This window comes from Hoplias malabaricus, chromosome 10 (genome assembly GCF_029633855.1).
Source record: "Hoplias malabaricus isolate fHopMal1 chromosome 10, fHopMal1.hap1, whole genome shotgun sequence".
Lineage (NCBI taxonomy): Eukaryota > Metazoa > Chordata > Actinopteri > Characiformes > Erythrinidae > Hoplias > Hoplias malabaricus.
Window position 1 is genome coordinate 9,844,996 of NC_089809.1, and position 144,179 is coordinate 9,989,174.

The 144,179-nt window shown below is 38.0% G+C and overlaps 10 protein-coding genes across 14 annotated transcripts in view; 9 read left to right on the plus strand and 1 right to left on the minus strand.

Moving 5' to 3' along the window:
• Window positions 1–7,643: 7,643 nt before the first annotated feature.
• On the plus strand, window positions 7,644–17,398 carry si:ch211-261d7.3 (uncharacterized). Its single transcript, XM_066682245.1, has 4 exons — window positions 7,644–7,771; window positions 8,982–9,363; window positions 11,423–11,848; window positions 13,775–17,398. The coding sequence occupies exons 2-4, from the start codon at window positions 9,108–9,110 to the stop codon at window positions 14,539–14,541; spliced, it is 1,449 nt and encodes a 482-aa protein (XP_066538342.1). The 5' UTR covers window positions 7,644–7,771; window positions 8,982–9,107; the 3' UTR covers window positions 14,542–17,398.
• Window positions 17,399–19,913: 2,515 nt separating this feature from the next.
• zgc:66448 (uncharacterized protein LOC327401 homolog) lies at window positions 19,914–27,490 on the plus strand. Its single transcript, XM_066683776.1, has 2 exons — window positions 19,914–20,240; window positions 22,175–27,490. The coding sequence occupies exons 1-2, from the start codon at window positions 19,931–19,933 to the stop codon at window positions 25,816–25,818; spliced, it is 3,954 nt and encodes a 1,317-aa protein (XP_066539873.1). The 5' UTR covers window positions 19,914–19,930; the 3' UTR covers window positions 25,819–27,490.
• Window positions 27,491–28,286: 796 nt separating this feature from the next.
• On the plus strand, window positions 28,287–37,228 carry si:ch211-261d7.6 (zinc finger protein 850). Its single transcript, XM_066682892.1, has 2 exons — window positions 28,287–28,690; window positions 31,252–37,228. The coding sequence occupies exons 1-2, from the start codon at window positions 28,321–28,323 to the stop codon at window positions 35,364–35,366; spliced, it is 4,485 nt and encodes a 1,494-aa protein (XP_066538989.1). The 5' UTR covers window positions 28,287–28,320; the 3' UTR covers window positions 35,367–37,228.
• Window positions 37,229–43,063: 5,835 nt separating this feature from the next.
• On the plus strand, window positions 43,064–51,330 carry LOC136708227 (anionic trypsin-2-like). The gene is made up of 5 exons (XM_066682612.1): window positions 43,064–43,156; window positions 44,395–44,557; window positions 45,330–45,589; window positions 49,728–49,864; window positions 50,264–51,330. The coding sequence occupies exons 1-5, from the start codon at window positions 43,117–43,119 to the stop codon at window positions 50,411–50,413; spliced, it is 750 nt and encodes a 249-aa protein (XP_066538709.1). The 5' UTR covers window positions 43,064–43,116; the 3' UTR covers window positions 50,414–51,330.
• A 2,640-nt stretch (window positions 51,331–53,970) lies between these two features.
• Window positions 53,971–69,735, plus strand: LOC136708598 (uncharacterized). The gene is made up of 10 exons (XM_066683243.1): window positions 53,971–54,040; window positions 55,787–56,445; window positions 57,897–58,409; window positions 59,095–62,588; window positions 64,599–64,794; window positions 66,299–66,451; window positions 66,542–66,634; window positions 66,737–66,911; window positions 67,017–67,221; window positions 67,823–69,735. The coding sequence occupies exons 2-10, from the start codon at window positions 55,842–55,844 to the stop codon at window positions 69,044–69,046; spliced, it is 6,657 nt and encodes a 2,218-aa protein (XP_066539340.1). The 5' UTR covers window positions 53,971–54,040; window positions 55,787–55,841; the 3' UTR covers window positions 69,047–69,735.
• A 1,731-nt stretch (window positions 69,736–71,466) lies between these two features.
• Window positions 71,467–78,320, plus strand: LOC136708639 (zinc finger protein 567-like). Of its 3 annotated transcripts, none has more exons than XM_066683315.1 (5): window positions 71,467–71,596; window positions 72,894–73,068; window positions 73,759–73,874; window positions 74,474–74,617; window positions 76,259–78,320. In XM_066683315.1, the coding sequence occupies exons 2-5, from the start codon at window positions 72,921–72,923 to the stop codon at window positions 77,069–77,071; spliced, it is 1,221 nt and encodes a 406-aa protein (XP_066539412.1). In that variant the 5' UTR covers window positions 71,467–71,596; window positions 72,894–72,920; the 3' UTR covers window positions 77,072–78,320. The 3 variants fall into 3 exon arrangements, with proteins under 3 accessions (XP_066539412.1, XP_066539414.1, XP_066539413.1); XM_066683317.1 differs by lacking the exon at window positions 71,467–71,596 and adding an exon at window positions 71,692–71,713; XM_066683316.1 differs by lacking the exon at window positions 71,467–71,596 and adding an exon at window positions 71,936–71,957.
• Window positions 78,321–78,956: 636 nt separating this feature from the next.
• wu:fe05a04 (zinc finger and BTB domain-containing protein 17) lies at window positions 78,957–85,908 on the plus strand. Of its 3 annotated transcripts, XM_066684101.1 has the most exons (5): window positions 79,371–79,754; window positions 79,879–80,424; window positions 81,051–82,006; window positions 83,416–84,210; window positions 84,653–85,908. In XM_066684101.1, exons 2-5 carry the CDS (start codon window positions 79,953–79,955, stop codon window positions 84,734–84,736), a joined length of 2,307 nt encoding a protein of 768 aa, XP_066540198.1. In that variant the 5' UTR covers window positions 79,371–79,754; window positions 79,879–79,952; the 3' UTR covers window positions 84,737–85,908. The 3 variants fall into 3 exon arrangements, with proteins under 3 accessions (XP_066540197.1, XP_066540198.1, XP_066540196.1); XM_066684100.1 differs by lacking the exon at window positions 79,371–79,754 and adding an exon at window positions 78,957–79,168 and having other exon boundaries at window positions 83,416–84,818; XM_066684099.1 differs by having other exon boundaries at window positions 83,416–84,818.
• Window positions 85,909–87,590: 1,682 nt separating this feature from the next.
• On the plus strand, window positions 87,591–97,319 carry hcst (hematopoietic cell signal transducer). Its single transcript, XM_066683976.1, has 6 exons — window positions 87,591–87,720; window positions 87,843–87,895; window positions 93,318–93,392; window positions 95,099–95,122; window positions 96,444–96,572; window positions 96,658–97,319. Exons 3-6 carry the CDS (start codon window positions 93,347–93,349, stop codon window positions 96,699–96,701), a joined length of 243 nt encoding a protein of 80 aa, XP_066540073.1. The 5' UTR covers window positions 87,591–87,720; window positions 87,843–87,895; window positions 93,318–93,346; the 3' UTR covers window positions 96,702–97,319.
• Window positions 97,320–102,958: 5,639 nt separating this feature from the next.
• On the plus strand, window positions 102,959–112,427 carry tyrobp (transmembrane immune signaling adaptor TYROBP). Its single transcript, XM_066683964.1, has 5 exons — window positions 102,959–103,069; window positions 106,796–106,816; window positions 107,300–107,458; window positions 109,756–109,823; window positions 110,547–112,427. The coding sequence occupies exons 1-5, from the start codon at window positions 103,030–103,032 to the stop codon at window positions 110,601–110,603; spliced, it is 345 nt and encodes a 114-aa protein (XP_066540061.1). The 5' UTR covers window positions 102,959–103,029; the 3' UTR covers window positions 110,604–112,427.
• Window positions 112,428–140,358: 27,931 nt separating this feature from the next.
• Window positions 140,359–144,179, minus strand: part of lratd2b (LRAT domain containing 2b) — a 4,251-nt gene continuing 430 nt past the window's right edge. The window contains exon 1 of the mRNA XM_066683999.1: window positions 140,359–144,179. This exon is cut by the window's right edge and continues 430 nt beyond it. Within this exon, the coding sequence (XP_066540096.1) occupies window positions 143,314–144,126 (813 nt within the window). The 5' untranslated portion in view covers window positions 144,127–144,179 and the 3' untranslated portion in view covers window positions 140,359–143,313.

The window sequence follows — 144,179 nt, forward strand, 5'->3', positions numbered from 1 at the left end:
CAAGCAAAATTTTTCCTTATGCCCGAGAACATAGGAAGAACCAGGGACACGCTTGTTTCTGTGGTAAAAATCACAGGTGGTACTTGGAAATTTTGGTTTGATAATGAGTGGTACTTGGTCTAAAAGTTTGAGAACCACTGCTCTAGACCATCTGAGTGATGAACAGTTATTTAGGGGATACAGATTGGACCATCATTCAAGTTATGAAATCACTAGAGCTAAGATGACCTCAGTCATTCTACACAGCGTAACCGCCCCTTACCTGCATATTTACAGCTCCAGATAGCCTCGCACCCTCATAGCCACCAGCACCAACAGCCCGGTCAGGAAACTCATACATCAGGGCCACAGCTCAGTTTTATTTCTAAATATACATCCCTTGATGTGTTCAAATTTTACTTCCCTGTAAAAACTGAACAAACACTGTGTTAAAATATAAACAAGCAGGCTGCTAAAATTATGTCAAAGCGCAAGAAATACAAATGAACAGACTTGGAGGTAGGGGGCTTTTATAATGACATTTTACCAGTGTTTCTGCTACACGTATTCAGCGGCAGCCCGCTACTGAATTCAAACAACTACATAAAACTGCAATTACAAAAGCAGTGGGCATTTAATTTGGAGTGAGGTATACCGAAAGTGAAAAAATGAAGCCTACCATGCTACTTCTACACACCTGACAAGTGAGTCAAGAGAGAGAGGGAGATACAGGAAATGAGAGAGGAAAGAAAGAAAAGTATATTAAACTAGCTAAAATTAAGTTAGATAAAGGTTATACAGTTGAAAACATGTAGAATGTTACTTTCGGTTTGGGAGGCATGGTGGTGCAGCAGGTAGTATTGCAGTCACACAGCTCCAGGGGCCTGGAGGTTGTGGGTTCGATTCCCGCTCTGGGTGACTGACTGTGAGGAGCAGAGGTGTGTTCTCCCTGTGTCCACGTGGGTTTCCTCCAGGTGCTCCGGTTTCCTCCCACAGTCCAAAAACACGACTTTGGCGATTCAAAAGTGTCCGTAGGTGTGAGTGAATGTGTGTGTCTGCGTTGCCCTGTGAAGGACTGGCACCCCCTCCAGGGTGTATTCCCGCCTTGCGCCCAATGATTCCAGGTAGACTCTGGACCCACTGCGACCCTGAACTGGCTAAGCGGTTACAGATAATGAATGAATGAATGACTTTTCGGTTTGGCACATACTGCCTAATGAATGGAGCCTTTTTAGAGTCTACATATAAGCTTTAAAATAGTGCTACCAAGGCTAATCTGTTCATTTTTTAACACAGATTAATCATATGGCTAAGTTTGATCCCAACATTTATTTATTAAATTAAGAGATTTGAATTCAGAAATCATCAAACTACACTGAGATAATTATAATGAAGAAAAAAGATTCCTCTATCCAGTTTGTCATGTACAGTACCAGTCGAAATTCTGGGCATGCCTTCTCATTCAATGTTTTTTTTATTATTATTATTTTTGTACATTGTAAATTAATACTGAAGTCATGCAGACTATGAAGGAACACATAAGGAATCATGTAAACATAAGTGCTAAACAAGCCAAAATCTGTTTTAGATTTTGGATTCTTCAAAGTAGGCAACTTTTGCACGCTTTTGGCATTCTCTCAGTTAGCTTCATGAGGTAATCACCTGAAATGGTTTTCCAACAGTCTTGAAGGAGTTCCCAGAGGTGCTCCTTTTGTTGTCATTTGTTGAAAAACAAATGATGGTCACACTAACTGCAAACCAGATGGGATGGCATGTTGCTGCAGAATGCTATGGTAGCCATGCCGGTTAAGTGTGCCTTGGATTTTGAATAAATCACCAGTAGTTTCACCAGCAAAACACCCCCATATGATCACACTTCTCCATACTACATGGTGGAACTGCACATATAGGAACCATCCGCTCACCTTTTCTGCATCTTAAAAAGACATGGCATTTGGAACCAAAAATCTCAAATTTGGACTCATCAGACCAAAAGACAGGTTTCCACTGGTTTAATGTTCACTCCTTTCGTTCCTCTGCCCAAGGCATTCTCTTCCTCTTGTTGTTCTTCCTTAGAAGTGACTTCTTTGCAGCAATTCAACCATAAAGGCTTGATTCATGCAGTCTTCTCAGAACAGTTGATGTTGAGATGTGTGTGCTACTTGAACTCTGAGAAGCATTTAGGTGGGCTCTTATCTGGGTTGCTGTTTCTGATAAACTTATCCTGTGCAACAGAGGTAACTCTTGGTCTTCCTTTCCTGGGGTGGTCCTGATGAGAGCCAGTTTCATCATAACATGTGATGGTCTTTGTGACTGCATTTGAGGATACTTTCAAAGTTCCTGAAAATTTTCAGATTGACTGACCTTCATTTCTTAAAGTAATAATGGACTGTCATTTTTCTTTACCTAGTTGAGTGGTTTTTGCCATAATATGGATTAGAACATTACTCAAATAGAGCTATTCACTGTATACCCACACTAACTCTTCACAACAAAGCTGCTCTCAAACACATTAAGAGGGCAAGATACTCAAGTAATTAAGTCTTGATAAGGCACAGCTGTTAACTGAGAGCCATTCCAGGTGACTATCTCAGAAAGCTGATTGAGGAAAATGCCAAGATGTGCAAAGCTGTCATCTAAGCAAGACGTGCCTACTTTGAAGAATCTAAAATATAAAATATATTCTGGTTTGTTTAACACTTTTTTGTGTACAATATAATTCTACATGCATTTCTTCATAGTTTGGATGACTTTAGTTTTAATCTACAATGCAGAAAATTTTAAATAATGAAATAACACTGAATTTGAATGTGTCCAAACTTTTGACTGGTACTGTATACTACACTATGTATTTGATTTATTCTATTTGATTTATTACTAGTATTTTAACTTGAAATTTATATATGAATATAAATTTGTGTTGTGTTGATTGTGTTGTTCTTACATTGTTCTTTTATTTTAAATGTATAAATTCATTTAAAAGCTTCAGTCTTTTGCAGTCAGAATGTATGCGTCGCGCATGTTACTGAGCATTCCATACCAGTTCTAGCAGAGTTTCCTTATGATAGAGCCATTTCATTTGCCTGCCACCGTTGCAAAGAAAAAAATTCTAGAAGAAACCCTGCTTTTACACAGTAAAATAAACATTTAGCTTATATTGGACAGACCATGTACTTTTACACAGTAATATTTACTAGTTGACAGACCATGAATATTTACACAATATACATTTACTAATGGACAGACAATGCACATTTATATAGTAAACTTTACTAATAAACAGATAATTAACTTTTACACAGTTCAGTAAGTGTTATTAATGGTTAGGTTTGTGAAAGTTGAACGAACATTTTAATTAGAATGATACATGTAAATAAACATGCGATTTTACCAAATTTCATTTTACAGTCTTATTACACATTTATACAGTATTTAATTAATAATATCCCCTATTTTTGTGACCCTACGAGTCCGGTAAACCCATTTTAATCACTAGAACAATTCATCCACATGTGTAAGGGGTTGTTTTCACAAGACTTATGAAGATTTTCTAAAATCGAATTTGGTTAGAGACTGATTTCCTCTTCATACAGTGCTCTAGGTCACATGCGCACCTCTTAATGAGAGAGCTGAGATTGTTCTGAAAATTTTAATATAAAACATGTGGGCATTATATTATAATATTGAAAATTGAAATATTATAATTTAATATTTCAAAGGCTTTAAAGAAATTTATCAAAAATTAAGAAAATTAGAGCTCTAAGGGTTCAATGTACTTTGTTTACAATTTTGGTTTATTGAATAAAAATTCATAAATGTATTACAAAGAGTAAAATTGAACTCACTTTACTTAAGGGCCAGTGAAAACATACATAAAGTTGTCATAACAGTGTCATGGTACTGCTTAAGGATTTACAAATTTCAACATAAAAAATAACTGTACAGAAAATATTGTGACACACCTTAATATAACCAGATATCTATGTCAGTTAACATTGCTGTTGTGTCAACTTTACATCAAAGTAACCAAAAGCAACCTTTATGATAATTGCCACCTTTTGAAATAAGTGTTTATAAATGTTTATGTATGCTTTTGTCAGTTGTCCTAAAGGCTTTATGTAGGAGTAATGTAGCCTCAAGGACAGCACCCTAAAGTAAAGTTTCCAATCAGGGATATTGAAATGATGCCCTAATATATATAATAGATTTCTTGGAAATATATTTAATAGTGCATTGACTTTAGCGTAGATGCCAGGCTTGTTCCGTTTGCAGCCATAACAGGACACGGTGCCCTGCAGCTGACTATTACATATGACTGGACCATCTCCCTGAAGGAGTCAGAGAAAGGGTTGGTTTATTGATTAGTGAACACAAAAAACACATAATTTTGCATATGTTTTCTTTCCGTGGAAATAAACCATTAATTACAAGTATAAAAAATGTTACTGTCTTGTGGTTGTAACATTAACTATTATAATACATTTAAATAAGAAAATAGAAAAGTGTGTTTCCTGAAAAATTTGCAGAGTAATTGCCCAGCATAATTTCTGTGGTTTTCTTATAATGAATAATAGTTGTTTTATTGATACTAGAGTGTTACTAAGCATTTAATGTGGCATCCAGGGAAAGAGTTTTTCAGATGTGGGCAAAATTGTAATGCTAACTGTTGCTGTGGGCGGCACGGTGGCGCAGCAGGTAGTGTGGGTTCGATTCCAGCTCCGGGTGACTGTCTGTGAGGAGTTGGTGTGTTCTCCCCGTGTCCGCGTGGGTTTCCTCCGGGTGCTCCGGTTTCCTCCCACAGTCCAAAAACACACGTTGCAGGTGGATTGGTGACTCGAAAGTGTCCGTAGGTGTGAGTGAATGTGTGTGTCTGTGTTGCCCTGTGAAGGACTGGCGTCCCCTCCAGGGTGATTTCCTGCCTTGCGCCCGATGATTCCAGGTAGGCTCTGGACCCCCCGCGACCCTAAATTGGATAAGCGGTTACAGATAATGGATGGATGGAACTGTTGCTGTGGCATCATAAATGGCAGGGACTTTCTAATCATTTAGTTTGCAAATAGTGTGTTGCGCTAGTGATTGTTATGGGGTTGTAAGATATAAATCACTTTTTTACAGTATATTTATTGTGAACTGTAATTCCATGTCCATGTATATCTCTTTGGTAAGTCTAATTAACTTTTTAACATAAACCACAACTTTGTTTAGATCATAGTTCATTGAATGAACTATGTCTATTTACAGATGCCCTTTAAAACTAAAATGTATAAGAAATTCTGCAAAATCTCAAGATTGTCTAATCTTAATGTTTACTAATCAGTTGTCACATCAAGGACAAGTTTAATGTTTCAAATGGAAAAATACAACTTATCACCTCTTAATCCAAATGCCCTCTCAGTGACATTGCTAGTATGTGAATGAACACCTGCCAAAAGAAAAGTGAAGCTGCTAAATTGGGCATGTACACCTAACTAAATAAGCAGCTTTGGGTCCAGAGCCTACCTGGAATCATTTGGTGCAAGGCAGGAATACAACCTGGAGGGGGCGCCAGTCCTTCACATGTCAACACACACACACACACACACACACACACAAACAAACAAAGTGACTCACACAGTCACATCTATGAATCGCCTATCCACTTACCAATGTGTGTTTTTTAACAGTGGGAGAAAACCGGAGCACCAGGAGGAAACCCATGCGGACACAGGGAGAACACACCAAACTCCTCACAAACACCCGAAGCAGGACTCAAACCTACAACCTCCAGCTCCCTGGAGCTGTATGACTGCGACACTACCTTGATTGATTTCTTGTACTATTTCAGTAAATCTCGCCATTAAATAAAGTTTCCTGTTTATTCCACTTAACTGTTTAAATAGTATGCGACATATGAATGAAAATTTAAGCAAAAGTTTGGATGACAAGTGACAAGTTTTCTGTTGGAAATAAATTAGCAAGTCTTTTAAAGTGAAAAGAAATCTTAGATGTCTTATGTTTCTGCATATTGCAGATATTGGGAAACCAACAACCTATAAAATAGACAATGGCTACATTTTACAGGTTAAGTTCAGCAATAAAACTATAATCATGCATTAAAATGTGCAGTATGTGCAATTTTTTCTAGGGAAGATTGTTTAAACAAAGACAACCCCCCACACACACACCAAAAAATAAATTCACAAATAAATAAAATAAAAATAAATAAATAAATAATAATACTCTGACCATGAGTGTCAAGTTTTTTGCATGTGTACATTATTTAAAGCTATTATTGAACAAATGAGGAGGAAAGAAGATATGTCAAACAAGCAACAGAAGTAAAATAAAAAAATATATCAAAATATAATACATGCCTACATCCACATAAAGGGTTTGTCCAATATTGATATTGTATAAACCAAGTAGTGTTGAATCAACAGTTTTGTCCCAGTGTGTTTGATTATTGGCCCCGGAGGAAACCCATGCAGACACCAGCAAACACACCAAACTCTTCACAGAGTCTCGGCTGGAGTGGGACTCGAACCCACAACCCCAGGAATCTGGAAGTGTGTGACAGTAACAGTACCTGCTGTGCCAACCCTTAATATATAAATTGCATCAATTTTATTTAAAAAAAAAAAAAAATGTAATTCCTTAATTTAAGCAAAAAGCCTAATGTCCCATATGTGCTACTGGTGTTAAATTTACAAATGAGCAGAGGAAAGTTGTAGTATGTCAATGTTTCATTAAAGCATCATTTAATACCTAAAAAGTTAATATAATAATATTATTATTATACCAATTAATATTCTTGAAACATTTAATAAAAAAAAGCATTTAATAAGGCATTGGATATAATTTATTACTTTTTTCTTTTTTTAATATTTCAAATTGTTACTAAATATTATAGAAAACTGGTGCAGATGATAATCCAAAACTATTTAAACATACATCAGCAATGACATAAAAATTACCTTGTTTTGTTTTTCCATACTCGCTACTTCTAAAGTAACCTATAGCCCCATCTGTTGCTCTGCAAAGATTGTTATCCCCCCTTTTGCATTCTTCATTGGTCAAGTCACCCAAAAGGTCACAACAAAGCAGTTCTGGGGTGGATCATTAAGCAATCTATTGACACTGATTTGGTGTTAGCGTGTTAGTGTTGCGCTGGTATGAATGGATCAGACACAGCATTGTTGCTGGGGCTTTAAAATCATGATGACCACTGACTGTACACTAGGCATTCCTAGTTATTGCTGCATGTGTGTTAGAAATAGTCCTTCATCAGTGGCTGCTGAATGCTGAAAACAAGACACTGGGTATTTTTGGTGGGTGGACTATTCTTAATCCAGCAGTGATTCCCAGGGGGCACTGCTGTATTTGACCTACTCATACAAGTGCAATTCACATTAACCAGCACTTTGTCACTGCAGTGCAGGGAAAGATAAATAAAAAAATAAAACATGGTGTGTGCCTGGACCATGAAGAACTTGTGGTTTTAAAAAAAGTATGCAGAACATCATGGGTACTTCAGTGTGTATTGTAGAACAACAGAGTGCACCTGTATAGTAAGATAAAACGATAAGATTGATAAAGTGTGTAGCAATAAAGTGGTAATTTTAATGTTATGGCTGATCGGTGTATCATTAACTTTCTGGCTAATGTTTACAACTTCGGTCAGGACTCGCGTGACGTCACATTTCAGCGACCGTTCCCTCGTCTGTATATAGCAGAGAAATGGAAGAGACTGGAGCTTTCAGGCTTTAAATGTTTATTTAGATGCCGTTTTGGAGGTATGAATCAACATTATAAGGTGAGTAGAAATGTATTTTCTAAAGAAAACTTGTTGGTGAGCCGCTGGCTTTATGAAATCCGTTATTAAGACGGTGTTTCTGTTTGGTACTGGCTTATTTTATACCGAGAGCTCATCCATTGCGGATGTGGTGCAGAAAAAATGCGCATTAATGCGGCAGCTTTATGACAAGGCACGGTTTTATTTACTTTCTCTTTATTATTTTCTGTTTTAAACTATATTTTGGTATTATCTCGTTTAGCTGTTTGACTTTAGCAGCTGAGAACGTTAAACGTGCAATAACTAATTCTGTACCACCAAAAAGTAGCAAACAGTACTCATGTTCAAAAGTGATTATTTATTGCTTAAGTTCGTTATTTTATGTTATTATATAAAGTGCCACTCCCCTGAGATGAAAAGTCAGTTGACTTTCTAGTCACTAAATGAACCTGTTCCATAGGCATAGGATACATTATATATTAATATATTATAATGTAAAGATTTGTTAGGAAAAAATAACAATATTCCTTCTTTAATATTTTGTTCTGGCCATTTTTACATGAGTGGTCATTTATATTATAATATTTTTAGTGAACTTTGGACTTATATTTGACCTTTTACTTTTTGAAATTAAAATTGAAAAATTAAATTTATGCTTTATTTTCATTGTACAAGAGTGGAATGAAATATGACATATGCATTTAACCCATGGCTGTGAACTCGTCTGTCTGTCTCTCTCTCTCTCTCTCTCACTCACTCTCTCACACACACACTTGTGATCATTTTATAAGTATTCTTGAAGAATTTTTATTGGTTTATTCACTATTAAATTTCCACACAGTCTTAAGGAAAGCTGCTGAAAATGTATGTTTTAATTGGTCAGCGTAGATATGTACATGTGTGCATCTGTTTTTGGATAGGTTTGCACTTAAATAGTTGCATACAATAAACTAATTCCGTTTAAAATAATCACTGTTATTGATAAGACAAGGCTGCTGAAATTTCATAAATATGACAAAAGTATATCTTAACATAAGATCCTTTTCACTCTTTATACCAATTTGTACAGATATCCATGGATATTGTGAACTGACTGCTTTTATGTGTTGCTTTTATAAAAGTTTGTCCTTTCATCTTGAAATATTGACATGATCTTAAGGGAAGCTTTTTGCTATACTATAATTTTGTTCACTACAAATGTGTAGCTTTTACTGTTCTGTTGTTGTTATAGCCAGGTAATTATTTAAAAGGAGTAAGCCTTGGACTGGGCAAGGTGTGCATCGAGTCCTTGAACACCTAGCCATCAGTGTGATGGCATGTCAGCCGTGTTGTGAATGGCACTGCGTCTGCCTGATCCATGACGGAGTACTATGAGGAGGGGGGGTTGCTGTATGAGCACTCACCTCCCATGCACATTAAAGTGGAGTCCCCCGAGGGTCCCTTCGGAGGCGGTGTCTCAGAAGATGGTTTCCCTAGGGAGGATGACGACTCGGATGGCAGCTGTGAACAGGGTGGAGGGCTGCCTGCTAGCCTGCCTTTCAATGTTGTGGTAGTCCATCCCAACATTGTTGGCCCAGGAGTGTCCTCTGATGAGCTTATTCCCATTGAACAAAGTAAGCTATTGATGTTTTTTATTATATGAAATGTCTAAAATTAGGCAACAGGTCCTATCAGTGCTGAATATTTTATGATGATATATGCTAGCCAATTGTCAATGAGTAAAATGTCCCAGGCATTTTGTAAAATGGTATTTGCCAATCTGTATTTTGACGAAACCAGGGTGTGCAGTCCCAGCTTATGTCAGCTGTTTTGCTTTTTTACAAACAAAATAGAGCAGTTCAGCGTAATATGGGAAGTGAGTGTGGAAGCCAGGAGGGTACATCATTGCCCTTTGTTTACTGTTAACAATAACAACTTTTATTTTATTATGTATGTCCATAAGACTATTTACTGGATGCCACTCAAAGCTGAGAGAGCACAACAGGCCTCGCTTTCTCAGAGTGGGTAGAAAGGTTATCCCACTATCCTTGTCTCAATTTAGGGGATACACACACACGGTAAAAAATAAATAATTGATACAGTGCTGATTTTGCAAGTTTTCCCACCTACAAAGAATGGAGAGGTCTGTCATTTTTATTGCAGGTACACTTCAACTGTAAGAGACTAAAAAACTAATAATAAAGTATATCAGATAAGTATTTGATACAATAGAAAAACATAACTTAATATTTGGTACAGAAAATTTTGTTTGTATTTACAGAGGTCAGATGTTTCCTGTAGTTGCACCACACTGCAGCAGGGATTTTGGCCCACTCATTAGTTGTCCTGACTTTGTGTTTCGGGTCATTGTCATGCTGGAAGACCCAGCCATGACCCATCTTCAATGCTCTTACTGAGGGAAGGAGGTTGTTGGCCCAAATCTCACGATACATGACCCCATCCATCCTCCCTTCAATATATTGCCGTTGTACTGACCCCTTTGCAGAAATGCACCCCCAAAGTATGAGGTTTCCACTCCCATGCTTCACAGTTGGGACAGTGTTCTAGGGGTTGTACTCATCCTTTTTCTTCCTCTAAATACGGTGAGTGGAGCTGATAGCAAAAAGCTCTATTTTGGTCTCATCCGACTTCTCCCATGCCTCCTTTGGATCATCCAGATGGTCATTGGTGAACTTCAAACGGACCTGGACATTTTCTGGCGTGAGCAGGGGGACCTTGTGTGCCCTGCAGGATTTTAATCCATGACAGCGTAGTGTGTTACTAACAGTCATCTTTGAGACTGTGGTCCCAGCTCTCTTCAGGTCATTGACCAGGTCCTCCTGTGTAGTTTTGGGCTGATTCATGACCTTTCTCACAACCATCCTTACCTTACGAGCTGAGATCTTGCATGGAGCCCCAGACCGAGGAAGATTGACAGTCATCTTGTGTTTCTTCCACTTTGTAATAATTGCACCAACAGTTGTTGTCTTCTCACCAAGCTGCTTTCCTGTTGTCCTGTAGACCAGCCTTGTGCAGGTCTACAATTTTGTCCCTAGTGTCCTGAGACAGCTCTTTGGTCTTGGGCATTGTGGAGAGGCTGGAGTGTGTGTACAGATGTCTTTTATACAGGTAACAAGTTCAAACAGGTGCAATTAATACAGGTAATTAATGCAGAACAGGGCTTCTTAAAGAAAAATTAACAGGTGTGTGAGAGCCAGAATTCTTGCTAGTTGGTAGGATATCAACTACTTATTTCATGCCATAAAATGCAAATTAATTATTTAAAAATCATACAATGTGAATTTCTGGATTTTTTTTTTTAGATTCTGCCTCTCACAGTTGAAGTGTACCTACAATAAAAATGATAGACCTCTGCAAAATCAAACACTTATTTTCTCATTTTCTCCACTGTGTGTATATATATATATATATATATTTGCATCACCATTATATTGTAATGATCTTACTATTGTTATAAATTATAACACAATGAAATTTTCTGAATAAATCATGGATATGCTAACTTAATTTCGAATGCCCACATAAGCTCAACAAAATTATAGGCTATAATCATCAACAACCAGTGTTAACTGATTTAATATTCAGCATGGAAATATGTACTACTCTGACTAAGTAGGGATTAATATGTGTTTACTATGATGATGTGTTTAATCCATTTATTTTCACATTTAGACAGAGGTGTTTCAGCATCGCTGACCTCAGGGGGAGCAGGTAAAAGGAAGAGCCGTTTCAGCGGTGCTGAGCTGGAAGTGTTGGTGTCAGAAGTGACTAGGTGTGAGGGAGAGCTCTTTGGGCCAGCTGGCAGGCTTAGACGCAGAGAGAGAGAACGAATCTGGGCTGGGATCCTGGAACGCGTGAATGCTGTGTCAAGAGTCCCACGCACTCTTAGAGAGGTAAAGAAACGCTGGGATGATCTGAAGAGACGCAATGGTGGGAGGTTGGCAGATGCTAGGCACCGCTCCTGCTACCTGCCGTCCAGCAGAGGAACAACAGTTCTGGGAGGGCCACCTCAGCTGAGTCCAAGATTCCAGCAGACACGTCAAAAGCTTACTACAAGAGGAAAGGCCAGCTTTTCCTGCCTGTCTGACACTGATTTAGGTGAGGAGCGTGTGAACATAATATTTTAAATAACTTCTTGTGAAGATACATATCCTAATAAAGTATTAGGACTCTTACCTAATGACACTTACTATTGCAATAGGTGTGCATACCTAAACACAGAATTGAATTCTAATTTTATGCATGGTGTCAACACATTAACGTATGTGATTAATCTGGAAACTTTAATGCGTTCATTTCTTTTAACACAAATTAATAATTTTATCAAATTTGGACACAACGTTCTCCCATAATTCACTTATTTTGCACAGCATAGTAATGTGTTAGTGGTTTCTTTAGATGTAATAACAGCATTGCTACTGCTGAGTTCAGTAGGTAGATTAAATTATATTATGCTTAAAAAATTATTAAATCTAACAACTACCTCTCAGCCTTACCTTCTTATTCTCTTTTTTCCCCCCTCTCTCTCTCTCTCTCTCTCTCTCTCTCTCTCTCTCTCTCTCTCACTCACACTCTCTCACTCAGACACACACACACACACACACACAAACAGCTGCTGTGAGAACTTCGACACATACTTTTTCTAGTGCCTGGCTTAATTCACTCATTTATCTCTTAAAAAGTTGTTGAAGCTGGAATATGGGGGTGTTTTCTTGTCTGAGCTGTGAGTTGTATGCTGCAGTTTTCTCAATTATATCTCTTTTCTGAGCTTTGTTGTGTTTGATGTTAACTCTCTCCCTGAAACTTTTACTCAACAGATTACGAGATTTTAATTAATAAAAACTACTTTGTAATAAAATAGAGAGAATGGAATACTCTAACCAATTTATTGTGCACTGTACGTGTTTGTTTTATCTCCCTTCCAAAATAACAAGGAAATACTAGCATTATAACTTGCAATTTGCAATTAATCTGGCAATAAATGATGCTTAATCACAGAATGTTATTGTGATTAACTTGATTAAATTAAAAGTGTAAAATTACCTGGACCTTACCGGGACTTTGTCCCCCTCACACCTTTTGCTATTCCTATTCTTGTGATATCACTTCTGTAACAAGAAGTTTTTTCGAAGGCATATATTGTGTGATTTGGGAAGTGTTTAGTTATTCTCTGTGATTCTGCCAGAGCCTCATGTGATTTTTACTGCTTTTGCTGTTATAGGGACGTTTGATTTATAACGTCATTTATAACGAGACAATCCTTTTTTTTATTTATTTATTTATTTATTTATTTATTTTTACACTTGTTTGGCCAAATTAGTAGCTATCAAGCTTCTATGTTAGATTTTTATTAAATAAATCACACCCTCACTCCCCAGGTTTAAGTCAGTATGCTAAGGTACTCAGAATTCACTAATCGGAATTCACATAGTAACACAAATATATGTTGCATGTGTACCATTTTTAATCTGTATTTAACCACTTTATGTAGTGTTTTAGTGTATTAAACATTTGTGAACAGCTTGTGCAATCTGTATTGAACTGTGGGGACTTGTAAACTAAAGTATTTGAATTTACAATGAAGGGGCCTAATTAGAAACATTGTTTTTTTTAGTATATTAGCTTTAGTTTCATCTAAATATCTGTTGTTTTTGATGACTTAAACATGAAAGTGGTAAATTTTTCTAAATGAAATATCAAATTCAGCTGCAGCAGGTAGTGTTGCAGTCACACAGCTCCCAGCATCCAATTCCCACTCCGTGTGACTGTCTGTGAGGAGTTTGGTGTGTTCTCTCTGTGTCCGTGTGAGTTTCCTCGCACAGTCCAAAAACACTTTGGTAGGTGGATTGGCAAGCCAAAAGTATCCGTAGTTGTGAATGTGTGATTGGGTATCACTCTGAAAGACTGGTGCCCCCTCCAGGGTGTGTTCCTGCCTTGCGCCCAGTGATTCTGGGTAGGAGACCCTGAACTGGATAAGCGGTTACAGACAATGAATGAATATTTCCCATTTTCCTTTTGTTTCAGTTGCAGGAGATGGTTCTGAAAGAGATGGCTTTGAAAAAGAGGAGGAGTGCGTGGAGCAGGAATGTGAAGAAGGAAACAAGGATTGTGAAGGTGTAGATAACAGCATGGAGGACAAACTGGGCTTAGGCCTTGGACTAGGAATAGTACCCCCTCCAACATCAGAGCGCTGGTTACCTCCTTCACCGCTCTACAGTGCTCCTTTTCTGAATGGAACGCCTCAGCCCAGTCCAGAACCTTCGCTTGGACCTCATCATGGCCCCCTAGAGCCCCCTCCATCACGCACTTCCTGGCTGGAGGATGAACTTCGTGGACTCGGGGAGGCAGCCGTGCAGCTCGGAGATCGTCTGGAACAGAATTTGCGCGAGTTTGGTGAAGGATTCAGACATGATATGAGGACACTTGTAGCCTCACAAGAGGCTCTCACAATAAGCTTGCAGCAAAACAATGTGCTTTTGCAGCGACTTTTGGGACTTCTTGAGATGCAAAATCAGCCTCCCCAGCAACAGATTCCACAGCAACAGCTGGTCCAGCAATCATCACAAGAACTTTCACGGCAGTTGCAGCAACAAGGGACTCAGCAGCAACTACCCCAGCAGCTTGAACAAGTTCCACAAAATGCAAGTGAGCAGTTAGCATCTATTACTTCAGTACCCCCACCCCCAGATATTTTAGATGGCACTTCTCAGCCTGAGCCTTCAAATGAGATAAATACTCATAGGCCACGCCGTGGTAGACCAGTAGACCACAGGAGAAGGCGTAGACATTAGATATGTAAACTGTCTTCAGTTACTTTAGACAACTGAAGTACACATTATCCTGAAGTTTGTGTCATGCCCAAATAAGGAACTCTGGGTCTAAGCATTTTTTCTATAAGGAAAATGAATACCATTTTTTTTAATTATTCTTTTTACAAAGTGTTCCAGATATGTCATGATTCATCTTGAAAAGTTTCTGCCCCTAAATGTTTCTTTTAATTAATAATGATGAATATCAATCACATAACTCAAATAACCCTCTGAACAAAAGCTACATAGAATAATATGAATTGACTTTGGATCACTTCTGTTTACAACAGCAGATATTTTTGTCACGCTTCATTTTCCCTGTAGAGAGAGAACCACCTTAGACCTAGATACATTTCCTTGAGCATTAAGCTAATCACAGCTTGATGAATGAATTCATTGGTCTGTGGCTATTTATTTCAATCATTGTTTTATATTCTAATGTACAGCTGATTAACAGCAGGTTGTGCCATGTCTTTAAAAGCTTAATTTTATTGTAATGCCTTTTAGCAGACATTATGAACTACTTGTAAAAAGTTATTTAAGCATTGTATTTAATGGGTTATTCTCTGTCAAATTTCTGCAGACTTCAATAGAGCATGAAAATTGGCAGCACTGTTTGCTTCGGTATGGTTATTTGATTAGCTAGAAGAGGTATAGTTGCCTGGAAATCGTCTGAAATCATCAAGGTACGACAGGTAGCCAGCATACAAAAACTTGATTGCTTCAATTTTTATTTAGCACTTCACCAATTCAAGTCTTGGAATATTGCAGGTTTCTTGAACTTATTTAGGCCACCTCTTTGTTTCTGTAGGCATTGTTCAGTTTATCAGCACCACTTAACATTGAGGTGCGCTTTTGTACTTCTTCAATTACAGACTATTGCTCTGCATGCATTGTTAGCCCACTTTCAGTTTGTTCTTAAATGGATAGGAAACCCCACAGGACCACGACACAGCAAGTATTGTTTAAGAGGTGGATCATTCTCAGCACTGCAGTAACAATGATTTGCACACACTGTGCAGCAACAGATTACTGTCACACGCAATGATCTGACACGCAAATAATATTCGCTATTTGGTGGTCTTAATCACTTGAAAACAAGTTAGAAGGAGGCTAAGATAACATCCAGAGCAACAGATGGACTGCAGTCTGAAATTTCTTTTATGTAATTTTTAATCAGTGTAGTTAATGATTCTTATTAAAGCCTGTTTCAATGGATATTTCATTTTAAGATACAAGTATCAGTAATGAGGTCTTTGACAATCCCATAATGACTGCATAAAAATGCCCTGAAAATCTTAGTAAAACCCAAAACATTAAATGCTCAGCACTTTTTGGAAAATACATTTCTTTTCATTACCTAAATAGTATTTGAGTTAGGTTTTATTTATGCCACAGAGCAACAAAGCCAAATATTCTTGGTAATAAGTAATACTTTTAATAGCACTCTTTCCTTTTATTTAATTTCCAGTCATTTATTTCTCAGCATCAGAAAGCATTTTCCAGAAACTTGCACAGTAGACTCAACAATAAAATGTCAGTATCAGTTTTTTTTTATTTTTTTAGTGTGTACACCCTTTCCCATTGTTACAGCTTCTATTTTCTTCTGGGGTTGTTTTCACTTTTTTAAAGAAGTCTTCAGGGATATTTTTCCCCACCCTTCAGCGTTTCGTTTTAATTCTCCGTGTCGTGTCCAGTTACAGTGGTTTTTTTTATTTTTATTTTTATTTTTTTTTTCCTTTCTTTGTTCAGTTAGGGATTTAGAGAGGTTCACATCAGTCATGCCCTTATTTTTGAGTTGTGTTCTCATAGTGGCAGGACAAGCACAAACACTTTTTTTTCGGATCCAAAGCAGTAATGGATCTTGAATTTATTTATTATTAATTTGTTAATGTAATGGGGAACACTTTGGTGGTCCATCACATCCTGGATTGTTTGTATGAGTTCCTGTTTTCTCTCTATATTTAATGTTTGCTTTTTTTTTTTTTTTTTTTTTTTAAATCAAGTTTTGAAAAATGATGCTTATGCAGGCAGATTATATCTTACCTATTTACATCTCCATTATATTTATATTACATATCCATTTTGATGCATATGAGAAAAACTGGAAATCTTAACAAGAGATAAATAAATAAAGGCTGGTCTCTACGTGTGCACAGTACTCTAGTGAACTATAATAATAATCATAATAATAAACATTTTGTAATGTTCAGGAAAACAAAAGAATCAGTCAATTCAAGGACACGTCTTAAGATTTCTTTTTAAGGAATATATGAATTATGTGTATTTAACATAAACAAAATATTTAATAATGGCAGCCTTATGCAGTTTCTTAAAATTATATGTTTGTTTTCAAAACTTCCATTCTTCAGGTTATTTGACACGGAATGACCCTAATGCCATTATATTTAAAATTACCTTTATGTACTCTGAAAAGGAACACATTAAATTATTGATGATTTCATTGATCATTTATTGTATTTAGTTATTCATGCATATGTTCATTTAATAATGGTCTTATTAAACGAGAGGTCCTGTTTTAATGGTCTTGTTGGGGTAAGGCTATTGGAGTCTTTCTTCCAGAAGCGAGAATCAATTTCTTGGTGTTGAAGAGGAATTGATACTGTGCTCTTTAATGAGTACATAATGCACTTAAATTCATGGGTTGAAAGGAAACATTTTAACCAAGCACTTCATTTCGATAATCTATGCTTTGCATGCCATGCAAGGTTGCATCTATAGATTGGTGGATATCTTTTGCAAAATTTATACCATGTAAATTCAAAGGACCTTTATTGGTCAGATGTGTCTGGATATGACCATGCATTAATAAAAACGATATGTCAGTTTATTATGCTTCCTGTCTTAACAACAGAGTACCTGAACTCTTTGTGGGAATGTATTGTAAACAGTTAACTGTGCACGCAAATCATGACATGAAATAGTATGCCCTTGAGCAGCCGCACATCACGCAAGGTCACCAAGCTTGTTGGTATATGGTCTAGAAGTGGATGTAGTCCCCTGCAATGCACTATGGAGCAGTGGAACTGCATCATCTAGAGTAATAGTTCATTCATTTTCTGTAACCGCTTATCCAGTTCAGGGTCGTGGTGGGTCCAGAGCCTACCTGAAATCATTGGGCATAAGGCGGGAATACACCCTGGAGGGGGCGCCAGTCCTTCACAGGACAACACACACACTCACGAACACTTTTGAAGCTCCAATCCACCTACCAACGTGTGTTTTTGGACTGTGGGAGGAAACCCACTCGAAAAGGGGGAGAACACACCACACTCCTCACAGACAGTCAACCGGAGCGGGAATCGAACCCACAACCTCCAGGTCCCTGGAGCTGAGTGACTGCGACACTACCTGCTGCCACCGTGCCACCCCTAGAGTAATAGTTATTATAAGAATAATATATTACATTTATATAACGCTTGCATGCTAGAAACTAGTCTGATGTGTTTACAAAGCCCTAGTGTCTGTAAATGAGTGAAAAAACAAGCTGAAAAACATTGAAAAGCATGAACCAATATAAGGATATTCCTTGTGACTGCTCCGTAGATCGTATATACATATTTTTGCTGTTTTGGATCACTTAAAGTAGAAATGTCTACAAATTCGGCAGATGGCTAACTGCATTACCAAAAGTGCTACAAAAATAAACAACTCGATTTACAAATGAGTTTATGTGGTAATGCAAACAATGAATAAAAACTTACAGACAAAAGTAAACTTCATTCACGTACAAACAACACTTGGTTTTTCCCCCTCAAACAAACTGTTCCACACAGTTTTGAATTAAGTGTGCGGAGTATATTAGAAGGTTAATTGTCAAATAATTAATTACAGTAGTCTAACTGTGATGTAATGAATGAATGCACCAGTATCTCAGTATATTTACGGGAAAGGCTGGAGTCTGGCCATACCATGAAGATAGAAGAATTCAGACTTGCTCAGAGACTTGATATGTGGGACAAAGCTTAGATTAGAGTCAAACAGGACACCTAGATTTCGTACAGAGGATAATGGGCAGAGAGGGGTATCATCTATAATGAGGGAACAATTTGAATAATCAGAAATAGCTGACTTGTTACCAACAATCAGAGATTCAGTTTTTTTTTAAGCATTAAACTCAATAAAATTAGCCTTTAACCAGAATGTTTACTCCTGATTACAGGATAACAGTGAGAGTTATGATTCTGTGGGTTTAAGGTCAAGGTAAATCTGAATTAAAATTGAGACCGCAATAACGCACGATTTATCAAAAGTCTCTCTAATTCTCTTCTGGCTGAATGCCATCAAATCCTCACATAAATGCTCCAAAGTCTAGTCAAAGTCTTTCAAAACAGAGTAGGAGCTCTTACAAAATAAAAGAGGACACAATACCTGTAAATATCCTCCACTGGTGAGTATGTGTACACAAACTTGTGGCCATATACCCAGACAGTGAGCATATATCGGTCCATTGGCACACCACTGACTGTAGACCACTGCTGGTCCACCATCGGACCAGTCAGATTACTGTCCTGTACAGGATATAACTTCCTATAACATTTTTTCACTGAGACTTTTATTCTGGAAAACAAACTAATACAAATATCACGAACAACTGTGAGAGATATAATAATGAGTATAAGCCTGATATAAAATGATTATGCTAAAAATATTGACACTGTGCTGGATTAAAATTATTTACTAATCTTATTTATAAAAGATAACAAAAGAACCTAATGAAGGAAATAAATGTAAATTGGACTTTGATAGTGTAGAGGGTAGTGTTTTTTATATTTATATTTTTCCAATCTAAAATAAAATCTTTCCATCTATTTAGTCAAATAGAATGGTAAATTGAGGGAACACTATTAAACTGAGAGAACATGTTATTAAACTGCAGTTTAATTATTGGTATCTAGATGACATCTTATTGTTAAAATCAGTGTTTGAAAAAAAACAACATTTGAGTTGCCAATTCACCTACCAGCATGTGCCGGGGGTGGTTTGGACCGTGGGAGGAAACCGGAGCACCCAGAAGAAACCCACACGGACACGGGGAGAACACAGTCACCCGGAGCGGGACTATTACTCAAAGATAATAGACTTTAAAGTTGTTGTTCTCAAAGCACACATGTACACATTCTTTTATCTGTTACTTAATACTACGTTCGTCCATTTTTACTAGTCAAATAGGGTGAAAGATATGATATGATATGATATGATATGATTTTTAAAACCCTGCTAACGTCCAAGTTACAAGCAGTCGCCGCTGCTCTCCGGATCAATAGGCGGCGACATGTTTGACACTGTTGTTCCCGGGAAACGAAGAAGAAGTAGCGAAGCGAGAAGGGGGGGACTCTCTCGGTAAAACATGGCCGCTTTACGAGCTCGAGAAGAAAATGCAGCAGAAAGCCACCTAGATAACAGAGAACCTGACAGGGGAGATGAGCTCAGGGCTTCATCCAACGGAGCTGTTGAGCCGGAGTCCGAGTCGTGTGAAAGAGTGAAAGAAACCAGCGGTTACTGCAGCCCTTTATCTGACATCAATTCCCCTCTCAACTCTGACTCTCCAAACTCTCGACTTCACACTGAATCTAAACACTCCGGACGGGTGCTACATAACAGATCTCCGCCGCGTGAGGCAGAGAATGACTGCAGTAAACTGTCCAAAGAAAACGAGGGTGAGCACAAAGCATTTCCAGACCGTTTGGAGCTCGGGTCTTGTTGTTTCATTGTGCTGTATGTTTGCTTTTAGCTATAACAGTGATCAGCCTATATTGTGCTGCATTTGGACAGCACTAAAAACTTTAGTGGTCAGTGTTTTACCTAATTTCATTCATTATAAAACACAATAGATACACAATCAATAGTTAATGGCATTAGGTTTCATTTTGAAGTATATCTCTAGGGGTACTTGAAGGTTTTCAGAATAGACATATAATAGACATCATTTTTAGTATTACAAGTAAAGATTTTTTATACATATGTTTTTCTGAAGCACTGTGATACATATTGTGCATGTCCATATATATGACAATATTTGACTTTAACAATAAACAATATTTGGGTTGCAGTGAAGGTAGTGTCGCTGTCACCCGACTGAAGGTTCCTTGTGGGTTCAAACTCAATAATCCAAATTCGTGTCCATATTCCATTTTTTCAGAAAAGTATGGCATTACATCAATGTCAAAACTATAGGATGCAAATACAACAGTGCAAATTATGAGCTTGCAAGTTTTAACATTTCATATGTGTACATAGCTCTCTCACAAGCGCAAATGTTTCCCTCATGCACCAAGCTCTTTTCCCTCTGGCTCTTTCTGTGCTGGAGAGGATGTTTAGAAATGAGTGGTCTTTGACAGTTCGAGGGTGTTTCTCTCAATGAATGCTATAGACTAATATCTCATGTTTCTGTGACTGCCTGCCTCATACGCTGTACATGGCCCGCCTACTGGGAGAAACCTTCTGAAGTTTCATTTTGAAATGGGGACAATAGAAAATAAGAGACAACACAAGGTTCAAAATTATTTTCAGAGTATTGTTCCAAGGCTGTTCCACAGCGTATAAGTACAGTGAGTGTGGGTAGAAAACGAGTATACATAGCAAATGAACAGGATTCAACTCCCAAATTAATCGATTCTTTGAGCATCTGGAAGTAGGGATCAACTCTTGGCAAATTTTTCAGGGAATCAAACATCAGAGTTGACTCAGTCTTGGTTTTCTAATGCCTTCTTGCATCATTTCCACATGTATTTCACATATTACTATGATCTAAACCCTGGCAACAGTGAAGGGTTCTCCTAGTATTTGGGTCATATACAGTCTATAAGGCAGGCAGTCACAGAAACAGGAGACATTTACCAGTAGCGTTCACTGGAATGGCCTTGACTTTACCCCCAAACTGTCACAATGCCTTCCATTTCATAATCAGAGCATGGAAAATCCGTTCATGTGAAGAAGTAACACAAAAGAGCATTGCATGTGAGGGAATCTTTAAAATCGAAGAAAAATGAAAACCATTCAAGAATGGAAATAAAGCTTGTTTGAGAGCGAGATTATGATCAGTGCACATGTAATTCCTCTCTCTGTGGTTGCAAGTTTCATATTTGTGCTTGTGAGGGGGATATGTACACCCTCAAAATATTAAAACTTGCATGTTTATATTTTCCATCTGCTGTTATTGATGTGATGTCATAGAGTAGTATTGAAATACATCAGACAATACATGTTTGAAATTTCTAATATCACTCCAATTACATGCATTACACACATTACTGACTTAACTGTGCATATCACAATTTCATTCTTGTTGCACATTTTGTTCATTTTGTTGTTTCATGTAGGCATAGTGTGGGGGAAGCATAATTAATGCAACTACATTAAGTTACAGAACTGATGGCTAAATGTTACCATGGTGATGATATTACATCACCATGGCAACATTTCACCTTTCTGTCCAAAGGACAAACTATTTTTCTCTGTACATTTAATAGTGTGTTGGCTTTGAAGTATAATTGGCATGCCTCAGTATGCTTGGACATCTATAGATGATTTATACCCGTTTTTACTATATCATATCAAAACCACAATAAACTAAGTCATTTATCTTTGACAGGGCATGAAACAAGCCAAGTGAAAAAGCAGTGCCATACTGCAGATGATCTGAGTTTTGATGCTGAGCAAAATATAGAAGAGAGAGGCCCACTGGGAGAAGATGACGAAGAAGAATACACAGATATGAGTATGGATATGGAGTGTGATGAAGATGATAGGGAAGAAGAAATGGGAATGGGAGAAGAGGAAGGAGCAGATGAGAGGAAAGAAGAGGCTGAAGGAGGCAGGGCAGGAGAAGAAGAAGAGGGTCGTGAGGAAGAGGAGGAGGAGACAGATGTTGCGGTAAAGCAGAAAAAAAGTCGTATGGAATGCCGTGATTGCGGCAAGAAATTCACTCGACGAGAGACATACAACCTGCATCGCCACTTTCACATGCATCAAGATGAGCAGGCCTCTCTCACCTGCAAAGAATGCGGCCTCACCTTTCAGCATCGCAGCAGCCTCATCAAGCACCGCACTGAACACAAACGGATTGGTCTTCAACATCCAGAGTTGGCCTCACGAAAACAAAGGCGTAGAGTGTTTAAAGAAGAAGAAGAAATGTTGTTTGATTGCTACCATTGCAATAAACGATTTTCGTCTCTGGTCCGATACAGACTTCATGCTTGTCAGCAAAACTTGGAGAAGCCTTATCGCTGCCCACTGTGTCGTAGAGATTTCCAATACAGAGTGTCCATCAATGCTCACATGCAGAGCCATTCGTTAGATAGTCCTTACCGGTGCCTTGAGTGTAACAAGGGCTTTCAGTGTGCAGTGACTCTAAACATTCATCAGCGCTCCCATGCTGCCCTCAAACCCTATGAATGCCCTGACTGTGGTATGGTCTTTAGGCACCGCTCTTTTATGGATGACCACCGGCGTAAGCATACAGAAGAAAGACCTCATCAGTGCAAGATATGTGGCAAAAATTTCAAATACAGTAGCCTTTTGCAACAGCATCAGTTCTTGCACACTGGCCAGAAGCCATACCGGTGCTCAGAATGTGGGAAGAGATTCGCATTTGCACAAAACATGCGTGCACACTGTCGCCAGCATAAGAGTAACTCAGTCTGTGTTCGTACAGTTTCAAGAATTACAAATCATGATGTGGCCTATGCTACTGATTTAGGATCGGTAGAGAAAGAGAACACAAACCATGATGCTGAGAAACAGCGCAACTGTCCTCTTTGTCCTCGGATGTTTTACAAAGCAGCTGACCTTAGGGAACACATGTTAATACATGAGGTAGAATATGAAAATCTGAGCAAAAAAGCTGATCAGGTTCATGCTTGCCCATATTGTCCACTTAAATTTATGGATGAATCCACCTTACAGTCCCATAAGTTAACTCATGAAGTTACTTCAGCACCTTTGAAGAGGGAAGTTCTCAGTGTAGCAAGGGAAGGTAGTACTGAAAACATGGTAGGAGGAGGAGGGGAATGGGGTGATTTAATGGACAAGAAACCTCTGAAATGCAGAGATTGTGGGAAGTGCTTTCGTTACCGTTCTGTTTTAGAACTTCACATGCGCATACACAACAAGGGATACCAGTGCCACATTTGTAAAAAGTCATTTAGATTTAGCAGCTACTTGCAACAGCACTTAATTATTCATTCTGGGAAGAAGCCATATAAGTGCCCAGACTGTGGTAAGGACTTTGCATTTCTTCAAAATATGAAAACTCATCAGAGACTGCACCAACAGAAGCCTTTCCGCTGTACACAGTGCCGTAAGGGGTACAGTGATGAGAGTCAACTGCAGCGTCACATGCTTTCTCACTCAGGTGAGAAGCCCCACAAGTGCCACCTCTGTGATAAGAGTTTTGGTTTAGCTTACTTGCTTCGTGACCACCTGAACACTCACACTGGGGAGAGGCCCCACCGTTGCCAAGAATGTCATAAATCATTCCCCTGGCTCAGCAGTCTCCTCGTCCATCAGAAGATTCATGCTCGCAAGCGTCAAGCTTTGAACCAGTCTTACTCTTTCTTTGCTGCCTCCCAAAGAGGGAGGACAAGGGGCAGGGGAAGGAGAAATTTTCGGTGGATTTCAAGCTGGCCAAGGATGGGGGGAGATATTGATAGGACAATGCCGGTGCAACAGGCTCCTTTTCCTGGTCAAATTTTGCAGGGAACAGTGCTGCCAAACATAGGGCAGCAGGCTTCCATCAGTGATACAGATGTACTTGAGATGAGATCCCAGCAGTCATTACAGTCATGGCAAAATGAGAACCAGGCTCGGCCTGTAAATTTGCAACAACAATGGCAAATACACATTAAGCCTCAACTACAGCAGCATGACATGAAGCAACAGTGGCAAACAGGAGTGCATCTGAAACCTATATTGCCAAAACTGGAGGGTATACCAAAACTTGCACATCCACAGCAACAACAGCATAATCCTCCCTGGGCTGATGCTGTGCTGTCGGCTCAAGCTGGTCCAGGTTCCAAGCTGCATCTAGAGAACAGAACAACACAAGATAATGTTGCAGATTTGGCATGTAATATGTCCTTTAGTCCTGCTCCATTACAGGTGCTGAATGAACAAGAACAAAAGAAGCCTCCTTTCTGGGCAAGCTCACCAATATCAACTTCAAAATCACCATCCAATGCAGATGAATCATCAGGGGACATGAAAACATGTTCACCAGTGACAAAATCTACAAATTCCCCAGACAAATGGTCAGTTTCTTCGGATGCAATTCAGCAAAAGTCTGAACTTTCATCAGCAAAGGATAAAATTTCTCTTGCCTTAAAAACATCAGCTTGCTCACTGGAGGCAAACAGTGAATCCAATAAAATTAAAATTGCAAATGACCAGTCACATGGACAAAGGTTGTCTGGTCTTGCCAGTTCATCAATTAGTGCACAAGAGGAGCAAACTACAGATGAGACCAATAGTAAGCCTTGGAGTTTTAAATCTGCACTAGAAATGCCTAAATCTTTGAACGTACAACATAAACTTGCACAGGAACGTGAGTCCCAACTGCATTTAATGCAGCATGATTCACAACAGCAATTGCAGCTGGTCCTGCCACCCCCACCACAAATCCAGCTTCTTCAGCAAACGTTGCAGCAACTACAGCAGGAACAGCCACAGCAACAGTTACATCTTCTTCAACAACAGCAATTTCATCAGTCACGGCAACAACAGAATCCTGTGCCTTCTGTCTGGGAAGGTGCGCCTCAACCAAACCAGGTGGGAACAATCAGTATTCAGTTTGGGGGAACTCGGTTTGCTCCAGGGCCTGGAAATACAGTATGGGGCTTCCAGACGACTCCAGTTGTTTCCCCGGCTCTATTAAATGGACCAATCCCGCAAGGGCCTGTGCGGGCTCAGCAGCAAGCGCCTGTGGTTTCGGGCCCTCAGATCCTCCTAAACCAAACCTCTCCATTTATCTCACCACCGCTCCCTCTGCCATCTCCCCTTTCATTGCCTGGTTCTCACCCGATCCATACTGTAGCCAGCCAGGCACCTCAAGGCATCTTCTTCACTCCACAAGGCATGGTGACCGAGAGACCTGTCATACCACAGGCACTTGCCTCACCTCATTTAACGCAACAAACAGGCCCAGATCGCCGTTTCCACTGCTTGGTCTGTGGATGCACATTACCTGGGGAACTAGAATTGCAAGTGCACTACATGCAACATGCACAAGGAGAAATATGACTTCAGAAAAAAATAAAGGAACTCACTTCAGTAGTATTTCTCTGTGCCCCTTGTGTACAATTTTAAGATGCTAACGAGATGGCAGAATGCTCTGTGATCTGTTTCACTTGATTTTCCTCTTGCAGATATATCCAGTAACTGTTCAATTCATGATAATACATTGTCCACCATGTTCAGTATGTTTTTTATGTCCATAGAATTTTTTTGCATCTTTGAAAAAGTAAAACACACATATTTAACATAAATGTATATTAAGGTAATGAGAGATTGTGGATTGTTCATTGTCTGGTTCACTCATCATGGAAAGGTTCACCCTGAAAAGCAGCTGATATTTTCAGGTGGCTTGAGGAAAAGAATTCACAAGACTTTGTCAGTGACAATATGCTAGTCTAAATATTTAAAAGGGCATTTTGGCCTAAAACAAGCTTTTAATGTTCATGTTGCATAATTTTAATAATCTATTCAGCTTGGAATTCCTGTGTCTAAATCAGTTTGTGGAAATTCCGTTGTGTATTATTTTGTGTTTTCATTCTTTTTGTGTTGTTTCTCACTACAATTAGTCACTACTACATTGGCCAGCTACCAGAGGGCAAAGATATTATATTAAATGCAACCCAATCTCTTGTTTTTTGGCCCCAAATCATTTGTAATTTTTAAAAATTGTTTCCAGATTTACTCCTACCTACATAGAGGCTTTCTTAGTCATTAAACTAGGAAATTTCATTCAATCCCATTGTGACATCATTATAGCACATGAGTAAATAAGAATCTGACACACATTATGTGCAAATGCAAGCAACATCTACCCTATTGTGTTACACTGTGTAAACGTTTTACCCCACCCAAGGCTATGTTTATTATACTGTAGTTTTAACATTTTTAATATTCCAAATCTTGATGTTTGTCAGTATATTTTCCTCTTATGCTTATGCAGAGCCAATACAAATATTGTCATGTACACATTCTTAGACAATAGGCTGTGTAGTTCTTTTTGTTACTTTTTCATTTACTGTATTGTGTTGTCACATCTTTGAAACATTTAAGCTTATGTGCATTTCACTGCTGTCTTGGTTTTATTCCAGTGTTAACATGACATTTGTACACTGATCAACTATATTATGACCACCTACTTGTTTCTGCACTTCCTGTCCAAGTTCTTCTGACCATACAGGAGCACTATGTAGTTTTATAATTACACACTGTTGTCTATTTGTTGCTCTTTATACTTTGTTTTCCCCATTTGCCCCTGATCTTCAATGGTCATGACCACCATGGAGCAGGTATGATTTTAGTGGTGGTGGCAGTTATAGTGATGTGTTAATGTGTGTTGTGCTGGTACAAGTGAATTAGACACAGCGTTGCTGCTGGAGTTTTTAAACACTGCCCACATGCTCTGTGGTGGTCCTGACCATTGAAGAACAGGGTGAAAGGGGGCAAGCAATGTATGCAGAGCAACAGATGGACTCCAGTCTTTAACTGTAGTACTAAAGATTGCTTCTGTGTAAACCATTGGAGGTTTTCATAATTTCATGGTTGATCGGCATACGGTACAATCCAAAAAAACTTTTCTGGAAGAAAGAGGTTTTGTCTCTTCTTGAACTGTTAAAACCATTGAAATGCTCATTTATTTGTCTACCTCTGTCTGATTGTTGTAGATTTAGATTAAATAAAACAGAGCTTGACTGAGCTGACTGTTTAATCTCATTTTAAATCAAGGATTTGCCATGTTTATCTTTTGAATTGTCTGGCTTTGATATGAATTCTAGGTTTGTTTAGGACTGTGTAGGACTCTAGCAGTTTTGGAAGTGGCTTGGGACCATATTTTAGGACTTTTTTAAAAGTGGGGAGCTAGAAGTAAAATAATATAAATTGAAATATTAGAAAGTAATGTCTTTTCAATCAGACATCAGATATTTCCAAAGGCATTTACATCTAACTACTGGTAAAAATGGATATACAGAATACATAACTAATTATCCAACACCAGTACCTAAACAAAAGACTATTCTTGGGGTTGAATTCAATCAAATCATGTAGAGAAATATCCAGTATATTCATGTAAATCAGATACTGGAACAGCAGCAAAAGTGGGAAAAGTGGGTGTCCAAAACCATTTTGGACGCTTAGTAGATCTAAGTTTTGTGTTTCCTTGCTGTATACAAGGTTCAAACCAATCAGAATATTTCTGGATTACAAATGAGAACACTGCTACTGCTTCACAGCCCATTCAGAGGGGATCTTCAGAGAATCAATTTTTATTTCATGCTTTACTCTGGGGCTTATACATGTTTTACACATTTGGAAGTTCTAGGTCAAATTGGTGCTGTATGCGCCAAAGAAAGTGATGTCTACAAACTTTAGGACGCAGGAAACAGACGTTACAAGCCTATCCTAGGGCAGTAGGCGGGTTCTGGCGCGGTTACTCCACATTTCTCCTCCTCCTCCTCACTTTAGCTGTTTGCCGCGAAATGTGGCAGTGTTTCCGTGAGGCACAGGAGCAACATGGCAGCTGTTTATTCTGCAGAGCAGGATTGTCTGCAGCAAGCAAACACTGAGAGTGTATGTTCGGAATTAAGAGAACCCGTGGCGCAAGAGCCGAGCCAGGACAATGAAGTTCTAAGCCCAACAAACACCGGTTTTTCGCCGGGTTTAGTTGTCGGCAGCCCCGCGCTGGAGGCCCAGGACCAAGAACATCAAGAAGAAGAAGAGGTTAACGTTACTCTAAACGCATTGGTGCCGCAAATACAGATAAAAGAAGAGGAAATGGATGACAGTGAATACATAACAGTTCACTTGAATGTGGCTGGGGACGATTCAGACGAGCAAACGGATAGAAATGAGGATTGTGCAGCCAGAGGCGAGAGCACCGATGGTGAGTAACGTAAGCTAAGCTAACACAAGCTGTGTCTCAAATGCCCACCCTGCTCCCTACATAGTGCGCTTTCAAGGGAATGAAACTTTGCCTCCTACAGCTATGTAGCGCACTAAATGTCGGAGTAATTCAGCTTATATCCGAATATATTTTTTATTTTAAACACACAGTGCACGATTTGTATTAGTCATTATTTTTTGCTTACATATTGCACTCACTAGAGAGTAAGGAGCCATTTGAGACAGCAGTGTTTACCTCTGCTTTGTAACAGAACAACTAGCGCCACAGTGTTGAATTGTTTATATATTTTTATGCGTTATACGGCTGAATTTAGCTATCACTGTTTACCTTATTTTATGAAACATTAAATTCCACGTCCAACGCCGCAGCAGTTAACGTTAGAGTTGTGGTTTAGCTCTGCTTTGACTTAAACTATATTATTAAATACGACGGCAGCAGCGACAATTTTTTTTTGTATTCTTTAGATGTTCAATATAAAACAGATAAGCAGTAATTTAAAAAATATCTGAATACATCTCAGGATTAATATTATAATAATAAACAAATTTAAAGTACTGAGAGTAGGTTACAGGTTTGTATTTTAATGAATGTTAAATTAATAACAATACACAATGTTGTTAACTAGCATCCATGCTAATGGAACGAAGACTTGAGGACAATCTGTTTTATTTTCGTATTTTTTAAATTAACAAGTAAAATTCTATATTAATTTAATGTAGTTTATTCAGGTACCGGTGTTTACTGAATTTTGAGGGACACTAAAATATTACATTTTCATCTTTTAATAAGTATGACTCACGAAAAACTGTGAAGAAGCAAGACATTTTTAATTAGCTGTTGCATTGCTTTCTAGGTAGCACTACATTTCCAGTGAAGGAGGCATTGTATTAGTTGGCAGGGGCAAAATCAATATGTTCTAATTGCCCTAGAGATTTTATATTTGTATAAATTAAGGTTATCATTAAAGTCAGTGGCACTAAAATCAATCACCGGAGCCTGAGGAGGCAGAATGTAGCACCATTTAAGGTGGAATGGAAGACTTAAGCTTCTTCTTGATATCTTGCTTTCCATTTCTGTATATTCCACATATCTTATAGTATTGTTCAGAATGTGTTATTATTATTATTATTATTATTATTATTATGGATTTCTTTTTGTGGAGTGCACTGAAAATGTCATAGTGTGTCAGCTATGACTTTTTATTTATTATTACAATATAATACAATATAAATTTTTTTTTCATTTTAAGGTTTTAAGAAAAATATTTTTTAAATACTGCTGTAGTGTCAGACATGGTGAGCTACAGGACCATATTTTTTATGCATTTAAAGCTTTCTTTGTTTTAAGCTGGTTTGTCTGAAGTTTAATCTAAAAGCTTTTGATGTAGGTCTAGTCCTAGTGCATGGATATATTTAAAAATGGGTATTTTTGTCGTTCTTTTTAAAAGAAGTTAAACTCATCCATACAAGTACCGTTTTTGAAATATCTGTCCACACACACAAAAAAAACATGCTGTTAAATGCTGTAAAAGACATGCCAAACCAGTAGGAGGAGTAATAATTTAGTCCTTAAAGTCATTTTTGAGGTCTGAAGCCGTATAAAGCCAGCACTAGTTTGGCTGGATCTGCCACGCACATAATAGCATCATATAAACTCAGGAGTAAATGTTGCTTACTCAATATATTCACCCTGGAGGTTTTTTTGTTTGTTTGTTTGTTTGTTTTTTCTTTCTTTCAGTGACCTAAACACAGTTTGTGGGTGACAGGCCAAAACTCGTAGAATACTCTGTTTAATAAGTAAGGCCTTAAATAAAAACATTGCATCAAAAGTTGTGGTTTGTCTACATTTATAAAAAACATTTATTATTTAGGGTGTCTCAAAAATATATAAACAAAGGTAAGGACACGCCCATAGAAAAGATGGTAATACAAACTGTAGGGAAAGGGAGAAACCTGTTAGGCCAAGGTTAACACCTTACTGCAGCATCTGTCTTAAATTGGATCACAGTCTTTTATATGTGTGTTTCCTTAGGAGGTTTTTTTTCCATTTGAGACACATTTGAACTAATTAATTTTAACTATTAAAATTGTGTGCCGAAAAGTAAAACTACAAACAATTTTCAGAATTATTCCCTATGTTAGGATGTTGCACTACCTTATAAAGAAATGCAGACATTGCAGGATTTTGAGGGAGTTTTTTTTTTCTTCTTCTCCCAGAATTTGTAATGTAGTCTGAAATTTTGAATTCATGTTTTGTTTTTGTTTTTTCTTTCTCCAATTCAGCGGTTACTTTGGTTTGTAATTACCAAAATGACACGTGTTTCATCTATTGTGGTTGATTTATTTATTTTTAATGCACTTGAATAAACAAGCTGTTTCCACTCTTTGTCTGTATTGTTTTTTCCTTGTTTCAGTAGCATAGGCTAACTTTAAGTCTTTTCTCTAGCGCTGATTATGTTATAGGCATTGGGTTTGGTTCTTTTTTCTTCTTCTGGCAACAGGAGTCGTCCTGACCTCCCATTTTCCCCTTTCTATTTTTAGGGGATTGGCCATTTCGCTGTGAGGATTGCAGTGAGGCATTTCAGAACAAGGAAGCTTACCTTGAGCATCGTCGGGAGCACACCCATGATGGTCCTATAGTCTGCTTGGATACAGATTCACAGTGGGATGATCTTCTGGTGTCAACAGATGGAGGTCAACAGACTTTGTGCTGTGCTCTGTGTGGCCTCACGTTTTCAAGCTCAAGAGAGTTCTTTACCCATCAACTAACACATCGTAGCAAAGAAATTAATCAGCAGTCCATTGCAGATACTGGTCAGAGCTTTGTGACTCAGAAACGTTTTGAATGTAGGGACTGTGGTGAGACATTTACTTCAGGTGCCCAATGTGTTAACCATGAACTTTCCCATGAACAGACCTCTAAGTCTGTTTTTCATAAGTTAGACCATTTAAAGCAAAGTGGTGAAACACAGAAAGAGGTCACAGGTAATGAAGTTACAGTTAAAACTGAAAATATACCTGATACAGTTTTTGAACAGACAGATGATTCTGACAAAAAGCTTTATGAGTGCGTCTGTGGAAGATCTTTTCGCACTCTGTGTGGGCTTGGGACACACCAGAGATTTTCTACCACCTGTTCGGATACTAGGCTAAAGGAGGAAACTAAGCGTTCCTTTGATTGCTGTGAATGTGGTAAGGCCTTTGTTAGTGCTTTGGCTTTGTCGTGTCATCAGCATTGGCATAAAAGACGGGAACAACTTCTTTCTAATGGGCAGAAATTTAAATGTAAGGAATGTGGCAGAGTTTTCACCTCACTTACTTTCTACAATAAACATCAGAGGTTGGCTCACACCAAAGAAATGCCAGCAAAGTCTTTCCAACAACAAGTCGTTCATCTCCAGAAAAAGGCTTTTGAATGTCCGGACTGTGGGCTTAGATTTTCTCGTTCCTCTGCTCTTCAGTCACATCAGATTTGTCATACTGAGGATTTTAATGACATTATGGAGAAGACCTCTAAATCCAGTTTGGTTGCCCAAGCACCCAAATCATACTTGCATGAGCAAAATGAAGCTGATGCTTTTGATGTGGATAACTCTCAAATTGACGTTTTGGAGAAAGATTTCACCATTGATTCACAAGATGAAGATCCTGAGTTGACACACAATGGTTTTGAAGTAATCAGCATAACAGCATCTGATGACTCTGGAAGTGAAAGTGACTCATATCAAGGTCAAGATCCTGATCTTGAATTGGTTTGTGAATCAGACCAAGAGGAAGATTTTAGTTTTAATATTAGCAAAGTAGCTGAGACAGTCTCTCCTCCACCTATAAATCCAGAGATGAATGTCAAAATTGTACAGATTGACTACGAAGATTTGGGAAAGCGAGAGTTAGTAAACACTACAGAGGACATGGAAACTCCTCCTCCTCGGGAGAGCAAGAAGTATGATTGTCCAGATTGTGATAGAACATTTGGTAAGGCTGTGGCCTTGCGCTGTCACATGTTGTGGCATAAGGGAGGAATGGGTAGAAAATCTGTTTTCCGAAGAAACGCTGGTGTGTCTCCCATCAGAAGAATTAAGTGTGAGATTTGCGGCCATGAAAGTTTCTCCAAGGCTGCTCATTACTTTCATTTGGGAAAACACGAAGACAGGAAACCTTACAAGTCTATCATGTATCAGCTTGCAAATTTGCAGAAGAATAGCTTTAAATGTGAAACATGTGGAATGCAATTTTCTCGGCTCTCTGCTCTGCACTCCCATCAGCAGCATCACAAATCTACAAAGAAACCTTATGCTTGCTTGCAGTGTAAGAAAAGCTATGCAACTCCCAGTGGTCTTTATGCCCATCAAAGGGTTTGCCGTGGTAAGGATGGACAAGAAGAAAAGGCAGGTCATTTTAATCCAACTAAGACGCTTCTGGGTCCTAAAGTTCATCATTGTAAAAAATGTGGGAAAGGGTTTTGGTCTGTAGGAGCCTTGATTCATCACAAACAGTATCAGTGTGCAGATGCTGGCATTGGCAGTTTGGAATCTTCTGCTCAAACCGACAAAAGACGTGTAAAACGCAAGAGACGAGGGCGCAAGAGAGGCATTGTAAATCGCAAGACCAGTGACGAGTCAAAAGAAGAATATAAATGCGAAGTTTGTGGAAAGTCTTACCGCATGCTTGCCTGCTTTCTAAAACATCAGCTTATTCATGATGCTAACAGTACCCCACCCCCTGTAAAATCATTTGACTATCAGCTTGAACAATTAAAAAAGAATTCATATGGTTGTCCAGAATGTGGGAAAACATTCTCTCGTGCTATGGCACTTCAGTTCCATATGAAATATCATGGCTACGAAACTGGTTTTCCAGCAGAAAGGGCACAATTGTCCTCAAATTTTGGTGGTCCTCAGTGCCAAACTTGCCATGTGTTTTTTGATTCTGAGTCTGCATTACAAATGCATCAAAAACACTGCAAGGAGCATCAGGTGGAGGGGCAACAAGAGAAGGTAAGAAAGCAGAATGTACTTCGGGAAGATGGCACTTTTCAAAAACAGTTAAGTGCACATGAGAAGCACATGGAGCCAAAGAAGTTACTCAGAATACGTCCAGTTGATTTGAAACATACCTGTGATGACTGTGGCAGAGGTTTCTCTTTTGTAGGTGCACTTAAAATTCATAAGAGAATTTACTGCAAAAGCAACCTTTTCAAGTCAAATTCCAAACTGCCAATTACTTCCCAAGCAAAATTTAAAAAGTATTCAGCAAAATTTCCCTTCATGTGTCCAGAATGTGGGAGGAGATTTTCGACAAATGCAGCCCTTGGTATGCACAAGAAATGGCATAAAGACAGAAGACGACAAAGGGCCAGACGTTCCTCAAGCAACAATAAAATATCAAGGATTAGTAAAGGTGATAAAAATTTTGCATGTAATGTATGTGGAAAATGTTTTTTCTATTTGTGTGTTCTTCGTCAGCATCAGAAATACCACACACCAGCAGAGGCCCAGCCTGAGACTGGGCATCAATTTATAACCACTGATTCTGCAAAGAGCAGTTTATCTTTCAGAGATGTTAAGGAGTCTTTTTCCAGTGAAGCCCATCACCATGCTAGTTCCTCAGACGTTGATGATGATGATGCCAAGAAACTGGAGCTGCCCACCCTTCTTGGTGTACAATTGTCAGAGGAACCCATCAAACCTATCAGTCCATCAGAACATAGTTCTACCGTCTCATTCAAAATGATCAAAACCAAAGAAGACAAGCCGAAGATGAAATATCAGTGCTCTCACTGCCAAAAGACATTTGTTAATATAAGAGGTGTTCGTGCACACAAATGGCAGAAGCACAGAAGGGTTCGAGGACGTCCGCCTGGAAGTGCTTATAGTGGCACAAAACCATTGTCTTGCTCAGGATGTGCAAAACGCTACAGCTCTCACGGAGCACTCTATAATCATGAAAGGACTTGTAGTGCATTTACTGATGAGAAAAAACAAGTTAGACCCATAAAAACACAGCTAGTTGAAGGGCTGTCATTACTACCTCGTCCTATAGAGTCCGCTGCAAAATGTCTCTATAAATGTCATAAATGTGGCAAGGCTTTCCCCAGTGAGGCTCAACTTCACACACATAAGGAGGCCGCAAGGACCCGACCTCACTCTTGTGCACTCTGCTGCCGTGGATACTGGACTGAAAGTCAGCTTCAGCAGCATCTTGCTTGGCATGACGAAGTACGTAGACGTCTCCCAACTGAACTCCGCTACAGGCTTAATGCATCTTCAGTGTCTGGGCCTGTAACTAAACTGCAAGCTTCTGCATGTTCCATTGGTGCAAACTACGAGCCCCAGACTAAGATATCCCCAGCTGCTAATATGCAATCATACAATCATCACACATCATCTACAAATGCACTTGAGCAGCACCAGGTTGTCTATGCAGATGAAGGGCCTTATAATTGCACCCTTTGCCCACAGACTTTTGGTGAGATTAGAGATCTGATTGATCATCATCAAGAGTGTTTAGGTGATAAAGAGCGAAGAGTTAGTAGTCTACCTGCTGCTTCACAAAATGATGATGATGGCCTCACTTGTATTGAGTGTGGAATTTCTTTTGACCAGGAAAATGACTTGCATCAGCATTATATTGAACATGCACGTGGAGTGTTTTGAATGCTTCTCATCAGTTTTCCTGACGTAGTTGGCTTATGTTGGATTTACAGGTTTCTTATGTCAGCACTCAGTTCAAGAAAACATTATCATCTCTAAGCTATGTGCTATGGGTGCTGTGCTTGCAGCAATGCTGGCCTACCTTTTGAATGTTCTACAAAAGGTCACTTTGCCAAGTGAAAAGGAATGAAGAGTAGTTGTAATGTAAATGAGTGTAAAATAAACTATGAATTTTTGAGATCCATTGATGTCTTGCAAATGTTCAAATGTGATGGCTGCTTATTTAAGTTAATTACCAGTAACTGATTCTCTGACCAGTTGAATGATTAAGTCTGCTATGCCGAAATATTTTTAAAGCGATATTTCTTACAATTTAACTTTGTTTCCGTTACAATTAATGTGTAGTTTGAACACTAAATGTGGACCACTTTCTCAGACATGGATTCCAATATTGTACTAAATTATTGAGCTGATGATGGATTAACCTTTATTCTGGTTGTAGTCATAATCTGGATCAGGGAACCCCATTAAATGATATACTTGTGTGTCTTGGTTCATTTTGTTCATGCATACCTTTAAATCAGAAATCATGATGGCCTCAAGTAAGCTACATACTGTTATTACCATTATGGATGTTTAGGTTGTTCCTGAATCTTTCTTTCCCTGTTTGTCATCGCTGTCATAATATAATCGTTGGAATGTACATTTTCTAGACAAAAAGGCAACTTTAACATGGTGATGATCTGTGTCAAGATTTATTCCAAACATTCTTGTAAAATTTAATGTTTGATTTTTTTTTTTTTTTCTCTTTTGCAGTGCTAATCATGTTTAAAAATAAAATTTCAGTAATTTTAAGTATAGGCCTACTTGCTGTGGTGATTAGGACTAGTTTAGATCTTTTTCTTTTATTACAAATACATGGTTAGTTTACAGTCTTTTTTTGTCATGAGGTGACCTGATGATTAGCTAATCAAATGAATGGGAAACGTGCCATTACATTTTGAGGATATGAATTTCAATGTCCTTTTGAGTTTATTTTTTTAATACCAGTGTTTTGCATTAAAACAACCGATGCGGGTCTTAACAGTGCGAGTGCAAATGCTCAGTTCATTTAGAAAAATAATTTTTGTGCTTAAAAAGAACAGTAATACAGTGCTTGATATGAAGAGTAATATTGTCTGGAAAGATTTCTCAACTGGATTCATCTTAATTCTACATTATCTACAGCTAATGCCTTACATTGGTTTGGGTTTACCAAGCAAAATGTAAGATGTAAACTAACTGCAGAGCGTTTACATTTGTGCTGCTAGCTGTTATCAACCGAATCAGTTTGTAATTCTATATTCAGATATAATAAGTACAGAATTCCTAATACTTCTTTCCACTTAGCTTGCTCAGTATGCATATTAAATTATCTAATTTTGCAGATTTAATTGTTCTCCATCCCAGGACCTGCCCTATCAGTTTTGTGATGGCCCAGTACATACCATTACTCAATGGAAAATATTTTACTACTGTTAAAGTTGTTATTATTATTATTAATAAAAAGTGTTGTGTTTGTGTAATTCTCATTTGACTTGTGTATGCACCTAGAGAATTGTGGATATTTGATGTGACCTGTCTTTTCAGTTCCTAAATTCATATTCTTTTATGTTTACTTGAAAGTGATTAGATGTGAATAATTAAAACGTCTTGTGAGGGTTTTTATGACTTTGACGTCATCAATCAGATTTTTTTTTCTTTTGAAACAACTGATTATGGAAAAAAAAACATGGTGTTTATTTACTCCTACTTAAAAAAGGGTTGTTGTAATATGTACTATGACTAAGATGCATTAAATAATTATATGATAACATGAGAAAATAAATGAGTATGTTAATCGCTGTCTGTTCAGTGCAGTAAGTGTAACCATATAAAATGTATATGAAAATCTACTGAATGATTTGAAACACAATCACAAGAGGAGTAGTCATTAAGGTCAAGACTAGAGTTTTTTTCTAATCCCAGTCTCAGACCCTATGATCTACACTTTTGTGTTTTAATTTTACTGAATATCTGATCTGGACAAGGAATTTCTTGTTAGTGAGTTGATTTAGAAGTGCTAGATCAGGCCCAACAGGTATGATGTAACAAGACTGAGATTGGGAACCCCTGGTCTCAGAGCTCATTTAGAGATATATGTTACATATTTGATGAGGGTTTTTTTTTTTTTTTTATAAATTTGAGCATTGTGAACCTCAAAGAATCTTCCTCTTTTCCCCAGTGAAACTGTGCAGCATGAGATGCCAAGACTGTGGACAACAGTTCACTCACTGGGACACTTTCAAGATGCATCTACACAAGCATGTGGAGGACAAGGTGGAACTTGAAATACAACGTGAGAAAAGACAGATGATGTCTGTTGACAGTGAGCACAGTGGTTCAGAATTGGCAAAGAAAATGAGGACAGATAAAGAAAAGGAAGCAAAAGTAAACCACTTAAACTGTCAGATTAAATCCTGCAAAATGTTCATGGAGCATCCAAGGATTGCCAAGCTGTCAGAAGGAAGGAAGCTCATGTACCCCTGTCCCAAGGGGGCATATTCTTGCTCTGAGGTTTTCAGAAATTACCAGAAGCCTGATGATACTCAAAGAGAACCTGCAAAGTTCTGTTGCAAGGAATGTGGAAAATGTTTTGCTCGCTCCGTCGGCCTGGCTGTTCATATGAGATGTCACAAACGCACCAATCTACATTGTGAACAATGCAACAAATCCTTCCATGTTCCCCACACATTCATGGCTCACCAGCAAATACACAAGCAAATGTCAATTTGGTGTCACAAGTGGGCCCAAGGGTGCAAGAGCAGGGAAATATTAGATAAGTACTTGCATGGCCACAACCGGAAAGAATACAGATGCCCCATATGTTTCAAGTCCTTCCAGGTCCTATCTGAATTGTATTGCCACTTTCACTTTCACACAGGTGGGAAGATTTATACATGTAGCCTCTGCTACAAGAATTTTATTGAGCTGGGCGAACTACTAACACATCGAAAGGAGCACATAGATGTTTTGAAAAATACTAGAGCAGTCCCCTTACGGAGGAAGAATGATGAATTTGTGAGGGGCTCGGATGTATTGAGTGAAAGTGTAGATAGAACTGAGTATCCAAAAGAAAATGTAAAACGTGATCATTGTTGTTCCAGTAGTCATTCTTCTGATTCATCTACCAGCACAGACAGATCAGACTCACCTGAGATTTCATCTTCACCCATATCATCAGCTGCATCAATTTTATCATCATCATCATCTGGGTCATCGGCTTCATCTGTTTCTTCATCATCAATGGCATCAGCTTCAACCACTTCTTTGTCTGATTCATCTCCTTCACCCAGTTCTTCATGTTCTGAATCATCTGCTGGAGAGTATGAAGAGGAGCCACTAGACATAGAAGTTTTTGGACCAGAGCTGGAAGACCTCCAAGAATCAGCTTCTATGGCAGAATGGGAGTGTTTCGATTGTAGTGCTTGTTTTACAAAAGAACTTGAGCTTCACATGCATTACATGAAACATGCAAGTGGAGAGATATGATCTTTCCTTTAGTTAGACCGTCTTTGATTTGTCCAATCCCAGCATTGCCAGAAATGGAGGGAAACCTAATTAAACATTTATCTAGTTCTAATTATTTAGTCTCTGCTTTCTATGTGTGTAATTAGTTTAAATATTGTCTGCTGCAATCAGACAATTATTGTAAAGCAGCCTTGAACAGACAGCAAATAAAGGCTGGGAGGTGGTTAAATACAAGTGACCTTTTGTTGCTATGCATCATTTTAAGCTTCCAGTGAATGCATCAATCCATCTGGCTTTAAGGTTAAATTATAATGAACACGTTTACCTGCATTTAGATATGCAATAATATTGATGTGATTGAATAATTTTGACCTTAACGAATGTTACCTTAGCTGGTGTTGAAATAACAAAGAAATAAGATTTTGTATCATTCAGGTGTATTGGTGTTAAAAAGTGAAAAACCTCAAAACAGGAACAGGTGAGTTTATATATATATATATATATATATATATATACACACACACACACACACACTGATCAACATGACCACCTTGTTTCAGCATGTGGTCCTGTCCTTTGAAGAAAAGGGTGAAAGGGGATGTACAACGTATACAGAGCAATAGATGTGTTTCAGTCTGTAATTGTAGACCTACTAAGTTCTCCCGTGGTTAGTGGACACTGGGTGTAGAAACGAGGTAGTAATAATGTTATGGTTAATCTGAGTATATAGACGCAAACCCACAAAACCTCATTTTGGAAAACAGGAAAAAGGAAATATAAACAATACAGTCATGTGCCATTCATTTAAACCCTATAATTATTTGAAAATAGCACAATGACATTATTTCCTATGTTGAAACTGGGAAATGGTATTGTTTAACAAAAAAAAATATTTGAAATTAATTCCAGCAACACATTCTAGAATCTTGGGGAACAATGCTGTGTAACACTACAAACATACATACATAAATAAATTAGGTTAATTGGCAATAGGTGAGTGATATTGTTGGGTTTAAAAAGAGCATTCTAGAAAGACCAAGCCTTTCAGGAGTAAATATGATGAGGGGGTCACCACTCTGGAAAACTGTGTGGGCTTGCTGAATTTCCTAATTCAAGGAGATTAGTTCACAAAAATATTTAAGAACTTGGGGAGTTTATTATGTAAGGCATATAGTAAAACTGCAGTGCCAGCATCAATTACAATTGACTTGCAAAAATAATCATATGTTGACATTAAATTTTTGAAAATGAGAAAAGGGCATGTCCCCATTCTTTACTAAAATGGCTGTTTTTGTCTGCACTAATATTTCAAACTGTATTAGAATAAAATAATTTATATAACAGCTTGATGAAGATAGCTGAACAGTCTGGTCAATTGTATGTGAAAAAATTTGCAAGGATTCACTTGGCACGCGTTTCAGTGTAATTGCCATGTGATTACTGTGGTGAAGCTGTAAACTGGGGATGTGTGCTACAATTAATTCCTTTTCTGCAAGGTACATATTGTACTGAAATGTTCTAATCATGAATTTTGTTCCATTATGGAGCTTTTCTGTGCTGTTTTAGTGGATTCCTTCCATCAAAAATGTACCTAGGCCTGAAATAAATATTAATCATATAGCATTTATTAATATTAATATTATTTCATTCAAGTGAATGGTTCCTGTGAAGCAGACCTTTACTGTATCTGGTAGGAGAAATATATGTAATAATATTATTGGAACTTAGAATGTATTACACAAAGAAAGTGTATGATTTGTATCTTTATTGCTTTTAATATTGCCTCATGGTAAAGGCTTAACACTCCATAAATATTATCCATCAGCTATATAACAGTTACTCTGTGATCTGTAAATGCTGATTAGCCTAGATTTAAACCATAGAGTTTTGGACAGTAATTTACGCAATAGCACAGTTTGTGGAATACGTCTCGCTCAGGAAAGGAAAAAACCAGGGTCAGTACACACAGACTCACCTTTGGACTGGCCTTCACGCCATGGATCATAGATCTATCATGGAAAATTTCAAAGCTGTCATACAACGTGTTAAATTTCCACCTTAAATACTTTGAACACAGTTTCACTACAACACTATAAAAATATATTTATAAAATATTATCATAAAAATGAAGTAATTTTATGTTTATATATTTTAACACCAGTTTTACAAACAATTTCATCTCCCACATTTCCATTAAATAATTTTTTTATTCTTATAAATGATTAATTTCTCAAGAGGATATATACAATATGAGTACTTTTTTTAACACAAGCTATTTGAATAAGAGGGGGAAAAAACTATGAGCTGTGTTTCTAGAAAAGTTTATTTTTGTAAGATTCAATCTGATTTCTGATTTGTCCTGAACATTTATTTAATGATAAAAACAGTACGAACGCTTGTTATAAGTGCACAGTTTACAAGCCAGCATCCATGATGGTATGGGTGTGCAGTGGTGCACATGACACCGGTGACTTGCACATATGTGAAGTCTTCGATGTGAAGACCATTCCAGTTTGTATATATGGATTACAACACAGCTGCTTAGTCAAGAATCCACATGCTGAACCAGTCCAAAACTGTCACCCACTGACAACATATGCTGCATTTTGAATAGACCAAGATAGCAGACACATTTTGGCCTAAGCTGGGCCATTTTTGGCACTTACAGTATAGTTACGACAATAGCAAATGCTATGGGTAGGACACTGTCATGAGCCGGGCTTGACTTACAGCATATGTTGTTTGGGCCAAATGTTGATTTTGTTCCAGATATGGTCCACAACACACCTCACATCTGGCCCATATAGGGTGGACCTCTGACTGAGCTGAAGTAGCCAGATTCACCCTGAGTTAAAACTGCCATTTAAGGCTAAATATGGGTCATAATACAACAGCAGCTGTGGGCCATATTTGGTAAAAAAATAAATAACAGAGACCCCAACCTTCTGAGCAGCTGAAATCCCATAAAGAGCAAGAATGAGCAAACATTTTACCTTCAAAACCACAGCAGCTTATCTCCACAGTTTTCAAACATTGTCTCAGTCCTGTATGCCAGGTATTCTCTCCCTCTTTATCTGCTCATGGCAAAGAAAAGGCATCTAGACTTTTTTAGACAATGGAGGGAACTCCAAACATTGAAAAGCATGAACCAAGATAAGGATATTGCAATATTCCTGCTCCATAAGTGGGTAATTCATTCATTCATTATCTGTAACCACTTATCCAGTTCATGGTCACGGTGGGTCCAGAGCCTACCTGGAATCATTGGGTGCAAGGCAGGAATACACCCTGGAGGGGGCGGCAGTACTTCACAGGGCAACACACACACTCACACATTCACACCTATGAGTCTCCAATCCATCTAGCAATGTGTGTTTTTGGACTGTGGGAGGAAACCGGAGGAAACCCACACAGACACGGGGACAATACATCAACTCCTCACAGACAGTCACCCAGAGCGGACTCGAACCCACAACCTCCAGGCCCCTGGAGCTGTGTGACTGCGACACTACCTGCTGCGCCACTGTGCCACCATTATTATTATTTATCTTTTTTGCTGATTCAAACAGTGCATTAAAAAACTTACAGACAAGTTCATCTTTGGCCACATACAAACAACAATAGAATGTTACACTGTTTTTGGACTGTGTGAAGAAACCAGAGTACCCATGCGGATACCGGTAGAACACACTCCTCACAGACAGTCACCTGGAGCAGGACTTGAACCCACAACCACAGGACACTGGAGCTGTGTTACAGCGATAATACCTGCAGCACCACCATGCCACCTTAAAAAAAACAGTCACACCTGGGCTCTGTTCAGCACCGCTCCCTGTGGGGGAGATGGAGCACAGAGTGTATTCTTTTACATGTTTACAAATAGCTTTGTTTAGGCTCAATCACATGAATGATCTAAATAACAGGATAGTATACAACCAGATATACTGTCTTATGAAAATCCTATGTAATTATTCATTTACACATTTTTTGTACACTATGTCTGTTCACAAGCATAAAAAAAGCTTAATATTTGTAATGAGTAAGCTATGTTTAGTTTGTGTGTGTGTGTTACCTTGAATAAGCTATTTTTGCCAGGTTAGCCTGATAAAAAGCGTTTGAAGGGGGCAAATTTTCCCAAATGAACTCCCAGAACCTGTGGTTATATATATGCTTCCTCATAGTTCATTCTCCTCCCTCAGTAACAATGAGGTCCACAGTAACTGTTTTGCTGCTTCTGGCTGTATGTGAGTATAATTTCTGTTTTTGTGTAACATATATTTCAATATCCACACATTCTCCTGATATTTTGTCATTTTATAGTAACTGTTGTTTAGTATTAAAAATGACGATTGAGTTTCGCCGTTAATAACATTTGTGTTTAGCAGAAAAAAATAATTAGTAGTTTTCCTGCCCAGCAGCTGATTTCCGTTTTACACACATTTACTGATAGAAATTCTTTACGTAATGACATATCTTTCAGTTTTCCAGACCACTGTCACGTAAGTTTTGGTCTGTCCATGATGTCCCCATAATCATTTTATTCGGATTCTGCTTTCATTGGATGTGTTAGATGAATATGTATTTTTCTCACCTAAAATGAACTAAAACGTTTAAACATTTAAAACACATGTATATGAATTAAATTGCATGTTATAGGAATTTAAGTCTTCCAGTAAAGTGAGAGCATTTTCCCTCCTACTTTGACAGTAGGGGAACTCCACTGTATTATTATTATTATTATTATTATTATTAGATGTTGGTATTTCCACATTGTGGTTTAATATGAACTGTTTCATTGCAGAGAAACTAACTGTTGCAAATACTGTTGCTTTTAGGACCCACTGGCAATTTTTTAATGCAAAAGACCGTTTTATTTACTAAAACCACCAGTGAACCTAAATGTATATTTATATGTAATTTTATGTGTAATGTAGTTGACAGTGATTAAATATTATTATATCATTTAGATTTTGATAATACCTTATATTAAAAATATCATATGAAATGTCAGATGTGTAACAATTGCTTATAACATTAAAGACGTAAGAGATTTTTTTCCCATCTCTACCACTGTAAACAATCACTCCTGTTTCTTTCACATGGAGCCTTTTACACCAAATAACTATGAATGACTTTCTTTACTTTCTAATTATTTAAACATACAGAGATTTTGAAAAATTCCTGGTAAGGCTCCAAAATATCCTGAAATGGTTTTACTGTATCCTTAGGTAATTGTTGCTTTCTCTTTTAATTAATTAGATTCACCAAAAAACCTATGTTTACGGAATGAGTGGATTTTACATAATACGTAGATTTTTAAACCTAAATATTGGATTTGTCCTTTATTTTGAACTGTTTTTTACACGTCACTAATAAAATATTGCTCTGTCTGACTACCTATTAGCTTTATACATAGGTAACATTGGGCATCATTGACATTTACAGTGTGTTGTGCTAACTATTTTTGAAACGTGTTAAACAGCATACAGCAGATCTGATGATGATAAGATAATCGGGGGTTATGAGTGTCCACCTCACTCCCAGCCCTGGCAGATTTATCTGACCTATGATGATGGACAACGCTGGTGCGGTGCATCCTTAATCAACGAGAAATGGGCAGTGTCTGCTGCTCATTGTTACATCCCGTGAGTATATAACTTTGTTTAAATTGAGGTGAATGATATGATGAAGGAACTGGGATTATGGGGTTCTACACGTGGGTTTAGATGTCCAAAGATGTTTATAGGAGCATTATGAAAACACACTTCATATTTCTTGGAGGTAGTTTTCTTGCTATTCTTGCATATTCCTTGCTAGTCATCACCATCTCAAATTGGTAGCAGTGTGATATTGCTAGCTAGATCTAGCTAGAGTGTAGAATTGGCAGTGACTAAAAATTGAGGGCAAAACTGTATAAAGAAAAAAAATTAAATCTAAAATATTCATAAAGCAGAAGATTGGACTGGTAACGTCCAATTAACGTCTGATACACATACAGCATGTAGAGACACTGTAAGAACAGAAGATTACGTAATAACTTTGATTTTTATAATAGATTTTTATCTACCATTACATGATTAATATCAATCATACAATCAATGTAATACCAAACCTACATAATGCAGCTTTAAAAGTTTATTTGCTTTTCTGTGAATGTCATGTCAATTCAAGCTCTTGTATAAATCTCAGGGAAAAAGGCAGCTGGTGGTAAATATTAATCGTTAATCTAGTTCACTTCTCGAAGGCCTAACTAAGGGGGGGGCTGGCTTGGCAGTATCTACCTAGATTTACACCGCTATTAGTTGTTTTTACTTTTCATTTCAATCAATGTGCAATCAATCATCACAGCTGTATCTAATCTTCTGTTCAAAAATAATCCAATATCTTGTGTTTTAAAAACATCCATTTGATTTTAAGCCCCTCTAGGCTTGCCCTCCACCTGGGAGAGCACCACGTGTTCATAGAGGAGGGCACAGAGCAGAGGATCTGGGCAGAGAAAGTCATCCCTCACCCTGACTACAATAAAGAAACATTTGACAATGACATCATGCTAATCAAACTCAGCCAGCCTGCTGTTTTAAATGCGTTTGTGCAACCAATCCCCCTGGCCACCACATGTGCAAAGGAAGGGGATCAGTGCTTGGTGTCTGGATGGGGGGATCAAAGCATTAATGATGGTGAGGAACTAGTGTAATCCTAGTTTTAAATATACTTTTAAAATGATAGTCCAAGTAATTACCAACAGACTTATTTATAAAGAGACTAAATATTTAACTGAGCAAAAATGATCAGCCATTATAATTTTTAAATTCTATTCCTAGTGAATATTATGTACAGGTTAATACTTTTTTTATTCATTTATTCAATGTCTGTAACTGCTTATCCAATCATTGGGTGAAAGGCAGGAACACACCCTGGAGGAGGCACCAGTCCTTCGCACTGCGACACACACACACACAAACACACATTCACTCTTATCCACTTACCAACATGTGTTTTTTGACTGTGTGAAAAAAACGGAGCACCCGGAGAAAACCCATGCAGACAAGGGGAGAACGCACCAAACTCCTCACAATCACACAGAGCAGCACTTGAACCTACAACCACCAGGTACCTGGAGCTGTGTGGCTGTGACACTATTACCAGTATCAACCATATGTTTGGACGTGCCCACTCAGGCAGGGTTTCCTTTGTTTTGGGCTATTTTCCAAATATTGTGAATGTACAGTACCAATCAAAAGTTTGGGCATATTCTCATTTAATGTTTTTCTTTTCATTCATTCAATGTCTGTAACCGCTTATCCAGTTCAGAGTCGTGGTGGGGCCACAGCCTACCCGGAATCACAGGGCACAAGGCAGGAACACACCATGAAGGGGGTGCCAGTCCTTTACATGGTGATATACACTCACACATTCACAAACTCCTATGGACACTTTTGAGTCACCAATCCACCTTCCAACGTGTGTTTTTTGGACCGTGGGAGAAAACGGGAACACCCGGAAGAAACCCACGCTGACACAGGGAGAACAAACCAAACTCCTCACAGACAGTCACCCGGAGCGGGACTCGAACCCACCATCTCCAGGTCCCTGGAGCTGTGTGTCTGCAACACTAGCTAATGCACATTGTAAATGAATATGAAAGACATTAAAATATGAAGAAACACATATGGAGTAAACAAAAATGTTAAACAAACCAGAATATGTTTTAAACTTTAGATTCTTCAAAGTAACAACCTTTTGCATTAATGAAAGTTTTGAACACTCTTGGCCTTCTCTCAATCAGCTTCATGAGGTTGACACCTAGAATGGTTTTCAGTGAACAGCTGTGGCCTTGTCAAGAGTCAATTTGTAGAACTGCTCGCCTTCTTAATTTGTTTGACAACATAACTTGGGTTGTGCAGAGATAGGGCTGGTACACAGTTCTATACAGTGAATTGCCCTATTCTACAAAAGACTAATGAGAAGATGTGTCCAAACTTTTGACTGGTACTGTATGTTTTTACATTAAATACATCCATCCATCCATTATCTGTAACTGCTTATCCAATTTAGGGTCGCGGGGGGTCCAGAGCCTACCTGGAATCATTGGGCGCAAGGTGGGAATACACCCTGGAGGGGACGCCAGTCCTTCACAGGGCAACACAGACACACACACATTCACTCACACATTCATACCTACGGACACTTTTGAGTCGCCAATCCACCTGCAGCGTGTGTTTTTGGACTGTGGGAGGAAACCGGAGCACCCGGAGGAAACCCACGCGGACACGGGGAGAACACACATTAAATACATGCTTATTTCAAATCTGCATTTTCCAGTTCCATCCATTCATTCCATCCATCCATTATCCACCGCTTATCCGGGTCCGGGTCGTGGGGGAAGCAGTTGGAGCAAAGAAACCCAGACCTCCCTCTCCCCAGCCACCGTCTCCAGCTCCTCCGGGGGTATACCGAGGTGTTCCCAGGCCAGTCGAGACATGTAGTCTCTCCAGCATGTTCTTGGTCCCAGGGCCTCCTCCCTGTTAGACATGCCCGGAACACCTCACCAGGAAGGCGTCCAGGAGGCATCCGAACCAGATGCCCGAACCACCTCAACTGGCTCCTCTCAGCGGCTCCACTCTGAGTCACTCCCAGATGTCCGAGCTCCTAACCCTGTCTCTAAGGGAGAGTCCAGACACCCTGCGGAGAAAACTCATTTCAGCCGCTTGTACCGGCGATCTCGTTCTTTCGGTCACTACCAAAAGCCCATGACCATAGGTGAAGGTTGGGACGTAAATTGAACGGTAAATCGAGAGCTTTGCTTTTCTGCTCAGCTCTCTCTTCACCACAATGGACTGGTACAGAGCCCGCATTACTGCTGACGCTGCACCGATCCGCCTGTCAATCTCCTGCTCTATCTTCCCCTCACTCGTGAACAAGACCCCGAGGTATTTTTTTAAAATTTAAACTCCTCCACTTGAGGCAGGATCTCACTTCCAACCTGGAGAGAGCACTCCACCCTTTTCCGACCGAGTACTATGATCCTCATCCCTACTGCTTCACACTCGGCTGCAAACTGTACCAGCAAGAGCTGGAGGTAATGATGAAGCCAACAAGACCACATCATCCGCAAAAAGCAGACATGGAATCCTGAGACCACCAAATCGGACACCTTCCGCCACATGGCTACGCCGAGAAATTCTGTCCATAAAAATTCTGAACAGAATCGGTGACAACGGGGAGCTCTGACAGAGTCAGAAACCAGTCGGACTTACTGCCAGCCATACGAACCAGACTCCTGCTCTGTTTATACAGGGACTGGATGGCTCGTAGCAAAGATCCCCGTACACCATACTCCCCAAGCACCCCCCACAGAATACCCCGAGGGACACGGTCGAATGCCTTCTCCAGATCCACAAAACACATGTAGACTGCTTGAGCAAACTCCCATGCACCCTCCAGGATCCTAGCGAGGGTAAATAGCTGGTCCTGTGTTCTGCCAGATGTGGGAGTTGAAGATCTTTCTGACAGGTTCCTCTGCCAAAAGTTCCCAGCAAACCCTCAGCACATGTTTAGGCCTGCCAGGTCTGTCTGGCATCCTCCCCCACCATCTGATCCAACTCACCACAAGGTGGTGATCAGTTGACAGTTCAGCACCTCTTTTCGCCCGAGTGTCCAGAACATATGGGCGCAGGTCCGATGATACGACTATAAAGATGATCATCAGAATGCGGCCTAGGGTATCCTGATGGCAGCTGTACTTGTGGACACCCTTATGCTCGAACATGGTGTTCGTAATGGACAAACTGTGATGGGCACAGAAATCCAATAACTGAACACCACTCGGGTTCAGCGGGGCTGTTCCTCCCAATCACGCCCCTCCAGGTCTCACTGTCATTACCCACGTGAGCGTTCCCATGAGTGAAAGTCTGGCCACCAGGCGCTTGCCAAGGAGCCCCTCCTCCAGGCCTGGCTCCAGGGTGAGGCCCAGGTAACCCTACTCCGGGCAAGGGAAGCTGTGTCCCTGTTCTTAATCTCTTCATCCTTGTCTTTATGGATCACTCTTTGTCTGGCTCATCGCCTAGGACCAATTTGCCTTGGGAGACCCTACCAGGGGCTATTGCCCAAGACAACATAGCTCCTAGGTTCACGCAGGCACACAAAGGTGATCCGGGGAGGGGATTTTCCAGTTCCAAAACGTGCAATATATGTATGCTCATACCAAGATGCTGTCTAGAAAGCAAAGTTTAAATATCTCACAACTTTAATGATGCCACTTACAAAATACACCACTATACTGTGACAAACCTTGGCATTTAACATTTTAGTAATAATATTCTGGTTTGTCATTTTCATATTTGCCTTGCAGAACCCCACATACATTCTTACTATAAACACTCAGAAATTTGATGTGTCAGACCTTAGCACACATTTACATTGTTCCTGAGTCCATTTGATATTATCTTGAGCCCAGAAAGTGTAATGTATTTTCTGGCTGTTGTGTTGTGTATTTGTAGATGCATATTTGTGATATTATTAAATGAAATATATTATAGCACCCTGTTATTATTTATTAACTATGACATTTTTCATAAAGCTGGACACCTAGGATGTGTTCTAAGGACAGATAAATTCAACTAACTAATATTGAACTTTAGAGGTGTGGACTAACTTGAACAAAATGTTCATTATTGCCAGAAATTAAATAAACTTTGGTCTCTGACTTTTCATCCTACTGGATAGGTTTTAAGGTAAGTTGTGATGATCTAGGCATACAGTTTTGCATGATGCAAGTTGATGACAGCTGATCTTATCTTATCTAATATTTACCAGTGAACTACGCCTCTGTGCTGCAGTGCCTAGATGTTCCAGTGCTCCCACGCTCCACATGTGAGGCTTCTATTCCGCAGAATATCACAGAAAACATGTTCTGTGCTGGATTTTTCGAGGGAGGCAAAGATTCATGCCAGGTAAAATAACAGTTAAGAATTGCCCTTTGGCATAAAGCAAGTAATACTGCTGCCCTCCATTAAGGGGACTTGCATTTAGATTCCAGCTTTAAGGCTGGAATGCCATGGTATAACAGTAAAAGTCTTTTTGCAAGACTCCTTCAACTGTACATGTCTACCCTTATAATATGAATAGATTTGCATTTCATTCTGGAAGTTATTTAACAAAAAACGAGTACAGGGCATCCTCCTACATTTGTTTGACATTAAGTAGGCAAACAACATTGCAAAACTTTTCTCTGGTAATTTTTGTATATGCCCCGATATCAGTTTCACAAGGGTTATAATGTTAGTATCCTTAGAACTGTGTTCAAACAGCATTCTACATCCTGTTTTATTCTCATATTTTCATTTTCCCAGGGTGATTCGGGTGGCCCTATTGTGTGCAATGGGAAGCTGCAAGGGGTTGTGTCCTGGGGCATTATGTGTGCAATGCCAGACCTTCCTGGTGTTTATGTTGAAGTCTGCCGCTATGGTGACTGGATCAAGGACATCATGGCTAATAATTAAAATAAAGAAATTCACTTCGCACATGTTGTATTTGCTTTAATATGTGTTAATGTGTAACGTAGGTATCTTTGGAGAGACAATTTTTCCCAGTACTGAATTAAGCACTATAATCTGACTATTACTGCATGCAAAATTTAGCAGTATAAAGATGAATTTACCGAAGTACACCTGTACATTTAATTTAGTTTATATAGAGGGGTTGTACATTAACTTATGTACCTGTATTTGAGTAAATATCACAAGTTAGTGTACAGTTATATGTACTTAGCCACAATATTTAAGGACAATTCTAATACATTTGACTAACTGTAAAAACAATCAAAACAATTTCAGTATTTCTTTATGCTAGACAGAAGTAGGAATATAAAAAAGTCTACTTTGGGTTGTTTTTCAATACTTAAGTCTGGACTGTAAATTAACTGTAAATTCTCCATGTTGTCTGATCCTTGACATGTTTTTTTTACTTGCTCCTGTCTTTCTCTTTGAGTAAGATGGACTGTGAAAATATTGTCAAGTACAGCTGAGTGCAGCATCTCTTTCTGAAGTCTTTGGAGATCTTTTTCCTGTCATCATTGAATATGAACAACACGTTCAATCTGAATAAAAGAGCTTTTTTCCATGCACCCAGACTGGCTCCCAAGGATAAATTAGGGATATTCAGTACACTAAACACATGTAAGTTAAATAGTCAAACATATAACATTATATCTATTTTAAATAGACCATCCATTATATGTGTATTATTTTACAATGTACACTATATCTGGAATGATATTACATTATTATTCAGCTATGTTAACCACTGTAAACCACACCAAACTCATCTGGAACCACATCCAAATATTTTTTATACATGTATTTTTTATGAAGTTTCCAATTTTTCTTTTCATATACAGCTATAACCTGTGCAACATAAGCAGTCCAGAATTATTTGAGGTTATCTAATTAAATATTGAATTATGTTATGAAGTGTGCTGTTTATTTAATAATTGTGTCTTCAATTACTTGATCTCAGTTCTGTGTTTGATACCACTGATCATAAAATTCTTATAGATAGACTTGTAAACTGGGTTGGACTTTCAGGAACAGTCCTAAAGTGGTTCATTTCATACCTGGAAAGCAGGAAATACTTTGTACAAAAGAAAATAATATTTCTGAGAACGTGCTAGTGACCTGTGATGTTACCCAGGGTTCTATTCTTGGTTCAATTCTATTTACTTCTATTTAATTTATACATGCTTCCTCTTGGCCAGATTCTACAAAACTATGGGCTGTCCTATCACAGCTATGCAGATGATACTAAGATTCAAGAGCGTAGGTTTGTATTTGACTTTGTTGGGTACCTAACATTAAATTAATGTTAAACTAATGACAAAGAAGTTGGCAGTTTGTTGTACAATTAATTTCCAAACCATGTTATTCATAGCTACAGATGATTTTAGCCTGCTGTATGCTGTGCCCCAAAGCCTAGCATTGCCATTAATGTTATGATGGACTCATTTACTTAGTGAACTTGACTTTAAATGACTTACACGTGTCTTTGAAAAATAGCTCCTTATGTGCACCTTCTTTTTTTTTTTGCTGCCCTCCTCACTCGCTTGTGTCACCCACATTGCACCTGAGTCTTGCACAGTAAGTCATATGACTTGGAAGTTTTCCTTCCAGTTTTGGTGCTGCTAATAATAGACCTAATAATCAAACTAGCTACAGAGTCTCACGTGACAGCAGGGAAAGACACAGCCAATCTCACTGGCCATATGTGTTACAGGGAGGAAGGACTAGGGTAGAGAACGTGATTTAACCTGTTCTGCACCTCTATAGTTTAATGAGACGTTGGCAGAACAAGTTTTTATTTTTATTTTTGGAGGGGATCAAATTATTGGTGGGGACAATTCAATAACCGCTGGATAATGGTGGGGACATGTCACCTCAGTCCATACTAATTCTTGCCTTTTCTTGCCCCTCGCCCTTGCTCAGATTTACTTGGCTCTGTCCCCAAATGACTCTGGTCCAGTTGGTTCATTGTGTAAGTGCATTGAACACATCACTAACTAACTGGATGGGACACTTTCTCCAAACTTTCTCCAGTTGAATAAAGAAAAAGCAGAGATGTTTCTATTTGGGGACAGCAATGAGAGACACAGATTGGCTGCATATCTGGACTCAAAAGCCCTCATATCTAAAGAACTGACTTGCAACCTTGGTGTACTAATGGACTCAGATCTCAGTTTTAGTGTCCTGTTAAAGCGGTTACTAGGTCAGCATTTTACCGTCGCAGGTAGTGCGTCATGCATCTCCAGGGACCTGGAGGTTGTGGGTTCGATTCCCACTCCGGGTGCCTGCCTGTGAGGAGTTTGGTGTGTTCTCCCTGTGTCTGTGTGGGTTTCCTCCGGGTGGTCCAGTTTCCTCCCACAGTCCAAAAACACATGCTGGTAGGTGGACTGGCAACTCGTGAGTGTTTGTGTTGCCCTGTGAAGGATTGACGCCCCCTCCAGGGTGTATTCCTGCCTTGTGCCCAATAATTCCAGGTAGGCTAATAATGAATTATGAGGAATATCAGTAAGATTAGAGATTTTCTGACTACTAATGTAGGACCAGCGTATTTATTAGATGTGCTACCAAGATATCTCAGATCTTTAGGCACTAGTCAGTTAGTCCTTCCTCAGGTGAAAACTAAACATGGAGAAGCAGCTTTTAGCTACTGTCGATCTTAAATGGAACCAGTTGACCGAGAACATTAGAAGAGCCCCGACTTGAGACACTTTTAAATCAAGATTTAAAACATTTCCGTTTGAGCAGCTTACAGCTCAGTTTAAAATACTCTTCACATTTTATTCTGCAATGGCACGTTAGTTTTTTTCTTTTATTGTATTTTAATAATGTTTTCTTTTACTCTTTTTATGTATTTTTATTGTGCTATTTTTTTAAAACATGTATATTATTGAGAAGATAAATCATTTTAAATTATTATATTCTTAGGTACCTAAGACTATTGCACAGTAGTGTATATTATGAAAATTTTTTTTAATGTTCCCATCACTACTGACATACAACCCGTTCATGTTCACTGCCCAAAACCCACCACAGAACTGCTGACAGGAATTGATTTTTGGAGGTAATACCATCTGACTTACTTTTGAGCTTTAGCATATTATATAACAACAAAATAATCCAAAAATGAGAAAATGTTGTATACACTTTAATTCGTCAAAGAAATTATTAATTTATTATCTTTGATGTACACTATGTAGGGAGTATGGCGAAAGTTTGGGACGCGACCCGAGCGCCTCTACTGACTAATACAGAGGAATAGAGCTCTGTATACAAACTTTACGCGGACAAATGGGTCAGGGAACCCTACTTATATCTCATTAATTTTAACGTCTAAACGAGGACTGCAAGTTTTGACAAAAAAAGAAAACAATTTAATCATCGCAGTTTATATTTGAGTTGCGTCCAATGTGGCGACTACTCTGTACTGTGACGACCCCTGCAAACCATGAATAGAAAAACTACAAATCCCAGCAAATTGTAGTGCGTTTCTTGCTAGCAGTGACGTCAAATCGTCTGGTCTGAGGATTGTTACGTACCGCTAGCAAAGATGCTTGAATGGATGTATCTAAACAGGTAGGCTATAAACACGAATATAGTGCTGTTTCGGCGAGTCTGCATCCTTAGAGTCATAAGTGCAGTGAATGCCCTTAACCTTGTGGATAGAGTGTGTTTCCGTAGTAAGGGAAGCGCAGCTAGCTCAGTCAACAATGGGCTAACAGTGCAGCAGGGCAGATCAGAAATAATCCAAGTCCAGGTTAGCAGTCTATGAGCTCTGTTTTCCTATGCTTTCAGGAATATATTTTCCAGCCGGATAATCAAATCTAATTCTGTAGATATTTCTCCATTCTGCCTTCCACAGCAAACCATTAATATGTATTAATATGTAAATTGGTAAGCAAAGAATAAATCAAACAGTTGAGTCGTGGATACATATATTTATATTCCAGGCATGTCCTTCGCATTTTCTTCTACATAGTTCCTATTTTATTCTTTGTAAAATTTTAGATATCACTTAAACCTTTTCCTATCTCGTTCGTAAGTTATCTGGCTTTTGCATAGTCATTTGTACATGTATTAAAACCACACCATGCTGAAAAGCATCTTACAGCCATGTGTAATTAGCCTCTAGAGTAAGATTTTAAAACCTGATATGAGTAATAATGATTTTGAAAGTGGTAGAGACTCATGAAACTCAAAACTAACAGTGTAGCTGCATTGGTGGGATTCTCCAGAGATTCTCACATAAAATTTACCTCAAACATAGCCATGTGTTTTTCATTCTCTCATTTTTCCTTAAGTAAATCCTGGAACCTCAGACTCAATAAATATACAAATACATATTTACCACTAAATTGACTAGCGATGAACTACATAATATGCCATTTTAACCACAGAGTATAGGTACCAACAAACAGCAACATAGGTCACTCACGCTGCAAGTACTTCGAAATTGAGCAATTCACAGGCATCTTAATTACTGAGAGAGGAAGAAATGCATAAAGGTTTTTATTAACTACAAAAACGGAGGGGGGATGATCCCTACATTAATTTTTACAGTCCATTTCAAACAAAACGGGACTTTTGCTTGACTTTGCTTGAAATAATTTTAATTTTAATTTTAAAGGTAAAACTGAATCTGCTGAATAGGACAAATCAGTATCAAACTGTATGTTTTATGAAGTACATTTTCAGATGCATTTTTACTAATGTTTGTAGGTGTTTAATGTAAGCATTAAATGTTAGAATTTATTTAGAAAAAATACAGTTGCTATCAGAGTAAGCTCATTAGTGTTGCTGTATTTACACAGCTTTTTTTCTTCTTTCATCCTTTATTATTTTACACATTAAAAGTGAACAGTGGAGTCCATTGCTATGAGGTTTAACTGATTGGAGATTCGTCCATTTTACACTCAGCCCATGTGTGTCAGAGTGTCACACATCTCACACAGGAAATTCTGATGTACACAGTAGAATTGCATTCTGGCTCTTGTGATAGAATGTTTACAAATGTAGTTTTTTTCTCCACATATTCTGTTCACAGGACAGGGGAATTATTTCTGTAAAAAGTAACTTTAGCTGTATTGCAAGGTGTCTGGAAAGATTTAGATAAAAAATCCATGACTGGGGTGGAGTGATTGGTATGGCTCTGTTACACCACTAATATATATAGTATTAGTATCAAGTTGTGAACTATGTCAAACCCATGAGGTTAGAATTTTAAATGTGATAAAATGGTTTAGTCTAGCCTAATTTTAGACCGAAAAAGCTTTAAACTTCTTTTTTAAACTTCCATTTAATTATTGGTTGTGTGTTTTTCAGGAGCTTTGGATTGTAAGATCTCATTTATCCATTCTTTTTTTTTTTATCTGGGAACATGGAACTCGCTGAAAAATCAGTCAGTGACCTACTTCTTGCTAAAGGAGATATGCCTTTAGGTTTAAACAATGGAATCACATCAGAAACAGCACATACACCTGGCCTTGGAGGACAGAAATTGGAATTACCCATCCCTTCAGAAGCCATAATAGAACCAATATCACCAGCAGAGGTGACACTAGAAGAAAGTGAACTTACTTTGACAGTACATGAGTCAGCTGAGGAAGAGACAGCTGGCATTGAGGATCCTAATGTCTCTCAAGTTCCGGTAGCTCTTTCTGATGTTCCATCATATCCATGTATATCCAATTCAGTATTGGACTCGAACCCCACAGAGCCCCCTAGTGTGGACATAGCCCACACAGACACAGGTAAAACACTTGTGGGTTCCGATGTCACCGGACCATTAGATCCAAATGCCCTGGATAAAGAGGCAACATTAAAAAATAGCTTGCCTAAAGTCTCAACACCTGACTCCTCGACTCTCCAAGATGTGCAATCTGAAGTCAATAAGGATACGAGAAAAAGGATTCCTCCAAAGAAGGACAGAATGAACCCACTTAAAATGGACATGTCCAAGCCCACTGTGGTTCCCATCACTTGTAAGTTTCCTTTCCATCAAAAGTTTTCATGTTTGCAGAGGTATGGACCTGTAATTCAAAACTGATTTTTCTAGTGTCTAAATTCCTGATTCACTTGTGAATCCCGTTACTACATTATATTTAAACATGAAATATATTTGCAAATTTGGAGCAGCTTCTGAGCCCAAGATCACCACATTCAGCATCAGATGTAGACTAGTGAGGCTGTGGAGTGGTGACCACCTTTCTCCATTCTCTGGAGTGACTGACTTGCATCCAGTACATAGGACGTGTTGGAGTGGCTTTTATGCTCCAGTATTTATTATCAAGCTTCAGTACCTCATTTCAATAATTCTCTCATGGTCTTACTGTGCATGCACACCACATGTGATAAACTTGTTCAGTGTCACCTGTGCAGCAGACTATGTGTTGCTGGTGGGCGTGTCAAAGCAAACCACGTTTATAAGAAACAAAATTCAATATAAAAGCTTAGAGTTATTTATTCACAAAATGGTCACCCTTCCCAAAATGATCAAACCTGACATGATTTTTATATCATTTGTGTACACGTAATTATCAACATACAGATTAAAACTTAAACTTCTTCTCAACAAATATATATATATATATATATATATATATATATATATAATTCCCCCCCCCCCCACATCTCCCATTAAATCAACCTACAGTACTACTTTGGTACAAACTGCTCGAGCCTCTCGGTTGGCCTCAGTGTTTAGGTTCTCCTCCATGTTGATTGCTTGTGGCAGAATCACAAAAGGGACAGTACATGAACACACATTGGGGATGTAACAGAATAAAAAAAAAACGTACAAAATTGATATATTAAGATATATTACATTGTCGATTAGAAGTTCTGAATGTTGATTTCGACCTACAGTAACTAACAATTATTTTTGGCTAACTCAAATGTCCAAATTTTACTTAAACAGTAAAATTGTTGTAGATATAGACACTGTAGTTATAAAACTGTAAACTTTAAACACTTCCGGAATAAGTAATTATGAGTCTCTCCTTTGTATTGAGTAAGGGACAAATTTTCAGTAGAAACAAAAGTCAGTGAAGCAGTTATGAGGGAAAATAAGGGCCTATTTTTTGGTTTGATTGACCAAATCACTGCTAATTTGCATAGAGTGCATGCATGAGTGGAGCTGAACTTTATCACATTGCTTATGTTTGCTGAGTCTCACTGAAAAAGACTGACTATTGGTCTCCGTGTTGCTTTGTTGATTTTGGTGTGCACACAGTTAAAGGCACCAATGTCTAATTCTAAATGATAAGGAATGTTATGTAAAATGAATTATGATGTTATGGTGCATTACAGTGAAATGATAGAGAAAAAAATAGTAAATGTACAATTTGCACTTTTTAGATTGATGTGTAACATCCAGGAATGTTGAAAGAAAATGCATTATGAAGGTATGTTCTGGCTTTTAATCCTTTTACAGCATCTCAGATGTCCCAGCAATGTCACAAGTGCCACATCATATTCAGTGACAACAAGAGCATGGAGCGCCACCTCAAAATGAACCACCCCAGTGAGTATGAGCAGTGCATGCTTGGGGACTCTTTCTTTGCCTGCTACGTGTGCGACCAACACTTCACCTGCTCCACTGAGCTCATGGCGCATCAACGCACCCACACAGAGAAGCAGCCTTTCAAGTGCCTCATCTGTGGAGAAGCCTTCAGTCGATCAACCGAGCTCTCAATCCATAAGAAAGTCCATTTCAACAAGCATGGATACACTTGTTCAGACTGTGGCAAACCCTGCAAAACGCTCACCTTGCTGAAATACCACCAGCGAATTCACACCGGTGAAAGGCCATTTGTTTGCATACACAAAGAATGCGGCAAGAGGTTCAGCATGCCCACAGCTCTTCACAAACATCTAGAAGTACATGAGAAACAAACAAGTAAACAAACAAGTAAAGAGGTCACACCCAAGAAGAAGAGGAAAAAGGGTAAGTATGGATAGAACAAATGATCAGTTTTACTTTGAAAGATTCTTAAACTTTTTCTTTAATTGAACAGTTTATACCTGCACTTTACAGTAAATAAATAAATAAAAACAGCAAAAAAAAAACCCGGACACTTGATAAAGTATGATACTTGGGCACTCCCTTTCTTGAAGTCTTTGCTGAAAATACGAGAATTGTATTATTAAAACCTGGAAGTATTGAAAAAGTGGCTTGAAAGAATAATTATGAATGATAATAAGCAGAAATGCTTGAGCCATTGAAATTGTAATAAATTGACAGTACCTTCCAACAGACTAGATACAGTCATGACCATCCCTATTTATTAATCTAATTATTGTCTTTTGAAATGCATAACTAACTGAATAAAGCGATTTAGATTTGAGTTATATGTAAAGCCTGCTGGAAAAAAGATCCCCAGCAAGAAGATTTGATATTTCTTAAATGACAAAAGAACAGGTCATGAAGTGCACTGATTGTTTTTTGAGTTTCTACATTATTTTGTGGTATTTGAAAATCAATTTATATTATAATTATTAAAAATTTTGCCTCTATACATTTTTTTCTTTAAATGATTCCTTAATCCTTAAACTAGCTTCAGTCATAGTGATTATTATGAGGTTATTGTAATTTCCAAATAATTAATGCTTGCCAACTTTTACTCTTGCAGGTCGAACCACAAAATTTGTCTGCTCACATTGTAAAGAAGCCTTCCTGACAGATCTATCACTGTTCAATCATATTAAGAATAAGCACTCTCAATGTAAAACTATTACTCCCTCAAATAGCACTATGGCAATTCAAGAAATGAAAGGAAATCTGCTTATTCCAAATCATCATGCAATTTTACAGTCACCAGTCCTACGCATGGAAACAATTGGACCAGCTGCAGGACAAATAGGCCCACTTGGAGCTGAACAAATTAAAAAACAAATAGAGAAATTGGGGAATGTCCAGAAAGTAAATCAGCTGGTAATATTAAGAGTTGACCAGATACCAGTTGACCAGGCACAGGCCACAGGAATGCAACCACCCCATCGTGTCATGCAGCACTTGCACTTTAATTTTACAGAACCAACAGATCAACCAGTTGTAGTTCAGCAGACAAAGGACCAATCAGTGCATAAAGTACCCGTGCCAACTAGAACTGATCAAGCTACATGCAAAGATTCATTAGATGTTGGGGTGGCTGTTGAACAAGAAGCCCCTCTGGTTCAGGAAGAGACAATGATAATTTCACCAGTGAATCCACAGGAACAGATGGCAGTTATTGAATCTGATATGGCAGAACATTTAAATGAGGTTCAGCTTGAATTAGTGACAGAAAATAATGAAAAGACCATTTCAAACCTTCAGTTGAATGCAAGTCATGAAGAGAGCCATTCAATAGAAGAACAGAGTGCCCATGCTGCTCCCGATGTCAACATTGTAGAAACAGGGGATGCTACTGCTATGATTTCCACAAATGATTTTGAAAGCAGGCAATCTCAAATATTTGCTGAGGAACATGTTACAGGAACAACAAGCATCCTGGTAGCAGAGGAGAAAATAACCAATGACGAATTCCTTGGGAAAAATCTTAATGAGGCAGAATCATTATTAGAATCAGAGCTACAAACTAAGCTGATAGATACTGTTAAATCGGATAACAGTCAAGACCTCGAAGGACAGTTAGAAGAGGGTGTGAAGAAAAATCCCTTGTCAGAGGAAGCAATATCTCAGGTTTTTCAGACTTCTTTCAATAATACACATCATGATCAAGAAAGCTCCTGTTTGGAAGAGGTCCCCAGCAGTCAATCAGTCACCGAAACAAGTACAATCGTAACTGAAGAACAGAATCTAGCAGTTGTCAAGGATGTCCTCCACATTATAAAGAAGATGCCATTAAAAAAGAAAAGATCTAAGAAGCAAGTAAGTCTTAAATCACAGGATCTTGAATCTCTTGACAATGTGGCAAAATCCTCTTCACAGATAACACCAACAACTAAAACTAATTCTCCATCAAAGACTGTACCAAAAAATAGAGAAAAAACAAAGAATAAAAAACTTGTACAATTTCAACCTAAAGAAAAGAAGAATAAATGTTCAAAGCAGAAAATATTACAAATCTCTAAAAATAGCCTACTAAAAGATCAACAAAACACTGAAATTAAACTTAATTCAACACAAACTGAAAATGTACCACAGTTAAAACAGAAAAAACAAAAAACAAAAAAAGGAAAGACCATTGACGATTCATCAGGGGTCATCAATGACCTTCATGGACCTAGTGATCCAAAAGTAACAAACATGGCTGAACACTCACCTCGAGGGAAACCTCAGAAGAGGAAATTTGAAAAAGATATAGTCAAAAAAAGGAAGTCTGAGGACTTGCAGCAAGAGGAAGCACCTTTGCCGAAGAAAAAAAAGCAAAGCAAGACACTAGAGAAAGTGGTTGAAAGGAAAGCAAAGTTTAAAAATGACACAAAGAATAAACTGAGTAAAGAGATCCACAAGATAGCCAGACAAGGAGAGAAGGAGCAAAAAGCTGTTTCTCAGGACTCAAGGCAAGATCCAATAAAGCAACAAGCCTTGCTTTTACTGAAAGGTCACAAGCAGCCACAGCTAAAAGTGCACAAGTTAGATGCCAAGGCCACAGGATTAGAACAAACTCTAAAAACTAAGTGTCAAAGCAAGGAAATTCATGACCAAGAGACTGCAGTAGTGAAGGTAAAGGGAGGGTCAAAAAATAAAGCACTGAAAACATCAAACCAAAAGAAAAAGAAAACAAGTACAGCAAAAAAGGAAAAAAAAGGGAATCAGAAGGATTTCTCGGATTTCCAAAAGGACAAACTTCTCAGTTCTCCAGTCTCAAACATAAAGCCAAAACTTCCTCGAAAGCGTAAAACTCAGACCAAAATTGATCAGGAGATTGCACTCAGCCCTCCGTTTTCTCGACTCTCAATTGGATGTCATGATTGTGGAAAGATGTTCTCAGAGGTATCTGCTTTGCAGGAGCACATGGCTTCTGTGCACTCTGAAAATGGACTATATCAACCTAATGTGGTGACCTGTGATGTTTCTAATGGTCTACAGGGGAACCCCAGGTCCAATGAGGCAATACTTGGTAACGCAGCTAACTCAAACAACTTTGAAATACAAGTGTCTTCAGATTGGGATGTGGAGACTGAGATGAGAGAGGTGCATACTCTTTCATTCCCAGCCCTCAATGCTTCTCCTTCTTTCCCAGTAACATCAACATTTGTTGAAGCAGAGGGCAAAATTGTGAACAGAGCTGATCAAGGTGCTTACCCTGGACATGGAGAAACACTTGGTGAAAATTCCACAGAAACAGGTCAGCCTTTTACCGACGCGTCTTCCAAAGAACCTGACATAAGCCACATTCAAACAAATGACAAGACGTCTACAGAAGGAGGGGCAATATCAGGGGAGTCAGTTCTTCCGAGTTCAGTTACTGATCCTCAGGAAAGCATTGACATTAAAGTGGAATTGCCTTTGGATGTGAATTTAGTCATGGTTGAGGATCATGAAGGAGATGACCATATGCCTTCGCAGATGAATACTTTTCAAGAGTCATCTGGTCAGCAGGATGTTGATTCAAGCCACATTGAACTGAATAATAATGCTACTCCATCTCAGAGCAAGCTGCCTGTAGAAAACAGTGATCCAACATCACCTCTGAATTCCCACTCAACCGAACAATCAGAGATTAAGCAGGAAGCAGAGGAGACACTCATTAACAAAGAAAACCATATAAAAACCTCTGTGCCAAAAACTAGGAAAGGGCGAGGTGGAAAAGGTCGTGGAAAGAAACAGCTTGGAAAGAGAAATGCTACTGTAAATAGAGGTTTGAACGTGACAGAGACCGATAAAGATGACTGTCAAGTTGTCTTCCAGCTTTATTCGCTCACAGATGACTGTGAGGAAAAGAATGGAGAAAGGGAAGTAAGCAGTGGCCCTACAATTCATGGCCAGTCAGCTATTGAGGAATCCTCTGACGATCGGGTAGTTTTTGAGTTACAACCTGTTGCCACCAGGGTTGTAGGGGTCATGAAAGCAGAAGATACTACACAGATTCGGAAGTCTGGACAAGTCAAAAATGGCATTTCCTCTGGAGTCATCCTACAAAATTGCCTGACTTCTCAGGACAGGATCAGGGGAATGGTAAGAATGAAAAAGAGCTTCATGATATAAATTTCCAACCGTGTTAGGAGAAACATCCTCTGTCTTTGCTAGTGGTGTCAATTAATTTAAAAATTTGAATGAGTTTATCTTATTTTGTGATTAATCATGATTATTCACAAGTTAAAATGCTAGGATTTCCCTTTTACACATTTATAGAGTGGTATGCATGACAACCTGTTTAGAGGAAAATGTTTTAGATTATTATAAAATTTCAGAGTAGTTTTTGGTAGTTGATTAGATAAAAGTTTCAGCAAGAGTTAACTTCAAACATAAAGCAAGGACACGATCTTTAATTGAGAAAATTGGGTGTGCAGCTCAGAGCTCAGACATTTCCATATTCCAGCTTCAAGAACTTTATAAGAGAAATATTTGGATTAAGTCAGGCAGGAGAAAAAAAAAGTTCTCACAGCAGCTGTGTGTTTGTGTGTGTGGGTGGGTGTGTGTGTGTGTGAGAGAGAGAAAGAGAGATTTTTATGAGATTTAATACATATTTCTGCATAAAAATTATTCACTCTACATTCTGAACTCAACAGGAGCAAAGCTGTGTTTACATTGGCGAATAAAACCAAGAATACTTCATTATGAGTGGTAAAATGAGTGAATTATGGAAGAAAGTCATGGTCATATTTGGTAACATGTTAAACATGTTCAAATTTCCAAATTAATCACAGGCATTAACACGCTAACATTCACTTCAATAGTCTTTGCTAAAGAGAATACCATTGGTTTTCATCAGTACTGGCTGATAATATCACCCATCCAACCTATCAGTCTAAAACCTGTTTGAGTTCCTTTTTGACATACTAGCTTCACACCTAAAAACAGATGACAAACTACACAGTCAAAGGTAACTGGTCAGATCAGTTTATGTCAACTACTACAGTTTACAAAGTACCGTATTTTCCTCACTATAAGGCGCACCTAAAAAACTCAAATTATCTCAAAAGCCGACAGTGCGCCTTATAATCCGGTGCGCCTTATATATGGACCAATATATAATATATATAATATAATATAATATAATATATTGAGCCACAACAGGTCTCGCAACTACGGTAAGCAGCCGCCTACTTCATTTTCTTCTGCGCGCGGTGCATGCTGGATATTTACCGGTATATATATTTCATTTCCATTTGTTTTTTATGTAAAGACCCCAAAATGGCTCCTATTAAGAGACACGCATATGACGCAGAGTTTAAACTCAAGGCGATCAGTCACGCAGAAGAACACGGGAATAGAGCAGCAGCAAGAGAATTTAACATTAACGAATCAATGGTGCGAAAGTGGAGGAAGCAACAAGATGACCTACGCCAAGTAAAGAAGACTAAACAGAGTTTCCGAGGGAATAAAGCGAGATGGCTAAATTTGGAGGACAAACTCGAACAGTGGGTTGTTGAACAGAGAGCAGCAGGTATAAGTGTCAGTACAATCACTATTCGAATTAATGCAACCGCGCTAGCAAGCGAACTTGGCATTAATGACTTTAAAGGCGGTCCTTCTTGGTGCTTTCGGTTTATGAAAAGACGTAATCTCTCCATCCGCACACGAACAACTGTTTCACAGCAACTTCCAAAAGACTACCAAGAAAAGCTGGCCACTTTTCGCGCATATTGCAACAACAAGATTACTGAAAAAAAAATCCGGCCAGAGCACATCATCAACATGGACGAAGTTCCACTCACCTTTGATATTCCCGTGAACCGCACTGTAGATAAAAAGGGAGCCCGTACGGTAAATGTTCGAACCACAGGGAATGAGAAGTCATCCTTCACTGTAGTAATAAAAATATTTTAAAAATTGTTGCACAATTTTCATAAATATTTTGCTGTGCAAGATCATAAATAAATTCATCAATGTTGGAATAAATCATATTATTAATCATAGAATTTACACATAATTTGTCCTTGCTATGGATTAAAAGGTTAATATATGAAATAATTCACATTTTTTGGAATTTTAATTGCATTTAATTTTCTACATTATATACAGGTTGAAGGACTAACTAGTACTGGCACATCTACCGATGTAAAAATGGAAGCTAGTACTTCAATTCCAGCATCCCATGATGTCCACCCCAGGGATTTGTTGCAAGGAGTTCATGTGTTTCTGGTAAAGGCAGAGGATCATGAACCCCATGTTTTACAGGAAAATCGAAACTTGCAAACTCATCAAGCTGCAATCCTTGGTAAGGATTTATACTTTTGTCTGTTTGGATTAAGGCATGTAGAAATCAGGAGCTGGCATGTACAGCATCAGGAGATTCAAATTTCTTTTAATATAACCCCATGGATTGTCTTTTCACTGATATTTATTTATACCAATGTGTGCTCTGTTTCAGTCCCCTTGTAATTTTTTTATGGAATCACCTTAATGTATTTCATTCCTACTTTATAATACTAGGAATTAGAGACAGACTGATATGAAAATACACACATCTATTTTTAGGAAGTTAAAATGCAGATCTTCTGAACATAAACAAATAAGAGCAAAGTTTAAGAGCTTCTGAGTGTAAACAAATGAGAGAACTGCCACTCCTCACCAACTGTATACATTATTTAAAACATCTTTTAAAAACAATGAATAAGAGGACAAGCCTGCAATTGAGGACTAAATATATGTATCGTTTTCTAGTTTGGTCCTGACCAAGTATAAAATTGCACTTAAAAGTTAAGAATTAAACATATTTGAAACATACTGTGCAAATGTATTGCTGAATACCACAGTTATAGCCGTACTGCATCCTGAATATGGTGTTATTTCAGTATTAAGCATGTGGAGTATTTGTGCTTGATTATATTTTGTTAACGTTTAAAATACAAGATATGCCAAAGATACAAAAGTGAACTCTCCCTTTAACAAGTTTAAAACCTTCCTAGCCTAGTATTTTTCCACCTCATTTAAAAAAATGTACAATAGAAAGAAAAATTAAATTATCTTCATATTTATGCTTCAGTCCAACATTTACTGAGCGCTGCAAAGTTCATAAAACAACATCTGTTTTACTATATAGCGAAACATAAGCTACCTTATATTGCATATTCATGAATTCAAACTGAGCAGCACCTTAAAACAACATTCAGCAACAGCATAAAGGAAGAACAGACAAAAAATGGGCATAAGTACTCAATAAATCAACTTTTCATATGTACCTATTACTTTTACCAGGGTACATGATTACATGAAATTGTATTTTAATCTGTCCGAGAACAAAATTAGAACAATATTTTCTACATTCCTGAAGGCCAGACTACTGTTTCTGGTCAGTCAGAAACAGAAATACAGAAAATGTTCAACTACCAAAATTGTGGAAGCTTGTGAAGGAAAGAAAACTTAATTGTTGCAAGAAGAGCTGCAATTGTGAATATGGCATTCAGCTGGGGACTGAGAAAAGTGTAGTTTAATTTGAGCAGTATTGTACAAGGGGAATAAAGATGAACAATAGAAGTGAAATGGGCATCTTGTAAGAGTGTTTAGACTAGGATTCCAGAATACATAACACTGTCTGCCCAGTTAGCCAACAGGCTTCTGGGCATGTATGGATGTGGCAGCATAGAAATTTGAGATTAATGGGGCAAACATTTGGAAGCACTGATTACTATCATAGAAAACACAACAAACAGTTACTGGACTGTCCATCAACAATAAATGCCTTTTTTCATGATATGCCTTGCATCTTGTCTATTCCATAGATGGGATTCCCTCTGAACCCTCTGCAGTGCCTCAGTCTGCTGGCAAGCAGTGTATTTTCTACCCTGTTAAGCAGGAAGAAGGAGAGATTCCGCTAGAACCTCCTCTTAACGGGCAAGGGGAACCAGAAAATAGGACAGAAACATTAGTACCAGGTATGACTTCTGCATTTTCCACAATTTTGAGATGAACCTGGTGCACTGGGCAAAGTGATTTGACATTTAAACATTTTGGCAATTCAATAGGAGCTGAATCCAGATTAGAGGAATGCGAGGAAATCAGGATGGATTGCACACAAATGGAAATGGATCATTCTTTGTACTCCAGTGCAGAAGAGGGTAAATAACAGTAGTAGAGCCCATTTTAAGGTAAAAGCCCTAATCTTTGAAACCAAAGCTTATATTTACTTTGCCGTGTGGGAATACTCCCCTGTCTTATAGATGATGCTGATATGGAGCAGCAAAGCACCCAAGGCTTTCTGGAATTCCTCTCTCAGAGTTCAGACACAGAGGACACTGATAACTTCCAGTCTGAGCCAGAGGCTGAAACCCACATTATGTCCTGTTACCATGGTATCTGTACCAACAAAACAATACAACAACATGAAGTGTCCAGGTATGATGAGCGCAATGCAGTTTTGATGCTATAAACAAACATGGAACTTCTTCCATAATTGTTGCTTTATCTAATTGTTATTTTTCATCTTTTTTTTTTCCATAGAAAATCAGGTTGCTGTCAAAGAGAGCACCAAAAGCAAGTCAGAAAGTGTTGTAAGCCCATTGACTACTTCATTCAGTATTTTAGCTGGGATACATGGAAAGACATTGCAACCTGTACACAGCAAGTGAGGAAAATGTCAAACCCTGTTACTGAAAAAGAGGTTGCCCAGTTTGTAGGAATCCACATTGCAATGGGTTCCCTCAAGGTGAGTTAAACTTTTGCGGTATAATAAAGTATTGTAAATATGTTTATTTTAATGTTGCTTTCTACAAAGTCTCACTGCTCAACAGGCATTGAAGTCCCATGCATTTAGAGTTCTTTTTTAAATTAAAGAAAGGAGTTAAGTCTGCACTACACTAACTCTAGCCCGACCGATAGGTAGATAGACAGATAGATTCACTTTATTGATCTGTGAAGGGCCATACATTCAATGTGAGTTTTAATTATAAAATCTTTATTCAGTAATATAATTCCATAATTATCAGTACAGTGATTTAGAAGAATGCTAAATTACTTTGTGTGCTGTGAGAAACCTGACCAATAACAAACATAGGATTAATTGAATCAAGGCATGTGATCTAACAAAACATAAATATCTTGGTAAAAATAAATGCAGGCTGGTTTTTAACCTTGAGCATGGTACCAAGTATAGGTACCATAATCGGTGTACAAACATCACAATCATTATGTATTTGTATAATCGCAATATAGTATTGGGTTAATATTATTTAGTTTACTCCTTTTTAAAACATTTGTTGTCTTTATATATGGAAAGCATTTACTGCATCTTTCTTTCTTTCTCCTAGTTTCCAAGTATGAAGCTGTACTGGGAGGACTGCACACGAGTGCCACTGATTGCTGATGCAATGTCAGCTTCTAGATTCTCTGAACTCTCTCATAACCTGAGATTGGTGAGTCCACCTGGAGATCTGAGACATGATAAGGGCACAGATCCGTTGGACACTGTTTTGCCCTCTCACTTGTCCCAGGAAGCACAGAATGGGAAAGAATTTTCAAGATCAAAGCCTGATCCTTTGTGGAAGGTCCAGTCAATGGTGAACCGAGTTCAGGAAGGGTGTCGAGCACTCAAAAGACATGGAAACAATGGAGTTGATCAGTACCCACTTCCATTTCAGAGGCACCCAACACACTCACTACATCACACAGTCATGATAAATGTTAATGGATTAATTATGGACTTCAACGTGCGTATAAATGACTTTAACAGAGAGAAGGTGGTTGAAAAAATGGTTTCTCGGGAAAAAGGCGATAATCAAGGTATGATCTTCCTTTGCAAGCCAGAGCTGTCCACTCCTTCAATGGTGGAGCATCTCCTCGAAGCAGGAGTACGCAGTGCAGGCAAGGTTGGGGGTGCAAGAGGTCAAGTAGGTGATGAGTTTATGACTCCTGATGGGAAGCTGAAGTTGTTCCGATGCCACCATGGCTTCATCCTCTCTGCGGTAACGAAGGAAAAGTCCCGTTCCACATCCCTCGTCAGTGGCTTTGAGCGAGCGATCAAGGCTGCAAACCTGAACAGGGACTTGAGGAGCCTTTATCGCACACCATGCACAAATCCATCACCCAGTGCCTGGCCACTGTCTGTACTTTGGGATCTGACTGATCTGGCTTTAGTTAACTCCTGGTTACAGTACAAACAGGACCATAGCCAGATTCCAGAGGTGCTGTCACTAATGGCTTTTCGTTTGGAAATTTCTAAAGCTTTAATCTTACCCAGGAATACCGATGCTCAAGAATCCTCAGGCCCATATCCCCCAGCTTCAAACCAGCCTGGACAAAATACAAGCACAGGCCCTTCTGATGACTTTGAGACCCCTTTGCCTGATGCAACCACACGGTATGATGGCTTGGGTCACTGGCCAGAGCAGCTGGGCAAAGGTGAAGAAGCCCGGTGTAGATTTGGAGGGTGTGAGCGCACTTCTCGAGTACGCTGTCTTAAATGTTGTGTGTTTCTTTGCATTTCTCGCAATCACAACTGCTTCCTAAAGTTTCACAGTCAGGGGGCTGCATGAACTGTATTAACATACTGTGATGATATGTTCTTTTAAACTTCATTGTATATGTGTAAATGAATTAATTTATTGCTTAGCATAGAAGGGCTCCTTTCTCCTTCTTTGGTCATTACTTTTTTTGTTCCTCTTATCTGCTTATGTCCACAATATGTGCAGAATTGTGGAAGATTCATAGTTGTCGTTTTACATTATTGTTTCTCGTAAACAGATGTTATGCCAGTATTTATAGTTGCAATTAGTTTTAATTATAAATTGTTAGAATGTCTTTTGTAATTGCTTAGTAATTGGAATGGAACTTTTTTTTTTTTAATTATTCATTTTTATTTATTTGAAGGTTGTTGTAGTACTTCTGTGAACTCAGAAGTGAAATTATTAAACATGTGGTGTTATGTAGGGTACCAAGCAAACATACTTACTGTTCACAACTAAATATATCATAAAATCTTATTTTATAAACAGTATGTAGTGTCCAAAAAATGTTCCAAAAACATTCCTTAGTATTGGAAATGTTTATCTGATGATGGGGGCAGTTTTGGTGGTTTTTTGTTGCTTTTTAAATAGTTTTTTCCCCCTTCACATTTCCCTTGTGCATTTAATATACTTTGAACATTTTTATATTATTTTATATGCTTGGAAATCTCATGTAACTTGTCTAATTTTAACTCAAAGTACATAAATAAAGGAATTTCTCTGGCTTTTGCACTGTAATGAGCATGAAAATGTTATTTAAAAAAAAATGACACCACAGAACACTTGGTCTATTCGTGTTAATATACCACAGTACAAAACCTTTTTGCTTAGCTGTTTGTTTTTAGTTCTTGGGCAGAACTCCTAATACAATAGACTTGTTTCTATAACCATTTTCAATTTTTCTGTACATAATTAAACAAGAATTTAAATGTCTTTTGGAGTAATTGCAAACCTATGCAGTACTAGTGAGCAATATTATTCAATATATATTCAATGTTATGCTTGAAATCCTTTTATAGTTAATAAGCAATAATACACTCAAGGTTAATGCTATAACATAAGATATTGTTACTGGTGTGGTGCATTTGTAGGCACAAGGCATGCTCCAGTACACCAGTGCCAACACCTCTCATTATAGCAATAGTAAAACATTTCCTTTATTGCCATTTATTATTAGGGTTTAAAATAAAGTGAACAGGAAAAAACACAACATTTGTTTCTTTTATCAAAATTCCACAAGGTAAGTTCAGTTCTATTAGTTCTATTAACCTCCTGCTGCCTTGTAAGAGCTGGTGTTGTTGCAACATTGGCACTCTTAGAACATCTTTGATAACATTCCAGGGTTTGAACTTATTCTGCTATGTTTTAAAATTTTGTGACATACTTAGTGACAAAGGTTTTTAATTTGAAGCCCAAGTAAGCTTAAATAAAACAACAAAACAAAAAATAATAATAATAATAATAAAACTTTAATAGATAGTGCTGGAAAGTATCCACTAGTTTGAATAATTCTATATTTGAAGAAATTCTAAATTTAGAAACACTTCGATATTATTCACATTGTGCCAGTTTCCTAAACCCAGATTAAACACAAATAAGACTTAAAAAAAACTATTAGTTGTTTTTGTACCTATCAGCCTGTTCTTTCTGCACAAATATGCAGATTTCAGGTGAATATGGCTATAAAGGTTTGGTGTAATAAAAATTTAATTAGCGCCTACTAAAAGTGATTCTTAGTAAGTGGTTCATATGCAAACAACATTTTTAATGATTTGAAATGAGATATACTCATTACTCCATTGTCTATATCCAATTCAGGGTCAAGGTGGATCCGGAACCTACAGGAACAGACCCTGGAGGGGGCACCAGTTTTTCACAGGGTGACATACAGAGGGACACATTTGAGTAGCCAATCCACCTATCAACATGTGTTTTTGGACCATAGGAGGAAACCCATGCAGACACAGGACACCACAGCAGGCTACTCACAGACAGTCACCTGAAGCAGGACTCGAACCCATAACCTCTGGAGTTTTGAGACATTGACACTACCTGTGACGCTACAGCCACTGTACCACCAGAAAAGAGACAATTACTTTGCAAGTTTCTCTAAAATAGAAAACCTAATATCAAACCAAATGTTTATAACTTGTTTCATTCATTATGGAGAATTCTAAACAAAATGTGTTGACATAATCAAAACTCAGCTGTAGTTTAAAGAAGGTTTTGTGATAATATATAGTAAGAAATCTGTACTCTTTTTATCATGGCTGCCCCCTTTTGGGGAACCCACCCTATGGAGCATTGGTTCATTCAGGGAACTTTGGCTCATCTCTTAAGGACTGACCTTTACAAAATATAATTAACAAAAATAAATCACTTTACTAAATAATGTGTAATCCTTCGTGGTTGTAAAATGGGCATTGCTTCTTTAACCTCATCCAGTGAGAGAGGCACTTCATCCAGCCACAGGCTCACAATCAGGTTTACGACCCTCTAGCGCCCTCTTTACATTCATTTTTGTGAGACTACAGCTGCTGCTGTTTTCCCTCCACAAAAGTGTATCGTTAGCTATATCAGGTAAGGAATTTGCATGCTCATATATATATATTTATATATGTTCTTCGTTTTAAATGGGTGAATCTGCACATCATTTTAACACGAACGGTTTACTCTCTGATCCGATGATAGTCAACGGTAATGTTAAGTTTAAGCTCGAGGTTATTACCAGGCTAACGTTATTTAGCAGCTCAGCTAAAGCTAATGGGGACTGGTTGGTTTTGGCAAGAATAAACAAGCTGGCTTTAGCTGTTTTAATACCAGCGTCACTTTAACAAGTCATTTGCTTTTACATTTGTTTTAAGAGGGCAAGGGACAAATGAGAAGTTAGTAATTTTTGCTCGTCTGCTTCTCTTTCGAATGTTCCATTCCACCTTAAATGGTACAGCAGTTAAATTTACCAACTCGAAGTTACTTTCTTTTCCGAATGTTCAAGTCCTCCTTAAATGCTGCTGCAGATACATTTATGACGCTTAAGGTGGTCTCGTACTGGAACTTAAATAATCGACCTTAAATAATGAAGCCGATACATTGCATATCTTGGTTCAGCTTTCTAGTCAATTTTTCTCTCCCCATTAGAGTGCAGCACTCAAACGTTATAGTCATGAAGCTAATTTTTTTTTCTCTCATTCGCTGCATTTTTATTCGAATGTTCCACATTTAATTGAAGCTGCATACACAAAGCTGAAGCTAACTTTTTCCAAATTCTATTCCACCTTAATTTGAACCAAACGCGCCACAAGGTAACGGCTGCGTAAATGTAAGGTGGAATGGAAGTTCGAATAAAGAAGCTAACACGAATGGTGAATTCGTTACATTTACGAAGCATAGGTTCTAATTCAATTTTCCGTTCCACCTTAAACAGTACAGTAGTCAGTTGGGCCCCCAGTTTACTTAGCTTACTGCTATCGTCAACTGGCCTAAAATTAGGCATTTATTTAATTTCAAGCATGATTTCCATAGCTGCATTAATTTATCTATACAATTTTTAATACAAGTGTTTGTCTTTTTGTTACTGGCTTCGTTAGCCGTCTGGTGTGTTTTTTTTTTTTTATTATTTATTATTTTTTGGTGTGTGTTTTGTTTTGTTTTTTGAACATGAACTGCGGCTTTTCTCCGCTGCAATATTTAAACGAATCGGACTCATTACATTATTAATACTAGTGAGACAGCTTCAAACTAGTATTAACACGAATTTAAGGCACATTTAGTGGATGTTTATTTTGGTTTCTCTTCACACACAAATTGAACTGGATTATGGAATAGTCCAAATTGGCCAACTGTTGCCTGTGTCTTTTTTTTTTCTCCGAATCTGTAGTTTTAGTAGAATTTCCCGCGCTTCACAATGGACTCTGATTTACTGAAGATAGAGGAAATAGTGATGGGAGGTGGAGAGAGTGCTGCTTCTGCTGAAGAGAACACTGTTAAAGAGGAGCAGCCCTTTACCACCATCATTATCCAGGACCCTCCACCACAACCTGTCATTCAGTCATGTAAGAAATATTCACTCATGTAAGAAATATTCACTATTGGAGGGGCATCCAATATTTCATACAAACTTTATTTACCAAGAGTGTATCTTCTCTTTACTGAAGCAACAGCCTCTAATCTTTTGGTAGAATCTTAGAATGAATGTTGGAAAATGTTCGGATTGTCTTTGATGGCCACAATAACGTAAGTGAGAATACATAGTAATGTTGGATTATTAGTTTTGGATCACAAATAATATTCGATCTGATCCCAAATTGGGGTGGTGTATCATTACTGGGACTGCAGGTGTGTGAGAGGGCTTTATACAACTCTAATTGAGAATAGTGAAAATTTATTTTAATCTTTGAAAAATATAAAGATTTATACCAAAATATAAGTTTATGTCCCAGTTATTTTCTATATATCTCCCACATTGTGTGTTTGTACTGTCAGAATTTATTGTAAAATGGACTGAGGCCATGTTTGATTCATGAAGACAGCTTATTTTCTCAATGATTCTAAACTAAACTACATATAGAACTGTATTTGAGTGAATGAGCCAAGAAACATTTCCAAAGTTTTTTAAGAATTTGCACCTAATTAAGCATAACAGCTGTGCACTACTCAGCATTAGTTTTGTGTGCCTATCCTGCTATATTTCTATCTGTTTATATTTTCATTACGTTAAGTTTATTCTCTTTCTGATTACACAGACCAGCATGAGAGCCTTCAGTGTTTCCAGTGTTTTATCACCTTCTGTAATTCCAAAGCCAAGGAAAGGCATATGAAGAAGAGTCATCGTGAGGAGTACAAACAGCAGCTGCAGCAGGTTCATGTTCGAGTTTGATATTTTATTGTAGTGAGGATTCCATTGCAGAACAGTATTGATCAGTAGCTGGACAAACAGTATTTAAGTTGAATCTAAAGTACACAAACATAAACTCCTCTTCTACATACTACAGAGACTGCAGAAAGCAGCAAATTCATGGCGAGAGATTTCCTTAGACTTTATATGAATGTTGAATTTTGGAAAAATATAGATGTCTTCAAAAAAGTAGTATAGAGAAATAGTGTTTGAATCACAAATGTGTGTTATTGTGTAATTACAGAGCGACACACACCAATGCAGAAGTATAAATGCTCACAATAACATATGGCTCTTGCGTAGCCTATTGTGTAGGCTCTGCATTGAGTTAACCAAGAAGTATCAGCTTTTAAATGCATTTTTGTAATACAAATGTTGAGCAACAGTGTCTTGACTTTGTGCAGATGTGTGTCAAAGTTTTGTGTAAGGTGGATCTCAAATTGTTGAGGTTGATTTGTTTTAATGTTGGAATTTAAACTAAGGTTGTTTTTTGCTTAGTGGTTTAATTTTCTTTAACTGCAATGGAAAATATGTTTACACTTTCTTTATTTTATTTCCCAAAGTGTGACACACTCTTCACCTGCTATGTGTGTGACCGCACCTTCCCATCCTCTGAGGAATTAACAAGGCATCAGTCCACGCATAACAAGGAGGACAAGCCCTTTAAATGTGCACATTGCAAAGAAAGCTTTCGAACATTCTCTGAGGTAAGTAAAATGAATTATGTTTTTACAATTATGATTGTTTATAATATATTGGATCAAAGTTGCTGTTTATATCAGTGTGCAGTATTTTTCAAAACATTTACCAACCAGTCAGAACATTAGAACGACAGCCATGTTTCTAAATTCACTGTTCCTTTTTTTGGCCATATATGTGAACTTTGTTGTCCTAAAATTACACCATGGTTCATCTGTTATTCTCCATATTTTGTTAGTCCCCTTTAACTCTCTAGTTCAGTGGTCAGGAACCCCACAGGACTACCACAGAACAACATCACTACAGTGATGCTAACATGATGTTGGGTAGTCAGTGTTTGTTGTGGTGATATGTGTGGATCAGATACAGAAGTGCTGCTGGAGTTTTTAAACACGACTTTGTTGCTACTGCACTGAGAATAGTCCAACAAAGCGTATCCAGCCAACAGCGTTCTGTGGGCAGCAGCCTGTGACCATTGATGAATGATTAGTGTATTTTATGTAGTGTATTTTAAAGTTCCTAAAAATGAGTTGCTCTCTCTGACTCCCTGACACCACAAAGCTGACAACATTTTAAGAAAGGGTGCTAACAAAGTATGGAAGTAAACAGATTTAGAACTACAAAATGCAATTGGATGGTTAGTGGAGCTGAATAAATTTATTAGAAAATGGTCATTCAAAGTTATGGCTGAGCTTTGTGTGTGGATATGTACAGCAACATTAATTGCTGAAATTTTAATTCTGGTTATGATATTAATTCTTTACACCACAGTGCATTGCATTTGGGGCTTCAGTAGGGTTAGACTTTGCTTTCTTTGCACATCTGTGAGATTGGGGCACCCATAAATCTGTTGCTGGTGTACTTGCTGTCTTTCCCTGACCCAGTTTGGACAGTGGATATTGGAAACACACCACAAGAGTCGTATGTTTGTTATTTTGGCAATGTTAAAATGAATGAATATGAGCACAACAACGTGAATATTGAATATTCATTACCCATTTAGTCTCTGCGAACATCTATGGTCTACAAACGTGTTTGCAATTGTGGAATTTGTAATGATTGGTATACAGATACTAGAAAAGTAAATCAATATTTTGTCATTTAAAACTGGTACAATACCCTATATAATTAGTACAGGTATTTTAGGAGGAGTATTTTAAAATAAGAGCGGTATTTTTGAGTGCCACAGGGGGCAGTGTGTGCCCATAGCGCTTTGTCGGTGAATCACCGACAGCACAACTCAGAATATAGGGACTGACCATGAGCTACAGTGGCTTCTTTTCTGAACTCCTGAACTGAGATCAATAATTGTTCGAGGCATTCAGCTTTATTCAACCATTAAACTCGTCTTATGAGTGTATGACACTGGGCCGAAGGCACGATTGTTTTAGGTTTTTGCCATGGTGTCGTTTCAATAGCATTATTGAGCTATTTAAGCATGTATCATATCGAAAGTCATAATTTTGACATTGTGACAACATTACTTGGTAGTTAATTGGACAGTTAACATAACTATTTTATAGGCATGGCATTTGGTGGCCAAAGATTACAAAATCTATTACTGAAATCTACATCTTAAGATCTCTGGTCTATCTCTGGTCCAAATTAATTGTGAACTTTTTTTTTTGGTTTTGTTTTACTGCCCCTAGTTGACAACACACCGACGGCAGGTATGTCCTGAGCGTCAGTTTGCATGCAAAGATTGCAACGAGACGTTCCGTAGCCCAGCACTTCTGCGCACCCACCGTTTGGCCCAACATCCTGTACGTCAGGAGACAGAAGATGCAGATGATCCTTCCAAGACGCACAGATGCGGCAAATGTGGCAGGGGCTTTGAGGAGGAAGCCGAGCTCCTGCAGCACCAGGAAAACCATGCAGGCAATCAGCACTGCAATGGCAGTGCTAAGAAGCGTGGGAGACCTCCCAAAGTTGAAACTGCAGTGGCCCCAGAGAAGAAGCAGAAGAGGAATAAGAAGGAAGAGCTTGAGACATTGGAGGAGCCTGGGGTGAGCAACCATTCTGAGGAGATCTCAACATCACCAGCTGAGGTTGGAGCAGACCCAAAGGCCAAGACTGGGGCCAAGCGAGGGAGACCACCAAAATCCACGCAAGAGCCCAAGTCTGAGGAGGACAAACCAGAAAACAAGAAAACAAAGGCCACTCTTGCACCCGCTCGCGAGATCCCCTGCAACGAATGTGACCTCACTTTTCCAGCGCTAGTGCAGCTGAGGGCCCACAAGAAAGAGATGCACACTGTGCGGAAACCTCATCCCTGCAATGAGTGTGAGGAGAGCTTCAACCGTCCTGAGCAGCTGGAGGCTCATGTGGCCCGAGCTCACACAGCTGGCCGATACGCCTGTCCCACGTGCGGCAAGAGCTTCGGTCGAGAGAGCAACCTCAAGGCTCACCAACAGACCCATGGCCAAGAGGAAGAGAAGCCAGCTGGTCGTGGAAAAAGATAATTCAGCATGGAAAAAGAATTTAGGGTTTGAATTTTTTCCAATGGGGCTTAATGGAACACAAAAAATGGGGGAAAATTTGGGTTTGGCAGATAGAAACATGCCTCAGAATAATTGGGTGAGAATTTTTTTTTTTTTTTTTTGTTTTTTTTTTTCAGCACTATTAGGGTTTTATGCAGAAACGGGAAGCCCCAAAATCTCATTCCCTCTAATGAGGATTCTTAATTTCATCTTGTCTATAGCTGTGGCATAGTATATATTACAGGCCACAGTTGAAATGTATAGGATAATCAAACCAATGGATCGCACACATTCTCTAAGGAGAATTTGAAAAAAGAAAGCTCACCTACAGTAAAACAAAACTTTATATTGGCTTTTATTTGAATATTTTAATGTCTTTTTTTATGAATATAATTGAACTCTTGTTTTTACATTATTTTTAGAAGTGTGTTTGAGTGTGTGTGTGATGCCAGGTGGTAAAGTACCTGAATAGAAGTAGTGTTTTTCTGATGACAAGCATCAACCAGATTGATTAGAAAATGTTTTAATTTTCTGTAGTACCACAAGGTGTTACTTCAAAGTGTCTTTTTTACCCACTACTAATTCTGACCTGTATAATAAGAATTTGAATGATTGACACCCAGGCTTGATTTGTTTGTATATGGTTCCTAATTATGATTTGATCATGGAAAAACGAAAATTAAAAGATGTTGCCATGTAGATGCTTACTTAACAATACTTTTCTATCAATATGTTTGGTTAACATTTCTGAAGGCTCAGTATGAAATGATAAAAATGCTGTGTAAATTGATTGAATTGTACTTGATTGTATTGCTATGATAATTTGAATGATTTAAAAAATAACAACTAGGATCTAGGTGTTGTATTAAAAACATTTATTTGGTATAAAACCTAGACCCCCTCAGGCCACTGCTTTTTGCAGCAACCTTGATGCCTTTCAATTTATCATAGCAGTAAAAAAAAAATAAAAACAATAATAATTTAAGTTAGCTTTTGTAATTAATATTTTTTCTTCCGTGCCACCAAGCCAAGAGAATGTTCTAGATTAATTGTTGCTCAATCAGCAATTCTGATCATTCGGATAACTGTCGTTTAGTTTAATACCTGTGCCCTTTTCAATTTTGTCTTTACATCAGTCCACAGATCCTAAGACAAGGAAAAACTTTACTGTGTCTTTGTTTCTCCAATGTAATTTGTTTCATGTTGGCTAAACTGTTTGAAAATTAAAGGAACCCCTTAAAAGAACATTAAGGGGCTGATACAGAATGAGTGCATGATCAAATATTTTATTTGTAAAGTATTTCTGCATGATACAGTTTCTGCAAAGACAACTTAGCTGCCATCCCTACTTTCATCCTCCCAGACAGGTAGACACGTTTATTTTGTGGTTAAACATCTTAAAATGGAGTCCAAGCTTCTGTTAAGGCTAACCCGATAAGCAGCTACAGGCAATGAATAAATGAACTACATTCAGCTACAAAACACTATATGGTTCTGAACCACATACGCAGCTCCCATTCTTCTCAGTTCTGCTGCTGCACAATCCATAGTTGGAGGCTTTATACTAACCTTGTGACAGGCAAAGCCAGCCAAATGAGATGTAAAATGATGGAAGTTTCCTTAAAACATTAATTTAAATTAGCAGTTTACTTAATAGGAAATCAAGGCTGCAGTACAGATTACAGAAATGTGTATATATAAAAATCCCAGAAACATCTTGAGTGGACTCACGTGCATAACGTAAACGAAATAATTTTTTTTTTTTCTGATGGGGGCCAATGTGCATCGATGTTTTAAACCGACCGCTTCTCTGCCACGTGGGACATAGCCCTCCAAGTCTACAGATGGCGATATTTCACCTTTACTTACCGCAGTAAAGTAAGGCTAAGACGCTATCTCCCAACAGACATTGATTCAAAACAGTGCGAATTATACTTACTTTTCGTTATTACAAATATATAACTTTTTCGTTCTTTGTTTTCGTCAGACTCGTTAAACTCGTAGTTTTCAGTATAACAGGCGCGCTTCTCAATGACTCAATACCCAATGTCTATGCTCCCTACATAGTGCACACTGCAGGTAAGCTAACGGCTTAAGTCTTGGTATAAAAGGCTACGACATGCATTGATTCGAAATGAGCTGATATAATGCACCAGCTGAGCGCTATTGAACGTATGTTCACTGTTACAGAAAAGTTAAAAGTTTAATGCAATTTCGTTGTACTTCTGTGGACAATAAAAGCACGCTGTACTTTACCTAGTGCACTAGGCAGGGAGTCTAGAGCCATTCGAGACACCGCCACAGGTGAACATGCTTTGCATGCGCCGGAAAAGATAAAGAAGCGCGAATTGTAGCTATGAAGGTGTAGCAGTGGGGCACATATAACATTTCTTGTTATTTTCGGTTAATTCCAAAATAGCCATATACCTTTACACTTTATCCTCATGTTATACAAAGTAAGCTTAAAATGTACAATATGTTTAGCCATGGAACTACATTGGAAATATTAACCGGCCGTTGCTAGCTAGCTAAATTGTTAACGTTAGCTTCTGTAACCAAAAGGGCTGTTTACATATTGTATCGAAGTTTTCTTCAGAAATAATCCTGCCGTACATAGGACAGTACGAAAAGGGCCAGCCGAAAGGATTCTGTAGTAAACCAAAGGGTAAAACATTTCACCCATTTATTACAACGTCACATGCTCTTTGTTTACAATTGCTATTGGGCTATTGGGCTAGCTCATCTCAACTCATCGCATCAACAGTTAATATTCCTTGTGTCAATTGTAGGGAGAAGAGAATGTAGAAAAGGGCGGATATAACAAGCATCTCTGGACAAACACGTGTTCTCATATCCAGTTGTCATGTCCTCGGAGTTGACCATTGATATTCAGCTCACTGAGCTGGGCTTTTCAAGCTGGGATTTTCAGCTGTTAAAGCAGAAAGAGAGCCCTCAGACTAATGGTTCATCTTCTGAACATGAAGCCACCTCTTCAGTATCACCAACCCACTCTGTGGAAAGCCATGTGGGTGAAGAGACAAATATTGCAGTTGGACAGAATACCCATGTTCTTCCTCCAAGCAATCAAGACTCTCAGAGAAATGCTGATCACATTCCAAAAGGTCCTACAGCAAAACCTGGGCCATGCATGGGACAGAAAAGAACGAGGAATGAATCCAGTGAAGACGATGGAGACAGAGAAAATAATAAAGATATAAGGAACAAAGATGGGAATTGGGAGATGGATATTGATGTAAATGATGAAGAGGAAGATGAAGAAGCTGACTATAACTTGTCCGATGATGATGATGATGATAATAATGGCTTATCTTCAGGTAAGTGTGTGTGTTCGTGCATTGGTGCTTAGGGCTGAGAGATAAATCATTTTTATATCAAAATTGCAAATAGTATGCAATTTTTAAGCTGCAAGAGCTGCCATTTTAATTTTAGTCTATATTGTCAAGAACAAGGTCTAAACAGTTTGTGGGCACAACAAGCAGAGGCAACCAACACTACTGTGTACATGATAACATGTAAAAACCATATAGCAGTCTAGCACTCTACATTTGTTTTGTCTTTTATTTTGTTTTTTAAGTATTTTTTTTGTTAAACTAATGCTCACACCTTGAGTCTACATTGATTCAGACACGCTAGCACAAGTCTAAATGATCATGGCGATGATCATTAATATTTTAGCTAGATCATCTTCAGAACCTCAGTGGTTAGAAAATACCATAGTGGTTATAGAAAAGGCAAGTGGTTAACCAACAACAGGGTTATGGATGCACAACTTTCACTAATTCTTCTAGGGTGTGAAGGCTAGCTTGTCTGGTCAGATCAAACAGAAGAGTTACTGTAGCACAAACTGTGGTGTACTCTGTGCTCTGCTAATTTTCTAACATTTTGAATTTTATTGTCTTAAAATAATGCAATGCATTTTTATATTCTGTCTTTATTATAGATACAAATGTTGAAGAGCATCGCTGCCATGTATGTGATCTCAACTTTTCCACTCCATTCCTCCTCAAAGAACATTTACATGTACACACAGGTGTGCGCCCCTATTGCTGTGCTGAATGCGGCAAGCAGTTCTGCCACCTAGCAAACTACCAAGCGCACTTGCGCTCCCATACAACATTCTCCTGCCTCATATGTACTGCCAGATTCGCAACACAGGAGCTACTGCAGGGTCATTTGGATACAAACCACTTTGAGGAAGAGTTTTACCAATGTGATTTTTGCAAGCGCATATTTGTCAATCTAAAGGAGTGTGAGGAGCATGTTCAGACGCACAAGCAAGAAGTAGGAAAATTTCCTTGTCCTCAGTGTGACCGCAGTTTCCAGCAACAGTCCTCTCTGCTTTGCCACCTCAAGTGGCACAAGAAAAGTTCTTTAATTTGCACTGACTGTGGCCAGGCATTCTCTAAAAAAATCGCCCTGCTGCGCCACAGCTTTGTACACCTGGGCCTTCTACCGTACACCTGCATGCACTGCAAGCGCCATTTCCGTCTGGCGTCGCTGTACAACAAACACAATTGTAAGCCGGAGCACATCCAGTGTGTGGCTTGTCTGGTAATATTCAATAGTCAAGATGACTTTGACAAGCACAAGATAGACACAGGTTGCTGGGGTGATCAAATGACCTCGTCTGCAAAGATAAGTAATATTCGATGCATGGAGTGTGGCGAAGTGTTTGACAGCTCAGAGGAACTGAAGAAGCATGCTGGAACACATCAGAGGGTTATGAAGTGCTCTGAATGTGGAATGGGTTTTCGCTCGTCGCTGATGCTCATGTCACATATGGGAGGCCATGCAGGCCAGCGCCCGTGCCTCTGCAAAGTGTGTGGCCTGGGCTTCCCGCATCAGCATTCATATGACAGCCACCTTAAAACATGTGGAACGTTGACTCTGCCACAGGTAATAAAAAAAATTATATTCATATTCTGATGTAGATAAATATGTGTATGTAATTGCCTTAAAGCCATAATTTAGCTCATTCTTGAGTTGCAGCTGACATCACTGTGGTCACTTGCCACCATAATGGGGGCCTAATTCTTATTCATACATAAAAATAAAAAAACTGTTTTATTGTTCCTTTCCACACTTCTTGTCCTTATTAAAAAATTTTAAATTAAAGACATATAAGTATGGATCCCTGACACATTTATCCGCTTTATGCTTGTAAAATCGTGCCATACTCCCTACATAGTGCACATCACAGATTATAAAACTAATAATGCTGCACCAAAACAATAATAAGGCACTAATTCGACAGAGAAATGAGAACATTACAGTTGACAAAAAATGATGTTCGACATGAAGCACAGAAACTGTTACTTAATGACCAACACTGCCCTATAGAGGGTTTTATGTCGATTATCCACCGCATGGGTCCGGCCCTACACAACTCGACACGGCTCGGCATGCTTAAAGCTTGTCGCTTTTCCACTGACAGTGCTCCCTGTGAGATGGAGCTGGCGAGGTCGCAAATACCCGTCTCTCACAGGAATCGTTGGCTTTGAAAAACATAACAATGTTTTGGAATAAATACGGCTCCGTGCCCCAGATTTCACTGGTCAGTTTTCATTGTTGCAAGTTCGGCTTTCACTGGAAATTATCATCAGCCATTGGCCCAAGGAGCATATAAACCTCTTCAAAACCCCTCGAGGTAATGTTTTGAGCTACCATTGTGGGTCCAATTAAAAATAAATGTGAAAGCACTTGTAACTTAAGAGATTTTACAAGCGGCAAGTTTGTGCTGGATTTGAATGTGCTCTGCATTTCGTGGTGATAGTGTCTCTCTGGTCAGTCAGCACTCTGCAGGGTTTACACATCACCATTTAGTTCCTACTCGGCACGGTTGGAACCTGGAGTGAGCTGGAACTGAAAACTTACCCGGTTCCAGGGACCAGGTACCAGATTTGGCCAGTGGAAAAGCAAAGAGCCGTGCAGAGTTGCGTAAAACTGTAGGTTACATGCAGTGGGAAAGTATTAGAGAGATATTTGGCTTTCAGCCTTGGCCTCATTGGAATGTGTAAATATCTCACATTTTCAGAGAAGGAATAATATTTCATTAAATGTTAAGCCCAATTTGTGGAAAAGTTGAGGCAGGAAGTCACAGTTAAACATTATCATCCAACAATCTTTTATATCTCAGTGCAGGGACAGCAGAATAAATTTATTTACTTGTAAACGGGGAAAATTATGGCACCCACAAAAAAACCCATGGTGATACAACCCATGGATAATTATGCTTAAACACTAAAAAATTTCCACTTTGCAATAAATATTAACATATTTTTTTTTCTTTTTTAATCTGTTTCCAGGCATCATTAAAGAAGCCAAAACTAAAGCCTCACACCTCTTCAAAGACGAAAGTTCTAAGCAATGCTCCAAACAGCAAGATCCTTCAGGCTGTTACTTCAGTATGTCAAAAAGAGGTTTCACAAGGTGTGGCATTGCACTCGTTTGCCCCAGTAGGTAACCAGACAAAGACTTCTGGAGGTCCATGGACACTTGTATTGAATAAAGAGTCTCATCCTGGTGGTAATGTGCCCGTTGTCATGTTAATGCAGACACCCATTTCACCTGCCTCAGAGGTCATCAAGAATGCCCAAAGTCCTATATCATCTTCAAGACAGTCCGAAAAACACCTGTCAGCTCCACAGATCCTTGACATTCCCTTAACCACTCCCGGCCAAGTTCCATTCGCTTCTACAGGCCAAGTTGCAAATTTAGAGAAACATTTTCTTTTACATGGCATGGCTAATCCTGCTGCAAATATTCTGGTACCTTTGACAGGTACTGCAAATGGTCCTAAAATGAGATGGACAGTATTAGAAGACGAGTGCGCATCAGTAACAGATGTGCAGGTCAATGCAGAACACGAACAGAAAGGGGAACTTTTGTCATGTCAGGAGAAAAATGACATGAGTAAGACAAAGCCACTTAACTTGTCTACAGCTGACTCACCTGTTTCCGAGACACCCCTGTGCTTGGTGAAAGTTAAGACTAAGCCAAATGATCAATACAGATATCGAACAGGGTCACAGCTAGAGGAAAATTCTGATTTCTTGGCGACTAAAATTGATAGCGAAGCCCTTGATGCTACAATGGAAAAGGTCAGTTGTACTTCTAAAGTTAAACCAGACATTTCAGAGATCAAAAAAGAACTTGTGCCAAACAAAGAGCATGAAAACTGTCGCACTTTGAAGCATTCAGTGGTCTCTTCACTTCATCATCCTTCTCCACCTCTTAGTCCACCGTGCAAGAGACTAAGCCTAGGATAATTTTGCACTAAATAAGTAGAGCCAATAATCTTTAGTAAGTAGATTCGATAGAAAATTGCTTTACATAGATGACTGCTCTTTGACATTCCTATGAATGAATAACTTTGCACAACTTTTTATTTCCAAAAAGCAAATGTGCCACATCAGTCAGAGATTATTGCTTATTATTGTGTCACATTTACTGGTTTGCAGGTTTTGTAACCTCTTGTATTTTTAAGCTGGACGTTTAAATGTATTATGAAATGCTAAACTTGTCCTGTCTGTGTGTTTACAGTATACAGTAATGTCTGTTAAGACACCAGATCTACAAGATGGCATAGAACAGAACTGTCATGTATTTAGAGGTGAACTGCTGTAAAATTCTGCAGTAACACTACAACCCCCACCCCCCCCACCCCACACCCAAATTAGGTCCAATCAGGGTGATTAGATTTTTTCTCTTAGTTAAGAAAACCATGCTGTAAAGAATGTAATCACATCAGCATAAAGGCTAATAAAATATCACTAAAGACACACCTCTGCATTTTTGTTTTTAATTTGAAAAGGCTTCTGACAATATGCAAGAAGCTTGTACTATGCACCAATGATGCTCATCAGTTTGAACTGTTGAACTCAGTTGTGGCTATGAGGTAATATTGGCACACCCCCAATGCTTACTAGGTCATATAAAGTTTCCATTTGAATTATTAGATTTTTACATGATGATTTATGACATGTCTTAATGAAATATGAAATTGGAAGGGTTTAATGGTGTGAAGACATCTCCTTTAAAATAAGAGTTAAAACATAAAAGATAAAGTGCTATTAAAATAAGGACATGATTAACGTGAGAAAATAATCTAAGCTTTTTGAACGACCAGCACAAACTGCAGCAATAGATCCAACTACCGGTCTCTGACTCTACATCTACAAGGTAAACCAACGAGGAATGTGTGTAACAGAGTGTACAATGTTTAAAAACTCAAGCAGCACTACGGTGTCTGATCCACTTGTACCAGCATAACACACATTAACACATCACCACCACATCAGATGAGAATGATCAGCCACCCAAATCATACCTGCACTGTGGGGTCTACCCGAGTGGAGGCAGAAGGCCAAGGTCTGAGTGCAAGTATGTGGGTGGGACGGAAGTTTCATTACCTTATACATAATAGTACATTGTGGTGTTACCATCAAGGGAACACAGTCAGTAAATTTAGTTAAGAAGCATAACTACCTTATATTAATTGTTGATTTTTAAGTTGCTTTTTGGTTGAGTTCATGATTAAGTTGACTTTTAAGTGTTTCTTTCATGTACCCAATTTAATCTCCAGGACTTTTGTTTTATTTTACAGAGATCTATAAATAATCTTCATCTCTTTAATGCATATTTTCAAGAAGAGAATGTACTGTAACTTTAGGGAACACCACTGAACTTTAAAACCACTGCTGTGCTGTGATTTTATGCTCTTTGTACATTTAGGAACAATAATGTACCTCTACTCTCCATTTTTTGCGAGTGTAATTTTTCTCTTTCAGACAATAAAAACAACTGTTCACAAGCTAAAATATCCCCTTTTTCACTTCACTTTTATCTATGTCAACATGAGCCATATTTTGGATTTTTTTATATGTTATTAATGCAGATTTCTATTATTTTAATTACTTAGAGTTACAAATTTATTTAAAGGCTCTGCTGATTTTCACAGGGCAGAAAGTTTTTATATACGTTACACTTACATTCTCAAAACGTTTTATTATAAAAATATTTTACTGGGCAGAAATCAATTAACATATTTTATTATATTCCACTTCTAATCAAAACACATTATTATAGGTTTTCATTTTTCAGAACCAAGAAAAAGGATACACAGAAAACTATGCAAAATGTTCAAAAACTATATTTCCTTTTTTAAGCATCTGCTTTTAAACAGATGAGAGAGGACATTTTTTTTAGGTTTTGCAAATAAATTTATTCACATTTAAAAAAAATCATAAGTAATTAATATATAGTTAATTTATCTCATTTATTAAGCCAGGTTTAATTTTTTACTAGTCTTCAAAGATAAAATATTTAATTACCAGGATAGGAGTCAGATCAGGGCTCATAGAAGGACACTTCAGAGTAGTCCTGTGTGTGTGTTTTTTTAAATTATTATATTTTTTATTATTTATATATATTTTTTTCTTAGATGACACATAACCTGTGAGTAAGAAAACTGCCCCAGAAGCACTGTGGTTTGTAAATATGCATTTAAGCAAAGTCTTTCATCAATGTCCTCCTGCACTGTCACTGTGATAGTACCCTCAAGTCATATTCAACATATTCAGTATTTTAGATAGGGAATATAATTGTACTGTATTCTATTATAACTGTATATTATAATAGGAATACTATATTATGTTGTTATATTTTACACAGTTCAGATGAAAGATTACAAATATTCACCTCTCCTTCTGGAGAAGAGTATGTAATGTATCTTTAGGGAAAAAAATGGACTTTTAAAATCACTGTTGTTCCTTTAATTGCACATTTACCCTGTTTGTACCTTTAATGACTAATAATGTACCTCTACCTTACCTTTTCTTCTAAGTGTTTTCATCTTCCATAATGTGATCAGACATTCTGCAGTGGTTTTTGTGCATAAGATTGGTGACCTCTGTCTTAAAGATTTATTTTAGTCATCTTTGCTACAATCTTAAAAGTAAGGGTGGTTCATTGAGCTATTCCATAAAAGAAACACTTTTGGTTCCATAAAGAATTATTTTTGCTAATACATTTAAATGGGTAAATTACTTTAAAATCGAGGATGTTTCAACCTTTAGAAGGTTCTTCAAACTCACATATTTCATAAACACATAAGTTCTATGGCATCGCTTAATGGACTCCGTAGCACCTTTATTTTTAAGAGTGGAGACTGAGTGTATTTGAGCTGATCTGGCATTTTCCTACCAAGGTGAATTCAGTAAACATAGAGTAAATATGCAATGCCTGCAAAAGTGTTTTCGATACAGCATGTGTACTACTTTTGACCAAGTGTGCATATGTACCTTATACTGTACCTTATAGCTTACAGCTGTACCTTATAGACAGAATTTTTGGTGGATTCATGCATTCTGTAGGGTTTTGAAATCCCGAAACCATCTGATAACAGCCCTGTGCTGCCTCTCCTTCACGTTAAAGTTTAATAAGTGTTTCCTTTATCTGACGCGCAGTGTTCCACACATTAAACCGCCGCCCACACGATTTCAGAAAATGAGCCGTTTGTTCTTAGGAAAGCAGAAAGGCAACTTTCCAGTCTTTCGTCTGGTTTTCATCAGACACCGAATTGGACCGTACTAGCAGAATCTCTGTTTGTGGTAAGTAGCCTATTGCCTTTTGATATTTTACTTTAACACTATGAGTTGAATCGATATATGAGCGCTCTTTGTTTTTTGCCTGTGAAAAAAAAATGAGGAAGGATGTGTCATTTCCCCCATAGGTGCCCCAGGACCACCTGGGGATCAGTTGAAGTGTTCGTAAAAGACGGTTAAGGTAGGAAATACGCTATCGTGACTACCCCATCTTTACCTACAATTGACGCTTTATCTCATTGTTTACTATATTTACCTGTTAATATCACTTGTGTAACACCTTTATGTAGTGTCTGTCGCAGTAAGTTTGCTCCCAATTAGAAAATAATTTGTATTTAGACTACATGTATGAAAGTTTGTGGGCACCTGCTCATACAGCTTGTCTTCTGTAGTGAAGGGTGTTAATGGGGTGTAATCCACCTAGTGTAATCCACAGCCCAGTAAAGCCCAGTAAAGCCCAGTAAAGGGTGGGGGGGTGGGGGCATTACGGCTGAACAATTGGGAAAATGTCTAATTGAGAATTTTCAAACGAATATTGCGATAGCAATTTAATTGCACTTGTTTTCTATGAATTAAAGTCTAGGCCTGTTTCTACAACCACGAAAACCATTATAATCTACTTTAATACTGTGTTGCCAGACTAACCAAAGTTGAGGTAGTTATCATTTACACAGTGTTTTGCTGCATCTGACTGGGCTAACCTAATTTCCTCCTTTTAAAGTAGTTAAAATATTGTTCATGATCATGTTGGCTAGAATCAAAATTGCAGCTCAAGCGATTAGAAAATTGTCACATTATTATGTATACATTGTATAAATGGTTAGACTTTCAGCTCTAGCTTACACTGAGCATTGTGCATGGTGTCCATAATTATAAGGGTGCTTAAAAATGTAGAAAATCTAGGTACTAGTATATGTACAGGTCTGAATTTTAACATTTATCATTGGATTGATGTTTCTTCTATTTTTCTTGATTAAACAATTAAGTCCTTTAAAGGGGAATTTAATTAATTTTTTCAAAATGTCTATATAATTCAGATGTTGAGATATAAATGAAGTTATTTGGAGTGGGATGATTTGAAATTAAAAATTTACTTTGGACAGAGATAATATACATGACAGATATGAATATGTATAGATTTGAGATACGCTTGTTACTGATAACATTTCATAAAAAATCCTAAATGACATATGCAGGTTTTTGAAGATAATAAAATGGCTAAATTTGTGCAACAAACCTCTATGAATGATTTTACCTTTCAAGCAATGAATTATGTAGCAGTTTGCCATGATGTATGTAGTATCTTCCATGACAAGCACTCCATAAATCAAGATGAGTTTGCGTATTTGATAACAATCCTGCCTTCCATACAGCAAAATTGGGTAATAAAACTGTTAAACTAATCTGAGTCTTCAGGCAGGACCTCTAAATCTGCATTAGAAGTTCACAATGTAGTGGTGTAGTAGAATTACTTCTATGAATCTTTAAAGTGCACTGTTTATTCAGAAGGTCATTGTTTGGGACAGAGCATAGTTTCCATGAGATGCCAGGAAAGTAACTAATACAAAGACCCTGGAGACCTCTGTATTTTTCCTTGAAGCCCACACTGTGTCTGAGGAAATCTCTCGCTATAAATGTTTCTGTACTTCTTCGGTTTGGCATCAACAATGTCCGTCCAACTTCTGACCAATCACAGTCGTTGTGGTCTGCGTTCACACGACGCATAGATACACTTCTGGAGAGGTGTGCGTCAGTAGGGTTCACGTTGATGCAGAAGTATAAATTGGCCTTAAGCTACAGTATATGACCTAAATGTTTTGGAGACCTGTTCATCAATTTAATTAATACCATTTCTTCTGGTATAAATTGTATTAATAAATAGGTAATTCCATTTTGCTGATTTATTGGAATTTAACCAAAAAAAAACATGGTTGTAAGTTGGTACACAAACTGGATGATTAGTTCTGGACCACAAACCACACCAACTCATCCTAAACATATTGTGTGGAGCTTAAATTTATCATGCCCCATGCTAAGTGTCAGCTGAAGTGTTATAAAGCCCCCCCAGCATTGTCCTCTGGAGCAGTGGAACTCTTCTTAGGAGTGATGAAGCAACATCTTAGGAATGATCTGGAGAGACAGAGTTAATCATCAATCATCAGTAACTGAACCTCATTTTTGTCATCAAATTTGTGACTGAATGCAATCCAAACCTTAAAGAAATGTACCAGTAAGCCTTCACGGTAGTTTATAGACCACAGCTGTAACTGCAGAAAAGGAGCGACAATGTTCATGGCCTATATTTCAGTAACTGTACACTTTCAGAAAAAAGGAGCGGTAAAGGTACAATATTAGTCAGAAAAGGTACAAAGTGTGTAAATGTACCTTTAAAAGTACAAATGTGTTTATAACTCCAGTTTTGTTGCTTAAAGGTACATTACATTCTCTTCTCCGGAAGTAGAGAGATAAATGTTTGTAATCTTTCATTATAGAACTGTGTCATATAAAAAAGTCCTGGAGATTAAATGGAGTGTATGAAATCAGCACCATTTTAACATCTACAATTATAATAAATAAGGTACAATTATGTTCCCTAATTAAAGGTACACATATGTACCACCACAGTGACAAACTTTCTGACAGTGTACTGCCTAGTCTGTTATTATTATTATTATTATTATTATTATTATTATTATTGAAATCTGCCTAGTAAAGTGATATTATATAATTAATTTTAGTTAATGTTTTCGACTGTGAAAACAGGTGTATGTACCTGTAAACAGGTGTATGTATATGTAAATATTTTGTTGATTTTACAGGAAATAAATGTAAATAGGATATTCTTCTGCAAATTTGGGCACTTCTTTACCAAACTTAACATAATTATATTTTGTATTACGACATTACATAAAAAATGCAAGAGACTCATTTGGAAACATTTTCACCTGATCATAGGTCAACCATTTTCTGTATTTTGTGCACTTTTTTTGGGTGCTTTACTTGTCATCCACTCAAAAAGATGTTTTTGATTTGTGGCGTGTTTAGTAGACAAAGGGGGTTAGGAGATTTTCAATGTAATCTGTAGTTTAATAAGGTCAAGTATGCTCCATGTCTAAAATATCAGGACTCGGCTTGGACTGCATGAAGGTATGTACATATTGAAAACACACAACTCTAATCTCCATAGAAAAGACTCCAAAAGCATGAACCAAGGTGAAGAAATTGCATTATTCGTTGCTCTTATTTGTGGGAAATAAACATTTTATAAGGTCTGGAATATTCCCTACACAGGTTTATCCTTCACTTTATATCATTATGTCCCTAAGTGACATTTACTGAACGTCCATGATGCAATCATATGACAGTTTGTGAGTTTGTAAACATGTGAACTCATTTATAGAATGGCAGTGTGATGGTTGAGGACATACAAACCAGAGAAAACTTACTGTCAAAGCATATTTTTGTTTCTTAAATGTGTGCTTCAACCTTTTAAACAATTGAAATGCCTTAGTAGCCTGTCGTATTTCACATATTACCCACTCTGATCCCATTTCAAGAATAAATTTTGAGTTACAAGTTACAAAATGGGTGTTGTGATATTTATGTTACAGTGAGATTTTAACCCAAAAATAATTACAGAATACAGCAAGAAATGTGAAAAATGTCTGATTTGGTCTGTATATTTCTCATGATGTGACTTCATGGTAAACTATGTCAGGGCCTATAGGTTAAGCCAAGTATAAACAACATTTGTTTATGCTTCCTCAAACAAATTGTTCCACCGTAAAAGATGTGGGGCCTCTGAACGCAAACAAACCAGAGAAAACCATGTGTTCAACAATCATAGACATTCCCTTTAATGCCCTCTGTTTCAGAGTAAATAGTGGAGAAGCAAGAGTTTGTGTATAAACTGAAATGAGTGAAAACAAACAAACAAACAACAAAATCGTCAAGATAACTTTAAGGTCAAGGTTTAGGCTGGTGCAGTTGGCTCTCAGAGTAATTTCTTTTGATGCACCTTGTGCTTGTTCCAGTGGATCTCAACAATGTAGATGTGAATTGATCTTGGAATGTAATTTCTCCACTCACATACTAACTCACTCATTCACTCAATCACATACATACTCACTTATATTTACGGACCACAAGTTTAATGCTTTCTGTTTAATGCTTTCAATCAAGGAACTGTTTCTGGATTATTATTATTATTACTTTTACATTTTTTATATAATTTTTACAATTATCCCATTTTCTCACCATTTATTTATTGCCCATTTCTATCGCATTCATTCTAGAACATCTCCACCCCTCACAAGCTGCCAGCAAGCTGGGAGAATGAAATCAGTATAACAGACATGCGAAACCATCCAGCAAATCTTTTAACTGCTGCTAGCATAATGTCACTGGACAGCTCAACACACTGCCCAGTTTAATTATGTTGGCTAACACTCGCGTTGGCTAGCATCATGCTGAATTATGGGGAAAGAGGGAGAACCATCCCACTTACTCAGAGAATCAAGGCCATTTGTTCCTTTATTTGTGCCTTTCATAACATTCCTTCATTATCTGTAACCGCTTATCCAGTTCAGGGTTGCTGTGGGTCCAGAGCCTACCTGGAATCAATGGGCGCAAGGCAGGAATACACCCTGGAGAGGGTGCCAGTCCTTCACAGGGCAACACACACACACACAGTCACACTTTTGAGTCGCCAATCCAACTACCAACGTGTGTTTTTGGATCGTGGGAAGAAAGCGGAGCATGTGGAGGAACCCCACATGGGGAGAACACACCAAACGCCTCACAGACACCCAGAGCGGGACTCAAACCCACAACCTCCAGGTCCACTGTGTCGCCATAACATTTTCTTGGAATTTGGTTAAAAACTTATTAGTACCCAATAAACAAATAATGTTAGGTATTCTTCTGTATTACTGTCTTATAGTTCTGGTTCTCTATGAAGAGCACACAATCACTCACAAAAGCCACAAAATTCGTTTTACCTGTGGACATGGGGTAAAGTAATAATTACCGGAGATTGTCATTGTGTTTTAATCCTGCCCAAATAGACAACTTCAGTCATTTTTCTGGAGTGTGTGCGTCCCTTCCGAATTGATATGTAGGAGAATATTCCATGATATCCCAGGCACTTTTCTCTGTTTTGTTGAGAATATAGGAGTTTAGTGATGAAATTTTGCCCACTGCTTCTCAGTCCACCTAATACATGCACCTCAGACTCATGTAAAGCTTCTCCAGAGCATCCCATTCCATTTCATGTTTTCTAGAGCCCCTATGTGCACAGTGGAATGCACTTCAGAAATATGTGCACCTTCAAGTAGATGAATTTACTAATTAAAATGGGTGTCTACAAACCTTTGGACATAACATGCATGACAAGTTTTATCATCCATGACCCAAACCAAAGGCCTAGCTTTTATAATTGTGTTTTAATGGGTTTTTTAATGAATATTTCACAATGCATAGATAAAAAGATAAATGTTAAAAACGTTCAAACATGAGCAAAGAATTGAAATAGTGCTTTCAGTTATGAACATTTTGAAGCCAAATAAATGACACTTTTTTTCCATTTCTCTTTGTCTTTGTAGGTAAACAATAACAGTAGTGTGCACAGGAAATGGAAGATAGCAGTGTGCTGATTATAATTTTCCTTTCTCTTGTAGGCAAGTGTGACTTTTTTCTCTCTTTCACACCTCCTTTTTCTTATATCCATCTACCATGCAAGACCATGAGAGTCATGTTTGGTGGGTTTGCTGATTTCCTGTAATGCTTAGTGCGTGGTGTCACATCTGAGAGTAAACATAACCTGTATAGTTAGTAGAAAGGCAGTTAAAATGTTTTTAAAATGTTTAAGTAGTTTAAGCAAATCTGATCAGAATGAATTATTATTGAGTGTGAGAAAATGCCTCCCAGAATTCTCCTCCAAAAGAACAAAACCATTGCTCTTATTTTGTGGTCTTTAAACATACCACTGACCTAGTTAAGAGTATGAGTAATCAGTGTGGTTAAAAAAAAGTTGTCAGATTTCCTGAAGCAGACAGACTGGGCTATAGAATGTCAAAGTGAACGTTAAAAACACCTTGGTAGGTAGAGAATTTCATTCTAACTGTACAAAGCCTGGGACATTTAGGGAAAAAAAATGTGGTATTCTCTAGAAATTTCATTTAACAGACAAAATTTCCTAAGACTAAATTTCAAAAGTTTTTACTGAGTAAGGTGTTTTGAAAATATAACTGCGTTTTTTTAATTTGATGCCTGTAGAACACAAAAAAATATTGGGATAGGAAGAATTTAAAAGTGAAAAGCTCCTAAAAAATATAGGTCACACTGTTTTAAAGTGTTACACGCAGGTGAATATAAAATATATTTAAAAAGAATGTGCAAGGTAATCGCTCATCACTTGACAATATGACACCCCTGATTATTATCAGGATTTTCCTTTATAAATCATTGGTTGTTCGGATCAGTTATATATAATTATTATTTAATATTTTTATTTATTAGTTATATAATAATTATTTAAACAAAATTAGGCAGGTGCATAAATGTGGGCACCCTTGTCCTTTTATTGATTTGAATACCTTTAGCACTAATTATTGGAACACAAAACTTGTTTTGTAAGCTCATTGACCCTTGACCTACATACACAGGTGAATCCAGTTACGAGAAAGGGTTAAGGGGCCAATTGTAAGTTTTTCTCCACTTTGCATCCTCTCTGAAGAGTGGCAACATGGGAGCCTCAAAACAACCCTCAAATGACCTGAAAACAAAGATTGTTCAACTTCATGGTTTAGGGGAAAGATACAAAAAGAGATTTCATCTGTCAGTTTCCAGCTCCAGCAACCTTGGCTGGTCTGTTTCTCGGTGACATTGCACTTACGATATTCATCGTTGCAGTCACATACTTCTGCGTGAGCAAGCGTAGACAACAGAAAGAAAATGATAGATACAAGATACAAAAAGAGATTTCAGCTGTCAGTTTCCACTGTGAGGAACATAGTGAAGAAATGGAAGACTATTTTAACAATTAGTATCCTCAGTTCCCAAATAATTAAACAGTGTGATTATAAAGTAAGATGATGTTACAGGCATCAAATATTAAATATGTTCATATTTACAAAATGTAATAAATTTGTGCAGTGAAAACATAGGAATGTTGTTTTCATTTTTCAGTTGTTTTTTAAACAATGTCCCAACTTTTCTGAAAAAGGGGTTTGTAACGTTGCAGTGATCGTGATCCTTACAGCATTAATCCTCAGAAAGCTCAGGAAAAAGTGTCATATTGGGTTTGGCATGTGTGACTATCTGAGGCGAGTATACAGTGTTCTGATGTCCTGTTTTTTTCTCTTTCGCTTTTTTCCTTCACTAGCCATGATCAGTGCAGAAGAAACAGGTAAGTACATCCAATATATAGCTAGAAACTGACAGCAGTATTAAATCATTTATGGTTAACGTTTTTAGGGGCCCTTATAAATTAAATATCTAATACCCTTATAATGCTCTTATTAAACTGTATAAAGCCAGTAGCTGATAACTCTCCGCTTGCTAATGGCAACATTGCAGACAGTGACTCATTCTTTTTCAATTTATGAAAAGCCAATATACTGACACCTAGTGTTATGTATGTATCATAGATTCAGAACTAAAGCTGATTTAAACATGGCTGCTCCCTCATGGAGGACCCATTCTATGGAGCTCAATTTGTTCATTAAGTGACTACAAAGCAATTTGATTCATCTCAGGTTAGAGATTACAGAAATAAAATTGACTGTGAGAAAATATGTGTGTTCTCCCTGTGTCAAAAACACATGCTGGTAGGTGGATTTGTTATTCAAAGTGTCCCAAAGGTGTGAGAATGTGTGCTGCCCTGTGATAGACTGGCACCCTGTCCCAGATGTGTCCTCCCCTTGTACCCAATGATTCTAGGTAGACATTGGACCCATCTTGATTCAGAACTGGATAAGCGGGTACAGCGGGTATGAACTAATCAAAATCTTCTATACAGTCCTATAACATATATAGGATTTGTTTGAAATATTTTCATTCTCTTCAAATTTCTCTGTAAATATCCAGTTCACTCCATATAAAGCCAAATTCATGCCTATTCTAAAGTAAACATTAGTGGTTTCCTTTGCACAGTAATCACATACTAATAAGGTCACATTAAGGAGGTGGAAATTTTCAAACTAGTTTGTGGTGAAAGTGGCAAGATATAGCAAGTGGTGTTGCTGCCATACAGCTCCAGGTTAAAAGCGAAATTGTCCACAGGTGTTCTGTGATGGACTGGTGCAATGTCTGTTGTGTGTTCCTGCTTTGCACCTAATGGTAGTCTCCAGACCCAACACACTTAGTGTTCTCTGAGTATATTAAGCATCAGTGATGTATTATATATGAATGTTTGAAAAGAAATGGTGGCTGGCATTAGCCAGAAGAAGCATATGTTAGTACACTTATAGCATTAGGGGTTATTTACCAAGTGAACTGAATTACCAATAACTAAAAAATAGACTAAAAATAAACAATAAACTAAAAATCAAGAGGAAAATATAACTAAATCAAGTTGAATCTAATAGTTGTGAAATAAAAAAAATGACAAGTGAATAAATTCCAAAAGAATTTTGAGATCAAACGGAATGAGTAAGTGATTATTTACTTATCAACACTGTCAGTTGAATTCATAGGATAATAATAGGTGTTTTTTCTTCTTTTCCAAGACAGCTACTGCTACCAGATAGCTCCAGCAACCTTGGCTGGTCTGGTTCTCGGTGACATTGCACTTACGATATTCATCGTTGCAGTCACATACTTCTGCGCGAGCAAGCGTAGACAACAGAAAGAAAATGGTAAAAAACTTTGAGAACCACTTGAATGCAGGTTGCTTTGTAACCTGATTGTATTTCTACTATTTATTAGTTTGTGTCTTCACAGCTGATAAAGTCTACATGAATGTCAGAGCCAACAGCAAACCCTGAGTATCTGGAGAAGATGCCACTTCTACAAAAGCAAACTGACACTTTGTTAATGCAATAACAGTATATTATATAATAAATTAATAATATATAATAAATTAATTAAGCATAGAATCCCCACATAAAACTGGTGTTCATCAGTGCAATTGATGTTTAAGGACAATACTATGATTATATTTAAGTCTGCTTATTAATATACACAATTAATACCAATGTAAATAAAAATGATTTGTAAACATTTATTGACCTGCATTAATTTGAAAACAGTATAAAGAAAAGATAAGGTATTTGATGCCTATAACATGTTATAATGCAACTCCCAAATATTTGGAACACTTTGCAAGCATCTACTTCTAAAACGCACAAGAAATTGATGAGATAAATTATTAAATACCTTGAGCATATATTTTTCAGGTTTTTTGGTAAAAGAGGTGAAAGGTTTTTTTTTTTGTAGATCTACACTGTATGCAAATAAATGGGTAAACAACAACAAAATAAATTCACCATTGTTACACCCTGCCCTTATTCACCAAAACTGCAGAAATTAGCATTGTATATAATATACAGACTCTGCTGTCTTTGTATATTTTTATGTTTTGTACAACAATAAAATATATTCTTTGTGGGAACCAGTGGTTGTGCACATGAAACTTCACTTGTGGTTAGTGGTAAACATTTCCATTTGCCAAACTAGTGTTCAGTTCCCTGTTTAGGCAGGAATAACATGTTACTTTAAAGATTCCTGTGGTAAGTCTTAACAATTAACAGTTAAAAAATTCTAAGCTTTGTGATATTAGGCAATTTCTAAGGGAAATTGCCTAATATCACAAATGAGAGGTGAACTCATGTTTTTTGGGAGGAGTTCACTGTGGCTTCAAAATGTATATGAAGCTAAACCCCCCAAAATAACAGGCATGCTAGGCATTAAGTTTAATAGAATGATCAGTTTGAGACATACTTTTGTCAAGGTTTAGTTGGTGTCCTGGATTGTGAGTACGTAAGGAAAAAGGGGGTTAGTGAGTGAGTCCATGAATGAGCTGCCTTTAATAAAATGGTGCATGACTGAGCACTGTGTGAGACGGTAGAGGAATAGCATAAGGTTGAGTAAATTGAATATGATGACAAAAATGTTAGAGTGGAGGAGGATGGCATGACTTGAAATTCAAGTCCTCAAAGTGCCACAGCAACAAAGGGGTAGTGATTATGCATCATGATAGAATCAGAGTCATTCTCAAAACAGCTAACAGCAAAACAGAAAGCTACCCCTAAAAGAGACAGAATCCAAATCCTGCACAAGCTGGAAAGATAGAGGCTGGGAGCAGCACGGCTGCCAAGAAGAGAGGATGGGCCAAAGGTCTACAGCAGTACATGAGGACAAAGCGCAAGCCCCAAAGTTGGTGCCAGGGGGCGGTGTGGATGAAGGTCCGCAGCATGAGAGAGGATGGGTGGTTAAGGAATATGTGTAGGGGTGGGAGTGTAACATCCACAAAGTGGAGGGGATTGGGATAGAGGTCTACATCATGAGAGAGGATAGGCTGTATAGGAAGAGACACGGTGCATGGCAGCAACAAAGTGGAGGGGATTGGGACTTAGGTCCATGGCATCACCTGAAAAGGGTATGAGCTGCAAAGTCAGAGATTGGGAGTAATGCGGCAGCAAAGGGAAGGGGGTGGGATGAAAGTCCAGCAGAGGGGAGGGATCAGGACGAGAGTTAACAAAAGCACCTGAAAAGAGAAAGTGAGCTGTAAAGTTAAAGATTGGGTATGGTATGTCTGTAAAGTGGAGGGGTTGGGATGAAGGTCGACAATAGCACACAAGCTGTCGAGTTAGAGGCTGGGAACTGCGCGGCCACAAAGGGAGGGGTTGGGATGACAAAGTGTGGGATAATGAGAAGGCAGAGGTAGAGGTGGAGTTTCATTCTGGATGCGGTTGTGGTGGGAGGAGGAAAAGCAAGAGATGCCTGGTCTGCGTGGGAGCTAGTATGCTGCAGAGTTTGCTACAGTCAAAGCAGTGGGGAAGCAGGCATGATGATGTTCCCCAAACACAAGACAGTCCTGTAGCCGTTTAGCCGGAGATCGAGGTAAGGGGAAGCACAGAGCTGCGTGCTGGTGACTGAGGTTGATGCAAGGGTTCAGTCAGGGGTTAAGCCACAGAGCTTAGAGCAGTGGGACTGGGAAACAGGAACAACAATAGCTGAATGCTGCCCCAAACATGAGGCAGTCCCATAGCTATTTAGCCATAAAAAGAGAAATGGGAGGCTCGGGCCACATGCTGAAGATGCTGCAAAGGTGGGAGCTCACTGTGGAGGAGAAGTGTGAGGAGGAAAAGAAGGAGAAGCTGAGGCTACGTGAGAGCTCGTGGGTTGCAGTGCTTGGAGCAAAGGAAGAGACAGGCTTGACGACAGCTGAGCACTGCTCTAAATATGGCAGAGGATCAACAGAAAGAAACACAGAGCAAAGGAGCAAGCTGAGTCAAGTTGAGTCAACTGCAGCGAGTTTGTCTGACACAGAAATGATGTGAACACCCAGGGTATATAGCGCTGAGGGGACGAGATTGGGTGTGACGCTCCTCCCAAAACTATGTTATTACATAACTTCAAATATGGCCTGTCCAGAAGATTTAGTTCATATTATATTTTATATAATAGAGGAGTCTGGGCATGGCCCTTCTCTCAAACTTAAGTTATTTCATAACTCCATTTGCAGAAAAAAATTTTCTTTCAAAAATAAACAAGGTCTTTTCAGAAAATGGTCTTGTTCTAATGACAGCATGTTGCTCCAAAGATTGACTGTATCATTCAGCATAAACGGTGCATTCACAGATGTGAATGTCACCCAAGCCGCTGATGCAACCCATGCAAACACAGAGGCTGGCTATTGAACTTTGTGCTTATATCAAACCGGATGATCCCTCTCCTCTTTAGCCAGGAGGACATCCATGATTTCAAAAAGAATTTACAGTTTTGATCAGTTGAAACACAGGACAGTTTTCTAATTCATATCAGGCCCAGAGAAGACCACTGCGATTTTGAATGTTTATATATAGTTCCTTCTTTCCATGAGATAGGACATATAACTTGTCCATGTAGCAACCAACTGCATTCATAGTATTGGTTTTAGGAATTGTTTCTGGGCCCATGCATTGATTTCTACTACAGAAATATATCTGTTTTAATTAAGTGCCTCTTTGTCAGCCAATGTACTGTAGATGATAATATACCTCATACACATGCCAGAGCCACCCTGAACTCCTGCCCATAAATACAACATATATATATATATATATATACACTTTTATATAGGGTTATATAGGGTTTAAATAATTTGCATTTATCGATTTATTATTTCCTTTACATTTTACACAGCATCCCATCCCAACTTTTCTGGAAAAGGGATTTTGCACATATTATTTATTTTTATTTGCACTCACAGTCAATACTGAACACAGACCTATGGGATTAAGATGAAGTTACTTTGTGATATGTGCTTTTTTTAAGCTTCATTGTGATTAACTGCTGTAGACAGAGAGATCTTATTTCCAATCAGCTTCTGAAATAAAAAATATTAATAGGTAATTTGTCATCCTTTGCTGCAGTAACAGTCTCTATTTATCTGGGACAGCTGGAACATTTCTGCATAATCCGGAGGTCATGTAACCATCTTTCCGCATTCACAATGTCATTATCTCTTCTGATTTCATGATAAGTGACCAGTAAAAAAGTCCTTAGGTTTATGTTCTGTTGAATCTGTTCGATCAGCATTTTCACTGCAGCCCTGGAGAAAGAAACAGAAACTTATCTCATGCACAAAGCTTTGTAGCTGAAATTAAAATACTAAAGCTGATGATGGTAAGGATGAATTTGTGTAAAAGAAACACTTAAGTAAACTTAATTATACTTAAGTAAATAAAAATTGCATTCAGCTGGGTAGAAATATCAAATATTCACATGGTTTATCATACAAATATTTTTTATATAATATACTATAGTAATACACACACATATAGTACATACATGTTACCCTTTTACCCTGTTCTTCAGGGCCCAGACAGACTTGGTGGTGGTTTGTTAGTGTGTGTTATGCAGGTCTGTGTGGTTCAGACACAGCAGCATGTCACTGCTGGACTGAAAATAGTCCACCTACTCAAAATCTTTAGCCTAGAGCGTCTGGTAGTTAAGAGTCCTGTGACCATTGGCGAAGAACATGAGTGTAAACTACAAAAGCTGTTCAAACATGGAAGGTGTGTCTAACAGTGGACACAGTTTTTAAAACCCCAGCTTTACTGCTGTGTCTGATTCACTTATACAAGCACAAAAAATAAATAAATAAATAATAATAATAATGACATGCCACCATCATTTCAGTGGGCACTACCTGCACAATTTAATTGTAGAACTATAAAGTGCACGTATGGTAAGTGGACCTGATCAAATTGAAAAAATACAAGAATGTAATTTCCATTTTTTAAATAAACATTTGTTTAGATTATATTCAATCGCCTGGTTCCTGTTACTGCCATGATAAAGAAATCAGTACATTTCTCTTCAGTGAAACATTTAACATCAACATGCTGTATGACTGTTACTGAGATTATGTATACTGATTAACCATAAAATTATGCCCACCTTATTTTCTCTCTTCAACCTGTTCTTCAAGAGTCAGGACCACCACAGCACCACCGCAGGACCACTACAGAGCAGGTATGATTTGAGTGGTGGATTGTTCAAAGCTGTGCAGTGACACTGATGTGGTGGTGATGTGTTAGTGTGTATTGTGCTTGTATGAGTGGATCAGAAACAGAAGATTTTAATCAGTGTCCACTCACTGTCCACTCTGTTAGACACACCTACCTTGCTGGTCCACCTTTTAGATGTAAAGTCAGATAGAGTAGCTGCTCTGTTGCTGCACAATTTGAGTTTGTCTTCCTCTAGTCCTTCATTAGTGGGCACAGGATGCTTTTGGATGGAAATGTTTTAGTTAGTAGACTGTTCTCAATCCAGCAAAAACACAGAGGGCTTTAAAAACTCCAGCAGCCCTGCTGTGTCTGATACCACATTTATTTGATAGCATACTCATATCAGAACAACACACACGAACACATAACCATCATGTCAGTTTCACTTCAGCACTAAGAATGATCCACCACTAAAAACATACCTTTACAGTGGTGGTCCTCTGGGTGTCCTGGCCATTGTAGAACAGTGAAAGGGTGGGGGGGGTGTATACAGAGCAACAGGTGGATTCCATTCTGTTATTGTAGAAGTACAATGTGCTCCTGTGGACAGTGGAACAGAGAATGGACAGTGAGTGTAGAAACAAGGAGGTGGTCATAATGTTATGACTGAAGCTTCTGTGAAACATGCTGTACATCTTCTGCTTTTGTCCTGATACTAATTAAAATATATTTTGAAGAATTATTAACTATAATTACAATATGTTGAACAATGCTGAAGAACACCACATTATTAAATGTTAATACCAGATAGTTTTAATATCAGATATTTTAATGTCACTGGTTTGAAGATCAGTTTCACCTAAGCTGCTACACTTGCTGTTTCTGATAAAGTCACAATGCACTATATTTCTGATAAAGTCACAAATCATGATTTTATCCGGCGGACATAGCTGCCTTTCTAAAAGTGAAGAACCACAGAGCTGCATCTGACTAACCACAGGCCAAAGAATAAGCAAGTTGAGCTGGTCTGCTTTGGCCTTGGAAAGGAAATTTGTTTCTGACTAACCACAGGTCAAAGAACATTTATATACATTTATAAAGTAAATATATAAATTTGACATATTTTAATAAAGTGCACCTTGCATCAGAAAACATTTGCTTTGTGGTCCCTGAAAAAACCATGTTTATGCTCCACAGAGAGGGTCTCCTACACGCATTACAGTAGATTCAGTACAGAATGTCAGGCCAAATTTCCAGGGGAATATTTTTTGTTACACTTTTTTTTTTCATCTGTTTCCAACACATTTGAGGTCACCTAAACAGTCTCATTGTCAATCCTAACCAGGTCTCCTTTTGAGTTGTTTATGGAAGTTATATATTATACATTATAAACTGTATTTTTAAGCACACACATGAAACAAGCTATAAAAGTATGACAACTTGTGAAGTGTGATGTGGTCCTTACAAGTGAATGTGAAAGAATTCATTTAAAGCCACAGCACAAAGCCAGACAAGAACCTCAAAACTCCTCCTAGTTCCTCCACTGACCGGCAGAGTGACACATGATCAGCATTTACCCATCTCACTGTTTCTATTACAGTGAACAAAGAAACTGTCGCTGCGAAACAACTTCTTTTTTGACAATCCTGGACTCACTATGAGCTGGACTTGGCGATTTATGGCTCTTGGACTATTTGGTAAGTGCTTCATTCCATTTTTACTGTTGTTCTTTTAATGATTAGTTGGATTTGCTTGATACACTGAAGCTGACTATATAAAAATATCATTGTCCAAACCCATTTGACACCCCACTGTAGCAAAAGCATAACTTAGGATGCCATGATAAAACCACAAACACATACACACCCACAGGTGTTGAAAAATATTTGAACACTAGGCTACATCATGAAGATTATAATGTTATTTTAGGATATATTTCAGTTACAACAACAGTTCTGCAATATTTCAGGCTATACATTAGAATCCAACATGTTGCAGTATACATCTCAACACACCTGTAGGACGTCCCTGTTGTTTTTGACAACTAACAGATGCACACACTGGCTAGCATAATGCTGAATGATATGAGTAAAACCTAGAGTACATGAACTAACAAGGTTGGCTTAAGTTAAAAAATGTTTTTGTTTAGTTTATATTACATATATTTAATCCTAACTGTGGCCTAATGATTAGAGAAGACGACTTAGGACTGGAAGGTCACTGGTTCAATTCAAGAGACTGGCAGATACATTAGGGCAGTGGAAGTGAAGGAACAGCACTGTCCTCCTCAGTCAATCTACAGCTGAAGGGCCTATGAGCAAGGCAACCCCAACTGCTCCCCGAGTTCTGGGGATGGCTGCCTGCTGCTCTAGGTGTATATTCAGTTCCCCTAGTGCACGTGTGTGTGTATTTTTACTGCCACAGATGGTGCAACAAATAATTTGGTGTACACTATAATGACTTATATGTTAACCCCTTTGTTTGTGTCTCCTCTCCCTTATTTATTTTTAGCTAACACATATTTAGATACTTATATGTTAACCCTTGATTTTTCTTGTGACTTTGTTAAATCCTTATGTTTGTTTTGTCACTTTTGGTGTCCATAACAATTACAATGAAACGGTAATTACATAACATGTATAATTAGTTTTTTTTTGCTGTTGTTTTTTTTCTACACAGTTATGTCAATATATGATATGTCCAGCTCTTGTGAAATATTTATGATGTAATTTGATTAAATAATTTGACACCCTTGTGAGCAAAAACAACCATTTGTATGAAGCTAATTTCAACCAAAATTTTGCACAAAATTGAACAGCACTGAATCTCCACTGGTCAGTTGAGTTTGGACTGACTGGAGTTTTGTTTACTTGTGAAAATCGCATCTTGTGACCTCATGTTTGGTTTGTTCAGATCTCTTTGGGTCATATTGTATACATACTTGGCATGAACCACACCAGAATTTGTTCAGAAACAGACAGGGTTGTATTAATCAAATCAAATTTGACAAGTATAAACACATCTTAACACAATCAAGATCTAATTGTAAAAAATATAGTCTGAGAGAAGATTATGTGAGCTACTGCATTATTTAATGTAGCTATTTAATTAGCAGCTACTCGTCCTGGGGTCTGACATACAAAACAAATAATAATTATAGATGCACATAAAATACATATAAAGAAAAAGCAAAACGTGTGAAAATAAAGAGAGAAAAGAAAAAAAAAGAATCAATAAACATGGTAGAAAAATAATTTAGTATTTTATTGAGCACCTTATACCCTCTATTAACGTTCACTGATCTACATTTTTTAAACCCGATTTTACTATCAATTTTAAGAAGAAGTGAAACAGGCAAGGACATTTTGTTGTACACCTGTCTTCAAACTTCAGTCACTTTAGTTCCTATTTACGCTGGTTCTGTATGAGTATTTTAAAACCATTCTCACTACCTTATTCTGCATATCTGTACTTTCATCAAATGGGTTTTTTTGCTGCATTTAGACAAACTGCTACGCAGCAGTCTAGGCTTCGTTACTTGTTCTTAACTTGTTTTCCCCATGTTATTTATTTATTTCTATTCTTATTTATTTCTTAGTTATTTCTATTTTAACCCCCAATATTTAACCCCCTTCACTTTAGTTCTTTAGCAATATTTAATATTAATTCTCCTCCTGGTAATGATTTAGGGCCAGCTACCCTAGATTTTGTTTTCGGAATGTTTACAATAAGTTGACCTTCTTTAAGCCTGATGCATTCTATAACAAACTTCTCAAGCAGCAGATCATGAATCAGCACACAAAATACTGCACTGACTAACTTTCTTCAAGTACTTTTAAGCAATCATCATTCATCAGTATTAATGCAGTGCATGTTGAATGTTTGTAAGCATGCTGAGAAGTAGAGATTAGATAGTTCTCAGATAGTACTGGTTTTTCTTGTTGAGGCTTTGTTGTCTTTGGGTAGTAGGCTCACATTTGCTCATAGTTGATAGCTGATCTAAGTACATCTCACATTTTTTTAAAACAACCCAAACATAATGCTAGGTAGAATAACCACCATACAAACATCAAACCATTTCAAACAATTCATTTAATGTGTTTGATTAATTAAATAACTTTTCATTAACTACATTTGATGCTTCGGGTCTGTCATTCAGACTGAACATTGTTCTAAATTAAAAATTTGTAATTCATATCAAGCTATATAATGTTTGCAGGATCAGCTAATATTGGGACCAAGCTAAAATTAATTACTAAAATTAATAAAGACTAGCCAATTGGGTTCTAAGCACCTGGGAACCTAAACATGAGTTTTGTTTTTCAAGTTAATCTGGCTCCTCAGGGTCCACAATATAAATGTACAAATTATTTCTTATGAATATCTTCCCGAAATCTAATAAATGTTTGCACTCTCTGTAGAATGGGTGGTCCTGAAATGGGTAAAGTTAACATAAGCTTTACCCTGACCAGTCACAAGGCTAATATGGCTCCACCTTCCCTTTAAATCTCAGAAATCTTGCGTTTGTGCTGGCAATCACTTCACTGTTCACACAAGACTCACCCTGTGTAAAACCAGACCCAACTCTGCTGCTAACATGAGTATTGAACTGAGTAAAACCAGTGCAGAACTCCTCAATGGTAGGTTTGTATATATGTCTGTATAATCCCAATTCCCCCTGCATGCACGATTGTGTTGTGCATGTATAAATGGACTGGCAATTCAATGACAGAAACCCTAAAGATCTGTGAAACAATAATTGCAATTCAAACATCAATACAAAATAAAACACTAAAAATAACATATATTCTCTGTCTCACATAGGGCTGGACAATAATTCAATATCAATATATATCATAAAATAACATTTTTCAATAACAATTGCATGATTTTTCAACACATTTCCAATATTTCATTATACATACTTTAAATTAAGCAATATATGGTAATAAAACTCTTTCAAGGATGTGTGTGTTGCCATAGTAATGTAAGCACAATTTTGTTCAGTGATTTATGATGATCCAGTACTAGTTTATCTGGTACCATGTCAAGGAAAGAACATATCATTTTAATCTTGTTTATACTAGTCTATTTCTGGTATGTTTAGTTACCCAGAATGATCATGCTTGTTGACCAGAATCCAAAATACAAATGAATTTGCTGTAAATACTTGTATGTTGGCCCTGTAATTTGAATTATTGCATATGTGTTATCACTCTCCTATTCATTAATAATAACTTGAGTAATCAAGTTATAGTCTGCATAGATTTCCTTAAAGGTAGCCTCAATTGACAGTCTAGTAAGAGTAACATTAAAAGTGGGTTACTTCTGAGTAAGGCACATGGGAATTTTACATTTCAATCGGTTTGTGTGTGGATTAAATTAATGATATTCACATTTCTAAACTTTTCATATTTTACCAGGTTCTGCTGCAGCACACCAAGGTAGTTATCAGATTTTTTTATATACCACAGATATGTATATTTTTCTATTACTCCAAAGGTGTTCCATCAGCTAGGATATGTTTATTATGAGTTTACTTGTTAATTAACTATGGAAACAATCACTGTTGTTTGTACATGACTGAAGTTGAACCTGCCTGTAAGGTTTTTATTAAGCGTTTGAATTAACACAGAAAGTCATTTGTTACTTGAGATTTGTAGTTTTGCTGCACTTTCGTTCACCCATAAATGTTCTGGAGCTTACCTGGAGAAGCAGTATGTGAAGCAGTATGAACGCAAACACCCTTAATTTTTGTCCCAGACTTTATGCAGACTATATCCTCCTAGAGCTGTAGTAGAATCTGGAGCCTGGTTCTGGAAAAGACCCGTCAAGAACTCACTATGGACTTGGCTCAATGTGTACAAGAATATATGTACTGTGCTTTGTTGTAGTTCTGAAGCTAACAAGCATTGTCCCTCTTTTAGACTGTGGCTCATGCTACCAGATCAATATGGGGATGGTGATTGGGATCATTGTGTGTGACCTAATCATCACGCTTCTTATTGCTATCTCAGTCTACTGTTTTGCAACACGGCAGAAGAAGAAGAGCAGACTACACACACGTAGTAACTCTTGTGACCCAGGTGTGTATGTGTACATGTTTATGTGTATGTGAAAAAAAAAATTATAATGAGGGGTTTTTACAATCAGAAGACATTCCATTTCTGTGTAAACAAAGATGCACAAACCTTCAAATGAACTAATCTGCATATGTGTGTTCCAAAACGCTGTTTGCTGATTTTCCCAATGTCACTGCTCATTTGCATACATTTGAGATGAAAATTTTAAATCATTTTGATCACATTGATCACTCATGTCATAACATGCTGTATCCCAAAGTTTCCTTTTGCTCACTGCCATAGAAAATGAATAATTGTACTCTCAGTGCTTGCAATATTAGGCTGTTTTCACATCTACTTTGGGTTTAAATTTGGACATTGTGCAGTAGAAAAACAGCCACAGAGGCGGTACTTTCAAGGGCACTGTCAGGATCACGGAGCAGACTGACGAAGGCGGACACACTTGCTAAAACACAGTATACTTTTTATTTAAACAAGATATAACAAAACAGAGAGACTTCGACAGAAAGACAACAAACAGGGTGCTAACAGAGACATGGACAAAGGGAGATAAGCAGACTAAACTTGGACATGGAGAGCTAATAAGACTAAACTTAAACACGGAGAGCTAAACAGGGCTAATGGGACAGACACTAGAAACCTAAACAGACTAACACAGGACAGAGAGCTAAACAGACTAAAGAGGAATACAGACAGACTGAAGTGAGTGAAACGACAGTGACAGTAGAAACGAGAAACAGCAGAGACAGACAGACTCTTCCTAAACACAGAGAACTAAAGCCGACAGACTAGAGGGCTTTATAAACAACATGACATGGGAAATTAAATGAATGACCGACAAGAGGAAGTGAGACAAGGGAACTTAAATACATTACATAGACTAGAGACACCTGAGACAGATAACGAGAGGGCCGGATTACAAATGAGACTGACTAAGACACTGATGAGGAGGAGGAACAAAGGCGGAACATGGGCGGAGACATGGACAATAACAAACAGAGCCATGTGCTAAGTGAGCACATGGTGGGGAAAACAGACACGACAAGGGCAGGCGTGACAGGCACATATTCAGTACCTTTAATTATTGATTATTACCTTTAATTCATTCTTATTTGGGTACCTTTTTCATATTAAAATTGTAGATTTTAATATTGTGTTGATTTTATACACCTCATTTCATTTCCAGTAATTATATCATGACTTCTATTTTACAGTTTTATATTTAAAAATAAAAAAATCGCACAAATATTCACATCTCATTTTGGAGAAGAAAATGTAATATACCTTAAGGGAAGTAAATTGGACTTGAAACGGTTGACATTTGCACTGTTTGTACCTTAAGTGACAAGAATGTACCTCATCTGTACCTTTTTTTTCTGAGAGTGTATTAAGTATCATGCACATATTGGGAATTCAAGGTCTAAGTTTAAAGATGGTTCGAAACCTGTTAATGCATTTGTGTTTTGCTGTACACATTATTTTTCTCTGAATTTCACTGGAAATCACTGGAAATTGACTTAAAATGACATCCTAAAGCCTGGTATACGACATCCAGTAACAAGTCTTTTAAGCTTCCTTCATGTTACATTGTACAAGATGCTGCAGCTGAAGCAGCCTGTATAATATAGCTTTTCAGGTGTTAAATACAAACTGAAAATAAATCCTTGCACATTCAAAATGGACACCCTAGCTACAGTGACACTGTGATATTTTGAGCAAATTTTAGACACTCTTTCTGAATAGTAGATCAGACACAGCAGGGCTGCTGAAGTTTTTCACTTCACTATCACTGCTGGACTGAGAATAGTACACCAACCAAAAATATTCAGTTAACAGTGTCCTGTGGGCAGCATTCTGTGACTACTGATGAAGGGCTTGAGGATGAGCAACAACATGTAAGCTATCATCTCTAATTTTATATCTGCAAGGGGGACAAACAAATTAGGCATAAGAGTGGCCAGTGAATGCGTACAGATCTTAAAAGCTCCAGCAGAACTGCTGTGTCTAATGCACTCATACCAGTGCAACACAAACTAATAAACCACCATCACAATTCCAGTGTCACTGTAGCATGAAAAATGATCTCCCCAATAATATCTACTCTCTCCTTTTGGAGTTCTGACCATTTAAGAACAAGGTGAAAGAAGGGCACGCTAATACTTTGGCTGGACATTGTATGTAGCAGATGCCTTGTGAAATTAAACTTAAAAAATAACTTAAGCTCGAGAGTCTGTAACCATATTGAAGCCATTAAACCTATTTACACATACACTATATATATATATTTTTTTTGTTTTAAGGCAAAGGAAAACTTCGCCAGTCATCAAGCCGACCAAAGGAAGTTGAGATTACAGAATCACCTTATCAGGTAAATGTTGTCACTACTAACATGAGGGTGGCACAAAAAAAATACCAAAAAAACAAAAAAAACAAATAGCAGTTCTGTAATCAAGAAATGTATAAAACCTCAGTGTTACAGCTGACTTGAAAAAAAGTCCAGCTACAGGATGACTAGCACACAAGTCATGGAAATAGATGAGCTGTATTCTAAAAAAAGACATTTAAGGTAAAAAAACACAAAATTTTGTAGAAATCATCTTGCCGAGTGTTTTTGTCTGAAACCAAGTATATCAGCAGATAATTTGTCTGCTTTTGCAGCAGTCTACTCAAAACTAGCAAGACTTGTCATCACATCTTAAAACATTGCTGTTAAGCTTTAATAGCATTCAACCACCAATCATTAGTGAGGTCTGGTACTGATATTGGCTTTTTTGTTCTGGATCACAAAAGCCATTCAGCTCATCTCAAATGCCTTGAATGGTTCTCTGTGACTCTAAAGAACCCAAGTCAGTTGCAGACCTAAACTAATGTTCTTGTGGCTGAATGCAACCGAATCCTCTAAGCAATGTTCCATTATATCATATAAAGCCTTCTTAAAGTTGCTGTAATTTCAGCAAATGGAACAAATATCAAATTACTAGAAAACCTCTAATTCCAGAAGAAATGTTGTATGAGCAAGTGTCCACAAACATTTGGCCTTATAGCGTACAGTAATTTTATTTTCTTTGCTTCTGTGTGTTTGTTGCCACAGGAACTGTATGGGGTTCAGTCAGATGTTTACAATGATCTCCGCCAGTATCGGAAATAAGATAAAGGGTTCCAATGATCATTATTTCCACTCTGTATAATGCATGAATTTCAGCTAATATGTTCAATCACTTTGACTCATTTTAATTGTTCAAATAAATTATTTGTGTCTTGACCAGTGTTGGGGTAGTTATACAAAATTTGGTCATTGCTTATCTCAAACTGAAATGACCTTTCTGAAAAAAAAAAGTATTCTCTTTTGACATGAACTCAATAAAAACCACATACATATACACTGGAAAGTACAAGGGAAACCCCAAAGATCCTTTCAAAGGAATAGCCATTCACAGTACACATCATTTACAATATTTTATAAATAAAGAATAGTACTAAACCTAGAAACTTGCCTGTAAATACTTTACTAAAGTAGGTCTTCCCCAACACATGATCTACCAAATTAGGAACCCAAAGGCTAGCATGTGCTATATACAAGATACAATAAAGATACAAAAATCTCTAATGCAAAATTTGGAATGGACCATAAGACAACATAATGTAAATGCTTGCCACACTTGGAGGAGAACACTAATGTCCAGTTGTGTTACTTCAACTAAGAAAACACCCATTCACAGTGCTGACTGACTGTTAGGTTCATTCTAACCACCAGGACACTGAGGGTGGTTATGCCACCTTAAATGCCTTTGGAATTGCCAGAGATCAAACACATCATCTCCTAAAACCTAAACTACTGCAGCAAGTACTTTTTATAACATACTGCATTACCCTCAACACTGATCTTGGCTAGTCTTAGATATGATAAAGATGAATGTAAAATCACTGAAATATTTTCTTAAAATGTCTCAGATTAGATCACTTGCATATCTTGTCTAATTCCTAATTTACTGTTATCCTATCTTGTGTTTGGGTGAAGTTAATCTGGTCGTCTGTAAATGAGCTTCATGTATTTATAGAAATATTTACTGCCACGCTATACAGTACCAAAACATGATAAGCACCAGCACAATATTGTATGTTGACATTTTAAGTGATTGTAAAGAAGTTAAATATGTAATCATCAAATGTCTTTTTTGTGTATCAACAAATATGTAATCCTATTTCAGAAATGATAAATCATTTACTTTGCATGGCATATTATGTGGTAAAACCACAGTTAAGCATTTGATTATATTTTCTTTTATAACCTTCATTGTACTTTTTATGTGCCTGCTACTCGTTGTGGCCACTACTAAAATACTAAATCAAAATAAATGTTTCAAGCTATTACTTGTAAACAAGTGATTCTCATCCTAATCCTCACTCCTTTCCAGCAAGTCAAGTGTTTTGTTCTTGTCCAATAACCCATCCAAATAATCTCAAATGTTAGATTTCTTTGACTTTTACATGAAACAGCAATTAGACACCAAAACCAAACAAATACATTTGTTTTTACATTAGCTGTAGAGCCAGACTATGAAAACAAAGAGCAGGGAACAACACACACAGAGGGTGTGGGACTCTATTCTCAGCTCAGGACACCATTATTCTACTATATTTTAGTATAAAATGATGTATTCTGAACTGTTGGTGCAATGTTCTTATTCATTAGTTCACCATATTTTTGTATAGTAGGCACACATTAAATTATTTGTGGACCTGGATAAAAAAAACTAAGTTCAACTGGTTCTAAAATACCAGCTCTAAAGTAAACAAAAATCTACTGTCTGGATGGCTTGAGGACTGGGCTGAAAAATTGCACATAAAAAAACTGAGATTTGGTTTTGCTTCTTTTTTTTAGTTCTTTATTACTTGTGCTCTATAACCAAGTATATTATTTTATGTTCTGCTCATGTAATATAAGCCATTGCAGCTTTTCACATGACTGTACAGGCTACACAGAATAAAAACTATTTAGTAAAGTAAGTACACATTTTCCTATTTAATGGTGTGAACACAATATGACAGATTATGGAGAGAAATATTTTAGAACTTCCTTCCTTCAAGTATGTAGTCAGTGAGTGATGGTTATCATCATGTGTGAGGGGAAACAATGCGTGTGAAGAAGCAAATATACATTCCTTCTCCTTTTCTTATTTTAAACAAAGTACATAGTTACTGGACTATTATTATTCACACTGAAGGATTATCAGCTTCATTGACCATACAGGGACACTTTGTATTTCAGCAGTTACAGACTGTAGTTCATATGTATCCCCCTTTCACCCTGGTCTGGACCCCATAGGACAACCACAGAGAAGATATGATTTGGGTACTGGATCTTTCTCAGGGCTGCAGTGACTTTGAAGCGGTATGATGTGTTAATGTGTGCTGTGCTGGTACCACTGAGTCAGACATAGCAGTGCTTGTGCTTTAAAATTAAGGATTAATTTTTAAATTGGTCTCAGTATGTGGTAGGTCCTTTAGCGTTTTGGCCCCTAAATTGTGAAATACCTGTCACATCTACTGCTGCAGGTTCTCCTCCAGGCCAACAAAGGTCACTGTCACCAGAATTCTACACTTTGAACTTTCACCTGTTTCTAATTAGCAGCCATTTTTTGTGCATATAAGACCTGTGTTTGGATGAGTGTATTTGTGAAGTCTTGTCTAAGTAATGTCCTACATTTCTGAGTGTATATATTTAAGATCTTCTTTCCTGGTTAAGACCCTTTTCTTCTGTTTACGGTTGTTGAGTATTGGTCAGTGTTTTTATGGTATTTATAACGATTTATGGAATGACTTCCTGGATTTGGCCCTGCCTGATTTGGACTTGGATTTTGTGAAAATAAACTGCACTTGGCTCCTCATTATTATTATTGTTGTGGGTTCCTGTGGGACAGCTGCAGTTTCTTCGTCATTTTCTCTCACTTTCTTCTTTTAAATCTGAACTTAAAAACGTTTCTCTCAGCATTTTTAATTCTTTGTTGCCTTGACTTATTATTCTTTTTGTTATTATTGTTGTGCTCACTTTCCACTCTGTTAGATACACTTACCTCTTTGGGCACCATGTAGATGATTGCCCTCCAGTCATTTATTAGTGGACACAGGATGTTGTTGTTCAGATGTTTTGGTTGGTGGACTGTTTCTAACACGTAGGGCTTTTAGAACTCTTGCTGGCACTGCTGTGTCTGATCCACTTGTACCAGCACACACTAACACACCACCACCACGTCAGTGTCATTGAAGCACTGAGAATGATCCACCACTGAAATCATACCTGATCTGTGGTGGTCTTCTGGAGAAGAGTAGGGGAAATGGGGATACAGGTGGACTACACTCTGTAACTGTCAGCCTGTATTGTCAGTGAAGCTGAAAAAACATACAACTAGCGTACATACATAGTTGTTGTTCCTCCACTGATTGCCCAGTATATAGAAGGACTACACAAGGACAAAATTATCTGTTAGTGAATGTCAGAAAAATGTAAGAAACAAACAAAAAAGCTTAACATTATCTAAATCCATTATGCTTTGTGTTTAATAGCACTGATGTATTTATTTGTATGTTGAAGACTTAATATGACTGAAATAAGGATTTCCCCCTTTGAGAGGAGTTAACGGACCAGTATCTAGCAGACCTTTGGAGGGAGGATACACTGAAGAGTGCCATGTGAGTAGTGGAAAACATCATCCATCAGTTTGTTCCCAAAGCACTGGGAACAAATTCAACTATTTCCCCAGCCCATTCAGTCTGGAGGACAAAAAAAAGACATTTAAAGATGTAAATGCACAAATAAATAATGCATTGTATAATGTGGTGGTGGCCACATTTTGGAATGACTTGTGAAGCTTGGGCATTTTTGTTCACTCATGCAGGCAATAGTTGGGGGTCTCTGCTTGAAATCATGAAATCAAGTTGCCAGGCAAGATGGGGCTGAGTCCTTCTTGAGGTACAAAGACATTTTGGTTGAAGAGAAGAGGCTTGCTGCTGTAAACCTGTGGATAGGCTACTCTGTGGCAGCTAGCTAGATGTGGTTTGAGAGGTAGCACTGGAAAAGCTGGCCTTGACACAAGGGGCACATTTTGTAACAACAGAAAATTAGTAGCTCATAACATTAGTCAGCAAGAATGTCTCAGCATAATGTTTGCAAGCAGGGGAGAACATATAGTGATTTAGCCAAGATTTAGCTAGCAGTGTTAGCTCACTTTAAAATAATTTTTTTTTTAAAAATTAGGTTTTTGGATGCCCTATATTTAAAATATTTATCGTTATTTATTGTTTTCTTCTACTAAAATTTGGAAATGGTTGATGGCCTATAATATTTTTCAGTTGAAGGGCTCATTTAAAGTACACAGATGATTTGGGGGAATGTAATTGTTAGTTGCTGTGTTCACACCGTAATTTTGTAGCCATGTTGTGGTGTTTTGTGTGTATGTGGTCGATTTATGAGACTTTATGTTACACTTTTTGGTCCTTAACTTCTGAAATGAGTATCAAAGTCGCACAGAGGCAACACGATCACAGCTAGCTTTCTGCCCCAGTAAACAAGGAACGTTCAAAATAGGTCTAAAATAAGTCTGTCCGTCAAGGACACATTTTAAACGTCAATGGACGTTCAAATTCCATCTTAATAAGTTAGTTAAATGGTGACCAATTAATAACGTCAATGGACGTCCAAAATACGTCTAATAGTCGTCTTTTCAATGTCTGTGTTTGGACGTCTTTTCAACTTTCATTTTCAACCTTAAAAGAACGTTGATTAAACGGCAGTCATTACGTTATTTCAACGTTGAATCAACGGCTAAATGTTTACTGGGGCTGATATTTTGCAGCATTTCTTCATATTCATCATGTAGAGTTGCATGATGGCAGTTCGACCACACGAGGGAGACATAAGTCTGAGAGAGTGACACCAGTCCGAGATATTAGCTGAAATATTTCTAAATTTAAAACATGGATATTCTGGGCATTTGGGAGAACCATGCGGTAAAGATGAGTCAGATTTAACTCATGTATAAAAGTAAGACTGAAAGCCATCATGTGAAGCCCTTATTACTGTCATTCCCAGCAGGACACTATCTATTCACCAGACACAATGGTGTTTTAAGTGGTTCCCTATTGGATTCCATTATAATTGTACTTACTCAAAGTGTCTTTGAGGTCAGGGACTATAGCAGTGAAGGCAACTGTATAATGAATGTCAATAAAAAAAAACCTCAAAATATGACATACTCCCACAACTGTGAGATAACATTAAATTATATTTTAAAAATTCAATGGTTTAAAAGAGGTATTATGTTTCTTTTTCCACAAAAACAGGAGTAAAAGGACTTGAAAGTCCTTGGCCAAAGTATTGCTCAGAAACAAAGAATAGTAATATATCCATAGTAATCCACTGGGAAAAACAAAAGTTACATAGTGCAGTTTCTGGCTACGTTCTCCCTATTACAGGTCAGCATAGCATCATCACAATTTTTAAGCTGTAATTTTAATGTAAATATAATAATACCTAGTGTTTCTTTTTTTCTCACAGTGGAAATATGACAAAATCAATACAGTAAACCATTAGATTACTATTTTATTGTAAAATTAAACAGCAGGGTTTACTGGCCCAATGAAATCTAAGTATGTTTTTCAATATGTAGGTCATGGTCGTAAAATAAATACAAATTAGTTATTGTTTTCTCAGGGTAGGGATTATTTGCACTAATTCATTAGTATACCATGCTTTGGCCAAAACCTAAAATTCTTCTTGTTATTGTCTAAAGGTTCTTTGTTTGAAACACAGAGGAACAAACCAAGCACTGAGATGAAACTAAGTGAAGCTAATCTTTTAATAATCTTACATCAGGTTTGTTTAATAGGATTTGGTGCATTTGTTTTCATTGTTTTCCTCGCTCTATTTACACACACAAAAAACTCTACTTTGCCTAAAAGCACTCAGGAAAAATGAATGAGAGAACCTAGAGAAAAAGAGAAATCCATTTCTTTTCTTGAACGTTTGCTTGTCAGATCTTTGTTAAAGAAAATTCTACTGTGAATGTGCACATAGTTAAATCAGCATTTTCAACTTTTTTTTAATTCACACTGAGCCACAGGTTGAGTGTTGTTGTGTTAGAGGAATGCTGTGCAAACCACAGGCAATTGCTTGAAATACAAATAAGTGAGTGAAGCTGAAGGAAAAAAAAAAAAAAAAAAACACAAGCAAATTTGGCTTTTCTTCTGAAGTTATGGGTATTATATTGGCATTTTATTCCCATTTGCTGCAGTAACATCAACTCTGGCAAATTTTAACACTAAACTTTGAAATATTTCTGTGAAGATGGGATGGTATTCAGCCATGATAGCATTAGTGAAGTCAGGTTATGATGTTGGAATTTTAGTGGTGAATCACAAACCACCATTCATTGCTTCCTAGACATAATGGAGATCTATCAATCAAGAAAATGCTGTTCCACTGCTACAGAGACCAGTGCTGGGGGATAGTTATACCTCAATCCAGTGCTTGACATTGGATAACACGGGACGTGAAGTCCCAAGATATAACAATAATCCCGAGGAGAGGCAAGAGAATGGGTTAAAAACAAAACAAAAAAAAATTAAGAGGACAGACATCTTAATGTCTTTTCTCTGTAGAGGAGACCTTCTCTGGTTCCTGCCATGGAGGAATATCTGGCGATATTTTGACTCCATGGACACATAAACCATCCCGGTAAACAAGGCCATCACTAGAGGTTAATGATTAGGGGGGCTAAGATTTAACAAGCCCCCCTAAAACAGGTCTTATGACATCCATGCTGGTAAGTGTGTTAAAAGGGATATCTACTATTGTGGGGAGATGTTGTTCTCTGGTTTGATTACATTCAGAAGCTTTTAAGGTGGGGGGAAAAAAAACAAACAAAAAAAAACTGTTGTTTGTATGCACCTGAAGTTTTACATGTCTGCAAGTATTTATTCACCATTTGAATTACCACAGAAACTCATTTGTAACTTGAGTTGTTTAGTTTTGTAGCACTTTCGGTAATGCAGTTAGCAGTCTCCTGAATCTGGAGAAATTTTCACCTTATAAATAAGTCAATTTCACCCACCTATGGAGCAGGAATAAGCCAATATCCTCATCTTGGTTAGTTTGGAGTTCTCTCCTTTGTTTAAATAACATTTCTCTGCTATGAGCAGAGAGTGAGAAAGCCTAGCATACCAGACTGAGACACTTATTATTATTTTTTAAATAGACACTGGGGCTTTGTAAAACATTAGACCAGTTTTGAGTACACAAACAGACTGAAGAAGAAGAAGCAAGAAGAATTTAATAATAATAATTTTTTGATGAAAACAATGACTGGTTCTTATATTCATGTTGGGGAAAAAACATAAAAGTAATGCAAAGATTGGAAGTTTATCCAACTTCTATATCAGGGGTCATTAATAGAGAATTCCAGTATGGGTCTGGACCTAGCCTGGTTTAGTCCCATGATCCAAAAAACACAAGTTGGTAGGTGGATTGGTGACTCAAAAGTGTCCATATGTGCATGTGTGTAAGTAAATATTTGAATGAGTGTGTCGCCCTGTAAAGGACTGGCACCCCCTCCAGGGTGTGTTTCTGTCTTGCTCCCAGTGGTTCCGGGTAGACTCTGGACACACCGCAACCCTGAACTGGATAAACAGTTACAGATAATGAATGAATGAATGAATGAATGAAAAGGAGGAATGTCAGTATTAAAAGTGACTGATTATGGCTGAAAATATGATTTTTTTTTCTGAAAAGATTATTTTTATTCATTTTTAAAGAGAAGGACACACTATTTTCTGGTGCCAGTAAAATTAAATATCAGATATTTCCATGAAATGCAAATTCTGTGAAGGTAGAAGTATATCATAAGAAAAACAAAACATGGCTTTCATTTCATCACACATTCTGGAAAATAAAACATCTCTTAGAATCACAAAATAGGCTTGTTTTCCAGAATGGGTAACTGCTTTCATAATTGCAAAATGAATCACAATTAGACAGTGCCATTTGAATGTTTGCTGTACCATCTGACTCTCTCACTGATAGAGCTGGGTCACTGTGGTTTTTGTAGGAACTGATGTAGTTAGTAAGAGTGGTTAGATGTGAGATGTAGCAAATGACTGAATGATATTTACAACAAGTGATTATCTGCTTCAGTAAATGTTGACTTCAGTATTAGTATAGAAAAATGAATACAAGCAAAATAAACATAGTGTCACTGTCAGAAAAAAAAATCCATATGGTGTTGGCTGGATATTTTGTTGGTGGACTATTCTCAGTCCAGCAGTGGCACTGTTTCAAAAACTCCAGCAGCACTGCTGTGTCTGATCCACTCATACCAGCACAACACACACTAACACCACTACCACATCAGTATCACTTCAGCAAACAATATGTACAGAGTAATATACAGGCTCCAGTCTGTAATTGTAGAACTACAAAGTGCTCCTATGGACAGTGGACCTGAGAATGGACAGGGAGTTTAGAAAGGTCATAACTTTTGGCTAGTCCGAGAACTGGGACCAAGGTAAGTGAGAATACAAAGAACTACTACTGCTAAGTTCAAGGCACCTCTGTCACTATGACTGTGTATTTTGGACTATTTCTATAGGTCCGTTTGTCTTTTTTTTTTTTTTTTAAATCACAGATTATTAAAAGCATCAAATTACATCATGAAGTGAAAAAAAGTCAAATGGTTACATTTATTTTTGATGTTTATTTTTTGACAACTGTGAAAAACAGAGTCTAAAAAGTGTGGCATGCATGATGCCAGGGTCAGTTGTTGAAGTAATTGTGTGTGCGGATGTTCTGACATGAGCACAAGATAAGCCATGCTAGTTAATATTTGCAGGCTCCAAGCAGGGAGGGGTATGGAATGCAATAAACCTCTCTCTTGCCCTCGTTCTCACTCCAGCTCCCTCAGGTGGTCGCCTGGAATCTCATGAAATCAGTATGTGACCTTCTGCACACCACAAAAGCCTTACTAAGTAAAATAAATTCCCAGCACACATACCAAGCCGACTACTGTTGAAACTCTTTGCTTACAGTTGCAGTGTGTTTTTAATTTGATTTACACATTATAGCTCATTCTAGACAAATAAAAGCAAGATTGTTTTGTTGAAGATGCATTAATCTGTTTTTTACTTTGTGTGCTTGTATGTGTAGTTAAGAGCACCTTGAGAGTTGACTTCTGGTATTTTCTAACATAAGGAACTTTTAGAAGTTATAAACACTGAACAATCAATGGATCAGGAACACCTACTCTGTATCTACATTCATTGTTCATTTGATCAAGTCCACTGACCATACAGGGGCACTTTGTAGCTCTACATTTACAGATTTTAGTCCACCTGTTTGTCTGCATACTTTTCTCCCCCAATGGGACCACCACTGAGCAGGTATGGTTTATGTGGTGGATCATTCTCTGCACTGCAGAAACACTGACATGGTGGGGGTGTGTTTGTGTGTGTTACACTAGTACGAGTGGATCAGACACAGCAGTGCTGTTGGAAATTTTAAACACTCTGTCCACTTTTTTAGACACACCTACCTCGTTGATCCACTTTGTAGATGTAAAGAGACTAGCTCATCTGTTGCTGTACAGTTTGTGTTTGTCTAGTCCGTGATCAGTGGACACTGCTGGCTAAATATTTTTGGTTGGTGGACTATTTTCAGGCCAGCAGTTAGATTATAACAGTTCTACTTTATGTAAACCTTTAAAGAAAATAAGGAGGGTACCATACACTAGATGCCTCTAACTTCTTACTTCATAATTCCACAATCCCAAAATAAGCCAACCATAACCCTTTTGACAAGAATTCCAATACCCACATACATTCTATCAATTATTATCATACAATATTTACACCATTAAGAGTCTTTCCAAAATGCATCAGTCTTATTGAAGACTACATAGATCTCACCAGGCAGGTCCAAGTCCTTTAACAGTTTATGAGCCCTGTTAGCAGCTTTGAAGTAAATGTTGCTTTCTTGGGAGATGTTGGAGTTTTTCTTGACGTAGGGTAGACCTGTATGTCCTAAAGAGTAGTGCAAGATCCTTTGAGTGTCAGATGAGGATTAAGCAGTTCAACTGTCCATCCATCAAGTAATTATCCACCTCGTAGCCCAAGGAACCAAGATATACAGCAAACCACCAGAACCAATGGGAATGACAAAAATAACCAAAATGATGATGATAATAATAATAAAGAAACCATTCTGCAAAATAGACAAAGAGACAAACACTGAAAATGCACTCAAAGTATTTCCAAAGTTCTTCATCATTTCCCCTATTCAAACAATTATTACTTAAGTGAGTGCAAGAACATTCAAGTTCCTCAAAAAAGGGTTTAACATACACCAGAACTGTGAAGCCAAATTTAGCTCAAACTCATGATGTCTAATTGAGTTCCTACTTGGCTTGTAATATAAGTACTTAAACAGCTATTGCCACCCAGTGGCCGGAGTAAGAACAGCAACTAAATATAATGTAACACATTGTCACAACACAAAGGGATTTAAAAATTCTAGCAGCCCTGCTGTGTCTGATCCACATATACCAGTGCAACACACACTAACACACCACCACATCAGTGTCATGCCTGCTCTGTGGTGGTCCTGTGGGGTCTTATCCACTGATGGGCAGGGTGAAATTGGGGTAAGAAAGTATGCAGAGAAATAGATGGACTAAAGTCTGTAATTGTAGAACTACAAAGTGCTCCTGTATGGTCAGTGGAGCTGATAAAATGGACAATGAATATAGAAACAAGGGAGTGGTCATAATGTTATGGTTAATTGTTGTATATTATGGCCATATGGTGTTTTCAAATGATGTAAAATAAAGTACAAACAACAAAAATGGAGACACTTTTTCCTGACTGTGACAATATGTTGATTTTGCTTGTATTAGTTTTTCTAGGTTCTCTCTGTGCAATTTAAATTTAAACAAAATCTGGCTGACTGAAGTGTGTTCCATTTGCTGAAGCAGATAAACCTTTGTTGTAAACAACATTCAGTCATTTGTCACATCTCACATCTAACCACTCTGCGTGACTTTGTTCATATTTCAAAAATAAAATGATGCAGACATTTTAAAAGCCCACTGTAATAAAGAAATAGACTGTTACCAATTGCATCAGATCCTGATTGTAAGTGTTCCTAATCCAGTGATCGTTCAGTGTATATGGATCACTTTTTTAGAAATATATTTTTTTTGTTGTGACAACTTGCATTACAGTTAGGTTACATTATATTTTATACTGCACACTCATGAACAAGGACATTGGTCCTGTCACTGAGTGACTGCCTGTTCGATCTCTGATCCAAGGCCCGGAGTCATAAGAGAGCACAATTGGCTTTACTCTCTCTCCCACTCTCTCTAGCTGGGTGTGATAGACCCTTACTTCCCTTCATCAAATGGCATCATTAGCCTGTCCGATGATGGCACCCTCCCTGTGGTTATATGTCAGCTATGAAATGTATACATTAGCTAATTTAGATAATGTTATGTGAAATTCAAGGAGAGTTTGGCTAGTGAAATTAAATCTTAATAATTTTCTCGCAAGGTGAGGCTAATCTCTGGCCATGAATTGATATTTCCACCTGTATTGGAGCCTCCTCCTATTTACAACTCATTGCTCACTAGCAGTTCATCGCAGAGTTTCACACACAGAGAGCCTAGAATGTCTTACTGCATCTGATGACTGAGTAACAGGGAAGAATAATTTAGTAAATAATTATTAAAAATATCATTTCTAAACTCATATCCATTCTGAGAGTAGAACGACTATAGGGTTTCTGCAAATAAACCTACACTAATTTTGAATTTAAAAGTAGTTTGAGTAGCTGTTCAATAATAAATTGTTCATGACTTTACTTTAGACTTTAGTTCTTTAACACATTTCTGTTCAGTTTCTTCTCTGACTTTCTTGTGAAATCACTATCTGTGTACTTGGTCAGACATTGTGGGGAAGTAGGGTCTGTTTATCTTGGCCTTGTACTTTTGGTATTGCAGCACTGTAGAAACAATTGAAAGAGTGTCTCGTCATAGACGGACCGTTCAGCCAGAATAGGGCTAATGCATGTCACATCGATGATCCTGTGCATAAATGAAAGTCAGGCACAGGGTCTGATTCTTGCATTGTCAGAGCACTGTTACACTACAAACTGACAGTTTCTGGGTCACTGTGAAGACCCACTGCTCTATTTTTCTTTGCTTCTTATTTATTTATTTTTTCTTTTTTTTTCTTTAAAGTGGTCCACTAAAGCAGTCAAATGATTCTCTTAAGGATTTTAAGAAAAGTGAATAGAAAATTAAAATACTTCAGATTTCTTCAACTTGGAGCTTGTGAGGTAACCATGCTTGAAGTACTAAGCATTAGCTGCTGGAGTATTAAGTCCCTCTGGCGTGATGGACAACCATTCAATTTGGATTTGCTTGTTTTGATCCAAAATGAATCATCAATGTCTTGGGGTTATGGGCCCACATGCTTCATTTTTAACATTTATTGCAGCTTTCAGTGATTCCATGAGATTCATCTTCAACTTTGCTTAGCAACCTGCAGACATATTTTTCCCCCTCTCTAAAGCTGAACACTTGGTTTCAAGAACACCCAATTTACAAATTTAAACTCAATGGCAAATCAAATCTTACTCAACATCTCTGATGTGCACTTTCAGTGCTCTTTTCTTTTTCTAAGTAATAGCTTCCTAATAGACACATATTCTTTCTTACAATTCTGTGTAGTTAGTGTTCTGTGGAATGTTAATTGTGAAGTGTCCTTGGGTGTCTAGAAAATAGCTTTATAAGTGTAACTATAAATAAATGAAATAAAACATTTTAAGCAATGCAAGATGTGGTGCTGTTACAACTAGTGTCGCTGTTACACCGGTCCTGGGGTTCGAGCCTCGTTCCATGTATGTGTCTGTGAGGAGTTTGGTGTGTTTTCCCTGTGTCCACACAGGTTTCCTCCAGATGATCCGGTTTCCACCAACAGTCCAAAAACACACATTGGTAAGTGGAGTAGCCACCCAAAAGTGTCCCTAGGTGAAAGTGAATATCTGAGTGTACGTAGTTGTTGTTCTTAGAAGGACTGGTACCCCTTCCAGGGTGTATTCCCACCTTGCGCCCCGTGATTCCGGGTAGGCTCCAGATCCACTGCAACCCTGAACTGGATAAGCAGTTACATACAACAAATGAATTAATGAATTGTAAGAAATGAACCTAGTACTATGCAAAAGTCAAAGACCATCCTTTCATAAAATTCATTTCCAGTCAAAACAGACATTAAGTACATATTATTAATGTATAAGGAGATATAATTACTGAGGTGATTGGAAATATACAAGTCAACTGACATAAAAAAGAAGAAAAGTCAATGGAAAAGTTAAAAATATGATTCCAGGTAGGCTCTGGACCCACCGCGACCCTGAACTGGATAAGCAGTTACAGATAATGAATGAATGAATGAATGAATGATAGAGATGAAATATAGAGAAGATGCTGGCATATATTCCAGTTTAAGGCTGACCAAGTCACATTTTTACCACAGAGACTATGTAAATATCTGAATGGTTCTTCAAACATATGAAGTATTTTCTTTTGAGTCAAAAATTGTTTGTATCTGGGGGAGTGTCTCTGACACATATGTTAGGAGATGAAATATAGTGAGAAACAGGGCAAGATTTGTGTGGAAAAACATGGAGACTTGTATCTAGAGTATCACTGAGTATATTATGTAAATCAGACTATATTTTCACAGGGCAGGAGGCATCAAAACATTGACATGTCGAGTTCAGTCAGTACTGACAAAATAAAATAATAATGAAAAAATATATAATGTTCCAGGACCCTGTGTATAGTATGTATAATGTGTATACAACTACCCAAAATGCCCACTGAACCCATATGTCCTCTGAGATTTTAGGTTTTAGGTATGGTTTCCCAGACAGGAATCAGGCTTAGTCCTGGACTAAATTCTCTTTCCAATGACAAATTACAATTCAAAAAGCTTTATTGCCCTTCTTGGGCAATCCAAAATAAAAGTCAATTAAACAACATACAGAATCAAAATAATAATTCACACACACATACACAATAAAAAATAAGTATTCCAACACAATCAGGTGTATTAAGACATTCATTCATTCATTATCTGTAACCGCTTATCCAGTTCAGGGACTCTGTGGTTCCGGAGCCTACACACCCTGGAGGGGGCACAAGTCCTTTCAGGGTGACACACACTCACACATTCACACCTATGGACACTTTGAGTAGCCAATCCACCTACCGTGGGAGGAGCATCCAGAGGAAACCCACGTAGACACAGGGAGAACAGACCAAACTCCTCATAGACAGTCACCTGGAGCGGGACTTGAACCCACAACCTCCTGGTCCCTGGAGCTGTGTGACTGTGACACTACCTGCTGCCTACACCGTGCCACCCCGAGGGGAATGTGTGTAATTGAAAAAAGTGATGTTGACTACATGATAAAACCTATCTATCGCTCATACACTGGCCAATGTTATCACAACCATAAAGTGTAACTTTGGAGGTACTCTAGCCATTATAACCACAGCAACCAACAGAAAAGCCCTTACCAACATTAAAAATTGAGCTAATCCAGCTAAAGTGCTAACCCTGTCACTTGTTCATCAGTAACTCTTAAAAACCTGATATTAACACTTTGTTGTCAATAAAGCTTGGCTTCCACTGTCATAAAGTCTAGCAATTTCATCCACATAGAAACCAGAGAAAAGCACCAGAATCGATGTCTACCACAAAAACTTGCACTTATCCAGCTAAAGTTAGCAGGCGCAAACCCTGGCTCACTGTTCAGTAACTCTGAAAAAACCTGATTATAACACTTTCGTCAACAAAACCTATTATTGACTAACTTTGCAACACATGAAAAAAAGTTACAATGTAAGTTACTTACTACGGCAACTTTTATCCTCAGGTCTGTTTCAGCTCATTCTACTGTGTAAATTCAGTCCAGTATTAACTCTTGTATGGCCACTCTCTCGCTCACTCTCTCTTTCTCCTCCTTGCTCTCTTTGCCATAATGACCATACAGGGAATACCAAGGTAGATTCTTCTTGTATCCTGTGAGATTAAAAATTATTATTATTATTATTATTATTATTATTATTATTATTATATTAATAAAGCATTACGCATTTCTCAAAAGACCCCTCCGCCCAGTGATTCAGAGGTTGCACAGTTCAGTAAACCATCAGTAGACCCGGCATAGCAGCCAAGGATGTTCTATTCTCTCTGTTACTGCTCAGTGGAACAGCACAATCATTTAGAAGCTGTAATTGTAAAGTAGAAATACTACATAGTGTTCCTTTAAAAGATGGAGCTTCTGAACATAATTAAACCAGAGAACAGAGTTTCCCTGCAATCACATGCATTGCCTTTAAGAGAGGAGAACTGGCTACCTCCAGTAATTTTCCAAGCTGTTATAACAACTGCTGGGTTGAAAGATTACCTTGAACTCTTTATCCTCAAACTATTCATGACCAATTTTTACAATGTGACAGAGCGTGTTTTCCTGCTGAAAGAGGTCACAGCCATTAGAGAATACTGTTGCCATGAAGGTCATACTTGCTCTTTACTGCAACAATGTTTGACTGTGGTATGTTTCCAAGTAACATCTATATGAGTGTCAGGACCTATGATTTCTCAGAAGAACAGTCCTGAGTGTCTCACTCTGACACTGCCAGATCACATTCTTCCCATGGTACTCCCTGGTGCCCTCTCCTCCCCAGGTTAGCAATACACATACACTCAGCTGTCCACATGATATAACAGAAAATGCTTTCATTACTTCAGGGTCCTTGAGAAAGGACTTGGGGAAGACTGTGTAGTCCAATAAAAAGCAAGCTGTGAAGCACTGTGTTCTGACATCTGTCAGAGCCAGCATTAACTTTTTCAGAAATTTTACTGATACTGTCTATTCTGTGGAATCAGACCTGTGCCAGTTTTGTTCAGGATCCATCCATGGAGGCCCCACCTAAAAGTCTCAAAGTACCTGCATAGTGCCAGAAATAACAGGACATCTCATGATTCAACAGAGCTGCTCTGGTGGCACGTGGGGACCTACATAATATTTAGCATGTGGATTTAATGTTGTGGTTGTTCAATGTGTATTCAGATTATAGACGATACACGAATATAAGTGCACTTTGTAGTTCCACAATTACTGAATGTAGGCCATCTCTTGCTCTGCATACTTTGTCATTCCCACCCCAACTTTATACATTATATTACACATGATTTTTCATAAGTAAAACAGGACTTTACTAAGCCCAACTTTCACACAAATGGCTAGGTAAAAAAAAGGTACCACCCTGCTTATTGTGTAGTTTATTTTAGACGTACAATGACAGTTTACAGTTTCTCAGGAAACATAATCTAGTTGTTATTCATATCAGGTAAAAGTTTAAAAGGTCTCTTTAATTTAATTAAACCTGTAATCTTCATGTGTTGTAGAAAGACTTCTTTTTCAGACTGGCTGCTTAGACAGTGACAGCAGAATATCTCAAAATTCCACTATCTGTAAATTTACTCCAACGTTTAGAGCTGACTCAACAAAGGGTCTCTATGAATTTGCTGATAATGGCCACTGATGATTTAGCACCAGAGAGTCAAAGTACCCTAACCTAAATCTACTCCTTTGTGTTGGCTATATTTCACGGGACTAAACAGCACAGCCTGTACTTGGCTGCAACAACAACATAAAACACCAAAAATTTCCCTCAAGTGTTCCATTTCACAAAGTCATTCATACTATTTGTTTGTTTGTTTGTTTGTTTGCAAGACTGGAGTCATTCTGAATTTTAACACAATTCTATGCCATTAAAGAGGAAATTTAATAAATAATCATTATTATTTCTTTTTAAAAATTTTAAAATGGCACAAGTGGAACCAATTCTTAGAGTTCATTTATTCAAATATTATAGGTTTTGATTAGACAACAGGCATTTTACAGATGTCTCTTTGAAGAATGCCAGATATTCAAGCCCAGTTGATGGAATAGTGCCAGTTTGCTTTAGTAGAGGTTAAGGAGGCCCTTTGTTGAGGCCCAGTCTAGCATTTCCTCGATTTCCCTTATGCTTTTGCTTTTACAGAGCCTGGGATTGTTTCAGATTTGGATGGTGCAGACTAAGCTTTGTCCTTTTAGCCATTTCCATTCCCTCTGGGGTCTAATATCAGCCAGTGCTGCTGAAAATGCCCACAAGGCCATGAATTGTCCTGTCCTCCCTTGGTCACCGTAACTTCACTGGATGCTATTTCATGCTCATTCCTGAGCCTGCTGCCTTGTATTGGCGTCTGATAATAATCTGAAAATATTCTGACTGAAGAATATTTGATAGCAGGATTTGACAAATGATTGTTCTAAGCTCAGAATCATCTAAACTCAGAGCTTCACTAAGGTAACAAATATATGTGAGTTGCACATATACTCCTGACCCATGTTTGTACAGTCTCCTTAGAAAAAAAAGTATAGTGGAAAAATCTCCCCAGTGCACAGCAATTTCTCTCTGGAGTGACAGAGTTCTATCCAATATCTTTGAGTTGAGTTTTTGTGATCCAGAGCAAATCTAACATCATAACCTAACCATTTTGTGTGACTGAATGCAGTGTAATCCCCACAGCAATGTACTAGAAGAGTAGAAGCTGAAATTCAGCATGGGGCACAGGCTTTGCACTGATATATAGTGCAAATATATATATATATATATATAAAATCACTATAAAGACATGATGCAAAACAATGTTTAGAGCAAGGATGTGCCAAACCCTTTGCATGCTTTATGCTTGGGAATGGCAGTAAATGCTAGAGCTCAGTGGGTTGCAGTTGGAGTTGTGTGAGGATTAGGAAATCCTGGATGCCATACCTCCCCTGATAACAGTGTTTATAGAAACCTAGTGTTTTTCCTGGAGGAAAGAGCATGCTTGAGATTCTTTATCAATGTGTGGATTCAGTCATGTCTCCATTTGTAGCTGCCACGTATAAATAGTTAATTCAAGCCTAAGGTCACCCTGCTCTGTGTAAAGCTTTGGCTAAAAGGGTGTATAGCATTGGGTTGTGGAGTCCTGGAACAGCATTCTTTGGAGTGATTGGGCATCACAGTAATTTTGTCATTGCCTTTTGTGATACAAAACTAAACTGAATCAGTATCTGACTACAGTAACAATACCATCTGCCAAAAGTGTACAAATAGTTCACCATTTAGGTTATATTCATACACTTAAAATGATGAATCTTCAAGGGTTCCTTAGTAAAGAAAGTGGTTTTATACAAAACCTTAAACATTAAAATAGCCTTTGTATGATTAAAAGGTTCTTGACACAGTGAATGTGTTATTTAAATTGATAGAGAATGTGTTATAGATGGTCCTATTTAGCACCTTTTAGAAAATCGTTCTATGTGGCACCAAAAACAGTTCTCTTCTGTGGTAACAAGCCTTTCCATGAATCTGAAGAAGGCTTTCACCATGCAAAGGGATCTTCAAATGTTCATGGTTCAGCATAGAACCAATACGTTTACTAAAAACATGTATCTCTATATTTGTTGAATTTTTTTAATACAACATTTGAACACAGCAGTTGTCCTGCGGGTGACTGTCTGTGAGGAGTTGGTGTGTTCTCCCTGTGTCTGCGTGGGTTTCCTCCCACAGACCAAAAACACATCTTGGTAGGTGGATTGGTGACTCAAAAGTGTCCGTAAGTGTGAGTGACTGTGACTATGTGTGTGCCTTGCCCTGTGAAGGACTGGGGCCTCCTCTATGGTGTATTCCCACCTTACGCCCAATGATTCCACGTACGCTCTGGACCCACCAGGACCCTGAACTGGATAAGTGCTTACAGATGAAGGTGTCCTTCACATTGTGTGAAAATTTCATGGCCATTGACAGTGCTTCAAAATTACTAAAATCTGTTTAAAAGACAGATTCTGTTTTAAATGATAAAGTTACTATTTTGAAAATACATGATTTTATTTGGACAGCAACCAAAGTATTTAATATACTACAAATAAGTGACCTGTATAAAAGTTAAAGAAATTTTTATATATGTTGTTAGATAATGCAATTGAACAAAACTGTTCACTAACGTTTGCGGGAATACAAATGGCATATTTAATTTCCCTGTAGAGGAGGCAGTCACATATTTCATTTAGAAAACCAACAAAAAATGTCTGTATTCATGGGGGTGCAACAGGTAATGTTGCTTTCAAACACCTCCAGGGTCCAGGGCTTGTGAGCTCAGGCCCCACCTCAGTTTACAGTCTCATGTGTTGTCCCCATGTCTACGTGCGTTTCCTGCCCTGGTTTCCTCTCACAGTCCAAAAACACATGCTGGTAGGAGGATTGGCTATGCAAACTTGTCCAGAGTTTTGAGTGAATGTGTGAGTGTGTGATGCCCTGTGATGGACTGGCGCCCTTTCCAGTGCGTATTCCTGCCTGGAATGTGCATGAATATACACTATAAGCCCAGAAGAGTGTGTACTCCATCCAATCTAAAATTAAAGTTATTTATACAGAGGATGTCCCCATTATATATGTATCAATTTTCATCCAGTATGTATCATCCATATGTACCATCCAGTGAAAACTGGATGGCAGCCATGACAGCATTGCTGAAGTTAGGTACTTTTTTGGATGATTACTTTTGGTCACAGAAGACCATCCAGAGGTACTTGTAGGAGCTAAAAATTTTGTAGTGTCCCCAGCGCTCTCACACACATTTCCTTAAAAGGCCTTTTACATTGTTTTCAGGGTTCCCAAGAGCAAGACAGGAAGGGTGGACTGCTTCCTGTCTGTCTGTTTCTGTCTCGTTTGGTTTCTTTTACTCTTTTTAGTTTCTTTCTTCTTGACAGCAAAAATAAATTGCAAGATGTTCCAAGGTGTGACACTAAATTCCAAGCAAAGTCACTAAATCTGGATTAAATTCATTTATTAAATAAATAAATTCATTTTAATCCTTATGTCGGGGCGGCACTGTGGTGCAGCAGGTAGTGTCGCAGTCACACAGCTCCAGAGATCTGGGGTTGGGGGCTCAAATCCTGCTCCAGGTGACTGTCTGTGAGGAGTTGGATGTGTTCTCCCCCTGTACGTGTGGGTTTCCTCTGGGTAGGTTGGTAGGTGGATTGGTGATTCAAAAGTGTCCATAGGTGTGAGTGTGTGAGTGAATGTTTGAGTGGATGTGTGTGTCGCCCTGTGAAGGACTGGCCCTCCCTCCAGGGTGTATTCCTGCCCTGCACCCAGTGATTCCGGGTAGGCTCCAGACCCACCGTAACCCTGAATTGGATAAGCAGTTACAGACAATGAATGAATGAATGAACCCAGAGCCTACCCGGAATCACTGGGCGCAGGGTGGGAACACACCCTGGAGGGGCGCCAGTCCTTCGCAGGGTGACACACACTCACACATTCACTCACACTCACACTTACGGACACTTTTGAGTTGCCGATCCACGTACCAACCTGTTTTTGGACAATGGGAGAAAACCAGAGCACACAGAGGAAACCCACGTAGACACTCCAGAAACCAGGAGCTGTGTGACTGCGACACTACACGCTGTACAACTGTGCTGCCCCGACATAAGGATTAGACCCAGAGCAGGACTTGAACCCACAACCTCCCAGTCCCTGGAGCTGTGTGACTGCAACACTACTTGCTGCACAGCCGCTCTAAATTAAACATATCAGTAAAAATAAATAATATTTACTTATTAGAATATTTTTCTTAGCATTTAATAATGAATAATATAATAATAATAAATAAATATTGGAGGCTAAATTAAGAGTCTAATCTATAAATATTTTGTCCCTAAACTGTGTATTGGTATCTGCTACAAAGTTTTCATAACTGTAAGACCCTAACAGAGACACTGTAAAACTGAATCATGACTATTTATTATACACAAACCACATAAACATTTGTTGTACGTAATAAAATTCAAGAAAAAAAAAAACAACAGAATAATTACATTTCAAAAACATGCAGACATTCTGCTTTAAAATACCACAGTAACTATCTCTCACTGTTAGTAAATGGCTTTTTCTCAGCACCCCAGTGCCTAGTTCAGTTATGTCACATAACAGAAGTCCACGTTGTTTAGCATCAAGCTAATTGATGGGGAAAGCAAAAGGGTCATTCTACCCACTTTTCAAAAGAGACGTTGTGTTCTCTTGCACTCCAGGCCATGGATAGCTGAGGCATCATCAGGGTTCAAACTCCTAATAATAGGGTCATTAGAGATAAGACATAAGATAAAATAAGAGATTCTTTATTGTCATTATATGTGAGTATAACTAAATTTTTTTGACAGCCTTCCCAAGCAGCAGGACAATTATTTACAAATTTACAAGGGCAGTAGGACAGTCAGCGATATGGTACACTTTCAGAAAAAAAGGTACTTTACAGGTACATTATTACTCCTAAAGGTACAAATATTGTAAGTGTCCAGTGGTTTTAACGTCCTGTTGTGTTTCCTAAAGTACATTACATTCTCTTCTCTGGAAAAAGGTGAATATTTTTAAGATTTCATTATAGAACTGCTGCTTGTGATTGTAACTTGATTTGTCCACTTTACTACCTACATGTATACATGCCACATGTTCACTTATGTATATATCTATAAATGAACTATTGCACTTTACTAGTTATTTAGTTATTCATTGTATTTTTCTTTATCTGTATCTGTGTAGGGCCTCCTTTTGTGGCCAATGCAGCATCTTGGGAATGACATATACAAGTCCTGCACAGTGGTCAGACGGATTTTAAGCCATTCTTCTTGCAGGATAGTGGCCAGGTCACTACGTGATGCTGGTGGAGGAAAACGTTTCCTGACTCGCTCCTCCAAAACACCCCAAAGTGTCTCAATAATATTTAGATCTGGTGACTGTGCAGGCCATGGGAGATGTTCAACTTCACTTTCATGTTCATCAAACCAATCTTTCACCAGTCTTGCTGTGTGTATTGGTGCATTGTCGTCCTGATACACGGCACCGCCTTCAGGACACAGTGTTTGAACCATTGGATGCACATGGTCTTACTGGTGCAATGTGCAATTAATGAAGATTGGCCACCAGGCTGATCCAATTTAGCCATGAAACCTCCCACACTAAAATGACGTGTTTCACTTTCATTGTCTAACCCCTGTAAGTCCTGGCAATGAAATGGGGCATATGAAAGTATTCATTCATTCATTCATTCATTCATTATCTGTAACCACTTATCCAGTTCAGGGTTGCAGTGGGTCAAGAGCCTACCCGGAATCATTGGGCACAAGGCAGGAATACACCCTGGAGGGGGCGCCAGTCTTTCACAGGGCAACACACACACTCACACGTTCACACCTACAGACACGTTTGAGTCACCAATCCACGTGTGTTTTTGGAGCGTGGGAGGAAACTAGAGCACCCGGAGGAAACCCACGCGAACACACCAAACTCCTCAATTACAGTCACGCGGAGTGGTCCCTGGAGCTGTTTCACTACCTGCTGCGCACTGCAAAACTTGGTGATACCTGCTTTAATGCTGTAGAAGTTGAAACTGCTGTTTCCAACTGTGGTTTGACTGTAGTTTTGTCTGTGTCTGAAACCGTGTGTATTATAAAAGAGATTTACATCTTCATTTGTGGCCATTTGAATTTTTTGAACATTTAGTCAGTCATTTCCTGTGGGAAACCATATGATATTTGAACAAACACTGTACAAAACCATACCTAGAACCACATAGGGAAACAGGGAAGAAATGTGAATGAAGCAAGATAAAGTATGAATATTTCTCAAATTTGTATAAAAGATGTTAGAGTTTGAACAATATTAATAACTTGAAAAGTAGTGGTTACAGTGTTCAGGCATAATATTAATAATAATATTAATAATAATAATAATAATAATAATAATAATAATAATCAAGATGAAATTAAAGAAAAAAGTTACATTAGAACAGTAATGTGTTTATCATTAACAAAAGGATTTTGTCTGGAAATATTACTCAGTTAGAAATATGATTGGACAGTTGGGTGTCTTGAATAAGTTTTCAGTCATTTGTGTGAGCCATTTCTCTGTGACCTCAGGTCAGCACCCCCACAAAAGTAAATGCACTATATAGCTAAATCTTTGTGATAACCATATGTGTCAGTAGTGTATTAGTCCCCTTTGTGAAGTAGTAGCTTTTTCACTTATGAATAAGCTTTACACTAGATTTTGGAATATTTCTGCGCTCACCCAAAAGAGTTTGGTGCTTGACATTGAAAATATTGGCTTTAAACTCATGTGCAGTTGCTTCGTGATTTTCTGTTAAGATTAGATGCACCACGATTGATTTCACCATCAAATAGCTGAAATCACCAATTGTAAGTGGTGTCTCTAATGGTTTGGATTATTGTGCATTTCTCACAAAAACACCAATGAATTCCTGTTTATTTAAATGGCACAGCAGGCCCTTCCATGGGTTGCTGTGCACACCTGGCTATCTAACGGATATTCAGTATGGATAATAATATCGGGGCATGGCACTAATAGAGCAATTAAAGTAAGTTTGTTTAATCATAAAATAAAACATGCTCTGCTTTAAGCTCATAAATCAGTGGGAGACTTGATTGAGTGTAATCATAAATATTACCAAAGAGATCAGTTCATAGCAGGAATATGTACAACAAAATGTATTAAAGTGATTATTTATGCATGTTTCTTAATACATTTAATCTCAAATCAGATAAAGGATCAATTTGCTTTGTAATCACTGAATTAGCCTGTTTTTGCCTAGGGATAGTGTCACCATTGTTGGCCATATTATAAAACAGGTTTAATACAGAATCACTCATACACAAAATCACATCTATTTCTTTAAGGCAAGATATATAAGTTTTAAAAGCATGGCTCACAGTTAGGTGAAGTGAAATGACCCTGAATACAGTGAAATGTGAGGGAGGTTATACTTCATATTTAAATTGAATCACCCCAAACTAGCTGCTATGTTTGTTTGATTTTTCCTGTGAAATGTTTGCTCTGTGGTCAAATATCTTCCTGACATGCTTTTAAATAATGCAATTATAACTATGGACATTCGTGAGTTAAAGCTACTTTTACTATGCACTGTAGAGATGCTATTGGGATTGTTGGTGATGTAGCACGTAAAGTTTACATGGAACGGTGCCAGTGGGGCTAGGTACAGCCTTAGTCAGCCGTGGCCAGTGTGGATTTATGGTTGTTGATGGTAAAAGGTTGTAGGGGGTGTGTCTGGGACACCAGTTCATTGCTGAGCCTTCTGGAGGTGTTGTGGGCTTAATTCAGTGAAACATCAATGAGAGGAGGTGCCTACCTGATGACTCTTGTGAAGAGCTAGTGATACAGTGGCTGGTTTGGGTACTCATGGGCTGGGCTCAATGAGTAATTGTAGTTGTTAAGGATAGCAATATTTGTACTAGTATTCTAGTGAATTAGGAATTTAATCAGTCTTGTTACCCAGTGATTCAAGACTCATGAACATTTCTGGTTGATATGTTTCTCTTTAGTGAGCCAGTTAATTTCAAACACCTCTGAAAAAATTGAATACACTTCAGTGATTGGATTATGCTGGAACATTTGAGAAATTGCTTTATAGTAAAATATTAAAATAATAATTAAAAAAAAAGGATTTTGTATATTAAACAACAGTACATTACATATTATTTTTAAAGCAGTATTAATAGACCATAAATATTTTATTCTGACCATAAAATATCTGATGAAATCTTGTTTTTCTTGTCTCATTTCCAACGGTCAAAATGGCATATAGGAGTTCTGAACCCTACACTCTGCGTGGGACTCAGACACGTTTGCAATCACAGACCCCTCGCAGTGCAAACAGTCTCAAATGTTTCCATGGAAGTGAAGGGCAGTGAGAGAGCCAGTCATTGTGCTTCTAACACAACAGGCGGCTTTTTGGCAGCTGAGAGAGACAGGGCTAAGAAGATGGCATTTTAAAGTGAAGTAGACAGTAAAGAAAACAGTGGAAGCACTGTAGTAGAGGTAGTAGAGAAGTAGAAGAGGAAACCCCTTTGTCCATCTTAATATATTATATCAACAAATACCTCTCCTGATTTGTAAATCCAATTACATTAAGGTGCACCTATTTCTTGCATAATCTCCATAGAAAGGTATTCACAACCTCTTCAGCAAACTTACCAAGCCTAAACTAGTTTTGGGCTTGGGACTGGCAACAGGACTTGCAACAAACAGAACACTTAAGGCCCGAGGCGAGGACCAAATACCCTAAATTTCAGAAAAAGCACTGGATGATAAGATGTCTAAACATTTCTGGCACTTAAGTCATCATACAAAGATGTAATCTGTATTTGGTCATAGGAGTCAACCCTCTGGGACAGGAAGTGAGTGTTTGCTATCAGTATCATTACATAAGGTATGTCCTGCCTGTTTCTTTTTTTTCTTTTCTTTTCTTTTGAGAAAAGGCCTTCTTTACATGGACAATATAAAGCAATTAGAACTACAGAGTTCGCTGCTGCAATATACACTGATCAACCTTAACATGCCACAGACCATACACGAGCACTTTGTAGTTATATAATTATAGACAGTAGTCCAGTTGTTGCTCTGTATACCTTATTTTCCCCCTTTCACCCTGCTTAAGGTAGGAACCCCACAGGATCACCACAGAGCAGGTATGATAGAACACTGACATGGCTGTGAAGCATTTGTGCATGTTGCACTGGTACATGTGTGTGTATCTGACACGGCAGAGCTGCTATCCAGCCAACAGTTTTCTGTGTCCACTTATGAAGGACTAGAGGAGGACCAACAGAAACTGCAGCAAGAGGTGTGCTACTGTCTGTGACTTTACATTTGCAAGGTCGACCAACAAAGTAGGTGTGTCTCACAGAGTGGAGACTGGGTTTAATTGTTAAGACCACCACAGAGCAGATATCATGAATCATTCTTAGCACTTTATTGACACTAAGGTGTTGATGGTGTGTTAGTTAAAGAGCAGGGTGAAATGGGGATAAGAAAGTATGCAGAGAAACAGATGCACTACAGTCTGTAATTGTAGAACCACAAAGTGCTCCTGTATGGTCAGGGGAGCTGATAAAAGGTACAGTGAGTGTAGATGCAAGGTAGGTTTTCCTAATCCAGTGATTGATCAGTGTATATAGAGAAAGAGGCTTTACACCCCTTTAGCTTCTTCTGCATTTTGCTTGGTGGCCTTAGGCTAGTATGAACCATCTCCAGAGTTTTCTCTTCTATGGACAGTGCTTTTCTATAGAGAGTGAACACCGACTGAGTCACTGAAGTCTATATTGTCCATATAGAGAAGACATCCTAGACTTAACAAGATGAAGTGTCAAATCATTTAATTAAAAAGGACATGAAAGCATATTTGCAATAAGAATAAAAAAAAAACTCATCTGGTACAAAATGAAAGGGTCTGGAACAGAACATCAAATCAAATCTTCTTGATACTTTTAGTTTGAAACACTTCTTAGAGCAGTTGTTATCTTCTTTTTAGCATCTGTACATCTTATCTCGGGAACGCAGTAAACTTTTCTCCAGCAGCAGTGGATAAATCCTCTTTTATTTTGGTAAACAGAGACTTCCTGAGGCAACGTCATGTCTCTGATTGCACCAGTGTTGGGAATCTTTAACCTGGTATCATCAAGCAGACACGCACCCGCAAGTTAGTCAGGCATTCATATTAGCCTTCTGTTGTGTCACACTGGCAGGTCTTCACAGTAAAGATCCCTAAAGAGTGCTGGGGTGTCATTCTCAGGTCATTATGGAAAAGCATATTACAGTATACATCCAAACATTCAGTCACCTGCATTAATAGGAAGTGTATCCTCATTTCTAGATCAGAAACAATAATTAATCTTAAAAGGTATAAATGAAGCTCCATCAATCCAGAGCTCAATGTTCTACTGCTCCATATTCCTCTGGTCAACACTTGGCATTGGGCAAGGTGAAATCCCACTTTTCTGGCAGTGAAAATAACCAAAAAAAAAATACACCAAAAAATCCGGCACCCAAATTATGCCTTCTCTGTTGTTGTCCTGACCATTGAAGTGTATGGGGTGGAGCCACAGACAGACTGCAGTTTGTAATTGTAGAACTACCAACTGCATGTATCCATTTATGTATTTTTTGCCATGGGTGCCATATTGTGTACAGATGGTCTGGTTTCAGAGCGCAGGATGTGAAAAATGGTTAGATATATCTCATATACACCACCTCTCCCTGCGCTGGTGAGAGTCTTGCAACACGGAGAAGCACAGACGACCACTGCCTCTTTGAGTCAGGGGGTAAAGGATCCCACCGTGTTGTGTTAATTGTATTAGCTGTATTATCTGGTCCCACTTTCCCTGTACTCCCATGAGTCCCCATCCACACAGGTATGGTTATTTTTAAAAGGTTTTTGTCTGCATTTTGGCCTCCTGTCAAATATTGTGTTTTTAGGTCAGTGAGTATTTTGAAATATATAATGCACTATTAAGATAAACATTCAATAATTCCATGTCTCATAAAGAGGTACTATGGCCACTTACTGCACTGGCTGGTAATGCAACTGTTTTTGTATTTGTCTAAATGGGGAAATTCAGCTGAAATTTTGAGAGGAAAATCTCTGTTTTTAAAATATGGACAGGGCCTTACAGTTTAACAGATTCTTGGAGAACGTTTTATCACTAAATTATTTCTCTAATTTGGCTTAAAGTTTAATAAAGTAGTTCTCTTTGTCACAGTTGTTTTTAGTTGTCTGTTTGTCTGTGTGTACCCAATATAGCAACTACTACACACCAGTATATCACCTGCAATCCATTGATCAGCGGTGAGTGACCATTTGCCAAAAGTATTCACTCACCCATCCAAATCAATTAATTCAGGTGTTCCAATCACTTCTACAGCCACAGGATTATAAAACCGAGCACCCAGGCATGCAGACTGCTTCTACAAACATTTGTGAAAGAATGGGTTGCGCTTAGGAGCTCAGTGAATTCCAGTGTTGTACCTTGATAGTCCATTTGTGAAATTTCTTCACTACTAAATATTCCACAGTCAACTCTCAGTGGTATTACAACAATGTGGAAGCAATTGGGAAAGACAGCAGCTCAGCCACAAAGTGGTTGGCCACATAAAATGACAGATCTGGGTCTGCGGATGCTGAGGCGCGTAGTGTGCAGAAGTCGCAAGCCTTCTGCAGACAATCACTACAGACCTCCAAACTTAATGAGGCCTTCAGATTAGGTCAAGAACATTGCATAACACGTTTTATTGAATGGGTTTCCATGGCCAAGCAGCTATATTCAAGCCTTACATCACCAAGTGAAATGCAAAGTGCCAGATGTAGTGGTGTAAAGCACACTGCTGCAATTCTCCATCTGGCAATCAAATGTGGACCACTTTGGGTTTGGTGGTTGTCAGGAGAACTGTACCTTTCTGACTGCTTTGTACCAAGTGTAAAGTTTGATGGAGGCGGGTTATGATGTGGGGTTGTCTTTCAGGAGTTGGGCTCAGTCCCTTAGTTCCAGATAAAGGAATTCTCAATGCTTCATCACACCAAGAGATTTTCAATTTCATGCTCACAACTTTGTGGGAACAATTTGGGGATTCCACCTACCTGTTCCAACATGACTGCACACCAGTGCACAAAGCAAGATCCATAAAGACATGGATGAGCAAGATTGTGGAAGAACTTGATGGGCCTGCACACACTTCAACCTGACAGAACACCTTTGGGATGAATTAGAGCAGAGACTGCAAGCCAGGCCTTCTCGTCCTTCATCAGTGCCTGACCTCACCAATGCACTTTGTGTTTATGGGAATTCTTGACCATTCTTCCCACTCTTAAACTTTGTGGAAAGACTTCCCAGAAGAGTTGAAGCTGTTATAATTACAAAGGTTGGGCCAACATAATTTTAAACTCAGTGGATTAAGAACAGGATGTCACGCAAGTTCATATGCGTGCAAAGTCAGACGAGCAAATACATTTGGCAATGTAGTTTATATACAAAAGTATCTAGACCATCATTCTAATTCGCTACTTTAGGATGCTCCCATTGATGCGAGTCTCCATAGAAAAGCACTGCCGATCAAATGAAACATTCTGCCATATATGAGCACCTCAGACCAACTGTCAGTTCAAGAAATATAAAGCCCTGGGCTATGTAGCCATGCAATTGTACGTGTTGAACTCAATTCAGTATCTTCTAGATGAGATGATTTGGTGTTGATGTTCCAGATCTAATCATTCAATATCAGGGCTTAGACTTGCTCTAATTTATATGGCTGAATGCAATCAAATCAAAATCAAAAGCCATCCCATTAGAGTAGAAGCAGTTACCAAAGCAAAGAGGTCAAACTTACTGTTACTACCTTTGTTTATTAAAGGAATCCTGAAGAAAGGCTTTGAGGCTGATCCAATGCAATATCAGAAAAGAAATAGAATCATTTGTCTGAAGGGGGAAAAAACTTTAATTCCCCTGTGCTATCATTCACTGCTTTCTCTAATGCAGTTTGAACAGCCTGAAATAGGCCTGAAAATGTTCACAGACACTGTTTTCATAAAGGAAGCCCTCTCACTGCTGAAATACTAGACTTTACTTTTCTAAAACTTCACTTAGACCAAGGCAGGTCTATTTTATTTATTTTTTAGGATCTGTGAAATAGACACTTGTTTCTAATGAGTACATGAGGTCCAAGGCTGTTGAAAACACCTTTGAAAAGTGTAATGAGAATTTCTTGGCTCAGGATCTGTTAAATGTCCCAGAAAACAAAGAGCTGACAAGAACATTTCATACTTTTATTCTAATAATAGTCACACTATATGCCAAATGTTTGTATACAAATTCTGACTGAGTTCTACTTTTTTAAAATGCACCCATTATGGATAATTATGTTCAACACATTGTGTATATAGTGTATAATCTCCATAACATGCAAAGCACTGTAGAGTAGGAGCACATAAGCCTGAGGTCACAACGCCCAGGGCCAGCCATAGAAAAGATATAGGGTATAAAATCCAGATAATTGGGTTGTGAAGTTATTACTACCTCATCAGGGTGATAGAGCTATATCCAATACTTTGAAAGTTGGTGAAGTGCTCTTTGTGACCCAAAGATATTCACCCAACATCAGTACCTGACCACTGTAAATGAATGCCATGTGGAGCAGCAACACATGAGCCATGGTCATCATGCACAAAGCTAACCCACAAGCAATAACCTGAGGACAATATGGCACTGGAACGTTGTCCTCTGGGACAAAAGGAGCTCCAGTCAATTCTTCTGAGATGAGTTGGGGTTGGTTTGCACAAACAAATCCTCATAGAAATGTTCCAGCCTCTAATGTAAAGCCTTAGTAATGTCTAAGCTGTTACTACAAGCAAAGGGGACAATTTACAGCTTCAAAACCACTGTAATACTTCACAGGTTCAAAGTCCCTATGTAAATGTCAAACACGAAATATGATAGCAAAGATCCCATGCATTTGCTCAAGATTTAGGTGCTGGAAGATTGGGAAAAAGTATAGCTTTCAAGTTTATGTCTTCAGAACCCAAACGATTAGTAAGTGTTGATGAAGAAAATATGCTAAATATTTTGGTGGTAAATTGCCACAATTGGGAACAGGTTGCAGGCATGACATTTGGAATAAATGTGCATTTATGAAAATATTCACAATGAAAACACCTTGTAATTTATTTAATACTGCTTCCTGTTGTATCTAGCATTTTATATACTGCCGCATTTGGAATCATACAGATGTGCATCCACATTTACACAGAGCTCAGACTATTGAGAGGATTACATTTTTCAATAAATCATAAGCAAATAAAAAACAAGTGTTGTGTCTCTCAGGGTATTCATATGCTACTATAAACTGGTAGCAGGAACATGACCTCATCAAGCAATAAAAACTATCGATTTGTGAAAATAAACACATGCTTTATTGATCCATACAGACTGCTATGAGTCTGCATACAAAAATATCAATACCACAAATTGTTTTCAAATAAAATGCAGGATTACATGCTCAACAGGTCTGACAGAAAAAGCTATCAGTGTTCAGCACATCTTTTAGAAGAGAACTTCATTGAATAAGCATTTTTTAAAAGTAACATTTTTAAATGATCAGATGTATAAATGTTTTAACGGAAGAAAACTTTCCTACTCAATTGAGAATTGAGCCTCTTAGTCATCAACTTTTGGAAATGACTAAGTTAGGGTACCTATGCTGCCCACTCAGAAACCCTTGAACTTTAAGTAAACCATTTTCCCCTTACTCTAATCCTGTAGTCTTGTCTACAGCATATTATTTTACATTTTCCCTGCACCATAGTCATATAATCTTGACACACACAGTCCTTCTTGAGCTGAAGCAGTGTATTCAACCAGTGAACAAACAAAATTTGCCAGGCCTACAAGACTGAAGGGTGTACAGCCCTTATCTGACTCAGAAGGAGCATAAATAAAAATGACGTGGAAGTCACTCTGAAACCAGCATTTGCTTCTTTTTACGAATAAAACTGTCTCAATAAGCCAGATGTTTTAAAGAATTAATTTAGTGGAAAATACACCATTTAACACTGATTTAACCAACTTTATTAAGAAGCCCTGTTTTAAGAAATAAATCCCTATTCACTTGCTTTAAATCCTGATCCTTCTGTAGCCCTATCCTGCACATTTTAGTGTTTTCCTTGCACAAACAGGCACATAAGCCCAGGAAATTTTTTAATTAGCTAATTAGCAAAATCTAGTGTGTTACAGCATAGATATGGATTATGCAGGTCACCCTAGGGTTAGGATTGGTGAATGTTCAATCAGTTGAATAACAGTAGTACTTGCCCTTGACACCCTAGAGTTTCATTGCACTTCACTATTTATTATTTAATAATACACTTAAATCATAAGACAAAACATTGGTTCATAAATTAGTTCATAAAAAAGGAACGCCATTGATTTTTCTCAGATTGTCCAGACATTTTATAATTAAGCTGAATTTTAAACTATGGCTTTTAATGTGAAATGACTCTAAACCATCTGAAACCAGTTTGTTTACAGTGGTGCCGATAAGAACTAGGGGTCACCATGTCGAGCAACTGTTTTAAATGTATTATTATTTCATATGTACTAAGTCTTATTCAAAATGATCAGTGAACATACATGCATCTTCTGAATATTCGTGATAATTCATAATAATAAAATGGTTGTAAATCCTTAAAAATAACTTATTTACGTGTTATTTTGCCTTATAACACCATTCATATATCACTAGCATAAGCTAATATTTAAAATATTTTTTAGAATTTAGGCAAAGATTGTTATTTAAAAAAAAGAAAAAACAAACAAAACAAAACAAAAAACACAAACCTGTTTCTAACATTAGGAAATATGTCCAGTACATCATTACAATATGTAAGAAATGTACATGATTTTAAAAGATTAAACATATCTGGTTCTTGTTATCACCGTTTTTCTAGGTTAACAGTTTTCTAGGTTTCTCAAATATGGACCACTTTGAACAAGTCTGTATTACTTTTCTTCCAATAAAAATTATATATTTAACAATAAAAGTATGGAGAACTTTCCATAAAATACTTTTTTCATTATGAAGACCATTCTTTATTTCTTGGACTCGAGCCCAGACTACCAGAGCTGTGTCACTGATGTAGTCTACTGTACTTGTTTTGTGTTCCCCTCCACCCGAGCCACACTATTACTTAATGATCAAGTTCTTCTTTGCACTGAAGCAGGTGTGAATCAGCAGGAAATAACACAGGGTAGGGTTTAAGATAGGACCTGCGGTGTTGAAGTTGCCTCATCAGTTACAACCATAATGTTTATCCATCTCCTCGCTGCAGTTCAAGTGATTGGCCAACTCTTGCACAACCGCCTCTTTTCCGATCTGGTCGTTCCGCCGCTTCTCCATGACCAAATCCTCAAGGCTCTGGAACTCCAGTACATGGCTCTTCTTCTCACTCAGCTGCAGCTTCATCCTGTACGGCTGCTTGCCTATGCGGATCTCCCCGCCAGTCTTGAACTCTCGCCTGCCAAAGCGGCACCAGGCGGCGAAACACTCAGAGTTCCTCCAGAACAGATCACCGTCTTTGGCTCCCACCTGATCCATCGCCGACTGCACTACAGCGTCCGGCCGCAAGGGGCGGAATTTGTACAAGTCATTTACAACACGACCTCGTCTTCCCTGGCCAGCGTCCACTAAAAAGTCCACTTTAATTTCGCTCCTGTGTAGGTGGACGACCTGGAAGTCCCCCACGTACACGACCCAGTGAGGATACTGGCCAATGGAGACGAACTCCACCAGATCTCCAGGCTTGCACTCGTTTAATAAGTTTTCACAAGGCTGGGTGGCCATCTCGATAGACCTGGGGTTCCTCTCGTATATGCACTCGTCACGATAGTAGACGGCGCACTCCAACTCATTGCGTGTGTCGTATTGGTTCCCTTCGTCGTCCTTATCCACGTCTTCGACGTTGTCCTCTTGCTCGTCGTCATTTGAGAAAATGTACGAGACTCCAATACGCGGACAGTCGTCCTCCGGCTCGTATCCGTTCGGGTCCGCCGTAGGAACTTCACTGTAACTCAAATGGGTCAGTTTTTCCACTTGGTTTCCCATTAAACCTTCTTTATAGCGAGGTTTCAGCTCCCGTTTATCTTTCAAACCCGAGA

Excerpts from the sequence above, each read along its gene's own strand:
- si:ch211-261d7.6 (XM_066682892.1), top strand. The coding sequence starts at position 28,321 with ATGGCAGCTGTTTATTCTGCAGAGCAGGATTGTCTGCAGCAAGCAAAC. Across the intron at positions 28,691-31,251 it reads CAGAGGCGAGAGCACCGATG|GGGATTGGCCATTTCGCTGT; the intron begins GTGAGTAACGTA and ends TTCTATTTTTAG.
- si:ch211-261d7.3 (XM_066682245.1), top strand. The coding sequence starts at position 9,108 with ATGACGGAGTACTATGAGGAGGGGGGGTTGCTGTATGAGCACTCACCT. Across the intron at positions 9,364-11,422 it reads GCTTATTCCCATTGAACAAA|ACAGAGGTGTTTCAGCATCG; the intron begins GTAAGCTATTGA and ends TTTCACATTTAG. Across the intron at positions 11,849-13,774 it reads CCTGTCTGACACTGATTTAG|TTGCAGGAGATGGTTCTGAA; the intron begins GTGAGGAGCGTG and ends CTTTTGTTTCAG.
- LOC136708598 (XM_066683243.1), top strand. The coding sequence starts at position 55,842 with ATGGAACTCGCTGAAAAATCAGTCAGTGACCTACTTCTTGCTAAAGGA. Across the intron at positions 56,446-57,896 it reads CACTGTGGTTCCCATCACTT|CATCTCAGATGTCCCAGCAA; the intron begins GTAAGTTTCCTT and ends ATCCTTTTACAG. Across the intron at positions 67,222-67,822 it reads TTGCAATGGGTTCCCTCAAG|TTTCCAAGTATGAAGCTGTA; the intron begins GTGAGTTAAACT and ends TCTTTCTCCTAG.
- LOC136708227 (XM_066682612.1), top strand. The coding sequence starts at position 43,117 with ATGAGGTCCACAGTAACTGTTTTGCTGCTTCTGGCTGTAT. Across the intron at positions 43,157-44,394 it reads TTTGCTGCTTCTGGCTGTAT|CATACAGCAGATCTGATGAT; the intron begins GTGAGTATAATT and ends CGTGTTAAACAG. Across the intron at positions 45,590-49,727 it reads GGATCAAAGCATTAATGATG|TGAACTACGCCTCTGTGCTG; the intron begins GTGAGGAACTAG and ends AATATTTACCAG.
- zgc:66448 (XM_066683776.1), top strand. The coding sequence starts at position 19,931 with ATGGCCGCTTTACGAGCTCGAGAAGAAAATGCAGCAGAAAGCCACCTA. Across the intron at positions 20,241-22,174 it reads ACTGTCCAAAGAAAACGAGG|GGCATGAAACAAGCCAAGTG; the intron begins GTGAGCACAAAG and ends TATCTTTGACAG.
- LOC136708639 (XM_066683315.1), top strand. The coding sequence starts at position 72,921 with ATGGACTCTGATTTACTGAAGATAGAGGAAATAGTGATGGGAGGTGGA. Across the intron at positions 73,875-74,473 it reads ACAAACAGCAGCTGCAGCAG|TGTGACACACTCTTCACCTG; the intron begins GTTCATGTTCGA and ends TATTTCCCAAAG. Across the intron at positions 74,618-76,258 it reads GCTTTCGAACATTCTCTGAG|TTGACAACACACCGACGGCA; the intron begins GTAAGTAAAATG and ends TACTGCCCCTAG.
- wu:fe05a04 (XM_066684100.1), top strand. The coding sequence starts at position 79,953 with ATGTCCTCGGAGTTGACCATTGATATTCAGCTCACTGAGCTGGGCTTT. Across the intron at positions 80,425-81,050 it reads TAATAATGGCTTATCTTCAG|ATACAAATGTTGAAGAGCAT; the intron begins GTAAGTGTGTGT and ends TCTTTATTATAG. Across the intron at positions 82,007-83,415 it reads GAACGTTGACTCTGCCACAG|GCATCATTAAAGAAGCCAAA; the intron begins GTAATAAAAAAA and ends ATCTGTTTCCAG.
- tyrobp (XM_066683964.1), top strand. The coding sequence starts at position 103,030 with ATGAGCTGGACTTGGCGATTTATGGCTCTTGGACTATTTG. Across the intron at positions 106,817-107,299 it reads TTCTGCTGCAGCACACCAAG|ACTGTGGCTCATGCTACCAG; the intron begins GTAGTTATCAGA and ends TCCCTCTTTTAG. Across the intron at positions 109,824-110,546 it reads TTACAGAATCACCTTATCAG|GAACTGTATGGGGTTCAGTC; the intron begins GTAAATGTTGTC and ends TTGTTGCCACAG.
- hcst (XM_066683976.1), top strand. The coding sequence starts at position 93,347 with ATGGAAGATAGCAGTGTGCTGATTATAATTTTCCTTTCTCTTGTAG. Across the intron at positions 93,393-95,098 it reads AATTTTCCTTTCTCTTGTAG|CCATGATCAGTGCAGAAGAA; the intron begins GCAAGTGTGACT and ends TTCCTTCACTAG. Across the intron at positions 95,123-96,443 it reads GATCAGTGCAGAAGAAACAG|ACAGCTACTGCTACCAGATA; the intron begins GTAAGTACATCC and ends TTCTTTTCCAAG.